General features: G+C 37.4%; 1 protein-coding gene across 1 annotated transcript; it reads left to right on the top strand.

Annotated features, from left to right (window-relative positions):
• Window positions 1-3,844: 3,844 nt before the first annotated feature.
• LOC149800851 (uncharacterized) lies at window positions 3,845-88,224 on the top strand. The gene is made up of 18 exons (XM_089954864.1): window positions 3,845-3,984; window positions 18,472-18,554; window positions 19,032-19,069; window positions 21,640-22,552; window positions 25,219-25,289; window positions 27,479-27,553; window positions 28,105-28,224; window positions 32,213-32,338; window positions 32,726-32,797; window positions 33,263-33,390; window positions 36,070-36,165; window positions 44,751-44,840; window positions 55,922-56,017; window positions 73,655-73,850; window positions 77,339-77,512; window positions 78,227-78,330; window positions 84,350-84,411; window positions 86,756-88,224. The coding sequence occupies exons 1-18, from the start codon at window positions 3,853-3,855 to the stop codon at window positions 87,252-87,254; spliced, it is 3,075 nt and encodes a 1,024-aa protein (XP_089810990.1). The 5' UTR covers window positions 3,845-3,852; the 3' UTR covers window positions 87,255-88,224.
• The last annotated feature ends 33,672 nt before the right edge of the window (window positions 88,225-121,896 follow it).

Genomic DNA, 121,896 nt, shown 5'->3' with positions numbered 1-121,896 from the left:
AAGATAAACCCACAAGTTTCATTTATTCATCTTCTGGAAGTCATTTAGTAATTTCTCGAGTGAATTGTCATCTTATATATGTAACACTGATGACTAAAATCGAAGACTTACGCACACGAACATCATTTCACTCATAGACCAACGTGTGGCTTTCGGTTATTCGTTCGAATAAGATGTCTATAAGTGGAGCACATTCTTAATAATCAGCAGGCACTTTTCTGCTGCTGGAATTTTTTTCTGCTATTTTGCTTATAAAACGCTTGACTGACGGATGTTCGCTTGCAGTAGAGTAATGAATTCCTTCTTTTCCTGCAGGATTGCAAGGTCAAGAAGGTAAGCACCCACAGAAAATCTTTCCACAATAAATGTTTGCTCCCGACTGTCAAATCTTTGATCACATTTATCGCAGTAAAAACTGTATCCGCGACATTCATCAAAATGATCTTGATGATGACAAATGTAAATGTATTTTCTCTCTGAGATATCAATTCTCCGAAACACAAAAGCCCCACAAACGACATGAGGATATATATTTAACGTATATTGGTGAGAAAGACCGACCTCCTCTACCTACAAGAATACACCCATTGAGTTTTTAGTCTGGGAAGACGCAACAACAGATCACACTTCTCGTCAGAGATTTACTGAGTCATTCTAAAGTACACTGCCAACATGAAGATTTCGGGTTACTCCAATCGACATAAGAGTCAAGATATATCCTATGCCTGTCAGGATAAAATACGTTGGGTTACAGAATGTCCACAGCATCATAAATGATAGAATGAAAGAGAGACAAAAGTAAAGATACTTGTTAAATATAGCAAGCGAAAGGGCATTGATATTCATGATATCCCGGGAGAAAAGTACATTGATCTTCGACCGCTCCGGTGGCTTTGTGGTTAGAGCGTCCGCCTCGGAAGCGGGAGGTCGTGGGTTCGATCCCCGGCCGAGTCATACCAAAGACTTACAAAAATGTTACTAACAGATGCCTCACTAGGCGATCAGCATTAAGAGGTTAGTGTGTGGACTGGTCGGCCTGGTGTCAGGATAATGTGACTGGATGGGACATCATGCTACATGTCTGCGGCATGATTCCCCAGTGATAGATATCACTATAAACTGCCACACTTCAGACATCGTAGCCCCGAGGGCACTTGTCTTTATGATGGAAGAACCTAATCCAGTAAAGAAATGGAAATGGCGAGACAAGTAGAAAACATGGCAGAAGAGTAAAGCACCTTATCAGTGAAAACGTCAGAAGAGAGTGATGGAACAGGAGATGAACGTGGTACTACGGACAAACAGTCTTGCAAAGAATATAAGAAGAGATCGCAGAAAGTCATTATTTTGCGGAAGAATACTTGTTACATCAGCTGCAGTGATCGTACTATTGATCTGGTTATAAGCAGCATTCACTGATGGCGTACCCCAATACATCGTCTTCATTTTATTCAGAGATATTGTACTAGAACTCTTCCGTAATTGTAAATCACAGGAAAGCTGGTGAGAGCATATATATATATATATATATATATATATATATATATATATATATATATATATATATATCTTTTAACTTTTCGATTTGAGTTGATCACCTCAAAGGCCTGCTGGTTTTAAATAGCCAGAGGTCGGAGAAGTGGCCACACTAATAAAAAGGAAGAAACAAAACAAGTAAAACTGGCGCGAATTATTGCTTATCATTTCCAACATGCTGTTTAATCCATACTTCCTTGTGCACGTCAAGGCAGGGTGGGTCATTATCAGGAAACAGCTATTTGAAAGAGAAGAGTATACATAGAAAAGCAAAGTGTTCTGGGCAGCTATGCCAGATGCGTTTATTCCACTTGGTTAACTTTCCCTTTGTCATTTCATGGCCACCCAAATCGTTTCCGGAAGAGAGATGCTGCTTAAAATCATTCGACTATGTGAGTGATGTCTGTATGTTTGTCTACGTCCTTGTGAGTTTACAACCAGCTAAAACTTTAAAGCCCCTCTTATAATTGTGGGTATTGTGTGTTTATAAACACTACTACCCTTGCTTGTTCGTGAAATGTGTATATTTCGTCCACCTTTTAACAAACTACCACCCATGTTGTGTATAGTATGTTTATGTGTTTCTAGGTACATCTGTGTATGTACCACTAACCTTCTTATTGCTTAGTATTTTTAGTGGTCTTTTCCACTATATTTTTGTGTTTGGATAGTATCTAAGAAATAGTATTGGACAGTAATAAAAAAGTGGCTGCTGGTTGGTAGATCGTTGAGTGCGGAGTAGTAGATAAAGGCGTAATGTTAAATTCATGTGTGTCCCCAAACATGTCCATCTCGGTCTAGATTTGTTGGTGAGAAACGAAAAATCTCGTGTTAAATTCAGTAATGTTAATTTTCCATTCGTGCTTCAATCGGTCATCTATGTAAACCTACGACGTCATCAATTCTCGTTTGTCCTTCGATTGCCCCACATTACTACTACCTTTATCTATTTATAGTAAAACGGATTTTACGTTGTTAACGAACGGCATTCCATATATTTAAGTGCAAAGCTCGATTGCTGGATAATGGTGTGATTACTACCAAGGGAATTAAATCTATCAGAGTGATAATTTCTCAAATATGTGGTTTGAGTTTTGAGTTTACTACAAGAAAGTGGTGAATATACTAACCAGCCCTGATAACAATCAGTTCTTATTTATCTGCACTTGTAAACACAGGTGAATACACAGGTGAGTTTCGTTTTGCAATTGTATCCGCTTACTTTAAAACACATTGATTGTATAAGCTGTCTACATACCTGAGACTAGTACGTGTATATTACGATAACTTGCTTCTCTTTACCGGCGTATTCCTCGTGTTAAATAGAGCATTATATTTCTATGTATAATTACTTCCTATACATAGAATATAAAATTTTATATTTTGAACAGGTGTAAGTATTGCTTTTGTTCAGTTGCTATAGTATTCACGCCTTTTTCAGAACATCACAGGCTATACATGGTGGCCAGTATATTTTCATATGAACCTGAAACAGTTGTAGTGAGTGAAACACTAATGTATGTACGTGAATTAAATGAACTATACATGTGATAGCTTTCTGTGCCTCACCAAGTCAAACGATTTTCCGTCCGCCTTGCCTTCCATCTGAGAACCTTTAGTAGTTTTCTTACAAGATATTCTATTTAAGCCAACTTATGTTATTCACCACACATACACACTTGTAAACACAGGTGAATACACACTCACACACACACACACACACTCACACACACACACACACGCACGCACACACATACAGGTTAATCTAAGTTCCTAAGAATTGTTCATATAACATTTTTCTTTATGAGTTCGTCTTTATTTAACTCGTTGTCCAAATAACATCGGGTTTTCTTCTATTAACTCCCCAAGTGTTGATAAGTGCCTAGCGTGCGGATCCTTTGTTAGATATCATATTTAACATCTCAGAACAATAGCGTTGGTAGTAAATGTCACATACTCAGAGTTAGATATATACAAAAAACTACATACCTGTTTTGTTCCGGTTGAACAGACAGAACTAGTATACTACGGCGGCCGGGGGGGGGGGGGGCGGGGGGGGGGGGGTACGCCTATTTTATTAGTCTCAGGCGCATTCATAAGCCTTATCAAACATTTTGCACATATTTAAATATCGAATTTGACGATCAAGCTGTGTGTTTTACACAAAGTCTAGTGCTAAGGTATTCCTAGATGTTACGTAAAATAATGATAACCAGAATAGTGATATTGACATGAATGTTATAATTATTTTGTCTAGCATCCGTAATATTATTAATTTAAAATCATTTTGATTTCGATCTTAAGGATATTTATTGAATGGATATATACAGAATGACATGTGTACGGATTAGAGAAGATGAGAGTAGCCTAGAAGACGAGGACGCATCCGACGAGAACTCTGCAACTACACTTCGCGCGCATAAAGACCTGCAACAAGGAGAGCAAGGGGTAAGATCTTCGGATTGTGGATTAAGATTTACTTAATTTATGCAACCCTCCAGATATCACAAATGCCTAAATTTTAAGAGAGACAGACAGACAGACAAACAGACAGACAGAGCGAGAGACAGAGACCGAGAAAGAGAGAGACAGAAAGATAGAGAAAGAGAGATAAATATGGATAGTATTTATCATTGTTGCTGTTTTTACTATTAGTAGTAGTAGTCTCTCTCTCTCTCTCTCTCTCTCTCTCTCTCTCTATATATATATATATATATATATATATATATATATATATATATATATATATATATATAACAGCTTGAAATGTTTATTAACGACGGCATGCTCATGACGCAACATCTCAAGGAGTTTAATTTTATGGATGCTTGTCTGGTAATTGAAAGTGATGGGGCAAACGGTAGGTTGAAAGAAAAGTTCCGATTTCTTTCCGGACATGCTCCTTGCTTAGATTTCTTGTTGTCTGCAGTTCTTTTTCTGCATGTCATTATTCCAAAAATTATCTGGGGTAAAGAAACCCTCCTTGTATGTCTATCGGTTAATAAGTTCCTCTTAAACCGCTTGTGTGTGTGTGTGTGTGTGTGTGTGTGGATTTGTGTGTATGTGTGTGATTTGGATTTTTAAAGTAGCTTTAACAATTTTTCAGTCATATCGCTACGATGTCTGCAGTGTGGCAGTTTATAGTGATATCTAGCACTGGGGCATCATGCCGCAGACATGTAGCATGATGTCCCGCCCAGTCATATCATCCTGACACAAGACCGACCAGTCCTAACACTAACCTCTTAATACTGAGCACCAAGCGAGGCAGCGGTTAGTACTATTTTTGTAAGTCTTTGGTATGACTCGGCCGGGGATCGAACCCACTACCTCCCGCATCCGAGGCGGACGCTCTGACCACTAGACCACCAGAGATGTAAACTGCTGGTATGAATTTCATGAAGCTTTGTAGTTCAGTGCTCCCTTGTACAACCAGCTGCTCGATATATATATATATATATATATATATATATATATATATATATATATATATATATATATATATATATATATATATATATAGAGAGAGAGAGAGAGAGAGAGAGAGAGAGAGAGAGAGAGCAGCAGGGAGGGTGAACAGACCAGTTTTAGGAGTGTCTATTTTCGAAAATAAAACTTCCTACGAAAAACAAATACAAGGTCAATAACGTCAACTGGTTCTCAACGTGGATTTGTACGTGAACAATTACACGTAATTCCTAAAGACACACAAGACACAGCGTTCACTTTTGTGAACTGACGCCTCGACGTCGTTTACACTCAAGACAGGTTAACATTACATTTTCGCGTACGTGACGAAGACAACTATTAATTCTATCTGCGGAATCTGTCTTGGACTATTATTTGAATATTGCCACAACACTACTGTGTTACAGCTCGCTCAATAATTATTATGTCGCTGTTTCAGCGTCATGGTAAATTCAGCGTCGAGATCAAAGTCGCGCCTATCTTTTTCTGTCACACTGTTTTTTGCTAATTTTTTCTTACTACATCATCGTTGATTTCCTGAGTTTGATTATTATTTTCTGTGAAGTCTACGATAACCCTCCGCAGCTGAGATATTCATCTGACTTGATACACTGCCAGATACACTAAATTTGACCATTCAGTACGATCATCAACAATCCAGATATTCGTATCCGAAATAGTTAATCCTTGTGACGAAAGATTCGTTATAGCATATCCTAGTGTCCATGGAGTTTTGTCCATCGTTAACGCGCTCTCAACAACACTGACAGGAACTGAAACATCATTTAACACAAAAATTTATTTACTACCACCACCTGGAATTTCAACGTCGATATTTTGCAGTTGATTTTCTCCTGGGCGATAACAAAATGGTACGGGTAGATTTAAAAAGTTTACTTTATGTAACAGAAATCATTTTTGTTAAAGTGTTTCACGAACTATCTTTCTACTTGCAACTATCAAATCCTCTCGTCTCCATAAATTCCAAAAATTGTTCATAGGATTTTTTAAAATTATCTCGTGCATTATTTCACACTGAATTTAATTTGGTTGTAGTCTGATTAATTTTTAGGCTCTCTTAATTCTGGATCAAGCGACATATGATCATCAGTTATCTCCTCATAATAATCTACAAACTTTTGTAACCATTCACGTGGAGACAATCCAATACAAGGTGGCGGTTGACAATGACCGCCATACTTGATAAAACAGTACTTTTTGTCAACAGCCAATCAAGAAATATTTGTAATGTCTCCAGCGACACTGTAGATATTTGATCCCAGATAGTAACCTTTGGAATATATTTTTCACCCATTAGTGCAGGAGTCCATGCATCTCCCTTCGATCGGAAGAAGCTGTGATAAGTATGCGATTTAACTCCTCGTTCGTTCATTTTTCTGGCGAGTCTATGTGTAGGGGTTAACACAATTGTATGAAGTCCACGAAATAATTCGATCGCACGTGTTGTTCGACCAGAACCCCCCGGTCCATTAAGATGAACAGTCGTATGTCTTGTAACAAGATCATATACGAATGGTGCTGATGACACTTTTGATATTTGATTATTTTTATAATAAATATCATCGATTTCAACGTCGGCAGATTCAGCATAACTAAGTATCTTTTCTTGTTTTATCCTCCATTTGCCCCATTATGCATCAGCGCCGATATGAGATTCTTCTAGTAATCCTGTATTCTTTTGTATTGATATAAAATGAATCTGTGGCGATTCTAACAGCGGCATCAGGAAATATATTTGTCATCAATAATAAATTTATCGAAACGTAGGCGAGCATTGAAGATCTTAAATGAGTAAACTGCGGTGATTCACCATCAGTGTAACTCACAATTGTACCTAATTTAGTTCAGTCCGATAAGTTAACATTACTTCGACTTAAAAATGTGTTTCTTTCCGTTGTATCTGTAATTATAAAATCGAGTTCGGTATCGTCTATAATCAATCTTGTACAATTTCGTTTATGATCATATCGTCCCAGCGTAAATTTATTAATTATTTTTCTGCCAAGATCTTTTGCTGTTTTATTATCAGAATCAGTTATATCAGGATTTTCATCATCATAATATTTCTTTTGTTGTGGTAACCAAACTTGCTTCTGGGAACGATATCAATATTTGTACATGAAGCATATCTCGTAATAAAACTTTTGAAGTCCGATCGCGTTCGCTAAAATGTTCTACAAACCAAACAACGATAATCAGATGAAGTTTTCTCAGTGCAAATTCAAATGACTCGATACAAGCAAATCCAGTCAAGTCAAAATCTGGTAGGAGTCCGTTTATTGTAAATCTGGTCATCTCGTGTCCAAATCTCTTAAAATATGCAGAACACTCTTCCATTCCCAAAAGACGTCCAGGATAACATGCAACCATATCTACAGAGATAACATCCTTATATTCGTATCAGGTATTCCATAATCCACAGTGACCGTTTTCCACACAGCTGCATTGTATTTCTTCAAGAAATTCCAACCGTGTTGGTTTCCATGAATTTTCCTTCTGAGCAAAATGAGCAGCGACTGACGGAATAGTAAAATAATTACTGAGTAATTTCTTCAGCATCGTCATGGGTATATTTCAACACAAGATTTGTCATTTCTTCGTGGAGAGATTCTGTACGATAAATATCTCTATTAGGTCGTACAAACTGATCATAGTTTCCGTCATCGGAACTCTGAAACAGCCACACGGATACAGGATCAATTTTAGTGATATTTCTGATAAAAGCAAACATAATGCCGTTATGGAGCATAACAGTTCGATGTCGTGGAAATGTGGTTATAGCCGAAGTCCATTGGAAATTTTAGTTTCTTTCCCAGTTCAGCGACGTCTTTAATACACGCTCCGGTATCTTTAACTGTTTCTGCCTACTCATATTGTTTTTTTTTTACGCGTTAGATCGTTAAAACCATTTCCACGTGTGGCATTAGTGAAGTGTCCAGTAACTCGCTAGGCTTCACATTTCAGTATCGAAAATTTCATTGGTTTGAGATCATCAATGCAAGGTTTATCATTCAACGGATATATTGCAGTCACAGGATACGCTCGTTCATAATCAACATTTCTGGTCTGGAATTTTTTATTTTTATTCAATTTTACAATATCTCCAATGTGAAGTAATCGAACAGGATCATGTTTGCCACCGATAATCCAAGTATCGTCTAGCTCCGCAATAAAGTATATTTGATTGTTTAGATAATTAATCATCGTCGCCGCTCGTTGTTCATTCATGTGGCATCGAAAACACCTCTAGTGTTGCGCATGATTCTGAATGTTCACAACACATCAGCTGCACCATCGTCGCGAAATTCTTTCTTGGCGCCATGAATACTTTTCGTAAGAGTTTTCGTCGGGTCAACCAGAGCTCGCCTCGGAAAGTCAGGGGTGCTTCTGTCAAGATAGAATCTAGCTTTAGAAGGCTTGATTGTAGATAATCTCTTAAACTTCTCCATATTAAAACTAAGACAAATATATATATATATATATATATATATATATATATATATATATATATATATATATATATATATATATATATATATATATATATATATATATATAATAATAATAATAATAATTCAAACAATTAATAACTGTAAATGGTTAATAATCGGCTCCACAACTCCATATAATCGGTCTTGACTAACTGAATTTTGTGGTCTTCACCTACAGAGCGCAGAAGACTGTCTCGCCAGATTTTCAAAAATAATTATTTAAACAAATAATATTATTATATTAAATAGAGCAAAATGAGTTTGTAAAAATCCCATCATCAAGAATTATAAAGCATATCGTGATGGTATCATCAGGAACTGTCGACTAAAAAAAACAATCGGTACTGTCATTAATACTGGTTATCTCATATTCAATACCGGGGAGAATAAAATGTATCTTTGTCACAAATTTATCTACGAGTATTTTCATGGACTAATCGAAAAAGGTTTTGTGATAGATCATATTAATGACCTCGAACTTAAACATTCCTTGGGTAATTTACGAGCTGTTACACAAAGACAAAATAGCAAATTTGGAAATACTGGCTGTAATGATACAAGCACTAAAGCAATTGTATCTACAAATGTAGAGACAGACGAAGAAATAATATATCCATCGACATATGCAACTGGCAAACATTTTTATGTTTGCAGGCGTTCAACACAATTTGTCGCAAATAATCTTACCAAATCGGTGTATTCAAAGAAATATAAACACAAAATAGAATTTCAGAATCTCCCGATTGTGCAAACACTCCTGATGAAGGGACATTACACTGTCGAGTAAAAGATAGAGCGATTAAAAAGTTAGCTTGCCTGTATTTTAAAATAGTAGTTGCTTGTAAGTAACTATTTTTTTTAAAAAATTTTCCCAACATGTTGCAAATAATATAATCAAATCGGTATTTTCAAAGAAATACCAACACAGGATATCTTCTTTTGGAGTATAACTGTAATGTAAGACAGAGGAATTCAACGTCAATGACTTTGTCATTGGACTAAGTCAAGGAATATTCTTCTGTCAGGTAAAGGTAGAGCCTGTATCATTTAAACAATTTTTTTTACAGATGAATAATAGTTTTTGGTTAATTTTTTTAAGATATATTATCCAAATTTTTCTGAATGTGTCATGTTTCTTGCTTCCTCTCGATTTTGTCAGCGATATAATTAAGAGAAAAAGAAAAATAGAAACAGCGAATAAGCCACACCTGTTGCGAGAGCTACATTTGGATTTCTAAGTAACGGTTAGCTTATATAGCATAGGACCGGCTTTATCATTGGTGTCCGCCCTATGCTTGAACTTAACAAACAAGTACACCATCCCACCATGTCACCACGTGATGGTGCTCTTTTCCACTCCCCTGGGTTGATTATGGTGGGAAGGTGTGCAGAAATCTGTTGAATGTAGAGAAGGTCTCCGTTTTTATGTTGTGCCGTCCTTAGAACTAAGATTGTATATAATGCTGTAAAAACTTGATATAATACTGTAAATATGTTGCTGGGCCGTTCTTAGAACTAAGATTGCATATAATTCTTTAAATAGCTTGATATAAGTTGTGCCGTCCTTAGAGCTAAGATTTTATATACTGTTAATATTTCGTATCGCCCTCTGAACTTGCTAGTATGTCATTTGTCAATCTAGGATTTCACATGGGTGTTGTGCCGTCCTTAGATCCAAGATTGTAAATATTTTGTATGTATATACATTCTGGACTTGCTAGAATATCGTATGGCATTCTGTGAGTTCACATGAGGGTTGTGTCGTCCTTAGAGCTAAGATTGTAAATATTCGTATCGCCCTCTGAACCTGATAGAATATCGTTTGGTAACGTAGGGATTCACATGAGGGTTGTGTTGTTTAAATATTTCGTATCGCCCTCTGGACTTGCTAGAATATCGTTTGTTAATCTAGGTATTCACATGGAATTATGTTGTGTAAATATCTTTTTGAAATCTATATTTATTATATAATGAATTTTGAAAATTTTAATGCTATTATTTCTGAAATTCAAAAATTAAAACATGACGGTATAAAAATGTATAATCAACTTAATCTTAAAAAACATTTGTGATTTTGAATCCTTACAACAACGCAAATTTGAAGATAGATACACACTACAAGCAGAATATCGATTCCTTAAGCTGATTCAACAGTTATGTTACAATCCTTGGCGACAGTCAAATATATAGAAGTTGAAGAATTCGTTTCTCTCGCACGCGCGATCAGAAAAATTAGATCAGAATTATCACACGAATACAAAACAAAAATGATTGCGAATACCCGTGTAAGGCAATTGAGAAAGGTTGCGTCAGATCGTGTAACGATCTATAGTAAAGTGAAAATGAAAATAGTGAAAATTCACTAGTGATTGTGAAAGTGAAATGTTGTCATTAGTGACTATAGTAACAGCTAAACAGAATAATTCATTTCTAGCTAAAATATTTATTCAGATTATAATATTTATTCTGATTCAGGTTTATATTTATTCTGATAATAATATTCATTTTTATTCAGAACTATTTGTATTTTATTTTGTGAAATTATTATCATGCAATTGTCTGTTTTCAGTAGGACTTTTATAATTTCGAGTACCATTTGCCCCCAGCAAATTATGAAATCAGTCCTATAAATCAGCAAATTCAATATTCAGATTATAATGTTTATTATGATAATAATATTTATTCTAACAATAATATTCATTTTGATAATAATATTTATTCTAACAATAATATTTATTTTGATAATAATATTTATTCTAACAATAATATTCATTTTTATTCTCATAATAGAATTTATTATGTAATTTTCTAATCTCGGGAGGATTTTCACAATTTTTAGTACCATTTAGCCCATCAAATTATAAAATCTGACTGCCGTTACTTTGTCACGGTTGACTACCATTTACCTGAAACCGAGACTAGAATCATTAAAAAAAAATCTGTTATAAGCTATAGTATAACCTGATTAGGAATCAATCACGAACGTGAAGATCTAAGATTGGTTCTTTAGGAGCGTACATACAGATTTATATTTAGAACTTCATGTCGCAAATCAAATAAATGTACCGTCTGGTCAGTAAGTTTTAAATGCATCCTTGATAATAGCGGATTATCACATCGCAGATAAACCGGATTAACGAGTTCAAATACAAACCAAAATCCAGTGGGTGCTTGAGGTGTGAATGTGTATAAAATATTTCCCTGCTGAGCCTGTCTGGATTTTTCAAGATCTACTTGATAGCCGCCATCAATTGCATCACATACAAGATTGACTGATGTGATATTTACAATTCCTGGTGAAATATGTCTACCGCCGCCGTATGGATCATTGCTATACTTGAGAATACCTGCCGTTGGGTTTTTCTTTTCTCCATGCAGTTAATATTTGTGGGAAGTATTATCGATAATATCACTGACTGATATGTTTTTGCTCGTCGGTGACAAATTCCGGTATTAGCGAATGTTGGTAATCGTTCCTTTGTAAATATATATGCGTCGAGGAATAATTGTTTAATTTTTAAGACACTGCCTACTTCACCAATATGGCTAGTTACTTCATAAGTATTATCAATACAGTTTCAATAACAATTGTATTGACAAACTGAAGATCGGATATAACCTGGATTAAATGTTGTATCGTTGCGATAATCTGCTGATTTATATCGTCGCTGTAATATTGTTTGACGCATGAAAACAAATTTTGCAGTTGATCGAACGCATATTTGTATTCCGACTTGATGTCGTCGGAAAATTTATTATAATCTTTATTTAATACTATTTCACCATACTTATAATCAATATAGAATTTTGTTACAGGAAGCTTTGTACTACCAGACGCAATGAAATTAGATTCCACAAGATTCCATGGATAATATTTTCTATATTCTGTAAGTTTCAGAAATATTTTCTTGTCCCTGGAGAAATCGACACATTGATGTTCTGGTGGTCCTTGATGACCGGGAGGTATTTCTGGCCATCCTAATACAGTTCTGATCAAGGACTGATATATAACTACACGTATTCTAATGAATTTATTTCCATCACGGCTGATAATTTTGGTTCATGAACAGTGATAGCTATTTTTTTTATTCTTTTCCAATTATAGATTTAATTCTGCGCGGGAATTCATCGTCGATTTGTTCGATCTGATAATTACCTGTGGAAATACTAACAACTTGCCAATCGGGAGTTTCATCTGGTTTATTTTGAACGCAAATACCAGAGAATTATTTGCTTGCAACCCACCGAATGACTTTGATCTAATATTTGGCCAACTATGATATACTCGTAAGTGTGCTAGTGTTATTTCTTCCCTGGAATTGCTGTTGGAAAGTTGACACTGAACTCAGGATTGGTTGAGCTTCTTGATAGCATCGCGGTTTTTGATGGAGTTGTATTAGCGACGATCTGTCTCAGTAATTTTTGCGATGACGACATTTTTTATAACCCCTGATTTTTAAATCAGGATTCTAAATCCCGATTGTCTAATTCGAAGGTAGATTCTGACACAGTTACTGCCTCGTTGTAAATCTTAATCATTTCTGTGAACTCAGTATCTGATATTATTCCATCGCTAAGACCTGATGATATCATCGAAGATAATTTGGAGTATGCTAGTGTAGCTGTATGCAACGTTACTGTATACTCATGCAATTTTGTATTTGTACATGTAGATATTTTTGCCATCATATTAAGAACACAAGTAATTGTTGTTGCAGCTGCAACACAAATAGTTATAACTGCTGGTGATGTGATTGTTGATAGCAACATGCTGGTTCCAGCTATAACAGCGGACGCCGAATACACAATTATGTCAACAACAACAACTACACGTCTGCGATATTTTTTTAATTTTACTGTATACTCGTCAACGATATTTTTTCAGTTTGGATTGCCACTCACATACTTGATCGTATATGTAATGTTGAACGTTGATTGGGGTGCTCATTATCTTTTAAGTAGGTGGTAGTTTAGCGACTAATTCAAGACACCAATAGTACAATAAACTAAACAAATTTCTTCGGATTCCACATCAAAAATGTTTCCTCGTCGTTTTGCTCCAACATCATTAATATAGATCCAGAGGATCCAATTAGTTGATAACGCCGTGAAATTGTGGTAGATATCGTAAATGTCGTAGTACCGAGTACTGAGAACCTGTATATACCGGTAACCTCAGCGCGATGTTTGATGAATTTATTGAGTGGTATCCATAATGCTATTATTAGTCATATAGAGAGAACCAGTCATTGTATCAAATGCAGTTAGTAAACGATCATTGATCTCAGTTCTGCTCGTGTTGTTGTTACTGTCTTCGTATCTTCTTGTTGCCACATCATCGTCTGATTTGGTTCTCTCACATTAATAATTGTAATTTTACTCATGTTGAAATCACCATACATACTATCTCCAATTCTTCTGATGCGTCCAGTAATCTCTTCCATGAGTGTTAAGACTGATTCCTCCGAGCTTTTAATTTTACCGTTTTTAGTAAACACCACTAAGTCATATTCGCATCTGAAACCCGCAGAATAACATCTGTCAACGGGATATTGCTCGTCTTTAATCGTGCTTGTTTAACCTGGAAAACAACGACTTCATTTTGGTCCACATTTGGGAGACTCAAAGGATTAGCGAGTTCATCCTTGACCTCGTCGAGGGTTGCATATATAGATACGTCGCTTTGAGGTTTACCCTGAATCTTACTCAGAGTAGATATTCCGTAAATATCTACCATTATACTTTAAGATCTGTTTAAAACGACAGTGGACGGTTATTCCGCCTTCTTGTTTACTAGTGCACGACTTTATGAGGTGGTATTGTTGATGATGACACAGCGTCGAGTACAGCAATTACTTCACGGCCACATATTAGAGGATCGGTTATTGTCTGTATTGGTAATGTTGAATACAAGATCAGAGTGTTTTAAAGTCCGCCGACATATTTTATAAACTATTTTGGTGGAGCAAACCCATGTGAATCAAAATAAACAACTATACGTGGATCAATTGTGTATGCAACCCTATGAATACCTGGACCAGAACTTCCATCGGGATTAAGGATATCGGTTTCAACACGGTTTGGTTGGTTTTGGTTATTGGTCACGCATAAAAATCACCTCTGAAATTGTTTATATTTAATCGCTTAGCAGCATCAATTAAATCACAGTTGGACAAAGAAAGGAGACGCTTTGCGTCTAACGAAGTGTCCCGTGACGTCTGAAACCATTTCCGTACCACGAATGGGGTTCTTGGCAGTCTTAGACCAATACCCTATTTTTAGAAGTCTTTATTCCGTGACCTGTTTATATCTTGAGTGCCATCCTAGCAGCAGTTCCAACAGCACCAAGTGCAGCTGCTTTTGCAACAGCTGGGACTGCAGCGGCTATTAACTCTTGTATAGCTGAAAGAAGTGGAAATATACTACCCGTATTGACTGCGTCTTTAATGGCACCAGCAGGAATATTAAGTCTAACACCGGTCTTTGATTGTTTGGAGTCACTGAAGTGCTTGAGTTGGCGTTTAGTCAGTGATAGTTTATTTGGACCACCTGTGATCTGTTCATGTTTTATTATTATATTTGCTTCGCATTTCTTTGCTGATTTCGATTGAAGTTTTTTAATCTGACCAGGAGTCAGAGTAACACTAACGTGATGATATGACATTATAATATCACGAGCGATTTAATTACATGTTTCCACTGGGGCATCAATAACTCTCATTCGTCCACCAACACCTTCAAGTAGCATTGTTTTGTCAGAGTAGAACAGCGACTGCTCTGTACCACCAGGAATAACTGGTGGACCATGTATTCTTGGTGATGATCATGCTACACGAGCTCGGAAGTGTATATCAACGACAGATTGCCTGAATAAATCTAAATGTTCCAACGAAAATATATTGAATACAGCGTTGTAAAATCATTCTGATATATCTCCAAGCCAGAATAAACATTCTGATCACGATGATATGTGCATGCAACATGACTGCGATCAAAACTCAACAATACTTCTTCGGATGGTTCCTGATGCCCATTTATCAAAGAAACCTCAAAACCTCCAAGTGTGACAAATGCCATGGAATTTCGTGTTTGTTTTCTCGTGCTTTATCCTGAATTGCGATGAATATATGTCTCAGTTCCTAAACACCCTGCTGTGATGCTATTTGCCATGTAAATAAACCAGTAACTTTACTTTAAATACTGTCTGTTGTCATCATCAACCATGTCGATGTTGATTTACCACCTTGACTCATAAAAGAGAGTAACCGTTGTTCTTCATCGATCCATGGAGTCATTACTGACATCCACGACGATAGCTTGGTTAGTTTTACTATACATGCACCAACTGCGTTGAGACGTCATACTGCATCATTGTCGTTGTCTTTTCTAACAAGTACAATTGTATTCTTGGGTTTGAAAATAACCTTTCTGACATGTCTGCAGAATCCAAATTTAAGTGATAGTGGAATCGCACATGAAAATTCTTCTTCATCATTTAACATTAATCTAAGTGCCGCAAATCCCAAGTTGAATTCATCGTTCATTGATAACACTGCGTTAACAACCCCAACTCCTGTAGCATCTCTTATATCACCTACATTTACGTTCTGCTTTCTGGATGATCAGTTGTACCCTTTGCAAACATCATTAACGGACCAGCTGATCTCGAGTAATCATCGCTTTATCTTGGAAAGGTTAAGCATCGTCGTGGCAATATCGATGTGTTCGAGACACGATTCAATCCGTCTTCCGTCAATCATGTATGACACTTTTAAATAACGCCATAATAAAATTGATAACAAAACCAGGTGGATCACCAATTCCGATTTATGTACCATCTGCTTGTAAAAGTCTACCTTCTACTTCAATAAATACTTCAACGAGTAAAAAATATCTACTTGTATCGTGAACTTGCAGTTCGATTCGTCCACGCTGTCTTTTTTCTGACAAGGGTACACCAGCCACCTCTGCTAGTTTTTGATTTGCAGCTTGATTTATTATTTTACTGACATTGGAAGGCATAACTTAAGTGCTGGGCAGTTTTACTGGCTGCGGCTATCGTCTTATTGATTGTTCTAGTCTATCCTTGATTGCCGATAATGCTTTACTAGCAACATCACCAACAGCACCAATACCTTTTTCACGAACAACGTCAATAGTTTTCATTCCCAGTTGCTTTGCAATCGGTATTGCTTTTGGAACTATCCTTCTAATTAGACCCTGGACAACATCACCAAGTCCATCACCGTGGATCGCTTTGTATGGTAGTAGGTAATCTCGAGTTTATCACCCTGACCATTACAGGTCTACGTTGAGCATTATGTATGATGATCTTATTTTATTGTCACGCATATAATTACATACCATCAATCACTATGGTAATCATCAACGATTTCATCGATGAGAGAGCGATAAACATTAACGTCCATGATACCGCCTGTAAATAATCGTTGACAAATAGCGGTTGCTTCATTAATGATTTCTGTTGAATTATTACCGGCTCGTTTTCCTCCGATGAGGATTTCATGTCTATCAACATCAGCAAGGACGTTATTGGGACATGGAGTAATAAGACCACTTCCATTAGTATCTGTATCAATACCAATTCCATTGGCACCAGGAGTAGAACTTGCAGCTTCCTCACTTGTTATTTGGGCTTTTTGCTGTGGCTGTTGTTTTTGTTTTGGTTTTCGTTGTTTTATTTTTTTGTTGTCGTTGATGTTTTTGTTGTAATTGTTTTTTGTTGTTGTTGTAATTGTCGTTGTTGTAACAGTGTAAATTAGATATATATCCCATGGATAAATGCAATATATTTTGTATCATTATTTTGGGCCTGATCAACTCCGTAGTGTATGAGAAATATCCAGGTATACGAATTATCACGACTTACAGCATCATTTACGTACTGGGTTTCAATTTGTTTTCTCTGTTATCAAAACTATGCACGGCAAATGCAAATGATTCTTCCACGTTTTTAATTTTTTTTTTGTTGTCGCAATACTTTCTTCGTTAAATTTATCAGTTAATTCAATTCTATCTCTTGCTTGTTTTGGTTCTGTTTCTGGTATAAGATCCTTTATATCGGCTACTTCAGTACGAAGCTGGTCAATGCCATTAAGTATTTCTTGTGTTTGTGGTTGATAAGTAGCACCAGCTATTTCACCTGGAAGTTCTCTTAGAATATTTTTTTTGGTGGTATTTTTTGTTTTTTCTACTATTTTTCTTGTTGCTTTAACAGTTTGCTCAGTTGCTCCAACGTGGGAAGAAGACACAAGGCAGCTTTCGTAAACGGATTAAATAATTGTTGTGCACCATCTGTAAATTCCACCTGTGACTCCTGCCGCTCTTGTAGTCGTTGCTTCACAGAATCTCGAACAGGGAGATATTTCTTAATTGCCTCTAGTCGCTGTCTAGCTAGTTTAGATTTGTGAGATTCCATTATTGATATAAAAATGATTTGATTACTCACACACTACATTAGCAGAGAGGGTGACGACCAACAATGAGTGTCCGGGTGAGTAAACAAACACGCATACAAATTTAAAAACAGAAGCGACAAAGATAAAGTAACAAAATGAGAAAACCCAATTATGGAAAATCTCGGTCGGTTAGAGGCTTTGGTTTGGCATTATTGACCTTGTATTTTTATTTTGCGTAGGAAGTTTTATTTTCAAAAATAGACATCCCTAAAACTGGTCTGTTCACCCTCCCTGCTGCTTATCGACCTTGAGTTGTTTCACTGACAAACCCCTAATGATCATATAGCCAAAACAATAGCATTTATATAGATTCTGACCAATATTTCTATAAATACGACTGCATATTATATCTGTGTCAACGTTTACCTTTTGAGCCTTGGGTTGCTCGTAGGGGTAGGGGTAGTGGGATTTTTAGGATATTTGGAATATACAGTAAAAGGCTTGTGGATTTGCGATTATAAGTCATTCTATTTCAGCAACTCCGAATAGCAATGGAAGGAAAGAATGAAACAATGAACATGACTGTCAAACCATTAGACCGCCTGCAGAGACCTACTAGGTGAGCACACACACACACAGATGTGTATATATATATATATATATATATATATATATATATATATATATATATATATATATATATATATATATATATATATATATATATATATATATATATATATGTCATTCGCATGTGAACAAAGATAAAAAATAATAAACTATTCAAAGAGCGATTCTGTTGAAGATTCTTTATGCACGTTTTTCCCTTTTTTTTCCTTTTGATTAACATCTTCAGTTACACTGGATATCATTCATTTCACCTGTCGAAGATTTATTACTTCCTGGTTGCAACGAAAATAGGTCATAAGTATTTGACGTATTCCGTCTTCTCTGTGCCCATGAAGAAGTGCTTATTTTTTTATTAAGTTATTTAATTATATATTTTCTAATATCAACAGGTTATGATTAATTTGGAATATTTAATATAAATGTATCAGACGCAGTAAGGAACAAAATATGTTGTCTTACATTTCAGGTCAAGAACTATGGACGAGGCACCGACATCTAGAAATGGTTAGAACATTTATTTATATTTATCGCGTATGATACATGTAGGAGACATACACATAGTGCAGAGGGAAACATACATACAGACATTAAACGCTGTAATACAATCGTTTATAATTTTCACTGCCATTTTATCACACATGGTATTAATTAATGAAACAAACCCCATGCGTCGGATTCCTTTGCTTGCCTCTGCATAAAAAACCAAATGACTGAGGTTCTTTAGCTACCAAGAAGACATTTAGTACATGAAGCAATTTTTATATAGTTCAAACTGTCAAAGAAAAAATCAACATTTTATATTGGGTCCATAGGCAAATATTTATGTCATGATTCAAGATTGACCATTTTTCCGTTAGTAACAATTTCATGTCAATTTCAAATGAGATCAACGTCAACCCGTTTTATGCATTGATGTAACGAGACTATGACACTAATTGCATTTTGATATTTTCGTTTGATTTAAACCGCCATCACGACATGTAAGCAGATTCAAGGTTTAATTTTCAATAGGAAAAGCACCACTAATCTTCCTCCAAAAAATCATCAAACATAATTCTCAAACATGCCATTCCTATCCACTTTAATCACATGTAGGAAAACATTGTCTAAATAAACAGTTGAAACTTAAATTGTCTGTGACAACGTCATGGGGAGTGCCATTAAATCACAATTACGTTAAATTACAGACATTATGTCATGGATTTACTGCCTAAAACCTCGATATCGGACGGACCAGATATTGTGTAGCATTCGTAGATATTTTAGAATATATGCTATACGTTGACAAGCATATATCTTATTTTTTAAAAATATCCTCTCATAACTTATATCTTTTCTTATATTTTTGTCAGTGAAATGGGTTTTAAGCTCAAGCTTATTTCGTAACTAATGATTGATACGGTATAATGTGTTTGTATCACAAGTGTATCAAATTCTACATTAACAAACATTTTAACGGCACAGCTTTGAAAAGACCTTTCATAGTACGATAAGAGTTTACATACATACCATACATACATACCATACATACACAGAAAAGGATGAATAAATATCGAACATTGTATACTGCTGGATATCAACCTAAGGTCTGAATGATGTATTATGGGAAATCAATTATTTCATTTTTTTTAAAAAACTACGTTTTGTAAGAAAATTACAATAAAAACGTATTAATAAGACGACCCTTAGTAGTTTGAGAATATCCTGCGGTTAGTAGATAAATATAACTGTTTTACTATCAGCACGACAAAAATCTGTTGATGGCTTGCATCAGAGGTGGGCAAACTTTCCAGTGCAGGTGCCGCATACACAAATTTACACCTTGTCGCGGGCCGCATAGTTCATTAAGTAAAATAATTAATATTTGAAATAGCAAAAACAAAAGGTTTTTCTAAATAACATCATAATTAATTTTCAGTTGTTAACATGTTAATATTTGAAAACTTAAATTTAAACTTCAAAAGAAGCACATTTATTTGATCAAAAGAGTAACATAAACAGTCAGTGCGAATGATGACTTGTTCCTAGGCCGCATGAAAACCCTTGGCGGGCCGCATGAAAGCCCTTGGCGGGCCGCATGCGGCCCGCAGGCCGTAGTTTGCCCACCCCTGGGTTGCATAGAAACGGACAACTCTTGACTGCTAGTCTATCATAATTGTACAAAATAACTTTTTATATTTTCCTGCGAGTTATAGTTAAGGCGGAATTTCTGTCATCGAAAAGAACACCATAATTCACAGTCTTAACTAAACTACATTTTTCAATTTCGAGCACACTTCATTTGAATTGATCCGAACCTCACTCATAATGGAAGAAAGGTCAGTCCATTTATACTGCCTCTACCGCTCCATCAATGTTTGTTACTAAGAGAAACCTCCGTATGAAAAATAGAATCCAACTAATGCATGACATCCAAGCAAACCTAAGATTTTCGTTTTATTTTGCAATTTCATGGTGTTTGTTTTTGTAATCATGTCGTTGTATATTGTTTTTATGTGTTACCTAATATTACAAAGCGCTTTGGACTTCTGAAGATTAGGCGCTGTACTAAAATCTAAATTATTATTATTATTATTATCATTATTATTATTATTATTATTATTATTTATTATTTATTATTATTATTATTATTATTATTATCATTATCATTATCGTTATCATTATCATTATTATTATTATTATTCACCAAAATAGTAAACCTATTTTAAAAGTAATTATCTGCATATTGCATACGTCATTAATTAAAGTTTTAGGCACTGTCTTTTCTATCAACATAATTCGCATGCATCTTCAGAAGTGTAGTACATAGCTCAGGGAAACTGAACAAATTAAAATCAGTTTCTCAAAATAATTATTCCATATTATAAACTGGCAGTGCTGAAAACATTGGGGGTATGAAATTTAATATCGTCTGTTTGTGTCTGCCAAATTCATCTGATATACTTATCAACGAGTTTAAACAAATTGTTTTATAAATTTGTTGCAAATATATTGCTTTATTATATACTGGTTCCTAATTTTTATTAGTTAATTCAGAATTATAAGGTGCAACTATCTTAACCACATAATTACAGTGCGTGCAAGGACAAGATACAAAGAAAGTATCAGTAAAGGAGAACGTTTCAGTTTACATGGTGATAATAATTATGACGTGAAATTCCCTACCCTGGTCAACACTCTTAACAAGTTGGTGAATCGTATGGACACCCTCAACCATCGACTTGAAGCAGGGAACCTTGGGTTGTGTGCTCATCCATGTAATCACGAACAAAACAGAGATAAGAGTGACTCCGCCGGTTGCGCTGACATCTTGGAGTATGCAGACGACAATGAACCCAGTACACTAAAATTTACAAATTACGGAAAGCTTGAAACGCAAGAGCATGTTACACATGCTGTTTTGATGCAAGACAGAATGCGGATCACACTACAAGATGGAAAATACGAGAGAAACCCATTGGAGCCTTATCCTTTGCCACAGATCCAAAATAAATCAGCGAATGTTTCAGAACAGAAAAGCCATGCAACAACTATAGGCATATCGACAGACGAAACTTTTAGCAACGGTAAAAATCATCTTCACGATGTACCGAAAAAGATGGATATTAAACAGGTCCGAAATGAGACCGTTGAGCAAGGCAGACCTATCTCATCTGCTACAGTTATTTATACTGATTCGTCTGGACTGAAAAGTACACAAACAGATCCTACAATGGACAACAGAAGGAAAGATTTTAAGAAAGGTGTGCAGCTAATCACTAGAAAAAATATGAATGTGAAACCCCAACAGCAGACAAAAAACAATACGAATTTTAATTCTGGTTTCAACGTCAAACAGAACGAAGGTGCATTGTTGGAAGAACATTCGAAATCTGCAGACAGTCAGATGAAAGAAATGAAGTCATCCCCAAACATCCGTCCAACTAAAGGTCACGAAGATGCCGAGAGCAACGTTGTGAAGACTGAGAATTCTGTGGATCAAGAGAGGTAATACGTACATGGAAGAATTTATTTCTGACACTATTTCATTTTTACAAATAGTTTTTTTATTTATCTTTTTGAAGTACGAAAAGAGTATTAAAATGTATCCTTTAATAATAAACTAATCTAAGAGAAGTAAGAGCAACAGTTAGCTATTGACATCAATCTGGAATTCAAAGACTATGAACTATGTTGAAAAAATTAAATCATAACGGCACAAGTAAAAAGGTTTCCCAACGTTACGAGCTAAACAAGCTTTCCGTCAGGTGAAAACTAAAACAATTTGTATCTACACAGCAATCATAAATAAACGCAGCAAAGACAAATTCTTGACTTCTACATGTCTGACTGACCGAGAAATAATAACCAAAAGATATAAATAAAATAGAAGAAAGAAAGAAGGTACAATTAATAAACGGTCTCGAAATGGGCAAACTACATATCTACATAACATCTACAAAACTGCTTTACCCAAAGGAGGGATTATCGCCCTTACCATGCACAGAAGCAAAGTGTTTTCACCTAATTCCAGGCTGGGAATAATGAACAGAAAAATCAATGCCATTTACAAAGAGTACGGTAGAAATTATATCCCATTTATGTTATGCATGGAGGATTCAGCAATTGTGTTAAGAACATGGTGTAACGGGATAATGAACAACAACAATGATAATAATAATAATAATAATAATAATAATAATAATAATAATATCAATAATAATAATATCAATAATAATAATGATAATATCAACAATAATAATGATAATATCAATAATAATAATAATAATAATAATAACAACAATAATGCATGTAAAGCGTTAAGGAATGTTTACTTTGGTAAATTTTAACTAAAAAATTGAATACGTCTCAAACTGATGCCTGTATGTAGTTTTGATAAGATTGCATCGGAAGGTTAGACTTTTTCAATTAGACTGAACCCCCATGAGTTTTCAGTAATAGTACCCAGTAGTGTTCCTTGCATATGTGTTCTATATCCACCCACCCCAGGTTTGATTCAGTCGGTATTATTTTGAGGGACTCTACTAAATGTCCAGATGATTCAGACGTTTAGAGGATTCAGTCTTGAGCTAATACTTCCGAATGTTGTAAGTGTATGGCATCAGGTGATGACTAACCACGATTTACAGCGTTTCCTTGGTTTTATATTACAGGTTTGGCTAATAGCCTCCTCGATATATTTATATACATAACCCATCCTCATAAGGTGCCCAAAGGTAGCCGGATTAGAGCACATGCGTTTGGTCCGAACTCACGTGTGGTACTTTTTTATTACGTGCTGGTGGTGGCAGCTGATTGGGAATAGATACTGGTGAGAGTCAGCTGGTTTTGACTGTAGGTCAGTTTCTGTCTTCCCCTCCATGAGGGAAGATTGGGTATCCAAATATACGTTGGATCTGTTTGATGGCTATGACCAAATTTAATCTTATAATGGAAGTTATTAGCGAATGCAAGAAATATTTTGAAATTCTTTCCCGTTTTCCGTTTCAGTCCATTTTGATTCTCTGTTGTCATTGAAACTTACAAATGTATATGGTGCCTCATTGAAAATATTTTATTCGAGTTTTCTCAAAATTATATTGGCATAGGAAGGTGCCATTTTAGTGCCCACTACAGTACCATTACCTGAATACAATGTTGCTAAACACAAGAACATGTATTAAAAGTTATACCAGATAGTTTGTAGGCCGAGTAGGGACAGTTCAACCGTCACATGCTTCCCTGCAAGTTGTGACACGTTCTCTTTGTGGGATGTTGGTGCATAAGAAATAGACGTCCATAGTTACGAAGAATGTTATCTGGAAATTTTGTTTTCGGTGTTTTGTAGCCATGGTCATTTGTAACAAGATTGTATTATGGCCTTTTCCCCCCTTTTCCCCCCACAGTATTGAGAAGGCAATAATCACTGATTTTACATTTGTTTTTGTGATGGTTGTTTCGGGAAACGATTGCTCCCTCTTCAATTTCCCTTCTTTGTATATTTTATGGAGGTAAGTAATTATTTTGTCATCAATGTGATATGTGGTATGCATAGCTTTCAACGTCTTAAATAGGGTTTCAGAGTGTCCAGCTGTGGGGTTATAGCAGAAGTTCTTATAAAATCTCTTCTTTGAATGTTTATGTTAGCTCAGCCATATAGTCAGGCGTAAGTCTGATTAAAATCAGATCTTCACTGAGTCATTTTTTTTTGTGGTGAATTTTGAATTAGCCAATGAAATTGCAGCTTTCAAAACTCTTGACAGTGAATCAAATCACTTGGCACACATTGATTCGCTTCAGCTAATCTGCTCAGTCTCCCAAAGGCTAAGATATCAGGCTTCATCTAATTGGCTGATAAAATTAGCGATTATGGTCATAACATAGGTCACGAGAACATAGTCCCTGAGCCGTCGTGTCAGATCTTCACGTAGGACAGTGAAGATTTGACTTTAATCAGGTCGAGTCAGCCATATTCATGACAAACAACGCAGGATCCCTTGATAATACTTTCTCCTATTGCGCATTTTTTTAAAAAATATTAAATGGAATGACTTGTAGATTTAATACATTAATTTTGATTTCTATTTAATTCAAAAATAGTCTGCACTGCAGTATTGTGTTATGGCAGGACATATGTTATGGCCTCTTGAAATAATGATCTTTCCATATTTCAGTGAAAAAAAAGACACTGTAACTATATCCGGACCTGTTGTCTCCCACACCACACAGACCCCTAAAATTGCAAGTGAGTGTGGTCTTTTAATCATATATAAAAATAGAAACAAATTCGGAGAAAAAAGAAAATCTCATGAAAGTAACGGATATATAATCAAGTAGAGTATTCATGTTATTGAGTAAAAAATAGAGTCAGCTTCTCCGTTATCATGGTTACTTGGCTACCTAGGTAAACCGAATTGAACATCGTCACATTAACTAAAACCTTATATATATATATATATATATATATATATATATATATATATATATATATATATATATATATATATATATATAACTGAAATACATTTGCATGTTGCTGTTGTAATGGATATAAAAAATATTTATAAAACAATCCACCGGTGTAAAATGAATCTGTACACGTCGAACACGGGTGTAAGAGTGCAAATCAGTTAGAGTGACTTTACAATGTGTCGTTCTTCACGTATGCGCAACACGATGCGAACATATGGTCATTATTGTCGGCATGGTACATGCAAATAGCAGCAACCATCAACACATTTAATAATTAAACTGAACGTGGGAAGATGACAGTATGAAATGTGATCCCATCGTTCCAGTTTCACAGTAAGACGCTTCAAATAATAGGCTACTGCACCCCATCCCATTAATAAAATGAGCGGGAAAGAAAAGGAATGTTTAAAGATGTAATATTTTTCTTTACAAATGCATCGGTAAAATTAATAATTGGAACGCTTATTTAGATAGTTAAAGTTATGCCCAGGAACGCTTTAAATGAAAGCTTATTTAGATAGTTAAAGTTATGCCCGAGAACGCTTTAAATGAACGCTTATTTAGCTAGTTAAAGTTATGCCTGGGAACGCTTTAAATGAACGCTTATTTAGATAGTTAAAGTTATGCCTGGGAACGCTTTAACTGAACGCTTATTTAAAGTTATGCCTGGGAACGCTTGAAATGCAGAAGCATCAGAGTACTTCCTCCCACAGGCCGTCACTGTAGTTCTATCCCACAGACACATTGCTGTTAACGCTCCCCCAAACGATATTTCTGTATCGGCCCCTGTGGACATGCCGTTGGAGTTCAGAATAAAAGGAAAACGTAATAACTGACGTCAGGACGTACGAATCAACAGACATATGAGTATGACTGATAACAAAAGCTGAAAAGAGCTTATATGCAAAACTGGTCAATCTTGAATATAACAAACCATGTCTCTTCTTACTCGTGGCTTTTTAATTTGGCAAATTCAACCTTTTTGCGAACGTTGCATAATGATAAAGTATGCGTAAATATAAGTTAACAGTAGATTAAAACATTCATTTTATTACTGTATCACAAGGGTTTCCAACCAAATAGGAAACTCATGAAAAGGTCACAATGGTTTCCAGCGAGCCTGAAACTCATGCAAAGGTCACAAGGGTTTCCATCCAGTCTCAACCTCCCTGCAAAGGTCACAAGGGTTTCCGCCAATCTGAAACTCATGAAAAGGTTATATTGACTAAAAGGTCAAAACTGCTAGATATTAAAGCTTTGTACGAATAATATGGTCTATTATTTACAACAAGAAAAATACATTAAAGTGATGTCCGTTTGCTCTGTTCCATCGATTATTTTGTGATTCTACATATAGCTTTCATGCAGAAAATCTCTCCAGGAATTTTGTATAACTCAGGCCAGCAAGTTTTATTGTTTCTGGTCACGCACATATACTGTGAGATAATAGGGTGATGAGTGCCTTTAAATCGCTCATTTTAGTCAGTCTTGGGACTCGCATTATAGAGATGACACTGCCGTTTTGATCTCGGCTTAGCATATTATAAGCATTACAATAGATCTGGCTTAGGAATAGGTACCAATACAGCTTAGTTACAATAGACCTGGCTCAGGAATAGGTACCAACACAGTTTAGTTACAATAGACCTGGCTCAGGAATAGGTACCAACACAGTTTAGTTACAATAGACCTGGCTCAGGAATAGGTACCAATACAGTTTAGTTACAATAGACCTGGCTCAGGAATAGGTACCAACACAGTTTAGGCATCCACCAAGTCTTATCAGGCTAAACCTAATCTCAAATCCCATCCAACACTCTTCATTGCTACGACAAGACTATAAAACTAAGGTTTTAGTTAATGCGACGAACTGACGTGTGTATAATTATGCAGGATTACAACTCTTGTTATCTATTGAGAGATGGTAGTGACAGTTATTATTGTTATTTATATTCCTTATAGATGAATCCATCATGCTATCGAGTCATGTTCCACAAGAATATTGGAACTCTCTAATACAGGAAACGCATGAAAAAGGTGAATATGTCTGTCTTGTAATTAATTGACAGTATCTTAATTGCGGCTAAGATTATATATATATAGTGTGTGTGTGTGTGTGTGTGTGTGTGTGTGTGTGTATTTGTGTGTGTATGTGTGTGTCTATGAGAGAGAATAAGAGTTTTGTACTAGTATGCATGTTTTGTTTTCTTCATGCCAATGTGAGCTTAAAACATGCAGTTTTATAACCTAACTTGATTTCACTTTTTTAAATATAATGTTCTAAATGAACACAAATTCCCCGTAGATAAAGCTGTTTTGCTATCCTTTTATTAATATTCTACTTACAAATATTTGATATTGATTATGTAACACTACTCAATGGAGGCGGCGTTCTAATTTCAGAGGGGACACTTTAGACAGTATTTTGAGTCCTTAATAGTAGCAGTTACCTCTTTGTTTGAAGTAAGCAAGCTCTTTTTAAATTCTAATATAATATACACTGTAAACATGACGGACATATGAGACTTTTGTGTCTTTGTTTTTATATATTCTTTCTACGTAACTACATATGTGTTCTGTACTTACAGCTCAGATACTAAAGGCATCAAGGTCCATAGGACTTAATACAATAATTTGTCTAGATACATCCGAATCAATGGCTGAATATTGGGGCGATATTCTTGAATTCTTCAGGAACCTCATCAGCGGTAAGATTTTCATAAACCTATCGATAAACAAAGCATCCAACACAAACACCTTCTACAAATTTGGACAATAAAAAGCGCCGCATGCGACAAGGCTCTCCGATCACCTTTTGAAGGGTATTGCAATATATGCCCTAAGTCACAGCGAGTAAGATTGCGCTATTCGTATATAATGTTCTCTTCTCCAATAGCCTTGTCTGAGGTGCGAACCTCAGTATTAAAAGTACCAACCTCAGGTAAGATTATGTGCTAAACCAAGATTGAGTAGATGGTAGGACGACGATTAGCGTATAGAATGATAATGTTTACTACCAGCTTTGAGCAACAGCCGGGCATCTATATGTTGCATGAATTGTCGTTTATGAATAAGGATACCAATTTCATCTAGACAATAATAGAACTTATTTTGGAAATCTTTTATCTTGAAACATATTTAGAATATATCAGGTGGTGTGTCTTCTCTTCCAATTAGTATATAACAAATACTGAGCACCGGTTTTGGCTACCAAACAGGACGTCACTCATATTAAGTACCAGTCGTTTCTACTAAACAGGACGTCGCTAATATTAAGTACCAGTCTTGGCTACCAAACAGGACGTCGCTAACATTAAGCATCAAACAGGACGTCACTAAAATTAAGTTCAGTCTTGGCTATCAAACAGTACGTCACTCATATTAAGCACCAAACAGGACGTCACTAATATTAAGCACCAAACAGGACGTCATTAATATTAAGCACTAGTCTTGGCTACCAAACAGGACGTCACTAATATTAAGCACCAGTCGTGGCTACCAAACAGGACGTCACCAATATTAAGCACCAAACAGGACGTCAATAATATTATGTACCAATCTTGGCTACCAAACAGGACGTCAATAATATTAAGCACCAAACAGGACGTCACTGATATTAGGTACCAGTCTTGGCTACCAACCAGAACGTCGCTAATAAGCACCAAATAGGACGTTACTAATATTAAGCACCAGTCGTGGCTACCAAACGGGACGTCACTAATATTAAGCACCAATCTTGGCTACCAAACAGGACGTCACTAATATTGAGCACCATACAAGACGTCACTAATATTAGGTACAGGTCTTGGCTACCAAACAGGACGTCAATAATATCAAGCATCAGTCTTTGCTACCAGACAGGACGTCACTAATATTTAGCACCAAATAGGACGTTACTAATATTAAGCACCAGTCCTGGCTACCAAATAGAATGTCACTAATATTAAGCACCAAACAGGACGTCACTAATATTAGGTAGCAATCTTGGCTACCAAACAGGACGTCACTAATAAGCACCATACAAGACGTCACTGATATTAGGTACCGGTCTTGGTTACCAAACAGGACGTCAATAATATTAAGCATCAGTCTTTGCTACCAGACAGGACGTCACTAATATTAAGCACCTAATAGGACGTTGCTAATATTAAGCACCAGTCCTGGCTACCAAACAGGACGTCACTAATATTAAACACCAAACAGGACATTACTAATATTAAACACCAAACAGGACGTCACTAATATTAATTATTATATGCTCATTTTTTCCCGTTAACTTCACATTATCAGAATCGTTCAATATTCCCCGATACTGAACGTGCGCGACAATACACATATAGCATTCACGTAAATAAATTAACTACTTTCTATTGTAAACAAACAATGACGCAGACGCACTTTTGATTTGTAAGCAAATCATATACACTCGCGTGAGAGGCTGTTTACGTTGTGGTTGTTTAAATTTTTTTTCTGAACGAAATGAAACATGTTTCGTGGACTGCAAAAGCCAAGCTGTTTTGGCACATTCCGCGTTGATACAATGTTGCGGATTTAGGCTAGCTACATTATGTAAAAGACGGAAGATTAGGTCCTTACAACTAACATACAAGCGACAAGGCATATACTGTCTTCTTTATCTGGTAATAAGAATGGCAAAATAAAATATACTTTACAGTTTTACATCCTGAATTTCCTCAAAATGTTTTTTCTTAATTCTGCAAATCCGAATTACATGAGCCATGTCATAGGTTTTCAATCTGGATTATACATTTTGAAAATGTGCTGTAATTTCGATGATAAGTGCAACTGCATCCTCCTTAATGCAATCACAATGAAATAAGCATTAAATTCCATAGCGTCTTTTTGATAATTGCAATTGAAAGACTTCATATTTTCCCACATTATGATTTAAAACATTCAGTGACAGAAACAGAAACACAGACGTAAACACGCTTCTCCGGCGCCAGTTCAATCCGATGTATTTCATGTATAATTTACACAGATGAATCCAGTCCAAAATCACAAACTTTCGTCGAATCGAAACAAAATATCAAAATATATTAATTCCAGATCAAATAGAAAAGTTGTTGCAATGCGCATTCATTCACAATATGACTGCAAATTTCAATTTTAACTAGACACGCCATTTTCTTTCGAAAGTTATGTCGAGCGCGCGACTAAATTCAAATTTATCTGGGCGGAGTTATGTGCGCATTAATAATGATGTCATTGTGTAATGACAAATCTGCGCTTGTGTATTTAGTTTGGATTACGGCATTCATTCATTTACATTGTTTCTTGTAGTGTATTTTGTTTATATAATTAAACCTTAGGTAGAATTTTTGAAAATGAGCATATAATAAAAAGGTTACTGCATTTGTATGGGAAAATATGAACTCGTTTTGTCGGAAGGATATACTGCACTTACAAGTTCGTGCAGTATTCCATCCCAAAACTCGTTCATATTTTCCCATACAAATGCAGTAACCTATAACTACCAGTCTTTGTTACCAAACAGGACGTCACTAATATTAAGCACCAAACATGACGTCTCTAATATTAAGCACCAATCAGGACGTCACTAATATTAAGCACCAGTCTTGGCTACCAAACAGGACGTCACTAATATTAAGTACCAGTCTTGGCTCCCAAACAGTGGACGTGGTTGATGTCCCGATCTGATCTTCTACCTTATAATGGAGCAAATACAACTATTTTCAAGGACGACTTTATTTAAAATCTATTACTTAAGTAGAGTTCTGTTTTTCAGGAAGTTTGGCTAATGATAAAGTTATTAGAAATATATCAAGTAAATTATATTGGAATGTAATTGGTAATTAGTTTCCCATATAAGGCTTGCTATGCAATTTTGGATATTCTACGATTCATTTTCAATGCATGCCATATTTACAACGATCCGTTTAGGTTTCCAAATAAGGCAGCAATGTCCTTATATGGCATCAAAAAATGAGGGTTAAAACGGAAGAAGCTATCAGTTGAATTAATACGGCGGACAATAACAATTATCAGATAAAGGAGGTAAACGATATTTTACACGTCTTTCTACAATGATATACAGCAACTTTGGTAATATATACGAGGAATATTTAATTTCCTGTCGTATATTTGAGGATAATCTTCAACATTATGTTTTATAGCAGACGGGAAAAGTGCCGGATGTGAATCACATCTGGCTGCGCCGTTGATATACATAGGTTCATGTTAATAACCCGTCAAAGAAGTAGGGGTACTAATATTAGCACTATGATTTCATATGAATGTCACAACCCTAAACGCTGACCCTTTACCTATGGTTTCATGATTCTATTGAAAACAATATAAATGTAATAACCCTAAAACCTGAACCTCTGCAAATGATTTCATCATCATAACCCTAAACCTTCACAATCTACCAATGATTTTACGATTCCACTGAAAACAATATAAATGTAATAACCCTAAACCCTGACGCTCTACCAATGATTTCATGATTCCATTAAAAACAATATAAATGTAATAATCCTAAAACCGAAACCTCTGCAAATGATTTCATCATAACCCTAAACCCTGACGCTCTACCAATGATTTCATGATTCCATTGAAAACAATTTGAATAGTTTTAAGTAAAAATGCCATTTGATTTTTTAACTCCTAATAATAACGGGGACACGACAATAACGACAACGATGATTTCAGAAATTGATGTAATTCAACCGATGGAGGGAGGTTTAATGGAACACATTGCTGTTGTGACGTTTGGCCATGAGACATGTGTACTCCAACACTTTAGTACAGACTACAAAGAAGTACTAACAAAAATACGTAAGCATGACAATTCTGTTTATTTATTTATTTAATTGCTTGTTTATTTATCTATTTATTTATTTATTTATTAAAATTAGGTGAAGGGACAATTCCAACACTTTTTTTAGAATTTATAGGACTTTTAACAAAGGCAATTAATCAGACACAGATTTTAGATACATTTCGAACAGGTTTGAAATCTAGAGCTAGTATAAATTGTACAATGAATGAGTTTCATTAATGTCATGTTCTTGCCAAAATGGTGGAAGCAGAAGCTTATATAAATAACAATTCCATGAAACAAAGAACTTCATGTATTAATAGGATTTAAAAGGTGATTGTTATTTACGATCATTTTGATCCGTATGCTATAAGAATATTGTTAATATGGCTTCATTATTTCAGACATGATAAATCCCGAAGGTTCCACACCTATGTACTGGGTATTGCATCTGTGTGAGGCGATATTGTCAGAAAGTAAGGAACCTTTCTTTCCCAATGACAGTTATGTATAAAGTGACATTTGCAGCAATGGTCAAATTTAACAAACGTACAAGTAGCACTAGCAGTAGTAGCGATTCTCGTTATGCAGAAGAAATTAGATTTTAAAAAGAGGCATATATATACTTTGTGTAAGCAGCAATTTCTTTTCAGATCTTTCACAACCAAGCATGAATTTCATCTGAAATAACATTTTGATGATGCAATGTATTTCTACTTTTAATTACTGTTTTCGTGTAAAGCTATAGAGTTTTTTATGTATAACATGAGTAAAGTCACACTGTTACCTTCAAGAACCATACCACACACAGTTTATAGTATGCATAACTATCTTAGCACCTTTGTATGAATGGGAAATTGTTTCTTATACATGTACTGCTACAACATAATATTCGTCAAAATATGTCTCATCATTGATAGACTATAAATTGCTTTTTACAGCGTATGCCCCGCTGCTAAGAGACTTCAGGATAGATGCGAGGTTGCTTATGATCACAGATGGAAGACCAACAAATAGATTCATTACCGGTGGACAAGATGTGCCTTTGAGATCCGAAGAAGAACAAATGGTTTCTTAAAATTTTTGTTTCTCATTGGCTAAGGTAGCTATTTTGTGAGAGAACATCATCTCAATATTGTTAGCAAACGGACTGGCATAAAACAAGTAATTGTATGCTACATAGACAGAGAGGGTCAAGAAATAATTCTTGTAAATGAAGGATGCTGCTCATGCTTAAGTAGGGTTATGGCAGGGTTATGGTAGGGTTATGGCAGGGCTATGGCAGTAAAGTTTCTCTAGGGGAATCAGTCAGCTCTGTTTACAAACAAGAACTACCGTTACAAAATAATGTATGCTTTGCTTCTGTAACAATGCAAAATAATGATACAATGTTACCGATTATCAAGCTTTTTCCCTTTGTTGCAGTTTATATTTCTGACACTCGCGCGCGCGAATTATATTAGAAACTGCTATCCCTAAATCAGCGGACAAACAATGCTTCGGATATGCCAATTGGTTACAAAGAACTTTAGAAAACTGAAGATGGCATGCCTATTCCATAATGCTTTTATATTTCAGGTCCCTAAGGTTTTTTCCCTCACATACACACAGTTTTGTTTAGTTACATAAAAAGCAAATTTAACGTCATTATAAATGATACTATTGTTATCAAACTACTCATTCAATTTCTTATAATATCTCGCGTACGTGGTAATTTAATGTTTCTTATATATGTGTGTGTGTGTGTGTGTGTGTGTGTGTGTGTTACAGCACTTGCCTTTTACTCACTGAATATACGATACAAGTCCAGTATTTGTTCATTATTGGGTTTATTGTGCATTGAGGTTGATAAGTGGAGATTGAAACATTGTTACATACACCCTACAAATACAATAAAAGTACATTTACTACAACAATAAATAATACCGTCATCAGTGCATTATTGTTCTGCATGTTTTACATTGATTCTGTTTACAGTACATTCAATACGAATAACTTACTACACCATGTATTTATTAATTATCCATCTAGAGAGATAGTGAATCAAATAAACCTCAACAACAGTCTTCAGACCAAATGTAGAGAGCAGACAGACAGACAAGTGTATGGACAGAACGATAGGCTCATAAAAGAATATGCAGGTTGATAACCCATTAAAATGTACTAAAATACATCAACATGCATTCCAGAGAAATATACAGAGTACATATAAAATAAACTGTTACATTAACCATATTATAAATCTATTTACCGTATCATATGGGACAAAGGCCAATTCACATTGTCCATGCGGCAAAAGAATCGTCAGGCATTTTTCTTACTGCAATCTACGACCAGCACCCTTCAGAAGCTCCAAAGGAATGACTACCACTAATATGCTGTTCATGTTTATACAGACAAGTAGCAAACTAACCAATCAGAAAGTTACGTACCACTTGTCATACAATGAACAGTAATCAGGGTAGCTTCATTGCTCAGTGAACAAAACTCTAACAGTAATCCTGGTTCAAGGTTACCTAAATGGCTAAATATGTGTGAAATGAGAATAACACAATAATTGCAACTGATGACTTTATTTCACTCATTAATAAACGTTAACTACATAAAATAATAAAATACCCACTTCTGCCTAATTAAAAGATGAACATATAAAATTATAAAATATATGCTCCTGACCGATTGACGAAAATAAAATAATTCAATGCTTATCGTTTGAAAACCAAATATTGTCACTAGAATATTCTGTTCAAAATAGTACTTATTATGGACACAAGAGATACTACCCATGTTTTATCAAGACTCGCGATATGTCGGCCTATTCTACGCATGTCTTTGAAGAGATGTAATAGGTATGCACCGAACTATGGAAATGGGATACATTACATTGGATTATTTACCGCCAGCATTTCAACCAAAGAACTTTGCAAGGTTTATAGTTTGTGTGAGAAAATATTTGGTTGAAGAGAAACAATAACTTAGATGTAATGTGCTTACAACGTCTAGTCTAAAAAAAACATACGAAATTATGAAACAGACTATATGCCCAGGAATTTCTTCACAATCTCGCTTCAGCTGACAAGTTGGTAAGCAGACGATAAATTAGATGTGGGACAAAGTTTTGCAAAATTAGTAACATGCTCATGGTTAAACATGTCTATGTTTTAAATAATGAATTTATTTATATGATTTTAAAAAATAAATATTACATAGGTTTTGATGAATGGGAGTATATATTACAGATTCTGGGCCACAAGTTCAAAGGTCGTAGGGTGGATCTTCATGTTGACATTTAGAAGGCATTTTTTCGTATGCATTCAAAAAAGGAATGTGGATATTATTTTACGCTTTATGAATATTATTTACCTAAAATAAAGGATGATCGTTCTTTCCTGATATAACTGGATTTTTGATCAAAAACAACACGTGATCCAATGTTTACGGAAATTGACGTATCATTGCGCAGAATAGTGCGACGCGAACAATAAGCCGAATAAGAAAAGAAGAAAAAAAACACAAATATATATATATATATATATATATATATATATATATATATATATATATATATATATATATATATATATATATATATATATATATATACATATATATATATATATATATATATATATATATATATATATATATATATATATATATATATATACATGCATGCATGCATACATACATACATACATACATACATACATACATGCATACATACATGCATACATACATATCGTTTCAGGAAAAGGAGGATACAGCAAGGAAATTAATAATACTTCAGTCTTCATTCCCTATGCTAAGAGTATATCCAGTTACAGTCGGCAACAAATGTGATATGGTGAGATAAAACAAATTTTGTCAAATTTTGTAATTATACTTTAAGTCAGTTAAAGCTGTCTTGGGTAAATTCTTTTAGTTCAGCCTTGATGTTGTTGTCACATAAAGATGCGGCTGTTACAATTCAAATATTAATTCAATAGGGCTCAATAAAGGATTTGAAGGTAATGCAAGTGTCATTAATGTTAACCACTACACTCACAAGATAATGTATAGTACTGGTGTTTCAACTATGTAACTTGTGTTATAGCAAGTTTATATAAAAAAATATTAAAACTTGTAATAAATGATATAGCATTTTCCATACGACAAAACTACAGAATGAATTCAGCAGCTGGCAAACTGCAAGATACAATGACGCAGCAGGAAAGTAGATATAAGCACTTGCAAGCAGTTTACAGTTTGCATCTATGAAGAATAGAAAATTCATGACTAGAATTATGAATGTAGCACTTGCAAGCAACCATTCACAATAATGCAGACCGAAAGTAGCATTTGCAAACTGCCACGTACAGTTTGCATCAATGAAGAATGCAATATACATGGATAGAATTATGAAAGTAGCACTTGCAAGCAGCCATTTACAATAATGCATTAAGGATAGAATTAGAATTTTGGCGGTAATTCCCCTCCATAGTTATTAGCATAACATGCCGTGTTATGGCAGATATGTCACATATTGAAAACAAATTTCCGCATTTCATCAGCACGATATAAATTTTATCATGCAAACTAAATGTATTTTTGGACAAGTCCAATGGGCACCCCACTTGGCTCCAGGAGTCAGACTATTTGATAGTTTGAGCTCTGTACACGAAGATCCATATATGGAGTTATATTTTGCATGGAACTGAATAACGTTTTGCATAAGCACGTGAATTTCCATATATGGAGTTATCTGTTGATATATGCAGCTGAATGAAACTTTAAATCCTTGGCAATTGTAGATTCTATCGAAGGAAACTTTATATTCTCGCCGATCGCTGATTCTATCGAAGGAAACTTTATATTCTCTACGATAGCTGATTCTATGGGAGGAAACTTTATATTCTCGCCAAACGCAGATTTTATCGGAGGAAACTTTATATTCTCGCCGATCGCTGATTCTGTCGGAGGAAAAGTGCTATGTAACTGGTCCAATTCTGAATATATAGCGTTCTTTCTCAAGATAATGAGTGGAATGAAGAGACATGAAATCATGTGAAAGTATTCCCAATATTTAGTCTTGTTTGCATCTATGTGAATGGACAGCTCCGGTGGCCTAGTGGTTAGAGCATCCACCTCGGATGTTCGATCCCCGGTTGAATCATACCAAAGACTTGTAAAAATATTACTAACGGCTGCCTCGCTAGGCACTCACACTTAAGAGGCTAGTGTTAGGACTGGTCGGCCTGGTGCCAGGACAATGTGACTGGGTGGGACATCATGCTACATGTCTACGACATGATGCCCTAGTGCTAGGCATCACTATAAACTTCCACACTACAGACATCGTAGCTATAATACTGAAACGTTGATAATAACACTGGTCAACAGTGAAATCATTACTGACTTGAAAAGGCCCTAATCTGTAGTATTTTGGTGTGCCGAACACGAATATAACCGTGAAAAATTTGTATTGGCTCTCGTTTTGAAGATATTCATATACCTCATTTTCTATGTTTCACTGTGTAAATTTCTCCAGTAGGACTGCAGCAACATCCGGAATAATGATGTAACATTGCATAATACCATCATGCTCACATCATCCACAGTTGATTGCATCATTTTCTGATGCAATGCAATACTAATGCCATGCGGCTGCTGAAGTAAGTTGACGTCAGCAGTGTACTATACATGTGTAGGCCTATTATACTAATGCCAGGCGGCTGCTGAAGCTGACGTAAGCAGTGTACTATATAAAGCCCAATCAGATAGGTTCAGCATTTAAAATATTTTAGACGTTGTGCGAGACAGTTCAAGCTACTGTTACATAAAACTTATTATTTTATCCATTTACGTACAATAAAGAACAGTAATGCCTCGAAAGTGTGTTAATACCGCGGACAATTTTTGCTATATTTGTGGGGAAGTGACATTTGCCAACCAGAAGAAAAGTATCAATTCTCAAGTGAAGAAGGCATATCATCTTTACTTCGGATGCAAGGTTGGTGACCAAGACAAGCCTTGGGCTCCGCATATATGCTGTGCTACATGTACAACACAGCTTTCACAGTGGTTGAATTGCAAAAGGTCATCAATGCCGTTTGCAGTCCCAGTGGTGTGGAGAGAGCCAAGCAACCACCTAAATGACTGTTACTTCTGCTTGGTTCCTCCTCTTTCCGGCGGAATAACGAAGCGAAAGAAGTCGAGAATAGTCTACCCAAACATTCCGTCTGCATTGAGACCAGTTCCACATGGTGAGGGACTTCCTATTCCAGAACCTCCAGCAGAATATTCTCTTGATTCATCTGACGAAGACAAAGGTGAGTCGACCTGTTCTTCTCCTGGTCCATCAGCATGCAGTGATCCAGATTTTCACTGTGGTGCATCATCAACCCCACACAGAATAACACAGGAAGAACTAAATGACCTGATTCGTGATTTGGATTTATCAAAGAACAAGGCAGAATTGCAAGGATCAAGACTCCAACAATGGAATCTTCTAGAAGAAGATGTCACAATTACTGCATATTGAAAGCGCCACCAGCAATTGGAGCCTTTCTTCAGAAAGGAAAGTAATCTGATATTCTGTTCCGATATTGAGGGCCTCATGAATGCTTTAAAAATCACTCATGACCCACAAGAATGGAGACTATTTGTGGACTCTTCGAAACTGAGTCTCAAGGCTGTGCTTTTGCACAATGGAAACATTCTTCCATCTATTCCAGTAGCGTATGCTGTCCACATGAAAGAGACATACGATAACTTAAGGCAGCTACTGAATTCCATTGAGTATAACAAGTACAGCTGGCACCTCTGTGGTGATTTGAAGGTAGTTGCCCTTTTAATGGGACTGCAGCAAGGATATACAAAATACATGTGTTTCTTATGCGAGTGGGATAGCCGAGCAAGGGAAATGCACTACATGAGGAAGGAATGGACTCACAGGCAGAATGTAGCCATTGGAGAGAAGAATATCCAACACCCAGCTCTGGTTGAGGCTCAGAAAATCTTGCTACCACCCCTTCACATCAAACTAGGTTTGATGAAGAACTTCGTGAAAGCCATTGACCGGACTTTGCCAGCATTCCGATACCTGCATGAAAAATTCCCTCGACTCAGCGAAGCAAAGATTAAAGAGGGAGTTTTTGTGGGTCCTCAGATTCGAGAGCTTTTCAAAGATGACCGGTTCAACAACTTGCTGGAAGGTGACGCGAAACAAGCATGGAATGCTTTTCGCCTAGTTTCTACAAACTTCCTCGGAAATGTTAGGGCAGAAAACTATAAGGAACTAGTAGAAGACATGTTGATGAAGTATAAGAAACTTGGCTGCAATATGTCTCTAAAGATTCACTTCCTTCATTCCCATTTGGATTTCTTTCCTAGCAACTGTGGTATTGTTAGTGATGAACACGGCGAACGTTTTCATCAAGATATCGCAACAATGGAACAAAGATACCAGGGAAAATGGTCCACTACAATGCTGGCTGACTACTGCTGGACACTCCTCAGAGATGCTCCCGAACAGCTGTACAAGAGACAGGCGAAGAAATCTAAGATGTAGTCAATGACTTGATTTTTTATAGGTAGGCTATTACAGTTGACCTTTTACTATTGGAATGCATTTCGTTATGTAAACATTAATTTCTTGCAGATTACAAAAAAACTAGAGCCAATTTTGCAATTTGACTGTCATATTCGTGTTCAGCACATAAAAATTGATAAGAATTGACTAATTTTATTTCAGTAACATGACTTTTGTAAAAATTTGTTGTCCAGTGTAATACGTTAAAAATCCAAAACACACCCACACACGCACAGACACGCAAATATTTGTGAATGAGTACAAGTCTAATGAATTTTATAGAGATATATCGTGATATGATATATATATTGATTTTGTATATTCGTCGTCACCATACAGTTGGGATACAGAATTTGAGCGGTAACCATTAGCAGCATTTGAACCTGTCTCTATGGATTTCGTACGTACAATCCTGATGAAGAGACCACTAAAGTCATGTGAACTTGATCCAATTAGAACACCACTGCTGCTTGATTGCTTAGATCCAGTATTGCCTTCACTAACTGATGTTATTAATACCTCTCTCTCATCCGTGGAATTTCTATCATTTTTCAAAACTGCCATTGTAAAGCCTCTGCTGAAGACCATAACGATTTAACAAAACTACCACCCAGGTTCTAATCTCCCATTCATATCAAAAACCTTAGAAAAGGTTGTTCTATCCCAGCTTGTATCTCATCTAAGTTCAAACAGTCTTTTTAGCAATGTACAATCTGCATATCGCCCTTGACACAGTACTGAAACTACTCTTCTAAAAGCAGTTAATGACATTCTCTCTGCGTTGGATAGCGGAAAGATTACAGTCCTCACCCTCCTTGATTTGTCTGCAGCATTTGACACAATAGACCATGATATATTACTTCACCGTCTCCAGCATGTATTTGGCATTCATGATACAGCCTTACTGTGGTTCAAGTCCAACTTGGTCAACAGGACACAAATTGTATCTACAAATGGAATACACTCCAGCCCAGTTGATCAATGTTGTGGTGTTCCACGGGGGTCTGTTCTTGGACATGTTCTCTTCATTATGTACACTCAGTCGCTCTCAAGTGTCATAGATCATCATCCAGTGTCTCACCAGTTGTACGCTGATGACACCCAAATATACAAATGTAGCCACGCAACTGAAGTTGACGCTACCGTCCCAGGTGTAGAGATGTGCATTTCTGATGTGAAATCATGGATTAGATGTAACAAGCTGCAGATGAATGATGATAAAACTGAGGCCATTCTGATCACAACACAAAGACTTTCTCAGTCACATCCTTTAAATCAAACAGTAAATATCAGCAACACCAACATTAAATTCACACAATCAGTACGAAACCTAGGTGTTACTCTGGACAGTACTCTCACATTGCACCAACATGTCATGAACATATGCAAGGCTGCATATCTTCAGCTGAGACACATCAGCTCAATTCGCAAATATCTTTCAGTTGATGCCACTAAAACAGTCGTGTGTTCATTAGTACTTTCAAGACTGGACTATTGTAACTCAGTTCTGTCTGGTTCATCTCAATATCTGCTCCAGAAACTACAAAAAAGGTCAAAAACACAGCTGCTCTGATCATACTTAGAGTACCACGATCAGAGCACACCTCCCCGCTGCTCTGTATCCTACACTGGCTATCCATTCGATCCAGAATCAAACTAAAAATTTGTTTTCTGTGCTACGTTTCACCGTCGGACTCTAGTCCAACATACCCATTCGACCTCACCCATGTGTACACACCAGCAAGATACTTACGCTCCTCTTCTGACAATCGTATACTCCTTATTCCCACTATGAAAACAAAGTCATATGGACAGCGTTCTTTTGCATACCAGGTCACAGCAACGTGGAATGAATTACCCACTGAACTTAGACACAAAGACACAGTGATCACATTCAAGAGGGCTCTCAAAAATCACTTATTTCGACTGCAAGAACAAACTTAAAGACCTAATAATGTTTCCTGCCTTAAATATTCTCAGCATGTTTTTTAATGTTTTCTAATTTCACGGTGTTTGTTTTTGTAATCATATCATTATATGTTTTTTTATCTTATAGGTGTTGTCTAATGTTGTAAAGCGCTTAGAGCTTCTAAAGATTAGGCGCTATACAACGTCCTCATTATTATTATTATTATTATTATTATTATTATTATATTGGGGATTTTTTATCCATGTATAGGATTGCATGTACATCTACATTGTCACGTTTGCTCAGGCCAGTTCGTAAGTCGTGTATAAATTAAGGTATTAGTACAAGCCATGGTTGCTGTATAAATATGCCGCAGGCTCGAGTTAATATGATACGCAAGGTTATCGTGACTAGAGAGAAGATCCGACACTTGGATAGGCACAGGCTTTAGATCGAGCGACTTCCCACCTATGTTTTACAAAGATCAGAGGAGCCCCCGAGGACCAGTACGTGTTCTAAATCCGTCCCCACGTGCACAGACAGCGAGAAGGACATTGTCCGCTAAGTCTGTTTTGATCGAATCAAAGAGACATCCAATCGGAATAGAGACGGAGGGTGTGGTAACAATTTCAATCCGAATTATAGCTTCTAACTAGCAAGCAAAAATTTAGTTCACCTGGGACGATTGCTGAGCAAATTGGATTACTCCGAGAAAGCCACTCGTAATTTGGCAGGAAAACTTAGAAACTGACTCTAAGGAAAGACAAAGCTTCGTAAAGGTCAGTAAGTTATTTGCTCGATTTTTGCAGAATATTACGGCATTGTAACTGTAATTGTAATTATGGGTAGTATGTAGACTTAATTACTAGGTTCACTTAGTACGTAGAATCGCCTTTGTAGTGTTTAATTTACATGCGTATTTGAGAAATGAGTCTGAGTATTATGTAGTGAACTCTGTAGATTGTTAGCTTGTGGTCAGAATTGATGTTGCAATTTGCTAATAGGTTACCTCGTAGTAAATTAGTGCATTTATTCATGTGATATGTTAAAATTTACACATGCTTGAGTTGTGAATTTGGAAAATGGTTGAACTGTGTAAGATTATTTAATATGGTTGCATGGATATATCACAGCATGGATATTTGAATATTTGTGTACTTTGTATGAGTTGTAACGTAAAGAATGTGTCAGATTGCTGTGATATCGTTAAGTATAATGAGATTGGGAATACGTACTGATGTGACGCACTTATTGATGTATGTATGAGAAGTAATTGATACCTTGCTTTTATTACGACATTATTTTACCATACAACGACGTATGAGTATTTCGATGCGAATGAATGCGTGACCGAAGAAATTTAATAGCCGTTATCTGATGATAGGCTGGGTGTAGTGTGTGATGAGAGGGCTTAGGAAAATATTGTACTGTCCTTGTGTTTTCACGGGAAACTTTTGGGGGACAGAACTTCCGGTTCAGTTAAGTCCCGAGTCTCTAAGAGGGGAGACGGAAGTACGACTAGCAGAACAGTGTTAGTCGACAAGTCTAGTCGGGAGAGAGTCGAGGAGGAGGAGGAAAAGGAATCGAGGAGGAGAAAGTGGAGAAGGAGGAGGAGTATCGAGGAGTCGGTGGAGAGAAGGAATTTGGAGAAAGTCGGAAGGAAGAGGAAAAGGAATTGGAGGAAGAGAAAAGAAGAATACACAGATGAGTAGGATACAAGGACAGGTGGAAAGCTATCTCACACTACAAAATCAAATGATGCAATTGGCTATCACAGGGTCGAGCGGAAGGAGAGTACTTTGCAAATTTTAATCATGTCGTTATTGAATTGTCATTAAATTGTTATTAGTTGAATTTCACTTTTCTGTATATTCAATCATTTAACCGTCGGCATTGCTGATTGGGGGCTCAGAGCTTTACGTCTGTATTTCACTAATTTAACTTCCAACCAAATCGAGTCTGGGTGGGACTTCTATAATAATTTAAATAAATATCGGAAGCTCCCCATCCTAGACTTACCACAGTGACGGCATAACAACCCCGACACGCCACATACATAAGTAATCATTTAAGTCAATTTAGAAAGTTAGAATACCTTATTTATAGGATGGCCTGTCCATGTCTAGAACTCCACCGAATTATAATTATTAAGGTATAGGACCATGTGTGTAATTGGCTGTTTGATGAGTTGCTATGCGGTAAACCATCCGTACTCGCTGATGCCTTAAGTTAATCTGCAAACAGCAAAGATCATGATCTGTCTTATCATAATGGGCATGCAGATCAGGGTCTACGCTGTTTGCTACTCCTAACAAACTGCAAAGACCCAGACCTTCCGGCGAATAATGCGCCGGCAGATCTGGGTATGTGCAGTTTGCAGTTGGACTCATGTTATAAGCGAGTTGATACGGTAACACTGTGCGTTGCAATTATATGAACCGGCATTTTATTCCCCAGCTCTGGCGCCAGGACGCTTATGTAGAATCAGTGTACATTTTGTTCTTCAAAATAGCAATGCTTAACAGTTTTAACTTATTTAGCTTTTATAGGGCTGTATATGTAAACTGCGTTTGCATGTAAAGTATGAAAAATTCCGTTATAAGGTTATCAGATACAACGATATGTACGTTACTAAGACAAATAATTTGTAGATACTTCTTTCATTTTAGTGAGTACTCTAAACTCCGTACATCACGAAGCCGAAGGGAAAGGTCAATATAATTTGGCTATATTCACAGTTTGTTATAGCCGGGTAAAATATTATATCCGACACAGTGACCTTCGATAACAACTCATATTTCTTTATATATAATTTCATTCTAACAATCTTTAATTAATGTCATTAATTATAATGATGTTCGGATATAACGAGAGGATTTGTGGATTATTATGATTATTATCAAATTCAGAGTGTAGACATTGTTTATATTTTCACTATGTTTTAATGTAGGAATTTCTGTCGGCGATGGCTGATTCCACAGGAGGAAAAGTAATGACCTTGTCAGACTGGCCAGTGATGGCACATTTTGGGAAGAAAATGGTATGTACATAAATGATATGCGGAATATGTAAAAGTGAACTTCCTGTAATGACATTTAGTAATCATTAAATACATTTAAATAAAATTTCACCATAACCACCCTATCATATACATGTAATTTTTTGTATATAATGTTGAAGTACATTTTGTTTGCACATGAATGTCACAAAAGTTTAATTTTACGGTAGTCTTTATTTTTTTTATATATATAAGTCAACATTTGTAATTCAGAGTAATTAAGCGCTTGGCATACATTTCAGCGTGTAATTAGAATGAAATACATAACACACTGAATGATGTGGTATACATTTCATCGTGTAAATAGAATGAAACACTTAACACACTGAATGATGTAGTATACATTTCTGCGTGTAATTATAATGAAACACTTAACAAACTGAATGATGTGGCGTTCATTTCAGCGTGTAATTAGAACGAAACACTTAAAACACTGAATGATGTGGCATACATTTATGCGTGTAATAAGAATGAAACACTTAACACACTGAATGATGTGGCATACAATTTTGCGTGTAATAAGAATGAAGCACACGAGACAATGAATGACATACATTTCTGTTTGTAATGAGAATGAAACAAATGACACGCTGAATTATGTGGCATACATTTCTGCATGTAATACAAATGAAACATACAAGACAATGAATGGAACATATTTCTGCATTTAATAACAATGAAACACACGAAACATTGAATGGCATATATTTCTACGTGTAATAAGAATAAAACACACGAGATACTGAATGGAACAAATTCTTCTATTTAATAACGATGAAATACACGAGACATTGAATGGCATACATTTCTACATGTATTAAGTATAAGATACGTGACGTTAAATGGCATGTATTTCGATGTGTAATGAGTATAAAATACGTGACGTTAAATGGCATGTATTTCGATGTGTAATAAGAATAAAACACGTGACGTTAAATGGCATATATTTCGATGTGTAATAAGTATTAAACACGTGACGTGAAAGGGAATGTATTTCAGTGTGTAATACGTGTAAAACACATGACCTAAATGGCATGTATTTCGATGTGTAATAAATACAAAACACGTGAGGTATTGAATGATGAAGTGACTAGATCAGTAGCCATTTTAATTAACTATATTAATTAGCCATAAGAAGATTTGAAGCGACAACTCTAACTGGATTAAAGCGTCGTGTTTAAAACCACAATAGTAGTATAGGGGGCCACTATAGCCTCAATGGGAATTAGCATTACAGAACCCCCCTGGGCCACTATAGCCTCAATGGAAATTTAACATGGAGAAAAACCCTGGGCCACTATAGCCTCAAGGGGAATTTAACATGGGAAATAGTCTTGGGCCACTTTAGCCTCAAGGGGAATTGAACATGGGGAATAAAGTGTGGGTCTATCTAGGGACAAGGGGAATTGAACATGGGAATAGAGTGTGGGTCTGTCTAGGGACTAGGGGAATTTAACAAATGGAAATTGAACATGGTGGGTCTGTATAGCGTCAAAGGGAATTGAACATGGTGGGATTGTCTAGGGACAATGATGGTAGAGGGTCAAACACAACAGAGACAGAGACATACATACACTAGTACAAGCATGAGATTTATATATAAAGCATTACCAAGACCTGAAATCTTGCTGGGGTGTTCAAAAATTTGCATAATTGTAATGATGCTATAAATAGCTATAATCAAGGAAATGCTCAACTACAAAATGGATGTGACTAAAAGTAACGCTAAAATGACGAAATTGTCCCAGAATTTAAAGGAAAATCAACATATCCCCGAAAATTAAATTACAACGGTTTAGAATAAAATAGATAAAATTAGTAACTACTTACAAAATCAACTTGTGTGACGATCGTCGAAAAACACCCATGTATCTATTTATAGCTATAATCAGCTAAAATTCCTATGAAATTCCACTATCTATTTATAGCTCCAACCTGTGGGTTATTCCTTTGGAAAATCCCATTATCTTTTAATAGCTCAGCTTGAGTGACGTTCCTGTTTATGAACTCTAGTACATATGTATAGCTACAACCTGTGGAAATCCCCAAGTCCATATTTATAGTCTTAAAATTTCCAGCGTCAGTGACGTCACTGTACTGAACACTAGGGGATAAGTGTCAACAGTGTTGCAAGTGGCTGACCTGAATACGCGCTACTGTAGGTAGGTAGGTAGAATGTATTTGATAGGGATAAAGGGAGTTTTATACGGACAAACAGAGACCAATAGACACACACAAACACACATACACAACGTACGCGCGCAGACACACACACACACACACACAAACACACAAACACACACACACAACGTACGCGCGCAGACATACTCACACACACACACCGAAACACACAACGTACGCGCTCAGACATACTCACACACACACATAAACACACACACACACACTATAAAATAGATAAAATTAGTAACTACTTACAAAATCAACTTGTGTGACGATCGTCGATAAACACTCATCTATCTATTTATAGCTACAATCAGCTAAAATTCCTATGAAATCTCACTATCTATTTATACTACAACTTGTGGGTTATTCCTTTGGAAAATCCCACTATCTTTTTATAGCCTCAGCTTGAGTGACGTTCCTGTTTATGAACTATAGTATATATGTATAGCTACAACCTGTGGAAATCCCCAAGTCCATATTTATAGTCTCGAAATTTCCAGCGTCAGTGACGTCACTGTACTGAACAGTAGGGGATAAATATCAACAGTGTTGCAAGTGGCTGACCTGAATACACGCTACTGACAGGTAGGTAGGTAGAGTGTATCTGATAGGGATAAAGTGAGTTTTATAGGGACAAACAGAGACCAATACACACACCCACACAACGTACGCGCGCAGACATACGCACACACACACACACATACACACATACACACACACACACACACACAGAGGGAAGAGGAAAAACAAACCCCAAATATACTATCAACACAGAAGTGAGATAATACAAACCCCAAATAAACTATCCACACAAACGTACGCGAACGCATACAAACCCCAAATATACTATCAACACAGAAGGGAGATGATACAAACCCCAAATAAACTATCCACACAAACGTACGCGAACGCATACAAACCCCAAATATACTATCCACACTCGGGAGGAAGAAGAAAAAAAAACAACCAAATATACGATCTACAAAACGTACGCGAACACACACACACACACACACACACACACACACACACACACAGGGAAGAGGAAAAAACAAACCCCAAATAAACTATCCACACAAACGTACGCGAACGCATACAAACCCCAAATATACTATCAACACAGTGAAGAAGAAAAAATGTTTTTTGAAAGCACCTAAGCCCTCACCTGCAATGACCAACTCTGCCAAACACCTACACCCCACCCCACCCCACCCCCACTCCCAACACTACAAAACCCATTTAACCCGTTATTTTATGGCATCAGTGTGTGATTTAGGAAACATCAAGACACAAAATGATGGATGAATAGACTGACTATTGTTTACCGACTTGCATGCCTAAAGAGCGTGCGTGAAGGAAAACATCCTTCCATTTCAATTCTAACTAAAACATGATCCAGAGGGATAGAGAGAGGTGAAAGAGCACAATTTCATAAAGTGTGAGTAAAAAAACAAAACACGCCATCCTTATTATACAATGTCAAGACCAAGAGACACTTACGTTTTCTTTCTGGTCTATTCTCTTTTAGAAGGTAGTATGAAATTTCACATCAGGGCCAACGCATCGGCTCACATTGTCAATTTTTCCATTTCCATGTCTTTACTGGCACAAGTTCCTCATCATCTTCAATTTCTTCTTCTTCTGAATCCGTCTTCTCTGTTTCGTCTTGTTTTTGTTTCTTCTCTTTTCTCGTAGGGCACTCTGAATTCCAGTGTCCTTTCTCCTGACAACGATATTAGGTATCTTGACTTTTGTTTCTCTTTCTTAGACGAAGCAGGTATTCTGGAGACAAATACCCATTTACCTTTGCAGATATAGCAACCTTCATTAGCACTTACACACTTTCGTATGACTCTCATCAAATCAACGACCAAAAGAGTAAATTTTGTTGCCACTTTCGCATGTGAATTATGCTTTCGTATGACTTTTAGCAAATATTTGACCAGCAGGTCGATCTGTGCTGACTCTTCCATCTTCTTGATCGTTTGAGAGCGGAATGAATACTCTGACGCTAAGACACTCTCCTTATATACAGAGACCTGCTGCGTATGAAACCCAGTCAAATGTAATTTTGCAATAAGATGAAACGATTTCATTGAGGAAGTAAAAGGCAATGATGTACCGTATCGCCTCACACAAAACCTGAAGTGTTAGTTCAAATCCGTGTCAGCGATTTCGAAGACGACATAACTGGGCTTTAATCAATGCTCTCCAATTATGCCACAAAACCACGAGTCCTGATTCACGCCAAAAGAAATTTCGTTCGGTCCATAAAAAATAGTATCACATCCGAGAAACGCAAAAACGAACTTCCAGAAAACTGAGAACGACGGCTTACACCTACAACGTAAATGTATGAGTTCAAGTAGTGCGTGAAACTTAGTCAAATTAAATTTTTATAGTCAAGACGAAACGATCTCTTTTCGAAGAAGAAAGCAGACACCAAACGACAATGGCGATCCGTGTCACACAACACTTTTCAAAATGTGTATTATCAGAGGTTTGTTCTAGCGATCTGCACGGTTAAATTAAATGTTGATATATTTTGCAATAAGACGGACACAATTTCCATGGGATCGCCCATGGTACGATTGTTCGTGCATTAGTTTAATTTTTAAAAATATTTTTTTATATAAATCGCCTATAGGCTAGACCCAGTAAAGCATGGCCATTCTCGTCACTGTGTGAATAGCTACTCAAGTCAATTCGAAGCGAACGCGGTAAGAAAATAAGTATAGCCAATGAAATGGCTTACAACGGGTGATGCATTGTTTTGTTCTAGGACTGTGTGGCATAATAATCCCTATGTTCTTGCGTTGTTACCATTACAGTGCAGACACTGAAATGTGAACTTACAAGCCCTCTTTGTGTGTGTGTTGTACCATTTCCTCTTACCACATCAAAATACTGAGCGTCACAGTATTGGGTCGCGTTTTCAAGCTGACCATTTTTTTATATCTCACTTAAACATTTCGACATAAACACTCACACTCACATCGGTAGAGTCAGAACAGACGTGTTACAGTATTGAGGGGCATGTTATCTTTTTTTTTCAAACTAATAAATTTGGGGATTGTATGAAGTAAAGAACCGAAAGTACAGTGAAACTCAAGGATGATGACCCAATCTGTCTGTCTATTGATGCGTGTATTTACTTAAGAAGAAATATGACCTCTAAAACACAAAGAGATACGGCAAGCATGATTAGATTAAACACAACGATGTTTTTCCTTCTCGCCCGTGTAATTTAGAGTTTCAATCGTCTTTGAAGACAAACTTGGTCTCCTTTTGTAGGGCTTGAAATAATAAAAAAAAAAGCTGAAAAATCTTAAGCACTTTGCTATAGATAATTTCATCAACAGACTAAACAACATAAATACCGTTACAACAATAGAAAGCCTTAAATCTTCTATCAAAAAGAAATGCATGAAAAAAATTAAAGATTAACGATAACTAACCAATGAAACCGAATTTAACAAAGGCGATGACATGTGAAGAAATGCCTCTCACTTTGGAAAGGTAGGCGAATGTACTCTGTCATGCACCATCAACTTGAAAAAAATTATAAACAGAGAGAAACCTGAATTCAAAATTCAGTTTTTTTTTTTTTTTCTTTAAAATTATTTCGTTTCTTTTTTCTTTTTTTGTTTTGGAACAAATCTAAGCACTAATATATAAACTTGGATATACAATTTTCTCGTGATACTTTATAAGTATCACGAGAAAATTGTATATCCAAGTTTTACCATTTTTAAAAACATGCACACACTTACAGCTTGACCAGAAATATGTACATCTTGTTTTGTGGATAAGTCACAGACAAGTCCAAGCATATATAGGTGGTTATGAACGTTAGGAATATCCCCTCATTTTTTCAGAAATATCAAAGCTTGTATGTGCATTTTCCCTTTTCCACTCTATATTAGTGCTTAGATTTGTTCCAAAAAAAAAAGAAAAAAGAAACGAAATAATTTTAAAGAAAAAAAAAAAAAAACTGAATTTTGAATTCAGGTTTCTCTCTGTTTATAATATTTTTCAAGTTGATGGTGCATGACAGAGTACATTCGCCTACCTTTCCAAAGTGAGAGGCATTTCTTCACATGTCATCGCCTTTGTTAAATTCGGTTTCATTGGTTAGTTATCGTTAATCTTTAATTTTTTTCATGCATTTCTTTTTGATAGAAGATTTAAGGCTTTCTATTGTTGTAACGGTATTTATGTTGTTTAGTCTGTTGATGAAATTATCTATAGCAAAGTGCTTAAGATTTTTCAGCTTTTTTTTTATTATTTCAAGCCCTACAAAAGGAGACCAAGTTTGTCTTCAAAGACGATTGAAACTCTAAATTACACGGGCGAGAAGGAAAAACATCGTTGTGTTTAATCTAATCATGCTTGCCGTATCTCTTTGTGTTTTAGAGGTCATATTTCTTCTTAAGTAAATACACGCATCAATAGACAGACAGATTGGGTCATCATCCTTGAGTTTCACTGTACTTTCGGTTCTTTACTTCATACAATCCCCAAATTTATTAGTTTGAAAAAAAAAAAGATAACATGCCCCTCAATACTGTAACACGTCTGTTCTGACTCTACCGATGTGAGTGTGAGTGTTTATGTCGAAATGTTTAAGTGAGATATAAAAAAATGGTCAGCTTGAAAACGCGACCCAATACTGTGACGCTCAGTATTTTGATGTGGTAAGAGGAAATGGTACAACACACACACAAAGAGGGCTTGTAAGTTCACATTTCAGTGTCTGCACTGTAATGGTAACAACGCAAGAACATAGGGATTATTATGCCACACAGTCCTAGAACAAAACAATGCATCACCCGTTGTAAGCCATTTCATTGGCTATACTTATTTTCTTACCGCGTTCGCTTCGAATTGACTTGAGTAGCTATTCACACAGTGACGAGAATGGCCATGCTTTACTGGGTCTAGCCTATAGGCGATTTATATAAAAAAATATTTTTAAAAATTAAACTAATGCACGAACAATCGTACCATGGGCGATCCCATGGAAATTGTGTCCGTCTTATTGCAAAATATATCAACATTTAATTTAACCGTGCAGATCGCTAGAACAAACCTCTGATAATACACATTTTGAAAAGTGTTGTGTGACACGGATCGCCATTGTCGTTTGGTGTCTGCTTTCTTCTTCGAAAAGAGATCGTTTCGTCTTGACTATAAAAATTTAATTTGACTAAGTTTCACGCACTACTTGAACTCATACATTTACGTTGTAGGTGTAAGCCGTCGTTCTCAGTTTTCTGGAAGTTCGTTTTTGCGTTTCTTAGATGTGATACTATTTTTTATGGACCGAACGAAATTTCTTTTGGCGTGAATCAGGACTCGTGGTTTTGTGGCATAATTGGAGAGCATTGATTAAAGCCCAGTTATGTCGTCTTCGAAATCGCTGACACGGATTTGAACTAACACTTCAGGTTTTGTGTGAGGCGATACGGTACATCATTGCCTTTTACTTCCTCAATGAAATCGTTTCATCTTATTGCAAAATTACATTTGACTGGGTTTCATACGCAGCAGGTCTCTGTATATAAGGAGAGTGTCTTAGCGTCAGAGTATTCATTCCGCTCTCAAACGATCAAGAAGATGGAAGAGTCAGCACAGATCGACCTGCTGGTCAAATATTTGCTAAAAGTCATACGAAAGCATAATTCACATGCGAAAGTGGCAACAAAATTTACTCTTTTGGTCGTTGATTTGATGAGAGTCATACGAAAGTGTGTAAGTGCTAATGAAGGTTGCTATATCTGCAAAGGTAAATGGGTATTTGTCTCCAGAATACCTGCTTCGTCTAAGAAAGAGAAACAAAAGTCAAGATACCTAATATCGTTGTCAGGAGAAAGGACACTGGAATTCAGAGTGCCCTACGAGAAAAGAGAAGAAACAAAAACAAGACGAAACAGAGAAGACGGATTCAGAAGAAGAAGAAATTGAAGATGATGAGGAACTTGTGCCAGTAAAGACATGGAAATGGAAAAATTGACAATGTGAGCCGATGCGTTGGCCCTGATGTGAAATTTCATACTACCTTCTAAAAGAGAATAGACCAGAAAGAAAACGTAAGTGTCTCTTGGTCTTGACATTGTATAATAAGGATGGCGTGTTTTGTTTTTTTACTCACACTTTATGAAATTGTGCTCTTTCACCTCTCTCTATCCCTCTGGATCATGTTTTAGTTAGAATTGAAATGGAAGGATGTTTTCCTTCACGCACGCTCTTTAGGCATGCAAGTCGGTAAACAATAGTCAGTCTATTCATCCATCATTTTGTGTCTTGATGTTTCCTAAATCACACACTGATGCCATAAAATAACGGGTTAAATGGGTTTTGTAGTGTTGGGAGTGGGGGTGGGGTGGGGTGTAGGTGTTTGGCAGAGTTGGTCATTGCAGGTGAGGGCTTAGGTGCTTTCAAAAAACATTTTTTCTTCTTCACTCTGTGTTGATAGTATATTTGGGGTTTGTATGCGTTCGCGTACGTTTGTGTGGATAGTTTATTTGGGGTTTGTTTTTTCCTCTTCCCTGTGTGTGTGTGTGTGTGTGTGTGTGTGTTCGCGTACGTTTTGTAGATCGTATATTTGGTTGTTTTTTTTTCTTCTTCCTCCCGAGTGTGGATAGCATATTTGGGGTTTGTATGCGTTAGCGACGTTGTGTGGATAGTATATTTGGGGTTTGTATGCGTTCGCGTACGTTTGTGTGGATAGTTTATTTGGGGTTTGTATCATCTCCCTTCTGTGTTGATAGTATATTTGGGGTTTGTATGCGTTCGCGTACGTTTGTGTGGTTAGTTTATTTGGGGTTTATATTATCTCACTTCTGTGTTGATAGTATATTTGGGGTTTGTTTTTTCCTCTTCCCTCTGTGTGTGTGTGTGTATGTGTGTATGTGTGTGTGTGTGTGCGTATGTCTGCGCGCGTACGTTGTGTGGGTGTGTGTATTGGTCTCTGTTTGTCCCTATAAAACTCACTTTATCCCTATCAGATACACTCTACCTACCTACCTGTCAGTAGCGTGTATTCAGGTCAGCCACTTGCAACACTGTTGATATTTATCCCCTAGTGTTCAGTACAGTGACGTCACTGACGCTGGAAATTTCGAGACTATAAATATGGACTTGGGGATTTCCACAGGTTGTAGCTATACATATATACTAGAGTTCATAAACAGGAACGTCACTCAAGCTGAGGCTATAAAAAGATAGTGGGATTTTTCAAAGGAATAACCCACAAGTTGTAGTATAAATAGATAGTGAGATTTCATAGGAATTTTAGCTGATTATAGCTATAAATAGATAGATGGGTGTTTATCGACGATCGTCACACAAGTTGATTTTGTAAGTAGTTACTAATTTTATCTATTTTATAGTGTGTGTGTGTGTTTATGTGTGTGTGTGAGTATGTCTGAGCGCGTACGTTGTGTGTTTCGGTGTGTGTGTGTGTGATTATGTCTGCTCGCGTACGTTGTGTGTGTGTGTGTTTGTGTGTGTGTGTGTGTGTGTGTGTGTGTCTGCGCGCGTACGTTGTGTGTGTGTGTTTGTGTGTGTCTATTGGTCTCTGTTTGTCCGTATAAAACTCCCTTTATCCCTATCAAATACATTCTACCTACCTACCTACAGTAGCGCGTATTCAGGTCAGCCACTTGCAACACTGTTGACACTTATCCCCTAGTGTTCAGTACAGTGACGTCACTGACGCTGGAAATTTTAAAACTATAAATATGGACTTGGGGATTTCCACAGGTTGTAGCTATACATATGTACTAGAGTTCATAAACAGGAACGTCACTCAAGCTGAGCTATAAAAAGATGATGGGATTTTCCAAAGGAATAACCCACAGGTTGGAGCTATAAATAGATAGTGGAATTTCATAGGAATTTTAGCTGATTATAGCTATAAATAGATACATGTGTGTTTATCGACGATCGTCACACAAGTTGATTTTGTAAGTAGTTACTAATTTTATCTATTTTATTCTAAACCGTTGTAACTTAATTTTCGGGGATATGTTGATTTTCCTTTAAATTCTGGGACAATTTCGTCATTTTAGCGTTACTTTTAGTCACATCCATTTTGTCGTTGAGCATTTCCTTGATTATAGCTATTTATAGCATCATTACAATTATGCAAATTTTTGAACACCCCAGCAAGATTTCAGGTCTTGGTAATGCTTTATATATAAATCTCACGCTTGTACTAGTGTATGTATGTCTCTGTCTCTGTTGTGTTTGACCCTCTACCATCATTGTCCCTAGACAATCCCACCATGTTCAATTCCCTTTGACGCTATACAGACCCACCATGTTCAATTTCCATTTGTTAAATTCCCCTAGTCCCTAGACAGACCCACACTCTATTCCCATGTTCAATTCCCCTTGTCCCTAGATAGACCCACACTTTATTCCCCATGTTCAATTCCCCTTGAGGCTAAAGTGGCCCAAGACTATTTCCCATTTTAAATTCCCCTTGAGGCTATAGTGGCCCAGGGTTTTCCTCCATGTTAAATTTCCATTGAGGCTATAGTGGCCCAGGGGGGTTTTGTAATGCTAATTCCCATTGAGGCTATAGTGGCCCCCTATACTACTCACAATACCTTGTTTCCTAGAAATCGTGCGTCATTATAGATTATAGAATCTGTAACAAACAATAGCTATATTTTAATCATTCGCATGGGGGTGGGTATTTGTAGGCAATGCCAAATGCCAATTAAAATAGGTACTCCATAAGTAAATAAATACGTTACTAAGTCTACCCAAAATGTTGTTGATTAATTTAATTTAATGGAACTATAACCTGCTTGAAATATAAATACATTTATTTTTTACTCATGTTTTTCTTTTCTTTTTTGTTCTAGGAACTTGCCTCAAAATATTTTGGCCTTGCCAGCCTACCCGGAAACCTTTTGCCCAACGTGCTGACTGGAATAAGTGGCCTTCCCCCGGAAGACATAGTATATTAACTTTTTTATGCTGTCATAATTTTGCTTTAAATAGAATTCGACTTTTTAAATTAACAGCATGCATTGCCACATGAAACATCCGCCAAATTATATCATATTGAGACTTTAGTTCTCTCTAGCCTTGGGTAAAACGTGTGGTTAATCTGTCTTCAAATCTGATTTCTCATTCGCAGAGGGACCAAATTGTGAACTGGGTAAGTAACCTAATTGAAGGGGTTTGGAAACTATTTACTATACTTCGTTAAGTTTTAAAAAATCGTATATTGTGAAAATTGTCTTCAAAGTGTATGCATTCTTGTTCATTAATTGTCTTTCAAGAGTTTATCGTCCTATGGCCTTTTATTAATTAATAGCACCAATTGTCAGTCATTGGTAGAGCGATTGGTAGAGCGAATCTCTAATTGTAGTGACCTCATCATGCACTACAAAAACTGTGTTGCAAAACTGTAGCTTTAACTTACCTGGTAAAAGTAAATCTTGGTACAAAAAAAAGGACCTAAATATATAATCCCTGAAGTGTCTTGATGTAATGCACTTCTTTCTTTCAGCTTTATAAATAATCAGCATTAAAGTATGTGAAAATACGTATTTCGGCAATAACTTGTTATCAATCTTCTGACAGCATTTGTTATTTGTCATCTGATAGAAACAGTTAGTTGTCATCTGACAAATAGTCATTCGTCGTCAGATAGAAATTGTTCAGGAAGACCACTGCTAAGTCTCTAAACAAGGTTTTATCTTAAAAGATCGTAAACTTAGGAAGCTGTTCAAGAAGCAAAATTAGCACATTTTGACGTTTTCAAGAAAAGAAAGTCTAAACCTTTTGGGCTGCGGGCCAAAATAGATGAAATGCATAAGGTCGCAGGTTCTTACATGACACAAATAACATTCTTATTATATTGTTGTAACAATATTGGTAAATAAGATGGTAACACTGTGGTAGATACATAAAACATCATTTGAAAATATTATACATTTTTGGTCTTAAAATATGTAAATGAACAGAGTGAGAAGCAACAAGGTTTGTACAATTCAACAAATAATTTTTTCCCTAGAATGCAAAGTGAAAGTGACAACAACAAAAAACTTATTTTATTGCGAATTAAATCCCAAAATAATCTAGAATTACAGACACAACCTTTTATGATAAAATTTATGAATAAATTTTAGAGGATATCCAAATTATATCCAACGCCGAAAGTGCTGATGTGCCTGAGTAGTCAGTGGAGACGATATACGGACAATGGGAATTAGCATTACAAGACCCACTGGAACAATATACGGACAATGGGAATTAGCATTACAAGACCCACTGGGACGATATACGGACAAGATTTTTCAGACCCCCCCCCCCGGGGACGATATAAAGACAATGGGAATTTAACATGGGAAATATTGGGACTGTACACGCACAAGGGAATGGGCACGATTTGTATAGGACCAATAGGCGGGGTGGGTAAACAAAGACAGTAGAAACATAGACTTGTGTAACACATACATACAGCCTATCACACCTAAACTATCAAATCGACTAAAAAAATTTAGGCAAGAGAATAAATATCTTTGGAGGCATATGAGTGGCTCTGAAAAGGGCCTTCGGGTTTCTTATTCTTGTTCTTCTAGTTTCTTCCTTTCCTCCACCATCTTCTCAGTTTTGTTATCGCTGTTGTCTTCTTCTTTCTTCATTTTTCCTCCTCCTGTTTTTACTTCTCCTCTTCCTCTTTCTTCCTTTAATTTTCTTCTTCCTTTTCTATTTTGTTATTCCACTCTCTCATCCTCTTATGTCCTCTTCATCCTCCTTCTTATCCTTTTCTACTTCAATCATTTGTCTCAGTTGTTCTTTAGTCTTTTTTAAATATCTCATTTCCATTTTCAAATGTGTAGACAATAGGCGCCATTTTCTATTCTCACTAGAAGCACTTCTACCATGCATATCGTATCCACCACTTTCTGTAATTTCAACATATTCTCCATATGGTTGCTTGCCATCTTCTTTGGTTATTCCGTGTAGTATGGCGCCAATTGATTGATTGATTCTTTGCATGTGCCTCTAGTTTATGTCCGCACAGAGGACTGATAATTGTTCCTAGGGGAAGGAATTAGAGCCACATCCAGCAGGCGTATATGTGCTCACATAGCACTGCTAATTTTCCGTCCGGCCATGGGACTAGATGTCAAAAACGACCTAAATGAAGGGCTTACATGTGTAGGAATGGACCCAACACACACTCATGTTATCATAAAGTTGGAATTCAGTCAGTTGTGGACTGCACTAGGTGTCGACCCAAGCAGTTTGTAACGTCCGCTGCGATTGGTCGCAGAGATGACGTCACAACAGGACATCTAGCTTTAGATGGGTGGAAATTGTTTCACATCTACATCTGTGTACGTTGTCTGAGCGAGGAAAGGAGAGAAGGAGCTCGGCAAGCCGGCCATGGATGTTGTGTACTCCCCAAAACGCCAGCTCGTACTTAACCAGATTTAGTCCAGTTATTTAAATGGACAATACAAAGTGCCAATATTGTGTTAGCCACCTGTGCAATTGAGTCAAATTAAACACGTTATATATTTTGTCCTAAATCCTATCAAACTAAAATTTCCAGTACAAAGTGTACGTTGTAAAGTCCCTACAATTCCTGAGTACTAATGTCTAAGCGACATATAAATGTTGTGTCGCTGTTTGGTTCAAAAGGTTTGAATTTTGAAGTGGTGGTAAAAAGGATTTAGTTAAATACTTAGTGGGAATTGGGATACCAAGTCAAATTGGTTCCCTTGATAAGAGGCAGTTTTGATAGCCCTTGAAAGGGCTGTTATTTTCCAACTTGTTTTTTAAACGTGTGTCGGCTGGACTCTTCGTCATATAATTTCTCAGCCGTTCGGGATTCCTTGTATCGCCGAGTAGGGGGTGCCTCTAGCCCATGATGTTGCATTAAGTATTCGGCGGCTTATATGAGGGTTGACATCGGATATTGGTTGTAAACATCATTGTAGTTGTGATAGATTACTTCCCTACAATGATGCCATTAATGTGGCCAGGTTTTTTTGTTCTGAGTTATCTCCAGGCCACGCAATTGACAGCCTGGATGTATTCTTCAGCACTGAGTATGGTCTACAGCTGTTTCATGTAAACCGAGTGAGTGTAGTCGCATTATTTCTGGGTCAGTATCTTCCTCGTTTTGAACTAATTGCCCTTTTGTCGCCCCTTCTCCAGATTTCTTTATTTCAGCTTCCATTTGTGCAGCACTTTGGCGTGAACGTAATATCCGCGCTGTATTTAAAAGTAATTAGATATCGCTGAACACTTGCTCAGTGCTGACCTGCTGGATTACTCTTAGGTGGGCTGGCAACAACGCTTGCAAAGGGTACGGTTGGTTGCTGCTTTAGTTTGGTTTTTGCCAGATCGTAGTCAGATTTCGCCTGGGCAGTCGAAGTCTTGAGTTCGGCCCCTGTAGTTGGTGTATCTCCAGATGAAACAACTGGTTCAGTCGACTGCTGGGGTTTGTTGGCTCCTATGTTCGAAGTAGATGTCTGGGGTAACTGGGGTTGCATTGGCCCCCTTTGTTTCCTCGTACTTCCACCTCTTCGACTCTAGGGCCTCTTCTTCTTTTCTTGAGTGTCGTTGTACCAAATTAGGAGCAATGTAGTGCGATTCGCTTGCGCTTTTAAGCTCCAACCAGATGCTACCACTAGGCCAAGGCCCTTGAGTGCATTCAAAGCTTGAGCTGGAATTAAATCTACCATTAGCTCCATTTATACTGTGTGTTGCTTACTGCTCTATTTGCTGTAGACTATGGCGCAAATGATGAAAGCTGAAGTTTATATTCTTCAAGCACGCACGTGAATGAAAACATCCCTTGCACTCACTTCACATATTATATATACTATCCACACAGAGGGAAGATGAAAAACAAACCCCAAATATAATATCCACACACGGGAAGGAGAAAAAACAAACCCAAAATCTACTATCCACACAGAAAGGAGGGAAAACAAATTCAAAATATACTGTCCACGTACGGAAAGAGGAAAAAACAAACCCCAAATATACTATCCACACAGAGGAAAAATAAAATACAAACCCCAAATATACTATTCACACAAAAGCACACAAATGCATACAAACACATACTCTGCTATCCACATAAACGTGGCGAACGCATCCAAACACACACTCTACTATCCTCATAAACGTACGCGAAAGCATACAAACACAATATCGATTATCCACACAAACGTACGCAAACGCATACAAACACAAACTCTACTATGCACACAAGCATACACGAAAGCATACAAATACACACACATACACACACATATCAGAAACGGAGTGAGTGTTTATAATCACACTACTCCACATATGCACCAATAGGACATTTGAATATTCTCTTTTCTAGAGATTTGGGTAGCCCTGAGAATGACTGGTGTTTTGGAACTTCAGATGCACTAGCTTAATTCTGGCACCTCCCAGGCCGGGCACCACAGATACATCGTCTGCTCCAGTCCTGCTCCCAATTGATGCGTGTTGTTGGGAGCGCAGATGGAGTTGATTTTCTTCACCATCCCATTCCTCTGTTTGAGAATAGCGAAGACTTGTTGTTGTTGTTGTTCCCTCTGTCTTCTGTGCCACACTCACGGATGATCTGGCCTACTTGCCTCCTGTGGACGCAGTACTGGTTGTTGTGGCTGTGGTAGACGTTGCTGTGATGGTGCTGCAAATAGTTGTAGAGGCGCCATCACCTCACGCTTCACCTCAAACAAAGGTATTTGCATGAGGTGAGGCAGGATCCCTGTTTTCTTTTCCTTCTCCTCTTCTTTCCTTTTCTCCTCTTCCTCCTCCTCTATCATGGTACTTTATGCTATGGCCTCCATAGACAGCTCATCTAAAAGGCGCCTTACATACTCCAGGTGCATTTGAAGCTCCAAGAGTTCGGAAAGTCTGCTAATTTTTCCTTCAAGTTGATGAATCAACGTTGGGTAGCCAGACTGACGAACGCTTTTGCTTTATATGAGTGAAGCGCTGACGTGAAAGAAAACATTCCCCTAATAACAAAACTTCAAGACTCAAATCATTATCCATCACAAAAACATAGAACGCGCGGACCTAAAAGAAACCCTCACTTTTTTACCTACACTCACTAGCTAAAAACACAAGCACACAGACTATTTGACAAGCTACGGAAACGAAATGCTTATAGACACACTTCTCCTTGTTTGACATAAAGCAAAAAGAAACGAAGTGCCTATAGACACACTTCTTGTTTAAAACCACAGACAAACACAAATACACAAATATTTGGTAATTGAACTAATATGTCTTCTCTAGAGTATTGGGGGCAGCCCTGAAAAGAGCTGTTTTTGTGGACGGGGATTATGGCAATCTTTTATCGTTTAAGATTGCGTATGCGTCTGGCGGAAGGCTTTCCCACAGGATAGGGTCTGCTTCTTCGGAAGAAGAGGGAGAACTCTTTCGCGTACACACGGCCGTCGGCAAAACCTCTGTATGGTTCATGCTGCTGTTGCTGCTGCTCTCTCTGCTCTCTGCTTCTGAAGTATGTACTTCACCGTCCATTCTTCTCTCTCCTTGATTTCCTCTCTGACGATCTCTTCTATCAGGTTTCCGGCCACTTTCAGCATCCTGACATATCCTATCTTCTCAGGTTTGGGTATCAGGCTTTGCCTGATGCGATGCGAATGCACCTAGGCTTCATTTGGTTTAGTTAAATTCGAAGTCATCTTCATAGATGGACGAGTCAACAATGGATGGTCAGACTGGAAAGTGCCTCGCTTTATATGGTTCAAGCGCGGACGCGATAGAAAACATCCCTATGATGTTTCTTGGGCCAGAATGCTATGATAGTTGACTTTAGGGTGAGAGATGGAGAGAAGTCAAAGAGCATGTATAATGATAAAAATTGAAAATAGAAGATAGACACTTTTGTTTCAAAACACAACATTTCTTATTGAAACAACTGACAACCAACATTTAACAATAAAACGTGCAAATAAACTATTTTTGACAAGGTTGACAACGTTGTGAAGTAAAGTGTGATTTCCGTTTATGGAAGTCATTGAGTCAATAATGTACAAGACTGCGTTGATGAAGAAAATACACACAAAATTGTCCACAAATCATGGAACATATGCCATGTAATTTCTCATTATTTAATCGTGTCGTCCGGGCATTTCTTCTCATAAAGTTGATGATGTCGTCTTCTAAAGGTTGTAATCCATACGAATCAAAATACTCGACACAACCCTCTTTAGGGAAGTAGACGGCTACCCAGTGGGTTCCTGTGAAATTACTGTCTTCCGTGTTGATGACATAAGCTTCATAGTCTTGAGGTTTGCGATGAGGCAGATCATTTTTAGCACACACCACTGGATTCCAAGAAGCAGTGTACGAACTGTTATTGAAAAGGTTTCAGGTATCCATTTTTTGTTTTGTTTTGTTTTTTCTTGTTTAATCACAGGTAATGTTAAGTCATCAAAAAATCTCTCACAAGTAACCGTTTCTTCGCTTCGTCTCCCCACTATCAGCCAAGAGAGTTTCGATGTGATGGATCTCTAGAGCAATCAGTAGAGGAGACGAATGATCAATCAAGTATTTATACCACTGATGTAACACGGTTTAATCTGAGATGAGATCCCATGCGTCGTCCAGATAGTTGTTGAATTTTCTTCTTGACTCATCATCAGACATTTGTCGTGCTGAAGTTGCCTGGGATAATCTTTTTGACATCCATAGCAATCTTTCTTGATCAATTCCGTAAGTTTTTCTGCCAGGTGATTGGCAAAGCAACTAACTGTTGCTTTTATTCTGGCTATCTGGACATGACCACTACATCCTTTTCTTCTTTGTCTTTGTCTTCTGTTTCCATGGTATCCTCCCATTCCATTTTCATAGATTTTCACCACTCAAAGAGGGATTACAGTCTCCCATAGTTTCTAATAATCTAGAATTACATCTCACAAACTGTTGATTTGTATAGTATTATCTAATTCGGCATACAGGATGACGTTCACCGTCTCAGGTAGACCATTAGCAAACTAAAGTTCCACACGAATCTGTCCTGAATTTTAAGGGTGGAAATGCCCCTCGTCTCTGCCTTAGCCTGGAGTGAAATCAAAAGCCCACAAATCATAACCTCCTGTATAATCCTCGTACGTAATGCCGTGACTGGTTTTGGTTCCTAACTGTCCCGTGGGTTCGTACAGGGACAAATACGATCTCAAGTAATTGTTGTTCTCGTCACAAAAGTTAGGTTCGGTAGGCCTAGCACACAACATCTTGCCATCGTGACTGACTGCCATCCTTGACACGTTGTAGTGCTGAAACTCGAAAGAATTTTGATTGTAGGCTCCGATGAAGGCTGCATTGCTAACGATACCAACGATGAATCGTTTCGGTAACTGTCTTTGGAACAGATGATCTTCGATCTTGGAATTGACGCCAGTTGCAATGGTGAAAGTTTCCACTTCCACGCGTCGTTCTGCTCAAAGTGTGACTGATGTCGTTTCCCACTTTAGTCAACACTTCCACGCGTCGCACGTAGAGTCTTGTTTCCTCGATGTAGGTTTTGTAATCGGCAGCACCAACCATCAAATGGATAGCGGTACTGCTACGATTCAGTCTCATGCTGACATCCAAACAGTGCAGCAAATACTACTCTTGTAACAACATGTCCAAATGCAAGCGGTCCATCAGTTCTAAACTTCGGCTTCCAGCAATTTTCTTTTGACGTGTGTGGAATCCCTTATTGGTACAATCTTTATATGCCGCCTCATCGAACTTGCCCGCTGTGTCAGGTTTCAATACTACGCAAGCATCCAGATAAGTGTTTTTGGCTTCTTTCCTTACGTCAAGAGATGTACCAGGTACACTCGATAAGGATAGGTATCCATGCTGCTGCTGACTAGTTTGTTATTCAAGTGTAAATCCACTTCACTGAACAAGGAATGCATGAAATTGTTGACGTGAACTACTGCATCATCGGCATATAGCTCGCTAACTTCCGTATCGTTCACTTTGACTTTCAAATTCAGGTAACCACTGTTCAGAGCGATGTAATCTTTGGGCTGTCCTTTGATTTCAAATTCGATGAGAGCTGAGGCCGTCAAAGAGGAGATAGTATAACATTCGACCCATTAGGATTCTTGCATCGTCATCATTTAGGGTGACATGGCAAACAGATCCAGTTCCTTCTTGGAACAGGCGCAAGAACATCGGTGCATCGTTTTCTTTCTTTCTTTCTCCCTGTTATTTTTTAAATAATGAAAAACGTTTCAGTGTAGAGCAATTCTTCCTTTCTTAGTCTTTCTAGCTTTATGGGTGTGAAGTCCTCAGGAGTAATGCCTTCGTCGTCTCTTTCTGCCTTGTCCTTGCTGTGGAGTCAGGGAAGCAGGTATGACTGACTTAGAAGCGTCCAGGGCATTTATAGATGTTTCTCGCCGACCCAAAAGCTCTTTACCCGTTTGAAGCAAGACATTTTTCTTGCTCTCAAGAAAGCTTCTTTAGGGTTTTGTTTGTCAATGATGACATTTTGGAGACATTATTTGCCGTACGTCAACGCGATACCTTCCAAGGTGAGTAATCCTCGTGTCACCATCGGTTTCAAAATTGGGGCCACTGAACGAAAGGTTGATTTCAACATATCTCATAAACCATGTCCTCGCTGTCGAGCGACTCCTCGGTACACTGGATACATAACTTATAACTCGTTAGAGAATCGTTTTCGAAAATGAAGACTGACCGTGATTTTTCCTCTGGCGAATGAAATACTTTTTCCCTGATCTCCTTTTATAGCAATGTTGACAGTGTCGAAATACGATTCACTGATGGACAAATAGTAAGGATGTACAAATTCGTGGTGTACATGATAAGTGTTTCTACGTTCCTCCTCAGGTCCCGTGGTAGAATCCACTTTGAATGGAATGACACGCAGTAACGGTACGGAGGTGTGACCCAACACGTTGTACTTCACCACATCTGAATACACAAACATCAAATTGAGTACACCGTTCAGTTGTACAGCGGATCCAAAAGCCCTGTAAAAATTGAAATATGATGCTGATCTTCTGGCTCATCATTAGGCGACGAGCCACTTTATGGTACTCAATCATAACACTTTTGTCGGCTCTGTTCAGGGCTTTGCCAAACGCTGCCTCGAACTTGTCAGCAACTGTGTCCATCAAATGTTCACCGCTAATATAATAGCCTGCCAGAACATTCACAGTATAGATGCTTAATAATTGATTGCTTGCTGACTTTATGTCACCTGAAAACCCAATTTTATTCATCTCTTGTTGCACTTGCTTGTTCAGGATTTCGACGTGGAAAGTGTTTTGAGTTTCAGTGATGTGTAGGATTTGTGTAGGGTAAATCATTTCCACCAAAGCCTTTTCCCAATGGGCTCCGTGATCCAATTGGATGGCCTGAGGTAATTTGGCCGTGAAACAGCACAAGGTGTTTTTGGGAAACACCTCCATGGAACTGTCACTGGCTGACGATAAGTAAAATTGGTTGTTGTTACTCATAATTCCAGAGTTCAGCTGTCCAAGGGGTCACTGGAAGTGAGAGGAGTGTCTAAAAGGGGATTGTTATGGTTGGAGTGTTGACTGATGGGAAGGTGAATGAGTTGGACACAAGGCTCTCGTTGTTCCCTTAAAGGAGTGTTCCAGGGAAGGATTGGAAAGAAGGTAACCGATGAAATCGCTCCGTTAAATGGTCCACAATTGTTTGTCTCCATGTTGCAATGTCAAGTTGGCAATGGCAGCACCGCTGAAACAATAAACCACAAAGATTTGGCAAAAAAGACGATTTGCGCTTTAGGAACACGTTCTTCACACCACACCCACAAGGGTTGCCTTTGTAGACCTTGCACTGAAGAACTGAGTAAAGGAGTGGTCACGGTGGTAGTGGTAGCTGAGACTGTCTTGAATGGCATGATGGTCACTTCTTTTTATAGTCGATGGCTTGCGAAGCGTCGATCCAAGAATCAAAACTGGGAGGATATCCTTTCCACGGTGCTTTGAATTCTTTGACACGTCGTTTTCCCACTTTTCGGGTTCTTCGTTCGAGAATGCTTTCGATGTCGTACACTTCTTCTTTCTATTTGGTCACGCGTTGTAACTCTGGCAGGTTAAACGTTCCTTTTAACACTTCCCCGTTCGTGTCTTACAATTTATAGACGGCAGGATGACGGCCACGAACTCGTTTAGTGAAACGATACACATTTAGTGTCCGTTTGGGTAAGTAACCTTTGTCGAAATTGCGTTTGCTTTTGCCAATCCGCACCCAGTCTCCTGCTGTCAACACTTCACCTTTCTTGGGAACAGTCACATCAGGGGATATACCAAACAGGTGTTCAAAGACGGTCACTTCGTTGTCGGGAGTCACTTCTTGGGGGGCACATCCGATGTTCCGATGGTAAGATTTGTTGGACCAAGTGGGGTAAGACGTCAATGTACTTGAGAGTGTGTTAATGCGTAAAATATTTCCACATGCGTTCTTTCAAGATGCGTTGAAAACGTTTCGGGATTCTCAGTGGTGAAAAAATGAATGTCACGTTTCTTTAATTCTTTTTGGAAAGCTTTGTTCAGACATTCGGTGCTTTTGTCGGTTTGCCATTGAAGAGGGTGACGACCACTTTCTTTCAACACCAGTTTTAAGGCTCTCACTAACTCAATGCTCGATTTGAAAGTCAATGGCACGACCCATGCAACTCTGTAAAAGTCATCGATGACACAAAACAAATATTTATAGCCACGATTGTAGGTGGCCAAATGAAAGACATCGGCTAATACAGCTTGCCATTGATGATCAATGCCCTCCACTCAGGTGTGATGTCTGGAAGTTCATCACCCGAATGGTGCGATAATTGAGAGTCAATTCTTTCACTTTACACTCGGTGTGCACTTCTCCTTGTTTGTCCCGGTATTCGTAGCCGTAATTTTTAGGACCGCCACTAGCAAAACTTAGCAGCTTGTCGTCAGGGCGCACGTCCAATCTCCTAAACGGTCTCCTTCGATTTTAGGGTAACACTGACCCAGGTGATCGATGTAGATGCAACTGTCCGTGTCAAAATACAGCACACGATCTCCTAACAGTTCGAAAACATTATATAATTTTAAGCGAGCATGGGCTGTCACATAGGCCACAATGATGACATTTCAAAATTCTTCGGCTTCTACAAAGTCCAGTTCTTCTTCGTAATTGACTAAGATCAAGTCCTCACGAAGGACGTGCTTCATGTATTTGGTTTTGTCGTGAATCATCTGGAAGTAGCGGGAAGCTACTGTCAAATATTCCGTCTTGCGTAAACACGGTCGTTGTGCCATTTTGCCCTACTAACAATCCAACATCAATTTGGCAAACGATTGCCTTAATTCGTTTTTCTCGATGTGGTCTAAATTGATTCCTTCCTGCTCCTAGTATTTCTCTTTGAATTTCTTTTGATCTTCGGGAGTCTGGCAGCATGAAGGGTAGCCGCTGGCTTCTTGTTAAAGTTTTAAAAAGACATCCACATCGTCTGCGAAAATGCTTTTCTGAGTCTCGTTGGCCTTGTGGCATTTTTCTGTCTTGGGAAAGTGGTAAATGTCGTATACTTCTACCAGTTGGTGTCCCAGATCCAGAGCTTTAAACAATTCCACGCTAACCCACGTTCCCGTGAAGGCAGGTTCTTCCTGTGTGTGCTGACAAGGTTGGTCTTGGTTGCACATTTCGGCACAAGTTCGGCACATGGGAAACATCAGTTTTCCAAGGCAATGGTGAGGTAAAATAGGATGGTACAAGTCCGTGGGAGGCAAGACTTTATACTTAATTAATCTATCGATTTGTCGAATGTTGTCCAGGTCGGTGTGTTTCGTCAGCAATTGTGGGTGCCCGGGGGAAAGTGACAATATTTGCACACTTGAGGGTACAGCGAACACACGTCCAAGTATTTGATTTCTTCTCCTTTCTCCTCGTCAGCTTGGTACAGCAAACGATTGGCACTCGTTCGTCCTTCGCACAAACTGTCCAGTGGGTTCAGTGGGTCCACTAGCTTGTAACTTTCCACGATGAGTTTAAACTCAGGATCGGATTTTAAACGGTGATCGTACGCGTGTTCCCATATTTCTACCAATTGGTATCCTTAATGTTCTAACTTCAAGCGACGCTGTCAAGTGGCCTGGTACAAGTCTTCATGGACCGTTGTAAAAACTGATTTTTAGTGTCATGTTGAAGATAGCATAGCGGACAATCGTGAAATACGCATCCTTTCAAGTTGTACGCGATCTTGGGGTTTTCTAAGTCCCAACCATCCACCGAATACGTTTCGATGGTCTTTTCGCCTCCTCCGTTGCGGACATGATGGAATCAGTTGTCTTCCTTGTCGCACAAGTAATGTAACCAGCGAATAGATTTGACCGAGTATTGATGTTTGGCAAAGTTCGCCGTTTGAGGTCTTATGACAGCCAGGGTATTTTCGGGCATGAATCATTGGCGGTATACTATGGAACACGCTTTGGCAATTGTGCAGGCCTCTTTTGAAAGGATCGATCCCTCCGTGCTACATGAAGACTTTTCGAAATTTTCCACAGCAACGCCGTCAAATATCCACGTCGGAACGACAATACTTTAAAATTTCTTCCTGGAGGTCGAAAGGGTCCGATGCGTGAGTCTGGTACCTTTCGTAGAAAGCTTCTCGTTGTTAGATGCGCATGTTGTCAGGGTTTGTGTACTAAGTCTCAGGCAAATGGGTTAGGACGGTGTGTTGATTTGCTTCGGTATTGAAAAAGTGCGGAAAATAGCCTTTGACCATTTCTGTCATTCCAAACATTTTAGACATTCACCTCAATGGCTTTTGGCCAAGTACGTCATCAAACCTTTAAACTGCACTTGTCCCACTTTGCATGGAAATGATTTTGGCCCCGTTCAATGTGAATTTAGGACTTTCGGTACTTTATTCCGTATAGTATCTCAAAAGAAACTGTCCATCGTATCCCGAGAAATTGTGAGCCATCAGCGTTGCATGGCTATGACAATTCGCGTAATGTTCGATGTCCGTTTGGCTCCACGCCTCGTCGATAGGGTATAAGATCCATAGGACAAAATCGGCTAGCGTGTTCGGTCTCCGAAAGATTTTTTCCTGTCCTCCATAAATCTTGTTGCAGTGAGGGCAATGACTAAAGATAGGTTCTTGGATGCATTTCTAGCACGCTCGGTGAGCTAAATAGAAATAAGGAATGTGAATGCCAGTCTCTTGCATGCATTCGAATTCGAAAATGATAAAATTCACTTTCTTCTTTTGGTCATAGTCTTCCCCTTGATGTTTGGAATGTTTTTTTTGAATGTGGCATTTGTGTTCCAAGTCCACGATTTTGTGACAAAGGTGACATCGTTTCTTTCCTGAACATACGTGTGCTTGACACTATTCGTACTTATGTCTTGTCCACAAGTACAGCACAATCTCAGCAGTTGACAAGCACCTTTCTGCATTGAACGTTGCGTATTTAGATGTTGTTGCTAACAGGCAGTGCTGAAAAAATGTTCGCTGACAAGCAGGGCAATGCATTCGTTCTTGTCGTTCGTCCAGACAGGTTTGAGAGGCAAAAAATCCTTCAAATGTCGATCCAAAATACTTGTGTTGTTCTCGATTTCCATAGCCAATGTCACATTTCTCATAATAATAATCGTATCTGAGGAATGCGGTGATACTGGTAATGGCATCGGACCCGTAAAAGTAAAGAAAATTAGAAAACGGAGAGAGTGAACAAGAACACAGATGAAGTATGTATACATTTTAAAGTGTTTTGTTGTGAATTTTGGATTGTAATGCTGTGCCAGAATTGACCAGAAAGAAAAACATTAGTCTCATTGTTTTGATATTTTAGAATAAGGACCTATAGTCACGCACTCACTCACAAACACACGTACATCATGGGAAAAAAGGGGATTTTGAGTTTTAATTGATTTTGGCAAAATGAATCATACCTCATTTTGCGGGAGAGGTCAGTCGCCCTGAAAAGAAACGTTGGATGTTTTGGGGTTTTTTTAGAAACAAAAACAAACTCCGGAACGGGAAGCAATCAGCTTTAACTGCCTTAAGACTTTGCCATGGCCAGAACTTACATCTGGACTTGCGCCTGTCGATGATTTGGTAGAAATCACTAGGGCTATTATGTCAGATGTAGTAACAGGGTTGGGCTGCTTAGCTAGGGATGGTCTTTTTCTCTTCGGTAGTATTGAAGAAGTCTGATACATTTGTTTCAGACTCCTTCCCTCTGCCAAAATGTCTAAGAGTACCGTCACTGTTTGACTTTCCCTGTCCTCCTTCTCTCCTAGACCTTGTTTCGTCTCCGCTGCTTCTTCTTCCTGTCGTTTCCTTCTTCTTGCCTCTTCTTCTTCTTCTCGCTGTTGCTGTTTAAAGAAAAAAGCTTGTTCTGCTTTTTTCTGCTGTTGTAAAAATTCCTCCAATTCTTCTTCTGTCCTTGTTTAAATCCTCGCCGTGTGGTAAGGAAGGATACGGTGGCGAATGTGCTGGTACCGAAACAAATTCTTGCGAAGAAGAGAGAAAATCCACTAAATCCCAAATAAAATCGGTCTCTTCTGGAAGAAGGTCCGTGTTGACTTTGGTATCCGCTGCTATGCCATCGCTTCTCGTCTCCACGACCGGTTCATCCCAATTCATCGTCTTCTTAGTTTCCGTTATGTTTGAAAACTCTATCGCATTGATTCACTGCACACAGACGCTAGCACACCTATATAAGGAATGTGACGTCACAGATAGCTCTCTTCGGATTGGAAGACGGATTCCACACTGTGACTAACTTTTGTAACGCATGTTAGGATTGGTGAAAAACTCAATCCATTTCGATCCGCACTTCTACTATAAATAGCAGCAGTTCACTTCATTCGCTTCACCTGTTCTCGTCACGAGATGTCGATTAACGTTAAATCATCTACCCTTGTATTGTCCATGTCGTTCCGTACGAACTTACCCAAATATGTCAGATCATCATGCACAATCATATGGATCACTGATACGAGCGTTTGGAAAAGAGGAATATATGTGGAAAGACAAGGCTGCATGAAGAAAGTCCTCATCTACGGACCAGAAGTCAGAAGAAGTTTGAGGAAGAGAAGAAGACATATGCGGTACCCTCTATGTTAACTAAAGATGTTAACAAAAAACCAAAGGCCTTTTTTAGGGCCACTCATGTGCCTCAAAAAGATATTTATTCTCTTTGCCTAAAAAAGTTTTATTCGATTTTATATTTTGGGTTTGATTCTAAAAATATTTATTCTCTTGCCTAAAATGATTTTAGTTGATTTTATAGTTTATGTGTGATAGTCTGATGTTCATCAATGTGTTATATATGTCTCTGTTTCTACTGTCTTTATTTACCCACCCCGCCTATGGGTCCTATACAAATCATGCCCATTCCCTTGTTCGTATACAGTCCAAAAATTCCTCATGTTAAATTCCCATTGTCCGTATTTCGTCCCAGGGGATCTTTTAATGCTAATTCCGGTTGTCCGTATATCGTCCACATTCACTACTTGCCTGTGATGATCCATGTAGTGGTGGTATGGCACCAGTTTTCTGTTGGATCACAGTCATACAATCCAAGAATTAAATCCTTATTTGAAATTTCATTATTAAGTCAGTGCTCTGTTTCCAAGAAAATAATGTTTGAAGAGCACTCTATTTACGGTGAATAAATAAATTGAATGAATGAAACTTAAGTCCAAATGAAGTTATGGACACAACAATATAAAACTGATTCTGCTAAGATCGTAAAGCAACAAGATAAGTCCTTTACATGACCTCAGGTCACAATTAGCATTTTCTAAGAAACACTATCGCCTAATGGTAAATTTCAATCTGTAAGATTCCAGATATTTACAAGATATAATCTTACTTATAATTAGAAGATCCTTTACTAAAATTATAACATAGAACCAGGTATATGTCAGGTACACCAGGCATATTTATAATGGGATTCCAATAACCTAGATCCAGACACAAATTAATGTATTTACTTCTATTAATGATGATCCTAATATTAAAACCTTACACATAGAGAATATGTTAGCTATGTGTTAGTTGTTTGCACAATTAAAAATAACCAACAGTAGTTCAGGTCAAGTAGAAAATGAACGTGATTTTGGACTAGTGTGTGTGTTTTGGATTTTTAACGTAGCTTTAACAATTTTTCAGTCATATCGCTACGATGTCTGCAGTGTGACAGTTTATAGTGATGTCTAGCACTGGGGCATCATGTCTCAGACATGTAGTATGATGTCCCACCCAGAAACTTTATCCTGACATCAGGCCAACCAGTCCTGACACTAACCTCTTAATGTAGAGCGCCTAACGAGGCAGATATTATTACCATTTATATAAGTCTGTAGCATGACTCGGCCTGGGTTCGAACCCGCGACCTCCCGCATCCAAGGAGAACGTTATAACCACAAGGCCACCGGAGCGGTCTAATTTTGGACAAGGTCAACTCCAACATACAATGTTACATTACAATAGTATATAATAAAAGAAACTATAAAACTACTAACAAGAAACAATCCAAATTATATACACATAACAAAAGTAATACAGAAAAATGAAATAAGTATTATTAAAATACATATTTTCAAACGTACCATCTACATTGCCGCATGCCACACAATGTGAAGGACTGGGGCGCATGCGGACCGCGTGCCTCAGGTTGGACCTGCCTGTAAACCATGCCTAAGAGATATATCATATTATAATGAGTATTTTCATGACCATGATACAAAGGAAGCACGAGTCCTGAACATCACCGACCCCGACAGGTGAATAAGGACCATATAATAAGTCTTTAACTTTGAATTGTGAGTAATTTGTATTAATTTATTAAAACCCAGACAGATATTGACTTTCCTATCAAGTTTAATTCATAGAAAATTCCAAGTAATAGTACTGAATAAACTTTGTACATGCTAGTAATATATATATATATATATATATATATATATATATATATATATATATATATATATATATATATATATATATATATAAGATTAGTACTCAGAATCATCTGTCATGAGTGCTGGGCGGTTTTCTCATCATATTTTAAATATTGCTTTACTTCACAATTCTAACTCTGTATGCTGCTTCTGTGGTAAATCTATATCATCGTTTGCTGATTTTATTGTAATGTACTTTTGAAATAGTATTTATAATGTTATGTAGATCCACACAACGATTTTGTTTTAGTTAGTATCATATACTTAGAATTCAAATATCACCCGATTACGTACTTTTTGTTGATTATCCCTAAAAGTTATATTCTAAGCAATATGTATTATTGATCTGCCTCTATTCTTTCTTTATTCTAGTGACATGAAATCTAAGGACAATTGCTGTTTATAATCCATCTGTAGAGGACAAAACTCATTGTCAAGTTCAATTTGGCTTATTTACGAAAACTTTTGCACAAAGACTTTCATATTTTCTTTTTATTATAATATCTTCTTTGAAATATATTGTCCAAATCTAATGTAAATTAAATCTCTCAAGGATGTCACGATGTTACCGTATCATTTGTAACAATATTGGCAAATAATATTGAGCAAACTTTAAAATAAATTCTTGACAGGAGTTCATTACCGATGCCATTAAAGATCAGATTAAAGTTCAAAACGATGAAGGATACACTTCCGATGAGGAGAAGATAAAGGGTTTCTATCAGTTCCCACCAGTGGGGTCGCGTGTTCGACGAGGTCCTGATTGGAACCGGAAAGACGAAGACAATGACAGTCCTGGCACGCTATACGGTTATGCCAAAGGGAAAGGTAAGAATGTCTACCCTGCTCTGCGATATTACTTTTTATTTCGAATATGTTGTGCTTGTAAATGTAATAGATCAACGTGACTACAGTGACGAAAATAATGTTTACAAATATTAGTTGTGAATTTAATGATGACTCGTTCAATTACAATCATGTCAAACAATTAACTAGTATTAACAATTCCGTGACATTAAGTCTCTCTCTCTCTCTCTCTCTCTCTCTCTCTGAAGTAATAATATAGTCCAACTAATGAGCAGTTTTTCTTTCCCCTGATCAGTCCAAACAAATGTGTTTCCTCTCGAATATAATCTTGGAACAACGTAAAACACGTCGGCAGACTTACAACAGAAATGCAATAACTCCAAAATTCGTAATGAATGAATCTGAATCTGAATGCTAAATTTTCTCCTATTATAAACCGTATATTGCGACTGTATCTTGCAGTCGACCCAACGTGTACACTACTCGTTTTGCGTCGAATTGAGCTTATTAACGTGACCTAGCAGAAACAATGGGAAGTTACAGAATTATTCTCGAAACTTTGAAATCTCATCAGTCACTGATGAATTACGACATAGGTGCCATTTCGAGTCTTATTATTAAGATAATTATTAATAATTGTCAACACATACGCAAGCATCTATTTATAGATCCAATGCAATTTGAGTTCTTAACAAAACATAGTCACGTATACAAATTTATAACAGAAGATATTCTATAGAGTTGACAACCATGAATAAAAATTACGAAAACCAAATAGAATCATGTACCAGGAGTTACAAAAATATAGATATAAATAACACCTCTCCTCATAAGAAAAATAAAGCTTTCTTTTTCCATATTAATCAGATACACACATGATGAAATTACACAGGAAGAGGTATAATGCATGTAGAAAAGGTATCCAAAATAAAGCAATATTACATTCTTATGCACGTGAAAGTGCATCTGCAATTATATTTTCTTCCCCCTTGATGTGCCAAATATCGATGTTGTATTTTTGCAACATCAAACTCAACAACCTCGGTTTTTACTTTTCATTTTGTTGATGAAAGTAAGTTAGTTGTGATCATTGAATACAGTAATAGGAGACATTATTAATATACACTTCAAAGTGTTAAATAGTGGAATAGTTTCTCTGCTGATTATTTAACTTTTCTGAAAAATATCACACTGGATGATCAACGTCACTCTTATCTTTCTGAATTAATACGCTACCAACTCCAACATCACTTGCATCAACTGACACTTTAAACAACTGATTGAAATGTGGAGCTGAAAGAACTGGTGTACTCCTAGTATGAACTTTAATTTATTTAACACCTCCTTACATTTGGCAGGCCAATAAAACTTGGTCGTCTTACTGAATAAGTTGGTCAGGGGCTAAGCACTTATGGAAAAAAATTTGAGTAACATTTCCGATAATATCCAGCCACACCCAAACATCGCATCAGTTACCTCTGACTGGTAGGTAGTTGCAATTCAGAGATAGCTTTGAGCTTTGCTTCTACAGGCTTAACTTGACCTTGTTCAACAATATATCCCAAAAATTTGACACAAGCTCGGCAAAATTCATTTTTACCTAGATTAACTGTCAAATTTCCTTCACTCAAGAGAACGAAGAATTTCCGGATACTTTCAAGATGATCCCTCCAGGAATTGCTGTAAGTAATGACATCGTCAATATATGCATCACAGCCATCTATACAAGATTTAACCATGTTCATTAAGCGCTGGAGTGTAGAGGGAGAATTCTTCATAACAAATAACATCACTTTGTATTGATAGAGTCCATCTGGAGTTGCAAAAGCCGAAATTTCTGTTTGCTCTATCCGTAAGTGATATCTGCCAGAATCCTTTTTACAAGTCAAACTTGGTGACGGAATTTTGCATTTCCAATCCTGTTAATAGTCATCAATTCTCTGTACTGGAAATGAGTCCGTTTTGGTGACACTGTTCACTTTTATGTAGTCTGTGCACATTCGGAAAGAATAATCTGGTTTCGGCACAATAGTACACGGCAAACTCCAATTAATTTTGTGTGGTTCTATAACGTCATTCTTCTCCAACAAATATTCAACTTCCTTCTTCAAACAATCCTGCTTTTTAGAGGAACCAGTCCGAAAGGGTGTTGTTTTACAGGTTTAGAATCTACATGGTAGATTTTGTTTCTTCGAGTTGGAACATCTGGGAACAAGTTTATTGTGGTATTAATTTTAGATACACGAGAAATGGTATATTGGTGTTAATTTTAGATATACAAGAAATAGTGTGTTGTTGGGTTAGTTTTAGATATACAAGAAATAGTGTGTATTTGGTGTTAATATTAGATACACGAGAAATGGTGTATTGTTAATTTCAGTTTAAATGACACTAAAATACTGAGAGGTATTTTTAAAAAAACTCAGAATAAGTTTTATTATTGGTGTATGCTCCCTATTCTGTAAAGTTCCCCCCATATACTTTACATTTAATAAGTTGGAATTAAAAACATAAACATTTTAGATCGCGCGCACACACACACAGACACACACACACACACACACACATAGATAGATAGATAGTAATACAATTAATACTATCATACAGGTTAGAGAAATTTTAATTCGTTCTCTACGGAGATTCGAAGCCAGGTCGGCGGGTAAATGGCACCCATCCCCTTGCCTGCACACACGATCCTATATTCCCTCACGACTAAGCACACATCACCAAAAATGATATTACTCAATCGGTGTCATATGCACTCGTGTGTAGTAGATACAATCCCAAGACGCCCTATTAATTAATTCTCATGTATCTACACAGTCATTCCACATTCCTATGAAAGAAATCAAGGTATATAGAATTAATTATAGAGAATTATAAACATACACCAGACAGAACGGAAATGCTATCCTTGGATTCCTATAGAGGAGTGCTAGATAATAGTAGGCAGAATTAAGATTTTAATATAAATCATACTGTCATACAGGTTAGAGAATTTTTAATTCGTACTCTACGGAAATTCGATTCCAGGTCCGCTGGTAAACGGCACCCATCGCCTTACCTGCACAAACGAGCCCATAGTCGGGAATGGACAAATCTTTAACAAAGCAAAATTTGGTCGCTGACTTTTATCCACCGGGCGATTCTTTTGTTTTGAAATAAGAGTCTTCCTTTGTGAATTAAGAGTCTCCTTGCTAATTTCATATACTGAAATTGCTTTGACTTTTTTCTCTGTTTCATGCAAGAAATATATATGATTTTTCTTAAGCTGTCCCGTGGTTGCCTTTCTCTGCTTACCCGTCCTTTTACATTCATTTCATACGTCAGTTTTCTTTGTACCATGACCTGAATAATTGTCTCCCTTGTCCCTTACATGCCATTTGTACAACAGTCATTTGTCCCCAAAGAGCTTGCCTAACAATACACATCTCTTTCGCACAACTACAAACTACAATGAACACCATATGACTTCTTACTACTAAAGTGTGATATTTCTCTGATATCAGCTTTCTCTGGCTGGGTAATGGTGCAGTGGGACAAACCGAAGAAATACGGCCGTTGGAGGTTCCGTTACCGTTATGGCGCAGAAAATGCGCATGACATAGAAATCCAAGCAAACGAAGAACCCAGGATAATGGATTCCTTTTGGGGCGTAAGAACCGGCTGTGAGGTTATAAGAGGTAACGAACTATCTAAGATATTTATCTTTACAATTGATACAGGCCATGTTCATTTGCAGATTCTCTAACAATGAACATATTTTAGTTTGATAATGGGTTCGCAGTTTGTTCAGCCGATTTCAATGAGAAATAGAGATCTAAAAGACTCGCTTCTTTAACTTTGATGATGTAGCAACTTGAAAGACAATTTAACCCAGATAACCTATTTGATTTTTGCTCCACCATCCAAAAATACATGAAGGGATAGTATCAATTTAAGGTTGTTCGCATGTTCAAATTATGCAGTGTACTTAACTGTTGTCAGTTGTGGTTGTTTTTGGTTTCATTTCCGGATACTACCTGCCATGACACAGATGTATAAGAATGATTTACGCCTGCTCATAATTACAAATTGACATCGCCCTTACTAAACATGCATCGCACTTCGAAAGCTAAATTCAGCATTATTGTTATTATTATTATTATTATTATTATTATTATTATTATTATTATTCAGATTAAGCTAAATCCTTTTTGAACATGAATGGTTTAATAAATCCAACAATTTACAATATAGTAATTTATTGTAACAAAATTCATATACTAGTAAACGGAATCATTTCATATGACCGAAAGACATCTTTTATTCCTTAATAAATATTTCCGTCATCTTGCAATTACGTCTGTTCTGTTTCTAAGTATACAAAACTTCAATGAACTTCTGTTTTTTCCAAGGGAGGTACAGAAACTTAACCGATATAGAAGCAGATGATATTGATGAAGGAACCATTGGCATGGTGTATGAAACCTTAGACATAGGCGGTGCAATCGAGTTCAAGGTCAGCATTGTGTTCCTTATCATATTCATATTCTACGATGTCTTACCGGCTCGACTGTGGCATTAAGGATAACGTATACGACGAATGCCAAAAAGGAGCTAAATATGAAACCATTGGTATAAGCGTTGGTATAAATATTTTTGTTGATTAATCAGGATAACAGTAATAGATTCATCCTTTAGTAGTAGTAGTAGTAGTAGTAGTAGTGTGCGAGTTCCCTATTATTAGAAATCCGAGAGACAAAGAAAGACCTGTACACAGCTTAATGAACATAAAGCGGTGTTCATCTTATTCAAGTACTCTGGATATGATATAATTAGCTTGGATGAGGACGGAGAAAAGATGTCTTAGTGTTATGTTGGTTTACTCAATGGATGTGACTGATTTAGAATATATGAAATGCCGAACTACAATTAATATTTTGAAGCTGGTTAAAAATAATTCCATTTCTTACGATCTTTTTATCTTCGAAATTAAGAGTTATGTGAGCTCTTTCAAAGACCCAGAGTTCGTTCCCTTTATTGTATGGCAAAATACAGCCTTATTGAATTTATTAGACACTCTTTCAAAGACCCGGAGTTAGTTTCCTTTATTGTATGGCAAAATATAGCCTTGTTGAATTTCTAAGACACTTTTTCAATGACCCAGAGTTAGTTTCCTTTATTGTATGGCAAAATATAGCCTTGTTGAATTTACAAGACACTCTTTCAAAGACCCAGAGTTAGTTTCCTTTATTGTATGCAAAATACAGCCTTGCTGAATTTATAAGACACGCTTTCAAAGACCCAGAGTTAGTTTCCTTTATTGTATGGCAAAATACAGCCTTGTTGAATTTCTAAGACACTTTTTCAATGACCCAGAGTTAGTTTCCTTTATTGTATGGCAAAATATAGCCTTGTTGAAGTTCTAAGACACTCTTTCAAAGACACAGAGTTAGTTTCCTTTATTGTATGGCAAAATACAGCCTTGTTGAATGTATTAGACACTGTAAAACGAAACTTTTCTGCACGTTTGTTAATTTTATAAGTGCCTTGGTAATGTATGGACAGTTGGATTATGACATAAATTGTACTCGGTAGGCATCAGAGGAAATTGTTTTAATTTACACTGAGTATCTATAATGATATCAAACAATGTGTCTGTTTAATAATGACTTTCTGTGTAAGACAAAGGAAAATTTATCTCCATTGTTGTTCTCCTCTAGTTATTCCTAAATGACCTAGAATCCTTTTAGCTAGTAAATAAATTTAAAGGATTCGATGAGCCCTCCAAACATATCTCGTGTGAAAATATGTTAAATGTCATGTTGCTTTTATACACCGATGACACTTTACCTGTGGCAAATAATTCTGATGACACTTTACCTGTGGCAAATAATTCTGATGACAGTTTACATGTGGCAGATACTCCTGATGACACTTTACCTGTCTCAGATAATCATGATGCCACTTGACCTGTGGCAGATAATCATGATGACCCTTTACATGTGGCAGATAATCCTGATGCCACTTTACCCGTGGCAGATAATCCTGATGCCACTTTAGCTGTGGCAGATAATCCTGATGCCACTTTACCTGTGGCAGATAATCCTGATGACACTTTACCTGTGGCAGATAATCCTAATGCCACTTTACCTGTGGCAGATAATCCTGATGCCACTTTACCTGTGGCAGATAATCCTGATGCCACTTTACCTGTGGCAGATAATCCTGATGCCACTTTACCTGTGGCAGATAATCCTGCCACTTTACCTGTGGCAGATAATCCTGATAACACTTTACATGTGGCAGATAATCCTTATAACACTTTACATGTGCCAGATAATCCTAATGACATGCAATATACTCTTGATATATATAGTAAATAACGTGATGACTGAAAACTTACAATCAATATAGAAAACAGAAAAAAATGTCACATTAGGTTAAAAAAGAAACATGCATACAAATTTAATTTAAGCAATGCCGACATTGATGTTGTTGATGAATATAAGTACTTAGGCTTTATATTTTACAAGAATGGAAAGTTCTGAATGATCTAGTATCCATCGTTAATAGAGGTATGCATGTACTTTAAAAGCGTATTAACGTTTTAGATTTGCATATTGATTGTCTGCTAGAACTGTTCGGTTTTTAAATTTATACGGAACCATTGTACCATCCTTAACACATGCTTGTGAAATTTGGGGACTTGTGAGATCTGATATAGTCGAAAAACTCATATTTCTTTCCTCCGAAGTACACTGAATGTCAAAACTTACCCCTCTATATATAGTATACGGTCATTTCCCTTTAATCATTAAAAGTCGCATCATACACTAAAAGGCGGCTCGAAAGATGAAAAGAAAAAAACATCTCATTGTATGTATTCTCAAATACTTCGGCGATAATTCCTATCACAATAAATGGTTTTATGTATATCTAAATAACTCTTGGTAGATGATTGTTCTATAATGTTTGTAATTTTTATTCATGGCTTTTAATTGTATAGAATATCTTTAATCAGGTTTTGCCTACATGACCCGAGTCTGTTAAGAGCGTAAAAATACATGGGATCTATAAACAGATGCTTACGTATTGGTTGGCAATTACTAATAATAATCTAAATAACAAGACTTAACGACGACTTTAGGTTAAGTTCTCATTGGTTGTTGGGTTCAGAAGGTTCTAGAAGACTTCAGTAACTTCACACTGGTTGACCTAGGTTACATAAAAAGGCATGTTCTAGATAAAATGAGCAGTAAGATCTGTTGTATGGAGTATGTCGCGAGCTTTAGTTATAAAAGAAAGTGTTTACAAGGAGAGAACCAAGCAATCAGATTCATTCCTATGTTGGAGTCATTCTTATTCCTTGTGTTCCTGTTGTAAGTCTGCAGACATGTTTTCTGTTATGCCTAGATATTATTCGACAGGAAAAATTTCTTTGGACAGTTTAGTGAAAAAAGAAGGTGCCCATTATTTGGACTTTAATATTGTTCTGGAAATGTTGTGAATTATTCAAATGATTTTTGGACAACGCCATCGTGACAAAGTCACGATTTCTTGGCTGACCAGTACATTTCCGGTTTTGAAATTTAAACGGAACTGTTAATTCATTTGGACTTTCACAACACTTTATCAGGATTATTATGAATTCACTTCATAATACTGTAAGTTACTCTCACATTTTCATGTATAACTTTGATAATTAAATTATTTGTTAAGTTTTACAAAACTCGATGTTTTATTTTTCTTTTATTCGTTTGTTACTCAGTTTATGACCTAAGAGTCGTAACAATGGTTACTTGAAGTATATTAGATGGTGTTGGTTTATGCTACGCATGGAGAAGTCAAAGTTTATATCAGTAAAATAGTTAAAGAATTCGGTAGAACAATAACAAAAAGATAAATCCATACTAGCTTGGGCAGCTAACATAGATACGTCATCTAAAGGTCTGAATTACAGGTTATTTTAAAACTAGTTCGGATTTAGAAAAATCTGTTTCTCGCTACCAAAGAATACATCTAAAAGCTCAGTATAGTTTAGAACTGCAAGTTACAGTTATCCCGTTGAAACTGGTAGATGGGTTAATGATCTCTATAATGAAAGATATTACATAATGTCAGCCACAAGAAACGGAAGATGGGTTAATGGTCTCTATAATGAAAGATATTACATACGGTCAGCCACAAGAAACGGAAGATGGGTTAATGGTCTCTATAATGAAAGATATTACATACTGTCAGCCACAAGAAACGGAAGATGGGTTAATGGTCTCTATAATGAAAGATATTACATACTGTCAGCCACAAGAAACAGAAGATGGGTTAATGGTCTCTATAATGAAAGATATTACATACGGTCAGCCACAAGAAACAGAAGATGGGTTAATGATCTCTATAATGAAAGATATTACATACTGTCAGCCACAAGAAACAGAAGATGAATATCTTTATCTTACGTTATGTTCTTATTTTCATGATGAAAGAAAAACAAACAAAAAAACTGTTACGACTATATGGTCTTGGACTAAGAACAAGAAAAGAGCGAAAACCAAAACATTTTTCAAAATTCAACAAATAATTTATTTCCCTGATATACAAAAGCGGAAATCTAAAAGAGGAACTTACATTAGTGTCAGTCAAATCCCAAATAGTCCAAAACGTTTTATCACTAGTCCAAATGGATAAAGTTCCAACTGAATTCCAGTGGTATTCCAAATAAGTTCCAATATTGAATATTTTGTTGTCTCGAACGTGGAAATGTGCCAATAGCCTGGATCGTTGCGATGTGCTAAGAGTCCTTTATGTATCACAATAAGAGAATCCAAAACTGTTTTATATGAAATCACAATAATTTCCAAATTAATGTTCTAGTTCAAGAATATTATAAATTAACACTTATGTTTCCAGTTAATAATAACTTGAATAAATAATTCCACCGAAATTAAAGTACTAAATACAACAATAAAACTGATTCTGCTTCAAGATGTTAAGGCAAGGATGAGTAATTTCTCAAGTAAACAACATTATATACAAGACTAAGACTAAAACATAGAACCAGGATGAGGGTCAACAGTTCATTTCTTGAAAATTCTAAGTTGTCAGCAAAATAAAATATGTTACTACAATTAATATAAAATACATGGGAAATCAGGTAGACCAAAATTTGTCATGGGGGAGATTCCAATGCCATAGACTCAGGCCCAAATAAACATGTTTATTAGCATTGAATATCATCCTAATATTTAATCCCCACTCATAAAGAAATATTATCTGTGCATTATTTGTTGACAAAATAAAATTTACTAGTCAGGTGAACAATGAACTTTGTTTTGGCAAGGTCAAGTCCAAAATGCAGTCATATATCACATATAATCATGGGAAAAAACTAATAAATACAAATTTAATATACATCACTTACCTCATTTTTCCACTTCCAGTACTAATGTTCATAAATAAAAATTAATTAATGAATACATGTAACGTGCAACTCTAAACAATTTTTACAGGTTTTTAAATTGTGTTTTCAGAATTTTGTAATCCCTGTTAAACATTATATAATAACATCATGCACTTTAGTTATGTTATTTTTCTTATTTACCTCATATGTGTAAATTTTATAATATGATTGTAATAATGTCTGGCCTCCTTGTTGGCGTATTCCACCTTATGTCGTGCCTGTTCCATAAACATAGATACCAAAGAAAGGACGAGAGGTACATAAGATATCCTGTCCAGATACAGTAAAACAAATACATGAGTAGAAGAAGTACATATCTATAAAACAAATTCAGTCAGTTAATGTCTAGAGAAAATAAAACAAAACATTCTTCAATGAGAACAGTTCATGATGTATGTAATCTTTAATTGTGGATAGTAGTGTAGGATCCTTAATTAAGGATAGCTGTTGAGGATGTAAAACAATTTGTTTGCTAAGAAAGTATTACCTTGATCAAATCAATCTGAGAAGATCCAAAGACAAAGGGCTAAGAATAGATGACTTCAATTCATCTAGTGTATATAAAGGTCAAACGATCTGTGTGCAAATACACCATGACCTCATTTAAAGGATCTTCCTGATACAACACGTGCAATACATGTCTTGATTACACCTTGACCTCATTTAAAGGATCTTCCTGATACAACACGTGCAATACATGTCTTGATTACACCATGACCTCATTTAAAGGATCTTCCTGATACAACACGTGCAATACATGTCTTGATTACACCATGACCTCATTTAAAGGATCTTCCTGATACAACACGTGCAATACATGTCTTGATTACACCATGACCTCATTTAAAGGATCTTCCTGATACAACACATGCAATACATGTCTTGATTACACCTTGACCTCATTTAAAGGATCTTCCTGATACAAAACGTGCAATACATGTCTTGATTACACCATGACCTCATTTAAAGGATCTTCCTGATACAACACGTGCAATACATGTCTTGATTACACCTTGACCTCATTTAAAGGATCTTCCTGATACAACACGTGCAATACATGTCTTGATAATATTTACAGGTTCGTTGGCACAACGGAAAAAGAGGGAAATACAGAAATGGTGCTCTGGAGCTGGAGTTAAGGTTTCCTTTCATTCTTGTTGTTTAACAGTCCTCTTAATAGCTGAAAACTGTGTAATTCTTTATATTGAGCCTAAGTGTACATTATTTATATTGCTATTACTTGATTAAGAAAGATCAATTTAATGAAGCAACGCTTGCATCGCAATTTTATATCACAAATTCAAATATATTCCTTTTTTATAATAGTAATATACGGTTATATTTCCTTAGCTTATTTCTGCCTTTGTTATGTTATATATATATATATATATATATATATATATATATATATATATATATATATATATATATATATATATATATATATATATATATATATATATATATATATATATATATAACGATACCATTCGTCATGTAGTTAGTTTGCAATTTTTGAATCTATAACTGTAAAGAATGAGCCAGAATTCTGTATGAGGAAAGTAAACATATTATGTTTGAGCGAAACTTTTCCTTAAATCCATCTCAAAACTATTTGCACTTTTAATAAACAATTTGTTTGAAAATAGGTTTATGTGAAAATTTGGAGAATAAAGTTTCCTGTGTTTTGATGTCACACGTATGTCTCAAAAGAAAAGACAGTAAAGCTTATTGTCTGTATTTACTCTCTAGCCTTGCTCTGCTATAAGGATATACATCGAGTCAGTCACCTAATCAAATGAACAAACGTTACTTGACTGACTAATACCTGAGATTACGTCGATAAACCATTAGGAGTATAGGTGATCATCGGCGAGTGCCTCTGCGATAAAAACATTTTAAAAGACAAAACTCGAAATAGTTTGTTAAACATTTGCAAAAGGTTGGCAGCTTTTGAAGTTTTAAAAGCATGTCTCTCTCTCTCTCTCTCTCTCTCTCTCTCTCTCTCTCTCTCTCTCTCTATATATATATATATATATATATATATATATATATATATATATATATATATATATATATATATGTAGTTATTTTTCTTTGTAGATGTAAAAGTACCTTCAACTGCTTGATACTTTTCGCCCTATCAAAACAGTTTTTATACATATTGCTCCCGTAAGATATTGTGACATTTGACGACCTTGGCAATGCTTACCAAACCGACAGGCCCACCAAAACAATATTCAACTTATAACAAATACATGCTATGGTATGGTTAGCATTCCTCCATATTTGTGTGTTGATTGACCTTGCAACTTTCGTCAATTTAAGGGATGCTTCAGTAAGATTGGATACAAAAGAAGTCGAATTAGGTGCACTTCCCTTTTCAAAACAAATGACGAAATTATTTAATATCCGTTGCGTTACTGTTGTTTTTATTTCATCTCCATTACTTTTTTTAAAAATAGTATAACTTTCATAATAATACAAAAATGTAAAAGCCATCGAGTTTGGCGGATATGAGACGTTGCTATCATCTATTCACTTTCTTAATCTTGAAAAAAAAAATCTTTGAGAATTACGAACTTTATTAGCAAATGGATTTTTAACTCACTGTGCTATTTGGTTCTGGAATATTTAAAAAACCATTGATATATAGATACAGTATATACGACATAAATTATACCGTATTCATTCGGCGGCTCCGCGTATTATTAGCTGCATACAAGTCATATTAGTATGTGGGTTTCAAAGAATATATTTGTTTGCGTGCGTCTTCCAATTGCATGCTAGTCAAATGAACTTTACCTCAGATAATTATTTCCCCTTGCATTGTTAGTGGATATTAGAAACTAAATACATATTTCTAGAGGGATGCTGTATGGTTGCTTTCCTTTCTGTGTCAAATTAGGAAATCATCTGATTCGTGACACATCGACGGTCAACATTGTAAGTATTTGTAGGATAGTGGTGGTGACATTATGTTTACCGTACCGAACTGGACACTGAACGGGCCTTGAGCAGTAGAACACGACCAAAATGACGTTGAGCCGCAAAACACCACCAAAATGACGTTGAGCCGTAAAACACCACCAAAATGACGTTGAGCCGTAAAACACCACCAAAATGACGTTGAGCCGTAAAACACCACCAAAATGACGTTGAGCCGTAAAACACCAAACCTCAAATACGGTTATGAGTATTATGATCTAAATAATGTAACAGCAAATATACGGCTGAATGTTCACCTATATCATGACCATTTGGACATACAACATGATATTTGTGTTCAGGTAAATTTGTCGATTTTGTCCAAAATGCATAGGATCTAGGATAAATTAATGTTCAGCACATCACTCGGAGACCGTTACATTGCTAAATTTCTTCACCACCTAAATAGTCCGTTGCTTTGTATATATTAGCCATAGATATATAATATGATACGCAAAAACAAATGTGTTATTAAGTGATAATCTCTTTTTCGCAGTCCACGCAGCCGTCCTAATCACTTCAGCTGGCTGTATGACCCTTTACTACCCTATCTTAATCCATCGATAGCAGCAAGGCAACCGAGTCTGGATGTTTCCAGACAAGATCTACCCAGACAAGACGATTTGCCGCCATCTTGGGGTCAGTCCCCGAGGGAAGAAATGCAAAATTCCGATGGTGCGGATGGGGAAAACGGGGATAATCAATCTAGTAGCAGGGATGTTACAGGGGAGAGAGAAGCGTTAACCATAGAGAATGTAGAACGTTATCGAATGCCTAGTGTAGACGACATGAATAGCAGAAATCAAATCCTCACAAGGAAGAAAGAATCAATGAATAAACAGACATTTGGAAACACTAGAAATAGTTATTCCAATGCGATCTTTGAGTCAAGAGAAGTGAAGTCAGACAAGCATAAAGTTACTCAACAAGCTGAATCGTATGGTTATCCGAAAAGGCAAAGACCAAAAAGACGTAATAAAAACGCTGATGTTTGAATCAACTGATATTGGAAACCGATTGTATCCACATCACGTGTTCCAGATATATAAAATGACAAACATTGTATTAGCAACTTGATTAAAAGATGATACAAATTATATATACTTCTGTAAAAGATATGAAAGATGTTTCATTCAGTTTTCCTGAGATAAAGAATGGAATGAAGGTTTATTTTTATTTTACGTATTTCACAAAGGAAGCATCATGTACAATATATGAATGCAAGTTTACTGAAGATTCGTGGTTTCTGCAGCTGGTTTCAAGTCGGGGGACACTACTAAGGCTTGGAGCGCAAGTACTAGTGTTGAACATGAATGAAACAAATTTGAAGGAACAAAAAAAAAACATCTGGCAATATTTTGCTCTGACCATGTTGTAAAATAATCCATACACGGTTGACAGGAGTTTAAACCTATCAGATGATTTGGAACATATTAATTTATGAGTTTTCAGCAAATCTAATGTGTTACATCAATGTTTTTGAATGAAATGCATTTTGTATAATGATTAAATAATTATTTTGTTTTACATTTTATTTATTTGCTCAAGGGGTGATCTCAAAGTGGAACATTTTTATGTCATGGTATTTCAAATTCAAATTGACAGCTGGAATTGTTTCCTAGAAATCTAAAAACAACAAATTGCCTATCTTTTTTGTCCACGTGGGTTTCTCTCTGCAGAAAAGCATTGAGCTCTTTTAGTATTGTGCATGTGCGTGTATATTGTTTTTTGTTTTTGTTTGTTTTCTTGATTATGTTTTTGTTTGTTTTTGTGTCATAGAGTTATGAAAGCACGTCCATAAATTAGGGCATGTTGATTTTTACGGTCAGGGTGTTTTGGTATTTTTTTTTTTAAATAGTTTAATGCAATCCGTATTTTGTAGACACTCATCCTTTGAGATATTTCATGGATTGTTTGAATGTATAATGTTTATTAAAATTGTTAATATTCAGTTTTCACTTTAAATCCGTATAGTTATTTCATTTCATAAGCAGCAGATAGGGTTAACAGACCTTTTGCTGAAACGACATTTTTGAAAAATAAAGCTTCGTAAAGAAATGAAAATATAAGGTAAATAACGTCAAACCGAAGCCTCTAATTTACCAACAGTTTCTCAAACTGGGTTAGTTTATTTCGTTATTTTATCGCTGTCGTTAGTGTTTTTTAAAAAGTGTGCGCGTTCGTTTACCCACCGTGGCGCTTCAATGAGTTCGCATCCACTCTGTTGCTGTAATTAAATCATTGTTATATAAATAATGGCACCAGCTAGATTAGCTCGAGAGAGATTAAAAACAATTAAAAAAAATTCTTTCTGTTCGTGATTCTGTTACACAAAAACTACAAGAACGTCAGGAATCTCAAGTTGAATTTGCAGGAAGTTCAGAATAATTATTTAAACCAATTGACGAACCAACAAAGAAAATTGTTATAACCTTTGCCAAGATTCAGAATTAAAGTTATGGATAACTTTACGCCTGAAGGTATTGCCGATATCAAGAACCGAGACAAATTACTTGATATTGTCGAGTTTGGCTATCGTGAAAGAGATAAGTATGTAAAACCCAAGTATATTAATACTCTAAAAGCTGTTGATTGAGTCAGGGATATATATCGTATCGCTACTAATACTACGCGAATCCAATCTAATGAAGATATTTATAATTTTGAGGACTTTGAGAATACAGTAGGTGGGTATATTGAAGATGAAAATAAAATAGAAGACGAAAGGGATAAGAAATGAAGCAGCAACTTAAAAAAGCAAACGTACAAAGATCACCCTTAACACTATGGAAGAAAAAAGCGGGTGAAACAACGAGAGAGGGAGAAGGAGCAACAGGAAGTGGTTTTTCAACTCAAGGAAGGGGTTTTATTGCTTGTCCTAACAATGTTCTTTCTGACGTAGATATATTAAAAATTCTGATTGGAGGGAATCGTGCTGGAAATAATTCCACAGAAATTATTAATGAAACAGCTGACATTTGTCGAAGATTATTTATAGGCGGTATCATGGACATCGATGTTTATCGGTCTCTCATTGATGAAATCGTTGATGATTATCACAGTGATAAAATAAATAAATAATAAATAAGATGATCGTTCATAATGTTCAACGTGGACCTGTAATGGTAAGGTTGATAAATTCGCCATTACCTACTTATAAAGCAACTTACGGTGATGGACTTGGCGATGTTGTTCATGGTCTATTTAGAAGGATAACCCCAAAAGCAATACTGATTGCAGAACAACTAGAAATGAAATATATTGATCTTGTTCGTGAAAAAGTTCTTAGCACAGTTGGTAATGCCGCCGGTAAAGCTGTTTCAGCAATCAAAGAAAGACTAGCACGATTAATTCGACAAAAACCACAACCAGTAAAATTACTCAGCACCGATGTTATGCCTGCAAATGTCCGTAAATGATAAATCAAGCTGCAAATCAAAAACTGTCAGAGTTGGCTTGTGTACCCCTGTTAGAAAAAGAAAAAGAAAAAAATATAACTGCAAGTCTGATAACAGGAAGTGGTCTTCATATTAGACGATAACAAGCAGCAGGGGGGGCGAATCCGACATTTTGTCCAAACGTCATTTGGCTTAATTAGTACTTTCTGCACTCAGCGGATCTGGTGTCGTCAGCGCCTGGTAAAAAAAAACGACGTCGTCGTCGAGGGGATCGTCCGGACGTCATTTGGTTTAATTAATACCTTCTGCGCGCCGATCCCAGCGTCGTCAGCGTCCGGTAAGCACATCGACGACCGCGTCGATGTCATCGCCCCCCCCCCCCGCTGCTAAGTGGTTATTTACAATGAAAATTAGTTACAACTAACCGAATATTTGGTCAAGTCCGATACGATATCGTGTCCGAGGATCATGTAAATTTATCGTTACAAATCCATGTGGGGTCGACTGAGCATGACTAAAAAAGTTTCGAAAAACATTAAAGTCCATGTCACCGCCGCACCATGTCTGCCAAATATTTCGTAGCGTGTGTGTATCAACGCCGTTGAATACAGCAAGAATATTACAGTTGTCTCTGATTACTTTTGGAATCTGAGTGTATCGTTGAGTGACATATATCACGTCGGTGTTTTTATGCCTGCCTCTGGAAAATATCCTAGCTGGGTTTTTTTGATTGTCTAACATAACATCATCGTACACGACTAGATTGTTGACGTCGCCATCAATATCATCGATACCTGGTGCATCATTGATATCTGTAATAAACTCAATAACATTTTTTTTAGCGATCGCTGATGCATTCTCGTTGAAATCTTTCAACACCTCGTAGCATCGTTGATCATCTACGCTAGGGGCGATTAAATACAACTTATCCCACTTCATCCATCTCATTATTAAATTGAGTAACAATTGCGTCTTGCCGGATCCAGATGGTCCGATGATAATCATCCGGATCGAGTTTGGTAACGCTGCAACATGCTTAACTGGTTCTCTTGTTTTAGTCGCTGAAAAGTCAATTATATTCATGTCTCTATACATAAATTATGGATCTATATTGTGTGAAGTGTAGAGTGCGTACTGGCACAAATGATATGACAACCGTTACAACGAGAAATAACAGATCGGCGCTTACTGGTAAGTGTGTCCAATGCGGTACAAAGAAATTTAGATTTATTTCTATTAGACCCGGAGATGTTTTAAAAAAAAGCGAGGAGGTGATATTGCAGCCAAGTTATCAAAACTCCCCGGAACACCGTGGGCAAAGTATCCAGGAGAAAAACACCTCCCAGGATATAGCTACTGTGGCCCCGGAACACGATTAGATATCAGACTCGATGATCAAAATCAGCCCAAACCCGGTGAGTATCCAATAAACGCTATCGATAAGGCGTGTCATGCTCATGATGTTGCTTACTACAAAAGTAGCGATCTGCAACAGCGTCATATCGCGGACGTAAAATTAATTCACGCGTTAAATGCTATTCCTGATAAATCCGTCAAAGAAAAATTGGCCTCATGGTTGGTAAAATCGGCTATGAAAGGTAAATTAATGATTGGAAGCGGAGCTTCTCGCGCTGGTAATTGAAAACGCTAGCGTTTATAATAACAACATGGAATCCATCTATTATTCTCCGAGAGGATACTGGAAGGGGAAGGCCGCAATTGGTAAGCTTGCAAGCGCTGCAAAGGTAACAAAGGCCACTGCGGCTAATTGGTTATCCAAACAGGCTATATGGCAAATCTATCTACCACCGCCTAAACAAATCAACTTTTCGCGCTTTGATATCAGCGTACCTAATGAAGTTCATCAGGCTGATATACTATTTCTGCCGCATGACAACGGTTACAAATACGCGCTAACCGTAGTTGATGTTGCGAGTCGATACAAACAAGCGGAGCCGTTAAAAACAAAGTCAGCAACTGAAGTGGCCGATGCGTTTGAGCGGATTTATCGAAGAGGTCCTCTGCGCTGGCCAAATCTATTACAAGTTGATCCTGGTAGTGAATTTCGCGGCGCTGTTTTATCAACGTTGAAACATCATAGCGTCGCGGTACGACGAGGTCATACTGCGTTACATCGCGATCAGGCAATTGTTGAACGATTCAATCGGACTCTTGCTGAACGGTTATTTGGATATCAATACGCGAAGGAATTTATCCAAGAAAAACGATCTCGTGAATGGGTCAAAAGGTTGCCAGGCGTAATTGCAGCGTTAAATAACGAGATTACCCGAGCAATCAACATGAAGCCCAGCGACGCGATTAAAGAAAAGTATATACCCGGAAGATCAAAAATAGATAGCGTTTCCAAGCCGATTCTCGGCGATGTCACCGTGAGATATCTGTATGAACCAGGAGAGCTTGAAGGCGGTAAAAAAAGAGCTACTGATCCTATCTGGAGTGTTACCACACATAACATATCAACGATAACACGATCAACTAATAGACCACCGATCTATAGACTGGATCCAACTGCCCCACAGCGCGGATTTACACGCGAGCAACTACAAGTGATACCTGACGATACTCAATTACCCCCGCGTGGTCTTAACTAGCGCCGTTGCGTCTATTGCACTCAAGACAGGTCAACCTCACATTGTTTTTGACATGACCGAGACTGTTATCGATCCTGTCCACGGTAAATTGGCGAGCGTCTTTATCCGAATAACGCCAACTCATTATACAATTGCAACTCGCGCAGTGATTATTCTGTTGTTGTCGTAACGCAATTATTAATTCGGCATCAATATCAAAACGCCGTTGTTTTTTTTTATCCTGTTGGCGGTAACCCGAGAGTTTTCTATCAATGACGCTTGCATCGATGGTGACTCCGTCGGTGACTCCGTCACTGACTTCGTCAACAACAATTCTTCGAAGCTGATTTATTCTCCGTACTCGGGACACCGCAAGATAGACTAGATTGGACCATTCGATGCGATTATCAACTATCCAAACAATTGTGTCCGTGATGGTTAGTCCCTGCGAGGAATGTATTGTTGTTGCGTATCCTAGCGTCCACGGGGATTTATCAGCACGTAGCGCGTCCTCGACGACGCTGATATCAACGAGCACGATATCATTCAGCACGAGAATTTGTTTTTCTGTCCGGCCTGGAATTTCAACTTCAATGTTCTGCCGCCGTGTATCCGCGGGTCTATAACATAACGGCACTGGACGCGTTGGAAACTTTTCCTTATGCAACGTAAACAACTTCCGCTGAAGTGTGTCCCTGACTATCTTTCTACTCGCTACAATCAAATCGTTTGGTCTCCATGTTTCCCAGAATTCATTTAACGGCGTTTCCGGAATCACCTCGCGGATTATTTCACACTGAATTCTATCCGGCTGTAATCTGATTAATTTTTTAACCCCGCGCAGTTGTTCATCAAGTGCTCGGTAATCAGTATCGGTTTCTTCATAATAGTCCACAAAACCCTTTAACCAATCATGTGGACCCTCGCCGACAAATGGTGGTGGTTGGCCATGATCCCCACACATGATTACCGCTGTATTCGCGAGCAGCAACCAATCAAGAAACATTCGTAAAGTATCTAACGAAACAGTACATATCTCATCCCAAATGATAACCCCAGGAATAAATTTTTCACCCATTCGATCAGGAGTCCACTCACCGCCGCTGTATCGAAAAAAGCTGTGATAAGTAACGGCGTCAACATTTCGTTGTTTTATTTCTCGCGCTAGTCTATGGGTCGGTGTAAGCACGATTATACTTGCCCGCGTTCGAAATAATTCAATTGCCCGAGTCGTCTTTCCTGACCCGCCACAGCCGCTTAAATAAACCGTCTTGTGTCTACAAATTGGATCAGAACACGGTGGTGCATTAGACCATTCCGATAATTTATCACCGCGTAAGTAGTTGTTCTCAACGGTGACATCTGCTGATGGGGAATAATCGCGTCGTATTTCATTTTTAATTCTCCATGTACCCCAACTCTCGTCCGGACTAGTAAACCCGGCTACGTTTTCCTTGTACGCTACGTCAACATAAAACGAATCAACGGCTACTCTAACGGCGGTGTTAGGAAATCTATTTATCATCGAGAATAAATTGATAGCGGCGTAACCCAGCATAGACGCCCTCAAATGCGGGTATGCCGGGCTGTCTCCATCGCTGTAGGTAACAACTGTACCCAACCTCGTTCCATTGGACAGCAGAGCTGTTTCGCAGTTCACGTATCTATTTTTCGCCACTGCGTCCTTGATTACGAAATCATATTCTGCGTCATCTATAATCAGCCGTGAGCAATATCGTTTGTAGTCGCAGTTTTTTCCACCTTGTGTGAACTTACCGATTATTCTTCTACCGAGATCTTTTGCCTCGTGGTTTCGTTGGTTGAATATCTTCCTGGACCATTCGACGATATATTCCTCGTCGGCATCGATGTGTTTTCTGGATTCGTCAATTATGCTATCTAGACGCTCCGGTTCTGGTAACCAGACTTCAGTCTGCGCTCGGTATGATATAATCGCGTCACTGACAATCAACGATACAAGCATGCTACAATCAATCATATACCGTAGCAGCGCTATTGGCAGCCACTTCTTTTCAGCCATGTGTCTACCGATCCAAATATAGCAACAGCGATGAAGTCCTGCCGCGAACTCAAATGATACTATGCGAGCGAATCCGGTTAAATCAAAATCAGGCAGTGGTCCATTAATAGCAACACGAGCCATTTCATGTCTGGGGTGTCCAAATCGTTTGAAATACTCAGCGGCGGATCCATACCCGAGAAAACTCGCTGGATAACAGGCAACCATATCAACCGAGATCATAGCGTCGCGGTTGTATTCAGTGTTCCATAGTCCACCGTGATAATACTCCAAACAACTGGATTGTACATCCGGTAGAAATTCCTTGCGCGTTGGGCTCCACGCATTTTTCCTCGCTGCAACATGAGCCGCAACCGATGGAATCGTAAAACAATTTGTTAGCAGTTGTTCATCATGCTCTTCAAATTCCATGGCGGTTTTTTTCATCCTGCTGTGAAATGCTTCAGTGCGATATAATTCACCGTTTGGTCTTACAAACTGATCAAAGGTATCAGCGCTGCGAAGTAACCACACTGATACAGGGTCGTTTTTACACAAACAAGCAATAGCATCAAATAGTTTCCTCTCCGCGAGAAACCCGTTCTCTTCCAGGAATTCCCCCGGGATATACTTTACCGTTCTATCCCGTGGAAACAGTGTGATCGCGGGCGTCCATGCGTGTTCGTTATGATCAATAATTTTGATTGGGGCTCCATTTGATTTATACTTCGATTCGTATAATACTTCACCGGTTATCGTTGTAACGGTTATTGGAAATCTCAACGACGTTTCTAATCTCGCTATGTCGCTGATGGTTGCTCCACGCTCTTTTACGGTTAGTTCCCACTGGTTGATTTTGCTACGTCGTAAATCAGTCAATTTGTTTCCTCGACACGCATTTGTAAAATGCTCTGTTACTCGTTCTGCTACACAATTTATCCCCGTTGACTGTTTCATTGGTTTCAGTTTTCCGATATCAGGTTTCTTATTTAACGGGTATATTCCATAAACAACTGCTGTTTCAGGATACGCTCGTTCATAGTATGGTCTGTCAATTCCGGTTAACAACCCCGGCTTGGAGTCGCGGCTAACAGTGACTGTTTTCTTGTCGCTGAGAACTGGTTCAAATTTATCACGTATGATCCAATCACCTGATTCCACCCGGACAATGAATTTTACTCTGAAGAAATACCTTTTACCGTCAAGTTGTGATATTATCGTTGCTCCGCGGTTGTCGTTCATGGTAGCATCAACAACGCCATCAATTCGAAATGTTGACCAACTATGAGATGCGCCATCACGCTTGAATTCATCGATACAATCGCGTATTTTACTCAGCAGGGTTCTATCGTTTATTAACGCTTTTGGTGCGTCCTTGAGGACTCTATCGAGATTGAACTTAATATTTTTCCAGGGCTTAATTGCTGCTAATCTCTCGAACTCATCCATATAATTAAAACAAGTATTTAAATGAAAGAATATAGTATAATGAATCACTGCAAATGGTTGATGATTGGGTCGATAACCCCGTGCAATAAATCATGTAGAGGCGAATTCTGCGGGTATCATTTACAAAGCGTTCGTAATGGTTCTCTTGGCCCCCTCCCGTGCTTGGTTTGTCACGTCGGTGTAAGAGGAAATCGCAGTTGTGTATCAATTGTGGCGGAAAGCGATACAGGGAACTAAAACGCTATTATGACAAGCGAATTAAAAACGCCGTCATTGACCCCACCGCCGACTTCGTCATCAAAACCCCCCAAGACTACGTTGAAAGATTTATAATTAAACCAAATAATAAATTAGACAAATAGTATTATTATACAAATGGACCAAGAATTTCAGCCGCATCCTGTGCTCGTCAATTACGAGGCATCTCGCGACGGCATTGTTAGAAACCGCAAACTGAAGAAGCCGGTTGGTACCGTAAGTAATCAGGGGTATCTGATGTTTGGTGCCGGAAAGAAGAAGTACCATGTTCATAGGGCGGTATTTGAGGTATTCAACGGATTAATCGAAAATGGACTTGTGATTGATCATATTAATAATAATAAGACTGATAATTCTCTTATAAACTTGCAAGCTGTCTCGCAGAGTCAAAATACCAAAAAAGGCCAAACCGGTAAATACCCAAAGAAAGCAAAACCCGTAAAGTCATTTGATACAACAACTCACGAGGAAAAAATATTTCAGTCGATGAATGAAGCCAGTAGATACTTTGGCTTTTGTATCGCCTCAATACGAAAAGTAGCAGAACGAGTATATCAAACAGCAATCTCAAAAAAGACCGGGCATAGAATTCGATTTTCATATATAGATACGAAGTCACCGGCGCCCATGGCGCTGACGAAGTCGCCATGACAATAAATTGTCCATTCCGGAAGAAAACAAAGTATTCAGTATTGTTGAACACCTCGGGATCGATACACGGGGTTTCATTTTTTTTTATTTAAAAATAAGATGTTTTATAGGAATAATGAATATCGAAGACATCAATAATATATTAGCCGAGATTTCAAAATTAAAAAATCAAGGAATTGAATTATCTGATGGTCTCGACAGTGAAAAAATATTATCCGATTATGAGATTATTAACGAACAATCGAAACGGGGGCGTTTTACCCTGGCCCGCGAGTACTTTTTCATAAAACGATTACAACATACGATCAATGAAAACTTGTACCACAATGACGCAAATGCATTCATTGGACTATTCACTGCCGTTGAGATAATACGAAAAAAACTCGGACGTGTTTATGAACGACGCCGGGAGATTTCTAGTAAGATCAAAAACATTAGAAGGATTATAGACGAAAACTCCGGCGGGAAATTAGAAATTGCTTCGCAATTGCAATAATGGTAGGCGAATCACTTACTACTCGGCTAGCCAGAGAGCGGCTAGCAGCGCTTAAAAAGTTCATACCGTTACGAGACAGGGTCCGAGAGCAACTTCAAACGCGGCAGCAACTACAAACCGATTTTACTGTTGGAAGCGAACAACTCTTTGCCCCGGTAACTAAAGCGACCAAAGACGTTACGGCGGCAACTGTACCCGTCCTCGATGCGCTTGAAAAGATAGCGGCTCAGACCGAACAAACAAAAAGGTCTTTAGAAACACTAGCGGCTGCTACAACACGGAGGCCACCGCCACTCGCTATAACCGAACCACAAGAACCTTATGTTACAATGGCCGACGAAGAAGAACTAGGTGCTACCGCAAGAGAACCAGAAGAAGAAATACCGGAAGAAACACCGGAAGAAACACCGGAAGAAAAAGAGAAAGGGAGGAATATACCCAGTAATATACTCAAGAAGAGCACAAGGGATCAAATTAGAGACCTCAGGGACAGGAGGGAGGAATTAATTGATTTTACTATCTCCAATTTTGCTAAGAGCATACGAGATAAGGAGCATATCAATAGCGGTTACGAGAAAAATATAAAGTCGTTAAAGGATTGGACAAGAATGGTGTATTTAGCGAGTGAACATAAAGACGCATTACTACGTGGTGATGGTCCCGATTACGACGCATTCCACAAGAAAGTTGAAGAAAGGGTAAAACTAAAAAAAGGAAAAGGATACTCTGTTGGCAAAGAATCCTACGGCGTTACCTGTCCTAACAGTGTTCTCAGTGATATATCACGGCTAGAGGTACTAATCGGAGGAAAACGAGCCGGAAATAACTCTCCGGAAATAATCAATGAGGCCGCTGATATTTGCAAGCGGTTATTTACGGGCGGTATCATGGACGTTAGTGCGTATCGAACGCTCATAGACGAACTAGTGGATGATTAAAAAAATTATCGTTTTTGTTAATTCTGGCCGTTTTTGGTCGTTTTTGGTCGTTTTTGGTCGTTTTTTGACCGTTTTTGGTCGTTTTTTGCCATTTTTTGACCGTTTTTTGAGGGCAAAAACCCCAGGAAATCATTTAGAGAAAATCGATGTTTTTGCTGAAAAATCGAAAAAAAAACGACTATAGGCAACAAAAAACGACCAAAAATGACTAGAAATCAGGAAAAAACCGGAAAAAAACCGGATTTTTATCGAGGGCAAAAACCCCAGGAAATTTTGATAAAATTTATTCCGGTTTTCCACACGGCGGTGGGGAGGGTGATGATCACAATCACTAATTGAAAAACCGGTGTTTTTATAATAAAGATGATCATACACTACAACCACGATAAACCAGTACTCGTCTACGTGGTAAACTCGCGATTGCCTGTTTACCGCGCGTACTATGGAGATGGTCTCGGTAGCACCATTGCGGGGTTATTTACAAGAATGGCTCCAAAAGTAGCGCCGTTAGCCAAACAATTAGGAATGAAGGCTATTGATGTTATTCGTGATAAGGGTATTAGTGCTATTGGAGATGTTGCCGGAAAGGCGCTTTCTGCTGCAAAGGACAAACTAATGTCGTTGGTGAGGAGAAAAAAGCAAAAACCACCGGTGATGCCATCAACGACAGTGATGCCTGCAAATGTCAGTAAAGTAATAAATAACGCCGTGGAAGAAAAACTAGAGTCGTTGGTAAACAGTAATCAAGATGACGCCGCAAACATAATAGCGGGGAGTGGTTTAAAACGACGACGATGATTTAGATGCATCAGCGTATTATTAAATAAAATGTTTAAACGAACAGCTGACCCGGCGTTTGATATGGACGCACCAGTGCACAAGGATGATTCTGTCCGTAATTATCAATTTTATTCCTATTATGCAGTACAACCCGACATACGATCGCGAATTGAACTTCAAGTCCATGATACCAGTAAATACTTTTTACCGTGTGAAGCGTTTATTGAAATCGAAGGAGAACTTGTAACAGAGGCCGATACTCCTGCTGTACCAGCACCGTATCCAGATGGTACCAAAGTTGGCTTAGTCAATAACGGCGTAATGGCGCTGTTTGAGAGCGCAAAATATCTCATTGACGGGCGAGAGATCGAGTCTATAGAACGCGATGTTGATGTTGCTACAACGATAATCGGGCTAGCAAGATATTCCGACGATTACACAAGATCAGCGGGTCCATCTATGATGTTTGCAAAGGATACTAGAAACACTGCCGGAAACTTGCAATTTGTGGTAAGACGACCAAAAAAAAATGCTGGTGACGCTGATGCTGATGTTGAGAATATGATTATAAACAGCGATCCTAATTTTAACATCGGAGCTGCAACACGCATATCAATGTTAACAGGGCCGCGTAGATCTTTCTCATGCGCGATTCCACTGCATCATATATTTGGATTTTGTAGGAACGTGCGAAAAGTTATCTACGGAGCAAAGCATACCGTGGTACTTGTGCGAAAAGGTAATGATAGAAATGCAATTTGGAGAATTCCAGCGGATACTGCAAATCCAAATAATGACCCTGGTAAAGTCGTTTTAACTAAAATGTCATTGTGGATGCCGGTGTTGACTCCATCCATTACCACAGAGGCACGATTGCTATCTTTCATGGAGCAGGGAGGAAAATCATTACTAAGTTGGCTAACAACAACAACAGATACTAAGCAATCAAATATCAATGGTATATTCACATGGAACCTGGCATCACAACAAGGTATTTCGGCTCCGCGTCATATATTTGTTGCGTTGCAGGATATGACGAGAGCTGATGATCAATTATCCAGCCATATGATATTTGATCGATTAGGCGTTACTGACGTCTCGCTGAGAATAAACGGCCAGCAGGAACCATCTGAGGATATACAACTTAATTACGGTCAAAACCATATCGCACGTGTGTATCATCGATTGCTGTCGTACATGGGTCGTGATCAAAACGTCGACACTGGTTTGCAAATATCACAACTTGATTTCAGAGAACTATATCCGATCTATTACTTTTCGCTGGAACATCTTGATTTAACAAGACAATCCGTCGTTGATATACACTTCCGAGCTAATGTAACTCGCGGCACTATTGCTAATTATAGAGCTATTGCTGTCATTCTCAGCGATAAATCAATGCTGTTGGAAGGCGTTGGTGGACGAATGAGAATCGTTGATGCGCCAGTGGAAAACATGTAATTGAAAGCACAAACACGTTTACAATAAAATGTCGTATAGTGTCGTCAGTGTAGAGTTGACTGATGGTCAAGTCAAGAAATTACGATCAAAGTCGGCTAAACAATGCGGGACCACAATAACGCTGAAGCCGTCACAGATGGCAGGTGGTAATCATAAGATATCGTTGACGGCGCGTCAAATAAAACATTTCAATAATGCGATGAAGAACAGAAAGGGTGTTCAGGTAGATTTCTCGGCCGCAGCGATCAAAGACATGGAAAAGACCGGTGGGATATTTCCGCTGTTAGCCGCGATTCCAGCGTTGATTGCCGCGGCGGCCCCAGCAGTGGCGAAGGCGGCGGCGTTAGGAGCCGTTGGTACCGCGGCGGGGATGGCATTGAAGGAGGCAACCGGGAAAGGCTATAAAAAAAAACGACCCGTAGCCGGAAAGGGTCTAAGACTACCGGGAACCCCGTATTCATGGTACTCGGGAAAGGGTCTAAGACTACCGGGAACCGTTTATTGACTCGGGAGTCAATGACTCCTGGGTCAATGACTCCTATGTCTAATTTTGATTTAATAGACGCCGCAAACGCGTTAGCGATAAAAAACTTCAGAGGTGTTTTTATGAGGGATCAATTACCGGCGGCACCAAGAAATATTGAAACCGGCATAATTAACCTCGATGGGTCCTCCGGAGCGGGAACTCATTGGGTTGCGTACGCGATTGATCCGCGTGCAATCGTCTATTTTGATTCATACGGGTTAGCTCCGCCAAAAGAGTTTATGCGGTATATCCGGGCGTGTTCAGCCCGGGCGTGTTCAGCCCGGGTTTTTTATTCCACGTTGCCAACACAGCAGTTAAGCGACCCGCCGATATGCGGCCGTGAAGTATTGAACGTACTCGCGGCGATTTCATCATCGCGGAAACCACCTCATGTGGTTGTAAACGAATACACTAGTGGGGTCGTAGAGGCTCGGCGGGTTAATTAGAAACGCCGTTTTTTTTTACAATAACGATGATTGATATTTGGGGACGACCGGTTTCGGCGCTGAAAACGCCCGCCACCGATGACATAAAAAAACTAATCGAGGATGAAATCGCTGATACGTTGAATTTAACCAGTGTTGACCCAGGTGAAATAGTTGTATTTCAAGACCGCCAGGGTAAATTGAAATCCAGTAATGTGTCGCTGGATGACGTTTTAACACGACAGCGTGACGCCGCCGAAGACACTATCGCGTTGTATACCAGCGACGGACGACTCAAACCGGGTGAACATATATCGGCGGTAACATTAATCCGAGACGGTTTTACAACGCTGTCGGGTCAATTTTACACGTTACGAAAAAATTTTAACAGGATCGATAACAACTTTGATAAATTCTTTGGTAAAAAATATGTCAAGCTGGATGAGATTACAACAACTATAAATGATATCACTGCGTATGGACGGGAAATAAAAACAATCAAAACTGATGTTGAAATGAGCACAGGGAGTATAAACGTGCATGAAGGGGAAATAGCAACGCTCAGAACCGAGGTTGAAGCGAACAGAGGGAATATAGACGAGCATGCACAGGAAATAATAACGCTCAAAATCGAGGTTGAAGCGAACACAGTGAGTATAGACGCGCGTGCAGGGGAAATAGTAACGCTCAGAACCGAGGTAGAAGCGAACAGAGGGAATATAGACAGGTGGGTAAGGAAAATAAATACACTCGCTGTTAATACTGAAGTGAACAAAAAAAATATCGACGAGCATACACAGGAAATAGAAACGATCAAAACTAATGTTGCAGCGAACAAAAAAAGTATAGACGGGCATACACAGAAAATAGGAACAATCAGAACTGATGTTGAAGCGATTAAAGACGGACTACCGAGAGTAGCAGAGCGATTCGAAAAAATAAAAATCCATCATGAGAACATCATCAACATAGTATGCACAATTCGGCATGGATCATTCGATTGGACTCCTACACAGAATACAATAGATATCACCGCAACTGTTAAGGGCATTTATCGATTGACATTGATTTCGGCGATGCAGTTTAGTATATCATCGTCGAGTTCATCCGGGTTTAATAATACAGTGTCAACAATCATTGACAAGGATACAATTGAACGGTTTGTAATTAAGGCCGTTGATAGCAGTCTGTTTAGGACAAACATCACATGGTATGTGGAATTTGTAGCGGATCTAAGTAATTAAAAACACTAGCTCTTTTAAAATAAAAATGACCACCAGGGTAATTGAATCAGAGGTATCACCGACGTCACATCAATATCGATTCGATACCGCAAAAGAATTCTCCGCGAATTTGAAAACGCTTTCCGAACAATACCGCGTAAAAATAAAAAAATACCGCAGAAAAATAACCACCATCGACGCGGTCGTGTACTCGGTGTCGGGTATAGTGGCCGGTACCGGCGTCGTTTTATCCACGGTAACCACGATAGCCCCGATCGCTGTTCCAATCGCTATCTCCGCGATGACAACAATTGCTGGAGTCGCCAACGCAATCACTAAAAAGATATCATCGTGTTTTCAGAAAAAACTCGACGAGTATACAGTAAAACATCAAATAGTATCCGACGCGTACTCGAAATTATCCGGGTTGATCTCGTTGTCAATTGATAATTTGTTCGTATCCGATGTTGAATTCTCCACGATGGTCCAGTTGTATAGCTCCGCGATGTCAAAAATCGAGGATTTTCAACTGGAAGCCGGAACCACCTGGTTGTTGAAATTAGACACTAAAAACAACGAATAATAATAATGTCGCTGAACCCCGAAGGGTCTCAATTACTTCAGCGGATCGCGGAGAACACCACTCCGGTACAAACAAGTATGATATCGATAACGTCAACGAAGTCAGAATTCAGTGTGAACTTCCCGTCGCCGGTTCCAGTGAAGGAAATAGCGCTGGCAAAATTGCGAGTATATCACAGTTGGCCTAATATTCGAGCGGACGCATTTAACGGACAACAACCTAATAACTCGCTGGTTTTTGCGTGGACAAATAAGCCCGATGGGACCCCAGACTGGAATGAGGTTACAATACCAACTGGGTTATACCAAATGGAACAAATCAATGGAGAATTTCAGCGCAGGATAAAATCGATCACAGGAAAAGAATCAAAAATCGCTATTACGGTTCATGAACCGACGTTATCGTCGACGATTGAAATAAGCACACCGGGGTATATGGTTGATATTTATAACAGTTCAATAAGAACCATACTAGGATGGCCTAAGAATCCACCCGAGGACTTGCACACGAATGCGAAATCGTATCATGAAATTACCCCCCGGTATCTAGATAAATTATCTACTATAAAAAGCACGTTATCACCCAGTTGGTTTTTATTTCAAGACAGGAATATCATGCAGTGGTATTTTCAGTATAAGGAAACTACTGAATCGGTCGCCATATTAACATTTATTTTAAGTGATATCACTGATATATTTGCCGAGATTGATTATTATTACCAATTACAACTAGAACAGCTACGGGAAACAAAAGAACGAAAACACGTTGAGGTGTTAAATCAACTTATATCAGACATGGAATATATCAATGAACGAGTCGTTAAAATGATATCCGATAACAGCGATGGTAGTAAACAAAAATTCCTAACCGAGTATAATATCACAGAAGCCGATTTACCCGATTTCAAGTTTCCAGGATACAACGCGCCAGAACTAAGAAAGTCTCTTAATGATTTTTTCGGTCCATCAACTTATATCCTCAAACACGATAACGGAGATGGTGGTAGGCATATTGCCCCGTACAACGTAAATATCGCATCAGTGATAGCGATCAATCTAGTGTGTGATGTTATCGAAGGGAGTTACCAGGTGGATACCAAGCAATCAAATCAAGCTCAACAGGGATATATCCTTTATTCATTTTCACCAACAGCCCCTCCGGGATTTTTGATCATTGAGAGTCCGATTAATCCGGTCTATATGCGATGCCATAATCGGTTTTTAACGAGAATTAATTTCAGACTTACCGATCAGTCAAATAACCTAATTGACCTACAAGAGGAGGAGTTAGTGATCACTCTGTTTGTAAGATCATAGCAGCAGGGGGGGCGATGACATCGACGCGGTCGTCGATGTGCTTACCTAACGCTGACGACGCTGGGATCGGCGCGCAGAAGGTATTAATTAAACCAAATGACGTCCGGACGATCCCCTCGACGACGACGTCGTTTTTTTTTTACCAGGCGCTGACGACACCAGATCCGCTGAGTGCAGAAAGTACTAATTAAGCCAAATGACGTTTGGACAAAATGTCGGATTCGCCCCCCCTGCTGCTTAACAAATATAATAAAATACTCAAACGTGTATCTGATCTAGCATTTGACATGGACGCACCAATTCTCAAAGATGAGTCTGTGCGTGATCATCAGTATTATTCTTATGATGCACGTTTACCTAACGCACGTGGAAGAATCGAATTACAGGTTCAGGATACAAGTATGTATTTCTTGCCGCCTGAGGCATTTATCGAGATCGAAGGTAGACTATTGAAAGCAGACGATACAGCATACGGAATTGGTGATCGAGTTGGTTTTCTTAATAATGGTGTCATGGTGTTATTTAGAACCGCTATATACATCATTGACGGAAAAAAATATTGAATCGTGTCTCGAAAACGTCGACGTTGCCACGAGGATACTTGACCTTGCAAGATAAAGCGATGATTACTAAAGATCAGCTAGTCCGTCAATGACGTTTACGAAGGATGCAACTGATCATCAAGAAAACAGAAACGTAACATTAAATGCTGCTGAAACTGAAGTTGCATCAATGAATGAAAATTTCAACTTAGGATTTGCCGCTCGTCGAATGATGTTGAACGGTGATGAAGAGTTTTCTTGTGTGATTCCACTGTCTCATATTTTTGGATTTTGCAGAAATGTTAGAAAGGTTATACTTGGGGCTAAAAAAACCGTGGTACTTGTCAGAAAAGCCAACGACAATGATGCAACATTGCGTGATGCTGCCGTTGGTGTTGGTAAAGTAACATAAAACTGTCGCTGTGGATGCCAGTAAGTATTCCATCGCTTGCTGAAGAACACAAATTACTTTCTCGTATCAACTCAGGTGGTAAATCATTATTATCGTGGTTGACAATGACCACAGATAGTATTCAAAATAATGCTGCTCAGTTATTCACATGGCAGATGGCATCACAGCAGGGAGTGTCAGCACCACGACGTATATGCATCGCATTTCAGGAAAATGCAAGAGTAGATTCGCAGGAAAGAAATCCAATGGAAATTTGACTCACTTGGAGTTTCTGAAGTTGCTTTGAGGATAAATGAACATCAAGAACCTTCTGAAGAAGTGTTGCTAAATTTTAAACACAGTCATGTTGCACGTGTATATCATCGTTTGATGACATTCACGGGGCGTGATCGGAATGTTGATTCTTGTTTGCAGATATCTCAGCGGAATTTCACAACGTTGTATCTGATCTATTACTTTCGTTGGAACATTTAGATTTATTCAGGCAATATGTCGTTGATATACAGTTCCGATCTCGTGTAGATCGACTACCCGCTGGTAGTTACAGAGCAATCGCTGTTATACTCAGTGACAAATCAATGTTACTTGAAGGTGTTGGTGGAAGAACGAGAGTTATTGACGCTCCAGTAGAAAACATGTAACTAAACCGCTCATGACATTATAATGTCATATCAACATGTTATTGTCAGTCTGACTCCTGGTCAGATTAAAAAGCTTCAATCGAATTCAGCAAAGGACTGTGGAATAAAAATATCATTAAAAAATGTCAAATCACAGGTGGTCAAAATACATTTTCATTGTCACAACGTCAACTCAGGCATTTCAATAACTCCAAACAATCAAAAACAGACGATAAACTCAATCTTTCTGCTGGTGATATTAAAGACTCATTTAACATGGGTGGTATATTTCCACTTATTGAAGCTCCAGCTATTGCAAAAGCAGCCGCGCTTGGTGCTTTTGGAACCGCTGCTGGAGTGGCATTAAAGAAAGCAATAGGACAAGGCACAAAAAAGAGGGACAGGCCTAAGATTATCAGGAACTCTTTATCGATACGGAAAGGGTCTGAGACTTCCATGAACAGTTTCTTAGTCTTTCCAGTGTCAAATTTTGATTTATGTGATGCTGCTAAAAAAATTCAAACATTTTAGAGATGTTTTTATGCGTGATCGATTACCAAAACAACCAAACAATATTGAAACAAGCATTATCAATCTCGATAGTAGTTCTTGTCCTGGCACTCATTGGGTGGCATACGCAATTGATCCAAGTGGAATTGTTTATTTTGATTCGTAAAGGTTGGCTCTACCAAAAGAATTTTTAAATTACGTGAAATCAATAAAACTCCAGTCCAGTATTCAATTTTACCAACACAAACAATAACCGATCCGCCAATATGTGGCCTTGAAGTAATTTCTGTACTCGACGCTATATCTTCATCAGCATTACCACCTCATAAAGTCGTGCACGATTATACAAGTAGACGATTTAAATAGATCTTAAAGTATAATGGTAGATATTTATGGAAGATCTTCTTCTATCAAAGAAAAGGAAAAAAAACAGATGATATTGATTAGACAAATTACGCAACTAAAGATGAACTTACCGATATTATGAACCACTCTGGGGTTGACCGAGATGAAGTTGTTGTTTTTCAGGATAAATGCGGTGTTTTAAAGAAGAGTAATATGAAATTGAATGACATAATTCGTAGAGTTTTCTGTGATACTATGGATAATATTCCAGTATATACAGATGGCAGTAGAATCAGAGACTCAAATATATCAATCGCAACTATTAGAAATGAAATTAAAAAAAGTGTTGCTAATTGTTTGCGATCTACCGGTGATAAAATGACAGGTGAACACAGCATGAACGGAAATAAAATAGTTCTTTTAAGAGATCCAACATCTGATGAAGAGGCCGCAACAACAAAATTTGTAAACAATAATTATAATACAGTAGATACTAAATTAACCACGCTGCAAATAAATCACCGTAGAGACTTTCGAAAACATAAAGAAATAGCAGATGATTTCTTTGGAAGTCCGTTGACTGTTGACGTCGTAAAACTCTCTGAAATTAACACAAAACTCGGCGATATTAAAACAGCTATATCAGATATTGAAACGATTAGAAAAAAATCTAGAATGTTATAAGTAGAATTCCTGATATCGCTAAAACAATTAATTTCATTAAAATTCCCCACAAGTTTGATTACCAACATAGTATACACGGTGTCATTAAGATTATCAACATGGTCACAGCAAAATAATATCAAACATACTGCAGAAGTCACTGGTGTTTATAGGCTGTCCGTGTTCAGAGGTGCCAAATTTAGCATATTTACCACGTATCTCTGGCGCCATTCAACCGATAGTTTTTTCTGGAACTGTGTCTATTGTGTTAAATAAAGGAGACGAAGAAACATTTATACTGGAATCATCTAATAAAAAATTAACCGCAGCGTCTTACTGATGGTGTCTGGAAGTTTGTCGCTGAAACACCTCAATTGATTACTAAATAATTAAAATAAAACGAGGTCCCCAATCAACGTTCGACTTGATGTTGCAGCGCAACATTATAGGTATAATCAAACACGTGCATGGCAAATGGCAAACAAAACTAAAATATATCGTTGACGAGTATACAGTAAAAGTAAAAAAATGTCTTCGCCGTGTAGTCGTCGTAGACATAATTGTGTATTCGGCGTCTGGTGTTATTTCTGGAACCGGTGTATTATTATCAACAATAACACCATCGCTATCAGTTGTATCAATTTGTGTTTCAGCTGCAACAACAATCGCTGGTCTTTTTAATAACATCGCAAACAAAAATTATGTACATGTGCAAATGTAAAATTACATGATTATATAGTAAAATTACATACACCGACGCTAGCATACTCTAAATTGTCCTCGTTATTATCAACAAGCCTTAACGATGGACAAAAAATCAAATTTAAATAATAATGGCCGAGTTAATTCAGCAAATTGTCGCGAATACAACACCGTTGAAAACCACGATGATATCAGCAAGTTCAACCAGTTCTGAATTCAGCGTTAACTTTCCAACTGCAATTTCAGTTAAAGAAATAACGCTAACACTATTGCGAGTATATTACAGCTGACGCAATATTAGATCAAAATCATTTGGTGGATTACCAACAAATAATTCGCTTGTACTTGCAAATAGAAATCTCGACAATAGAACTACTGATTGGCAGGTTGTTAGAATACAAACAGGCAATTATTAAATTGAACAAATCAATGGTGAATTTCAGCGCAGAATTAAATCTATAATGGAAAGAGAATCAACAGCAGCTATAACGGTTCACAAGCCGACGATATCAGCTGCGATAGAAATAAATTCAACAGATGACGTCTTTGATATTTAGCCTTCATCAATCAGAAACGTGTTAGGATGGCCCAAGGTTCCGCCAGAAACTACAGCAATACCTGACCCAACGCGATCTGATTTTTCCTCCGATAAGCCCTCGTTTTGGGGAATTACTCCAATTTATGAAAAGAATTATTTATGTGAAGCAATAAAAAATGACCCGTACGGCGGCAAATTATTTACCAGCGCGATAATACATTGCGCTGGAAATATGCATACCGAAAAAAATAGATACTGAAGAAGGAGCCAGAAAAATATGTGTTCCCGCCGATGGGTTCAAAAATGTTTTTGATATTGTTCATCGTGAACAACAACAACACCAAAAATTACGCCAGTTATTCACCGAGTATCATTCTGACGTGGCGTCTGCAAAAGATGAAATCATTTAACAAATTTAAATATTGAATCAGATTGTATCTGATCTCGAGCTTGTTTATCAGAGCATCATGCAAGCGGTAATCAAGTCAGAACACCGACTTAAGCAAATATTTCTCAATGAATATTCGAGAACAGAAACAAATCTACCGCTTTTAATTTTTCCGGATTTAACACCGCCGAAGTAAAATATCCGTCAATGATATCATTGATGAATAGTTTCCTAAAATCGTCGAGTCATGGAGAAAAATAAATCCAGCAAGTATTCTTAGATATAACAATGATAGATACGGTGAAGATCGTCATATTTCACCGGGAATTGCAAATATAACTTCAACGATAGCAGTAAATCGTGTATGTGATGCAATCGATGATAGTTATAAAGTTGACCTTAAAGAATCAAATCAAGGTCAGCTAGGATATATTTTGTATACCTTTATGCCTCAAGTAACTCATGGATATTTGATCGTGCAAGAACCGATCAATCCGGTTTATCTACGATGTCATACTCCACTATTATTCAGGATACATTTCAAACTAACACACCGGACAATTGCTTGATTAAAAAATGAAATTCTGAGTATAAATTTATATGTAAGATCATAACGATTTTTAATAATGAAGATATTTTTGTAGCGTGTTTTGCAAATAAATTATTTAATCAAGAGGCATTATATAATGTACCAACATATGAGAGTTTTTATAAACGGCAAAGAGGTACTTGAAAATGCTATCAGAACAATAATGACACCGTCCCAAGTCAAGGCAGAACAATTTAGTGTTAATATAATTATTGATGAATACGGCAATGAAAAATTTTGTTGACGCATGAACAATTAAATGAATTGCAGCGAGAACATATTATTATGATTACGTGTGACAGATATCAGATTCAAAATTATGCACATTCTTGTATTGAATTTGATCACCATAAAAATTATTGTCTAATTCTGAATAAAAATCTAATCGAATCAAAAACAGAAGAAAATAAATTACATAATAATCCTTGACAAAGTCAAATCAAATAAGTATAATACAACAGGTTTTGTACTGATTTTTCATTAATTTGATAGGGTAAATAATGAAAATCTCAAAACTAAAAATTACATAATAATAAAAAAATAAATCTGAATCCCTTGACAATAAATATTAATTTTCATTTTCATCAGTGACGGTGTCAATACTTTTACGATCTGAGATAATCTTTCTTGATTGTCTCACAAGTGAGTTCATAAATCTTTTGTTTCGTATTCTTGAGACAATTCTGATCTAATTTTCTCGATTGCGCGTAAAAGCGAGACGAATTTATCAACTTATGTTTCCTTGACTGCAGTCAAGGATTGGAACCTTTTTTGTCGAATGAGCTTGATGAATTTCTACTCTGCTGACAGTGTATATATATCTTCGATTTTACGTTCTTGTAATGATTCAAAATCACAACTAATTTTTTCAGGATTTAGTTCATCATATATTTTTATACCGTCATGTATTAAGTTTTTAATTGCAGAAATAATAGCATTGATATTTTCAATGTTCATTATATAATAAATATATATGTAAAATAAAACAGATTTACACAACACAACACCCATGTGAAGTTCTAGATTGCCAAATGACATTCTAGCGAGTTCAGAGGGTATGAAATATTTACAGTAAATCTTAGATATAAGGACAACATAATACCAATGTGAACTCCTAGATTGCCAAACGACGTTCTAGCAAGTTCAGAGGGTACAAAATATTTACAGTAAATCTTAGATCTAAGGACGGCACAGTATATATAGTAGCATATTTACAGTATATACACTCTTAATTCTAAAGACGGCACGGTACATATAGTACTGTATATACATATATAGGTATGAACAAACGTGTGTACATATTGTAACTATGCTACATATAATAGCACATTCACAGTATATACAATTTTAATTCTAAGGACGGCACAACAGACAATCGTATCTAACTTAATTCTATGGACGGCACAACACTAACTTAATTCTAAGGATGGCACAGTACATATAGCAGCATATTTTAGCACATACACTCTTAATTATAAATGCGGCACAGTACATATACGGGGAGCCTTCTATACGTTCAACTTTTCTGCACACACACACACAAAAACACACACACAAAAACACCCAAATCAACACCGGGAGAGTGCAAAAGAGCGTCCACCATGGTGGATAGGTGTGCTTGTCTGCTGAAGTTCGAGCTTGCGGTTGGAACCCCCACAATTTTAATGAACAACTCGCGATTATCGCCACAGTCGACAGTTATCAGTCACGGAATTCAAACTCCAAAACGTCTAGAATGAATTCTGCGCTTTAACAATGCGTTAGGTTCCAATCATACAGATAAACGTTTCATAAATTATTATAAAGTTATACATATGCTGGATTGCTACAATCATTATAAAAAATTACAGCGTGGATTTGTCTCTGTTTCTAAACACGCTCTATAAAATAATTATATATATATATATATATATATATATATATATATATATATATATATATATATATATATATATATATATATATATATATATATATATATATATATATATATATATATATATATATATATATATATATATATATATATATATATATATATATATATATATATATATATCTGTGTGTGTGTTGTGTGTGTGTGTGTGTGTGTGTGTGTGTGTGTGTGTGTGTGTGTGTGTGTGTGTGTCTGCCTTGACAAAATCAGGGTTGAAAGATGTGTATTTTCTGCATAACAAATAGATCTAAAAGTAGCTCACGCAATGGGTGTGGCTCATTTTCTTTTTTATTATTATAATCTCTGACAAAATCTAGATGAAGCAAGAAACATGACAGATTCAGAAAAATAAGGATAACATTTCTTAAAAAGTAACCAAAAAACACCATTTATCAGTAAATAAAAATTATTTTTAAGATTACAGACTCTACCTTTGCTGACATAATTATTCCCCTTGACGCTGTCAAGGATTATGTCGGTCCTTTTGTCATCGACGAGGTCATAAAACATTAAATTGCTCTGAAATAAGATACTTTTGTTTGTATTTCTTTGAAAATACATACTTGGTTATATTATTTCTAACGCCGATCTGCTTGTTGTACCACAGGAGAGAAAACTAAAAGAAAAAATGATTTATTTATTAGCGACTACTATTAAAAAATAAGCGAGATAACTCTTTAACCGCTCTACGTATCCTAGACAGATTTATCTAACACAAATGGGAGATACTGAAATATAATTTTTTGTTTATACTTTTTTTGATTACGCCGATTTGTATATTTTATTCGTGACTGATTGTACTAAAGGTATGCAAATATCAAAATATTTGCCAGCTGCATTCATTGATTGAAATATTATTCCTTCACCAGTGTCTGTTTTTACGGATTTAACGACCCTAGGAAATTTATTACATTTCCCTGTACCACCAAATTTACAAGTATTGCTCTGTGTGATAGGTCGCAAATTACATTAATCATTATTTTTCTTACCTGAATCAATATCATCGATCACAAAACTGTCTTCGTTTACCCCCCCCCCCCCGAAACATTCGTATATAAATTTATGAGAAAGATAATTTTTCTTCCCATCGGCACTAAACATAAGATAACCAGTATTAGTGACAAAACCGACTGGATTTTTTATTTGACAATTTCTGATTAAACCATCACGGGATGCTTCATAATTCTTAATGATAGGATATCTTCATTTTGCTCCATATATATATATATATATATATATATATATATATATATATATATATATATATATATATATATATATATATATATATATATATATATATATATATATATATATATATATATATATATATATATATATATATATATATATATATATATATATATATATATATATATATATATAATTTGTCTTATTTAGTTTGAAAATCTAGCTAGATAGTCTTCAGTCTTCAGCGTTTCTTATAAACTTATTATTTTCGGTGTTATTTTTTGTCATAATATATTTTTAGCTCTCTGTATTTTTTACCTCCACATTACACACACTACTGCGTTCCTTCTCTAACTCAAACCCCACACCGTAAACATGGGTTTTGTCCTAGACTTCTACGATGCACGCTTCGTAAATGATATCCACAGAATTGGTTCATGCAAGCTTTGATACAAGGAGCTGAAGAGCCTATCATTACCGAGCTACATTTATTCTTTGTTTTAATATTTTCAATTTAAATATTTGTCTTAATTATAATGTGGAGATATTATCAGCGATTAAGTTTAAACCCTCTGAATATAGATTCGATCTTGACAGAATATCCCCTGACTTACCGATGCAAGCTCTGGTTGATCTATCGGAAACTCTGATTAATAGTATTCGAAATGCTAAAAAAGAATTTTGCAAGGATGCAACTCACGTGTGGTCAACATTTAAAATTATGTGCGACACCAAAGGTGTTATCGATATTACAATTAACGATGATTGTGCGGCAACGATTATTAATTATCTCGACGATCGAAGATATTTTTTCAGAATAAAGTTTATTGCATTAGCAGTTACAGACAATGATACTTGGATTATCCTTGACAAACGTGGCCCTGTACTTCATAATGAAAACATCGCCGTATTAAGTAATGACCAGAAATGTTGACTAGGATTGACAAACCGTATTATGAACGACCGTATCCTGTGACAGCTGTTATTTACGCCATTTATCCGCTGAATAATAAACCCAGCGTTGATGAGCTTGGGCAGATGAAATTGTCAAAAATAAATTGTGTAGCCGAACGAGTAATGGAACATTTTACAAACGCGATACGTGGAAATGGTTTAACGGATCAGCGACGTGCAAAACTAAACAAATGGGCTGAATCAGTCAAGGATAAAGGAGCAACAAATGATGTTTCTGAATTGGAAAGAAATTAAAATTTTCAACATTGGTGAAAAACGATAACCGAAGAGATTTTGTACGAATCAAAGTATTAATCGAAAGGAGCTTCAATTGAAATTATTGATCATCATGCGCATGCATGAAATAATGCAGTAACAATATTTTCACGAACTCGAACTGTTAAATTTTACCAAGGAGATATGTTCGATCTAATAAACGAAAGAAGTAAGAAAGATCCTGTATCAGTATGGTTATTTCAGATTCTGAAAACGACAATGAATTGATTAGACCAGATGGAAGTATCTGTATCAAAGAAAGAAGTATGTTTGGTGAAATATATCGTAAAGAATCTCTCCACGAAAAATTGAAAATCTTGCGATGAAATATACCCATGATGATACTAAACAATTACTAATTATTTTTTACCGTTCCATCAGTCGCGGCTCATTTTGCTTAGAAGAAAAATGCCTGGAAACCAACTCGGTTCGATTTTCTTGAAGAAATACAACGTAGTTGTATAGAATATGGATACGGTGGATTCTGGAATAGGAAATACGATCATCAAGATGTTATTTCGGTTGATATGGTTGCATGTTGTTTTCTTGGTATGCGAGAGTGTTCGGAATATTTTTAGAGATTTGGACATCCAACAAACAAAATGACCAGAGTTGCAATAAACTGACATTTGGAACTTGACTGGATTAGCCTGTATTGAGTCATTTGAGTTTGCTAATGGTCTTCATCCGATTTGTTATCTGGTTTGGTAAACACGTTTCAGAAAGAAGTTGGTACCAGTAGTTTTATTACCATGTATGCTCGATGTAAAAATACTGAAATCGTTTATTGTAAGTGAAGCAATCATATCATATCGTTCTCAGAAAGAAGTTTGGTTACCGCCACAAAAGAAATATTATGATGATTGAAATCCTGGTATGACTGATTTTGAGAATAAAATAGCAAAAGATCTTGGTAGAAGCATACTCGGTACATTCAACAAAGGAGGATAGTGTGATCATAAACGACATTGTAGAAGATTAATTATAGATGATGCTGAGTTAGATTTTTAATTGCTGATACAACGAAACGAAATACTTTTATAAATCGATAAATATTTTTCTTGCCAAATGGATCTAAAATATGGTACAAGTGTGGGTTATATTGATGGAGAGTCACCGTAGTTTACTCATTTAAGATCTTCAATGCTCATGTATGTTTCAATAAATCTACTGTCGATGATAAATAGAGTTTCTGAGTTTGTTGTCAGAGTCGCTACAGATTCATTTTAATCAATTAAAAAAAAATACAGAATTGCAAGAACAACTACATATCGGCACTTATGCATCACGGGGAGAATGGAGAACAAAACAAAACATATATTTAATTATTCTGAATCCGCCGACCTTGAAATTAAGGATATTTTTACCAAAAAAAACCAGACAAATATCAAAATTGTCATCAACATCAGCTGAATATGATCCTGTAGCTAGACATAAAACGGTTTATCTCAATGGGCCTGGAGTTCCTGGTAAACCAACACGTGTGATTGAATTATTATTGAGCAATTGTTCAGAAATATTTGTATTAACACCTATACGCAGACTCGCAAATGAAATGAAAGAAAGAAATATTAAATCATGCACTTATCATAAATTATTTCGATGGAAATGAGATACATGGACTCCTGAACGAATGGGCGAGAATTATATTCCAAGGATAATTGTTTGAGATGAATTATGCACCGTTTCGTTATAAATGTTAAAAATATTTCTTTATTGGTTACTGACAAAAAATACTGATGTAATAATGTGTGGCGATCATGGTAAACCACCACCTATTTTTGCATTTCTCCACATGAATAGTTAAAGAATTTTGTCGATTATTATGAAGAAATAGCTGATGATCATAGAGCACTTGATCCAGAATTAAGAGAGTTTAAGAAATTAATCAGAGTACAACCAAATAAAATTCAATGTGAAATAATGCGTAAGATAATTTCAGAAACTTCTATAAACGATTTTATGCAAGTGTGGAGACCAAATGATTTGATAGTTGCAAGTAGGAAGATAGTTCATGATACACTTCAACAACAATACATTTTGTTACATAAAGAAAAAATATAAAATCTACATGTACCGTTGTGTTATCGACATAATTAATAGTAGTCTTGGTCACACACGCTAAAATGTGATGCTGACCTATCTTTAATGCAATCGGCACCGGAAGTCATTCCTGATATCTCCCACGAAGAATTTCGGAACGAACAAGAACGTGACGCGTCTTTACCTGCAACCACGGAGAAAGTATTATTGGGTACAGTGAGGAAGTGTAAGAATGGGGGTTTCTCTAAATTTCTACTTCGAAAAGGTTTAATGTACAGGGAATATTCTACACTTGATAGGAAGTTCTTGCAACTAGTGGTTCCCCAGAAATTCAGGTCGCATGTACTCAAGGTCGCACAGGAGTCGAGTATGGCGGGCCATTTAGGTATGAATAAAACAATAGATAGGGTATTAAGAGAATTCTATCGACCTGGTGTCAATAGCGATGTAGCGAGGTTTTGTCGCTCGTGCGATGTCTGCCAGAAGACGGTCTCTAAGGGCTGGGTAACTAGAGTACCGTTAGGTCAGATGCATTTGATAGATACTCCGTTTAAACGAGTGGCCCTTGGCATTGTAGGACATATATTTACACATACAGATCGGAAAAACCGATACGTCTTGACGCTGGTAGATTACGCCACTAGATACCCAGAAGCCATAGCTTTGCCATCGATTGAAACAGAACGTGTAGCCGAAGCGCTCGTAGACGTGGTCAGCAGGGTCGGAGTGTTCCCCAGAGGTTCTTAGTAATTGTGGAGCGCAATTCACCTCAGATTTCATGGCAGAAATTAGTAGGATGTTGTCCCTTAAACAGTTGCGCATAAAACCCTACAACCATATATGCAATGTGTTGGTAGAGAAATTCATCAGGACGTTGAAGCAAATGTTGCGACGGATGTGCGCGGAAAGACTTAAGGAATGGGAAAGGTACCTGAACGCAATTCAGTTCGCGTATCGTGAGGTTCCTCAAGAAAGCTTATGCTTCTCCCCGCTTGAATTATAGTATGTTAGGACAGTTCGTGGTCATATGCTTATTCTACGCGAATGGTGGTCAGACGAGGTCGCGAACGAAGAAGTTAAAGCCAGTTACCAATACATGGCAGATTTGCGCGAAAGGTTAGAGAGTACATGTTGAAAGGCGCAAGATGAACTAGCGAAATCTAGTCGTAATTACGCGAAGTACTACAACCGAGGAGCCGAGTGGTCTACAGCGCTCACCGTTACGGATCACTGCCATCTCACCTCTGTCTGCGTCGGTTCGAGTCTCGGATTCGGCTAATGTGGTTATGTGAGAAAGCTTGCCAGTAGCTTCTCGTGGGTCGGTGGTTCTTTCTGAGGTTTTTCCGGGTTCTTCCTCCACCATTAATACTGTCCGCCAGGTATAGCCTATCTTGTGCTGAAAAATGGCGTTAAACCTTACAGCAACAACCGAGGAACGCGGTGTAAGAAGTTTAACGTGGGCGATCAAGTGTTGGTGTTTCGCCCAACGAATAAAAACAAGCTGCTAGTCCAACTGAAAGGGTCATACGAAGTCAAACAGGTGAAAGGCGAAATGGACTACATCATGGACGTGGAAGTTAAATCAAAGATATTTCACGCCAATATGCTGAAACTCTAAGTAGAAAGACCTAGACAAACAATTGATAAAAGGGTCTTGAACGTAGGTCGTGTGACGAATCGAAATTCGTTACCAGTACCGAAATACCCATTCAATACCCTATTGACGTAGTTAAAGAAGATAATGAACAGATCAATGTATGCCATGGATTTATCGGACGGTAATCGTACACAGATCTTGGAGGTTTTGTCCAAATACCCAGACGTGTTGACGGACAAACCAGGCCGTACTGGAATGATTCAACACGAGATTAAGTTGAATAACTCAGAGTCGAACATGATTAAAGGATATCCTTTAATGCGCTGGAGACAATTAACGTAGAAGTGGGGAAAATTGTTAGATCAGGAAGTGATCGAACCTTCCAGTTCCCCGTACTCGTCCCCTGTTGTGTTAGTCAGAAATAAAGACGGGACAAACCGATTTTGCATTGACTTCCGGCACCTGAACAAAATCACTATGTTCGATGCAGAACCAATGCCAGACATAGAAAGTTTATTTTCAAAGTTGGCATGTCATAAATACATTTCCAAGTTAGACCTTACCTAGGGATATTGGCAGATACCAATCGCTGATGATGCCCACGATTTAACGGCATTCGTGACTCCCAAAGGTCTTAAGCAATTTAAAGTCATGCCTTTCGGTTTAGTCAACACCAGTGCGTCGTGCGTTCGTCTCATGCGCAAACTATTAAACGGTATGGAAAATTCGAAAGTCTTGTAGATGATATCTTTGTTTATACATATACTTGGGATGAACATGATAAGGTATAAGGGGAACTGTTTGTAACAAGATAACTGGGTGGGATTTTCGGATTCACAACAGAATACTTTGTCGTTGATATAAATACAATGTTTAATAATGGATGACATGAATGAGCAATTAATTATGAATATGTGCGTGTATATATATAATCCAAATATTGGATTTAATTAACATAAGAACGCACAGGCTTAATAGTAGTGAATGGGGATACCCTGGAGACAATGGGAATTACCATTACAAGACCCCTTGGGACAATCTGGAGACAATGGAAATTTAACATGGGGAAAAATCATGGGACAATCTGGAGACAATGGAAATTTAACATGGGAAAAAATCATGGGACAATCTGGGGACAATGGAAATTTAACATGGGGAAAAATCATGGGACAATCTGGGGACAATGGAAATTTAACATGGGAATAGATTGTGGGTCTGTTGAGCGACAAAATGGAACAGGGTCGGGACCCTATTTTAATAAGGTCCCGACCTGAGGGGTCTATGGAAAGGGAACAGGGGAGAGGGATAGAACACATACACACACAGACATATATTAAATAAGAAAAAGGGTAGGCAATTGAAAGTCAATCTCTTTTCGAGACCCCTGAGTGGCAATGAAAAGGGCCTTTGGGTTTCTTCTTCTTCTTCTTCTAACTCCTCCACTTCTTCCACCAAGTCCTCACTTTTTCCATTATTCCTTTCTTCTTCCTTTTCTCCTCTGACATCCAGTCTGGATGGCCCAAGGCTCTAAACGTTTCCTGGACTTTGATCCAATTCTGATTGTGTCTCTCAAAATCTGCCTGTTTCTTTTTGTTTTCCTGATCTTTTCTTTCTTTATTCCATCTCTCTTTAATCTTCTTTACCTCTACCTCCATCACTTTTCTCATCAACTCCTCTCCTTTCTTCAGTTTGTCCTGACCTCTCTCCACAAAAGAGCACTCTGTCCCATGTGACATATTTTCAAGAAAGCACCTGACTTTGCTTGCATTGTCAAGTGCTTCCTTTAGGCTTCCCACTCTGACATAGGTGGGATTTATCATACCTCTCAATCTCTTTTCCTCCTCTTCTATCATTTCTGCTATCACTTCTTTTGCTACGTTTAGGCATTTAGCGTAGTCCAGATACTCTGCCATCTTCCATTCTTTTTCTAGTCTCTCCACTACATAGATACCATCCATTATCCAATTGTCTATATGTAACAAGTTGTTGAACAACTCACCTGCAACCACCATCTTCGTTTTTATTATTCCGTAGAATGGTTCGAACATCAAACCTTGTGGGTTCTTATAGTTAAAGCGCGTACGTGAAGGAAGAACATCCCCTAAAACAAAATTGATATTACCTCGATTATCACTTAAAACGCGCGGACGTGAAGGAAAACATCCCCTACCTTTCTCATTTCATATGATCTACTATCCACATACGTGAAACAGCAATAAACAAACCCCGAATCTACTATCCACGCACGCAAAGCATTAAAATGAAACCCTAATCTACTATTCACACGAACCAACTTAAGCTCTTACATAACCCAATAATCTACTATCCACGCAAACGTACGTGAGCACTTGCACTCACACTCACACACTCACACACTCACACACTCTCACTCTCACTCACTCACACACACACACACACACACACACACACACACACGCACGCACGCACGCACGCACGCACGCACGCACGCACGCACGCACGCACGCACGCACGCACACACACACACACACACACACACACACACACACACACACACACAGAGTAGGAAAAAAGAGTCAGTGTTTATATTCACACTACTCTACATACACACATTGGCAAATGGATTACTATTTCTTTTCTAGAGATTTGGGTAGCCCTGAAAAGGGCTGTTTGTTTTTGAACTCCAGTGACACCTGGCTAATGATAGCACCTTCCAGGCCTGGCACCACACACACATCTTCTTCCCCAGTCTCTTTTCACTCTTTGTGGGGGGAGAGCAGAGGCGGGATAAGTGGCTTCAGAACCCCAATCTTCTGTCTCTGGGATTCTGAAATTTCCTCTCTCCTATTCTTCCTCTTCTTTGTTTCTTCTCTCCTCCTCTTCTTTGTTTTCTTCTCTCCACCTCTTCTTTGTTTCTTCTCTCCTCCTCTTTCATCCTTCCCTCTTCTACGATGGCCTCTGCAGCCAGCTCATTCACTATACGCCTGGCATATTCCAGGTGTACATGAAGTTCAAGCAGTTTAGCTAGTCTGGTGTTCATTCTGGTGCTGTTGATCAATCAACAAGGGTAGCTAGACTGTCGAACGATTTTTAATTTATACTGAAAGCACGGACGTGATGGAAAACATCCCCCTAAAACAAAATTGATCTTACATAGATCATACCTAAACAAACGCGCGGACCTAAAAGAAACACTCACTTTTTATACTACCCATCACTATTCTAAAAAATTTTATTAAACCAATAATATACTATCCACATACGCAAAGCAATCCAATCAAACCCCAAATCTACTCTCCCCACACGTCAAACAGCAAAAAAAACAAACATGATATTAATCTACTATCAACACCAACGAACATGAGCACTTACAACCACACAATCATATACACAAACACATACACTCGCACTATAAAAAAGAGTCAGTGTTTATATTCACACTACTCTACCTACACACATTGGCAAATGGATTACTATTTCCTTTCTAGAGGTATGGGTAGCCCTGAAAAGGGCTGGGTTTTTTTGTTTGCTATGGCAATCTTTCAGTTTCTAAGAATGCGATGTCCTCTGACGATAGACTTTCTGGCGATAGGCCTGCTTCTTCGGAAAGAGAAGAACAACTCTTTGGTGTCGATACGACAATCGACAAAGCCTCTGTCAGGTTCAGGTTGCTGCTGCTGCTGCTGTTGCTGCTGTTCCTGCTCTCTCTCTGCTGTTTCTGAAGTCTGTACTTCTCTGTCCATTCTTCTTTCTCCCTGTTCACTTCTTCTCTGAAGAGCTCTTCTATCAGGTCTTCAGTGACTTTTAACATTCTCACATTCTCTATCTCTTCTGGCTTCGGTATCAGACTGTGTCTGACCCCATGCAAATTCACGTAGGCTTCGTTTAGCTTAGCTAGTTTGGAGCACATCTTCGTAGGAGGATGAGTCGACAATGGATGGTTAGACTGGAGGCTAATCCCCGGCTTTAAAGTCAAAGCGCGGACGTGAAGGAAAACATCCCTCCACGGTTTTCGAGCCGCAACGTTCAATGAGTGTCATGAGAGGGATAGTAAGAAGTCAAAGAGCATGAATCAAAATTCCTATAGCCAAACAAAAGACAAAGGCATTTTTTTCAAAACAACATTTTTTTATTCAAAATCACTTAACACTAACAAACAACTAATACATTTTTAACAATAATCCAACATTATAACATCAAACTTTTTTTTCAAATCACAAACATTTTTTTTCAATTA

The sequence above is a fragment of the Sinohyriopsis cumingii genome, chromosome 4, assembly GCF_028554795.1.
Source record: "Sinohyriopsis cumingii isolate HCF-2022 chromosome 4, ASM2855479v2, whole genome shotgun sequence".
Taxonomy (NCBI): Eukaryota; Metazoa; Mollusca; class Bivalvia; order Unionida; family Unionidae; genus Sinohyriopsis; species Sinohyriopsis cumingii.
This window is presented reverse-complemented; position numbering and strand designations above follow the sequence as displayed.

Coding starts and splice junctions, on each gene's coding strand:
- LOC149800851 (XM_089954864.1), top strand. CDS start 3,853: ATGGATATATACAGAATGACATGTGTACGGATTAGAGAAGATGAGAGT. Junction 25,290..27,478: donor ACAGACCCCTAAAATTGCAA/GTGAGTGTGGTC, acceptor TATTCCTTATAG/ATGAATCCATCATGCTATCG. Junction 32,798..33,262: donor TGAGGCGATATTGTCAGAAA/GTAAGGAACCTT, acceptor TGCTTTTTACAG/CGTATGCCCCGCTGCTAAGA.